Source organism: Python bivittatus, unplaced genomic scaffold (assembly GCF_059951505.1).
Source record: "Python bivittatus isolate LINGU-HERP-01145 unplaced genomic scaffold, Pbiv_v1 ctg000790_np1212, whole genome shotgun sequence".
Taxonomy (NCBI): Eukaryota; Metazoa; Chordata; class Lepidosauria; order Squamata; family Pythonidae; genus Python; species Python bivittatus.
The window spans coordinates 4931211-5062214 of record NW_028277110.1 but is presented as its reverse complement, the minus strand read 5'-3'; the positions used below and the strand labels follow the sequence as shown (position 1 = coordinate 5062214).

Genomic DNA, 131004 nt, shown 5'->3' with positions numbered 1-131004 from the left:
TAAAACTTATGAATTCATCTATTAGTCTTAAAGCAACCGCTTGGAAACACATCAGATTATTTCTTCTATGCTGTATATATACTAGGAATAATTTTTATTGAGTAAATAAATTGTGCTTTTGCTTATAGATTTTGCAACAGTTTTTATCTTCCATTATGATATACAAAGAATAATTTTTCCTTGGATATTAAAAAAGGGAACACCAAGCAGTTTTATCTTCTAAATATCTTCTGCTGTGCCTAGCTAAGAATTGCAGCACGTTTTCTCCCTCTCCTATCGCCTCAAAAAAAAATTGTTTGTAATTAACATTAATGTTGTGTTTGCTTCTCAAATGAATATCTATTCTTACAAAGCATCTAAGTATTGTTTTTAATTAAGCATGTAGTTATAAATAATTGCACATCTATTGGGGCATTTAAATTTTAAACTTTGAAAGCAATAACTAGAAGTAAATCTGTAGGACATTCAGAAATGCAGTCAATTTGTTTTAAAATTTGCATTGAACATGTGATCTCTGCTGTTGCTTTAGTTGCACCTTAATTGGATATTCAGTGAAGATTCAGTGACGCTCATGATTTGGTTACCTTTTTTTCTTGACATGAAGATGAGTTCCTTCTAGGATCCAACTTTTGCCCCTTATTTGTGTGAGATGGCAACAATAGCCTCAGATTATTGAAAAGGCGGTAAACAGGTATTTAATTTCTACATCCCCTGCCCCCAAATGGAAAAAGGATGGGAGAGGTTGGTTCTTACTGGGAATCCTGGTTCTCTGTGTAGAGAAAGGTAAAAAAGCTTTCCATAATTTGACTTTTTGTTCTTTCTGCCTCCATTTCAATAAAGTAGACATGGACTGACATAGAGGCTTAGGCTGCTTTTAGGAACTTGGCCTGAAGCAGTGTAATTCCCTTGTTTTGGTTGCCTTACAGTTTTCTTAAGAGCACTGTTGAACAAATGAGGCTCCCACTTAATCAAGCATCTCCAGATGCTGGAAGCTGAAGCGTTACCCTTTTCTGCAGCTCTTTGCAGCAATATATTCAGTGACCTGACGCCTTCCTATATGGCACCCCCTGCAGTGTGTTGGGACTGCAGCTCCCAGAATTCCCAGCAGCAGTCCCAACACTCCGGAAAACCTGCCGGGGAGGCTGCCATAGGCCGCAAAAGGCCAGCAAAATTCTTACAATGCATTAAGCTATGGTTAAGGAAAGAACTGTAATAGGCTGTGTTTGCATAACTCTAAATTGTGCTTGAAAAACCAGTGAGTGGATGTGCAGAACACGCAGAATCAAATCATGTGCTCTTTATGATGTGTGGGTTTATCAGGATCACATTTTGAAAATAAGGTCTTCTGTGAGTCAAGTTTAACTCCATAACTTCCTGGGCACCCACATGGAAGTGGGATGGCCACTACCTTCTAGGATGTTCTGATTACTCAGTGTAGTGTACGGTCCTCAGGTTTTCTGGTGGTAGTCTACCAAGGTTCAAACAGGTCTCTAAGGCCAGCCAAAGTCAAAGATGGAAGTCTTTGCCATAGCCCAAGGGAGCAAAAGAGAGAAAAATCAAGTGTCTTGGATTCAAAACTCTTCTTTTGGACCTTGCTTTCTCAGCAAGGGTAAAATTTTCTCCATATTGATTCAGGTGACTGCTCAGTCTTCTGCTGCTATTTTTATAATTATGGCAGCTCTACATGGCTTAGATGAAAGTCCCAGAAGAGATTTATTGTTAATAATGGGAATTATCTTCACCCTCACCTCCTTTTTGGGGGGGGGAGTGAGTTTTTAAGAGCACCTTGCAGAAGAAGTGTGTTACTTCGGAAGAGCAAATCCCAAGGAGCTGAAGAAGAGCTTGATTCTTCTAATGATGTAGGCCATTGTGCTGTATGATCTTTAAATACATAGACATTTGCAAATAAGGACTTTATGATGGTATGTAACATAGGTATTCTACCAGCTTGTGGAGTTGGGTCATCATGATTTTAAACCAGCATTTTATAGCTTTCAGCTTTCCCCAGTTTGGTACCTCCTGGATTTCTTTGGGTTCCTGGTTGGGAATTCTGGGAGCTGCAGTCTCTTTATTTGGATTATGCCAGGGTTGGAAAGACTAATTTAAATTAATTATCTTGGGTGGTTCAATTATGGATTGCCTTGCCATTGGAAATAAACTCTGTTTCAGTTGTTTTGCATGGTATCCAAGGATGGGTGGGCTGTTGAACATAGCGCTATAGGCTGGTGCATTCCAAATGCCTATGATCGTAATGACCTGCTGGCCCTCTTGGTATGTGCCCTTCTTCTCTTTCTCCTCTTCACTTCCAAAACTGATGGGTCATATGTTTAGTCTCGCAGAGTAGAGTTGTCCTTAGAGGTTCCTTCCACTTGGTCTAGAACAAATGTGCTTATGAACATATGGTGCAAAGGAGTCATTGGCTGAAAGTTGGGCTATGTTTACTTCTCATGGTAGTCCAAAACAGTAGGACATAATGGGAATCTACAACAGTGATCCAAGTGGAGAAAATAGTTGTGCAGAAAGGAAAAATGGGGAAGTTTCATTGACCCCATCTCCCAGATAAAGGGACCATAAACTTTTTATGGGCAACTTGGCCTTTGAGTGGTGTGCTAAAAGCTAAAGATTATAATTTAATTACCAATGAATTAATTATACATAGCTAACATGATTACTAAGTAATCATGGATTGCATAACACCCTCCTGTGTCATTAAAGATTACTGCAATTTTTAACACACATTGAAAGTCTCTGGAGAGTTCAACCAGTTTTCAAGGCCAAGTTGTGCACCTCTGTCCTATAACATGCTTTAAATTGACTTTTTTTTTTTTTAGCTTATAACAAAGCTACAAACTACAATAACAACCATTTGTGGAAATGGACAGGAGGCTGCACATCATAAAGATAACACATTGAAGAACACCTTGAAATCTGTCCATAAGTCTTGGGTACTTTGGCCAACATTGGTTTAGATGTTCACATGTTGTGTTACTTTAATAAGCCTTTAGTCACAATTCCAGTGAATGGGCATCTGTTGGGTACCTGCTTAAGACATAGCCACATTGTAGCAACTTTATGTGGCAAGATGCTGGCATATAACTATCATGGCATCATAGCAACTCATTTGATAGTTTTATGTGTAATATTTTATAAGTCAAATGTATAGGCTGCTCAACTCATAGCATTTTAAAGATGGGATGTGGAGCATGCCCACTCTGTCAGTTCTCACTGAATGGTCACAAACAGTGGGAGAAAGGTGGTCCCTCATATAGCCAGGCTGTACGCCGTGAACAGCTTTATTGGCTACAACCAGCACTTTGAATTGCATCCAGAAATTTATTGGTAACCAGTGTAGCTTGCACAGTAGGTGTATTACATTGGTGCACCATCACATTCTGTATCAGCTGCAACTTGAGTGTTCTTCAAGGAAGCTCCATGTAGAGTGTGTTGAAATATTCCACGTGAAAGGTATCAAAGATCATGAGATCCATAGTCTGGGACAGGGTCTAATTGGTGCCCCATATGAATCTGGGCAAAATGCCCTTTGCTCATAGCTGCCATCTGCTCTTCAGGCAGTAACTATGAGTCCAGGAGGACCCTCAGATTGTGCACCAGTTCTGTCTGGGGGAGTCCTACCCCATTCAGAATTAAAGATGGAAAATCCATGGTACCAGAAGAAGCCAAAACACACAGCCACTTGGTCTTGTTAAGGTTGAATTTAGACTTGCTCCTCCCCATCCAGAATCCAACAGCCTTCAAGCACTTAGACATTGGTGGCATCACTTGGTCAGTTTGGGGTTGAGATGTACAGTAGGGTGTCATCAGCATATTCTTGATCCCTGACCCTGTGTATCAACAGATGACCCTTCCCAATGGCTTTATGTAGATGTTAAAGAAGAGGAGCATTGAGTCCTGTGACATCCTGCGCGTCAGGGGCCTCAGACTCCTCCCCTCCAGTCAACACTGACCAGCTGCAGAGACAAGAGGAGAACCACAACAACCCTGTGCCTCCCATTTTTAATTCCTGCAGTCAGTCCAAAAGGATACCATGACCAATAGTATTGAAGGTTGCTGAGAGATCAAGGAGAACCAGGATAGTTGTACCTCTACCATCCTGACTCCACCAGAGATCATAGATAAGCATCCCCTGGTCTGAAACCCAAATGAAAAGATTCCAGATAATCCACTTCATCCAAGACCCTCTGAAAACTGCAGTCTGACCACCACCTCAACCTTCTCTAAAAAGGATGCTACAAGAGCACAAAAATATGTAACGTTTCATTGCTCTTATGACCATGATATTCATTCACGTAAGTGCCCACTGTAAAAGGTGTTACAGTGATGCCATAGAGGGATCTAACAGTTTTACTTTGTTTTAGTAGTTTCTGTCTCCTTTGGGTTCTGCATACAGTTGATACGTTTTCAAGAACTGGTTCTTGTTAGTCCTTGAGTAAGTAGAAACCAAAGAGAGAGGAGAAGGTGTTGTAGTTGCAAGGCACATCTAGTCTTGCAGCCATTATGACACAGTGCAGACATGTTTTTGGCCAAGGATCTGTTTGCTGAAGGGGATTCTGGTCTAGGAGACTCAAAACAGGAGAAAGATGGGCTTGGGAATATTCACCGCGTTATGACTTTTCTGCCTGAGGCAACTGCTTACATGCTGAGTTGATTTAGATGATTATGTTAGCAAGAGCAAGGCATAAAGCACGGCCATACCACAATGATTACATACATTGTGGTAATTGGATAGCTTACAGGCTCATCATAAGATTACAAAAAAATAACCACCATTCCTGTAGAACCAGAATTAATTCCTGTTGCTAACTGCAACTTATGCCTGGGAAGAATTATTCTTTAGCGAGGTTGCCCACAGGATATGGTCCAAAAAGTCAAGATATGGCAGCCACAACAGTGCAATTGAAGCTTTAATACACCCCTGTTCCTTATGATTATAAGGGGCAAGGGAAAGATTAAACCTGCCCCCGTGCCACAATCCAGAAGACAACCTTGATGTCAGGTTGTTAAAACCAAATGCAAGGAAGGTCTTCTGATGCTTCATCTTTTAGAATTAAAGGTTTAATTATGAGGACATGGGAAAGGAGAGCTGGTAAGATGATGTTTCTCCAGGATGTTTATTTTGATTGACTGAACTGTTTTAAAATGGCAGAATGAAGGCTAGATTAGACATAAACAGCCCAAAATCAGATAGGTCTGTTAAAATAACAGGTACGGATGTCGACTGCCTGACCCACTGAGAAATGACCACCTCTCAGACTCTCCGTACACACAGGCAGGAAAAAGAGAGGTAAGGTTTGAATCTAGGGACAGGTATTGGTTCAAGGCTACAGTTGGTAGTTACTGGTTTTCTGCTCTAACTACAGCTTTTTGAGTATCTATAAAGAGCTTCGTCCTTAAATCTTGGCCTGCTATTGTAATGGTCTGGGTGTGGTCAGACAGTAAAACCTTTTATCAGAAGAAAAACCATTTAAAGTTCCTACAGCCAGATCATGGCTAAACCTTCTCGCATCTTACTTGGTTGACTGCTGACTGGGAACCCAGTGCCTTACTCTAATATCTAAACCAGGAAGCAGCCCAGAAGGACTGGTTGGACCAGGTAGCAAACCTGCTAGTTTGGCAAGTGAGCAGATCAGGCCTGTACCAGCAGCACCTCTTTCTCAAGTGCCAATGCTACAGCAACAGTAGTATCAATCACCGTTCTCCTATGAACCTCTCTCTTCTGGCCTGACAAATATGGTGGATACCTTGGTGTGTTGATGACCTGTATTAGTGTGAATGATACATCTCTTTAATACCCGAAGAATTTTCTACCGGTTGTTCCTGGGTAAGGTTTATACATGGTCTTTTGTCTAGAGCAATGTGAAATGGGCAACCTCTCTTTTGCAACAGAACAGTCCAGACACAGACAAACATATTATCTTCACTGCCAGACCAAGGGCTGCCTTTAATAACTCTGCCAAATGTGACAGTGAATCAGAAGATCAGATGCTTACAACAAGGTGAATGTTGAATATGTGCATATGTGGCTGACTCAATTGTTTGCTCAGGACATGGCCTGTGCTGTCAAGTTTAAAACCTGATGGACTGTAGGAAATTGGGAGTATTATTCCAGCTCTGCATGACCTCAGAGGGAAGGCTGGAGGAGCTGTGACAAGACTGGGCGAAAAGGAGAGACATCAATATTCTCTGTTTTTCTTTCCTCTGCCTAAAGCTTTGGATATTGAACACAAACGCTTGGGAGACAGAGCTCCGCTGTCAGCTAAAGAGAAGTACTTTCCACACATCACTTGGCTTGTTTTTATTTCGTGGAGGTTCCAGATTGCCGTGTTAAAGCCTGTCGTCTGGCTAAGCATGGCTAAGTGTCATACTTGAGAGAAAGGGGGACTTTTGCCATTGTGTTCCAAAGCTGGCTTATAGGGAAACAAGTCAGCCCCCCATTTATGGAGCGTGGTGAGGTCATCCAAAAATCAAATGAGGCTCTGACCTGTAATGCTGAGCACTGATACTTGGTCCTTCCTGTTGTTCTTCAGATTTAGACTTAGACCTTCAGGCCGTAATACAGGGTTCCTCAACCTCAGCAACTTTAGACCCTGACGCTATGGGCAACTTCATAGACTTGTCCACTGCATGCCTCTATGCCTTGCTCACCTGGTCTTCAAAACCCCCAGTAAGAATGGAAATCTTATGTGTTACATCTCTTGGTGATTTGAGACAATTCCTGAATGCACAGATCCACTGTGGACCAGCTGTGACCATAAAAACCCTTGCCAACTTTCTCTGCCTTCCCTTTGCATTTTTCTACAGCACTGGGGAGGGGTTAGCTTCAGATCCTCAATCCCTATTTTGAAGAAGGCATTGCTTTTGCTCTCCAGCATGTGAACCTTGCTCCTTCTAAGCCTTCCCCCTGGCCTCCTCCTTGCAGCTCAGCAGGATGTTTGCCCAGACTTACCGGCCAAGGACTCTGCTTATGCTGACATATTTGGGAGACAGGAGGCATAAACTCCCCGCCAATGCCTGGGATTGTATATAAATCACTCAGGAGCACAATTCATGCCAAGAGACAGCATCCCTCACTGGAGTTTGAATTGGTCTGCCTAAAGAAATTTCTTGATGATAACCTATGGAATTTATTCTCCTGGTTACTCAGTGCTAACCCCACATTTCTTTTTTTTTTTTTTAATCATTCCTTATACATTGTTCACAATTCCTGTCTTCTAAACCTTAAACTTCTAAACCTTTAGGGATTACTGTTTTCGTCCATTCATTCCCAATGTTTAAAATGACAACGGGACATATTTATACCAGACTGGATATCAGATGGGCCTAGTATCTGATTTTCATGGCAATGGGGCACAAATATTTAACTGTCTTTGACACTCGTTATGGAAAGTGCAAATATGCAATTACATTTCCATGGTTTAGAGAATACTCCATCAGTTTTCCTGACATCTATGAATCATATTTTTCACAATACGTTGGACAGTTTTTTATTTGGATGACTTATTCTGAAGATCAAACTACCCACACACTCAACAGGTCTTTTCCTCAAATGGATTTTTGCTTCATTTGCCCTTCTCCACCCATCCAGATTCACATGCAGAGAGCCGGAGACAGATGGGTCAGTGACAATAACGAGGCATAGACGTCCACTGCTGCTCCCCCTGAAAAAGAACCTCTCAGTCCATTGGGGTGCACAAGCAAAAAAAGAAGGAGACTTAACGTTTGGATTTTCTATATATTCAGCTCAAACTTTACAGTTGGCAGTTGCTGGTTTTCTGCTCTTGTGGCTTTTCTAGTGTCTGTAAGGAGCTGAAACCTTGAATCTCTGTCTACTAGCCATCAACTCAAAGCAAACAGCTAGATGAGACCTGGCAGGAAACATGGAAGATATGTAAACCATGGTTCAAGGTATGCCTCTTAGGCCAAGAGCTTTCCAGTATGTATGAGCAGAAAAGTTATAAAATCATCTTTTGGAACAGGGTTGGACAGTGTGAGGATTACATCTCCCATCATTCTTCACCCTTGGCTATCCTGGCTATGGCTGATGGGAACTGAACACCTGGAGGCCCATGGACAGCCCATGTCTGCTCCAGAACAGGCAGAAGAGTCCTATGTCCCACTTTTTGGAACAAGTAACACCAGAATGGAAGAGATAGGCCAGGAAGTTATCCCAGGGCTCTGTGAAGACAAGAACTACTCACATAGACATGATTTGAAACTGGGATGAGTAAATAAGTCAGGTTTGTTAAAACTGACAGATGGCTAAGGTGAAGACTGTAGTGGATTGGAAGAATTCCAGAAAGGAAGTCTCTGAGCAGGGCAGTAAAATAGACAATGAATCTCAAGATAAATAAATGTGTCTTGATGGGATCTGAAGTTGCTTGGAGAGGGAGTCCAGCAATTTGAAAGCCCTGTTTAAAAGAACCACTAAAAATAAAGCAAGTAAAAAGTGTTTAACCAATTAAGTGAAAAAATAGGAGCAATATTCCCTTTCTTTTAAATTCTAGATCTATTTCCTAGTTCACAAGCACTGGGAGTGGATAAAGCAGCATTTGGTATTGGTAGAGTAATGAATTTGTACAGGTATAAGCCCCCTGGGGGGTACTCATGTGGCATGCTTACCCAGGAGTTATCAAATTATGGTTTATTTAACCCAGTTTTCTGGGTTTCTGGATTCAGGAACCTCAAATTGACAAAAGTAACTGTGCTTGAAGATATCTAGGGTAAAATGGGATTGGCTACCTGGTGGGTCAGTGTATGATGCAAATGCAGAAGGGTAATAGTGGTGAAAAATCAATAGCATATTTGTACTTACTAGGAGAATAAAAAAAATGCTAAGATTGCATAAGATACTGGCTATGTTCCCAGGACATGCTGAAGCAGCTTAAAGACTTCATTTGCACAATTTCATTAGTTTGAACCTTGGCTCTTTTTTTTTTCTAGTGTGTTTTGCAGACCCTGAAAATGGTTTAATTGAATAACCAAATTAAATGTGTTGTGAAAATGCAATCTTTGCCTGGGACTTGTCATGGATTACAGTATAAAGAGGTCAACCCAGAGCAACAATTTATTTGGAGGTTTAATGGACAAAAATCTTGTTGCATTTCTGCCTGGGCACAAATTGAAGCTGGCCCAGAGATACGGCAGAATCTAGTCTGTAACCAAAGACTGCTTGAAACACGCAGCATCAGATGCATTAAGAAGTTTCTTAGTGATGCTAGTTGGCCCCTGCGTTATCCATAGCGTATCACCAGTCCTGACAACTACAACTGTTGAGGGCCACAACTCAGCAGAACCGCCGTCTTTAAAGGAGAGTGCTCTGGGGTGTCTGTGTCACATTCCCTGTAGCTCTGGCCGTGGACTCGTGGTATGTCACCGATGTGGAGAATCATATACAGAGGCAGCCTTTGGAATGCTGTATGTGGGAGCATTAGACTCATGGCCACTGATTTTAAGAAATCTATTTCTCCATTGTCAAATTCTCTTGGAGCAGTGCCCGACACTGCAGAACTGCAGCTGACCAGCAGAGGGGGGGTTGTATAATCGGAAGAAATTATTGGAGGAGAGGCGTGTGAATCTAGGGTGGTAAAAAAAATCGGGAGTTGGGTAGCACCTTTTGCTACTCACCAATTTTGTTAGAAATCACTAATCTTTCATGAGTGGCTGCTACCAGAGTCCTTCTGATAACTGGAAGAGGAGTGTCTGGTTAGAGCAGGTGGGACTTTTTTAACCTATGTAAAAAGTCTCTCTCTCAGTGTGTGTTCAGAAAGCAGGGCTAGTTCTATCTACAGGTCCTGATCAGAGAGTTACCAAGCCCCCAAGTTGATTTTAATCTATTTCTACACTGTATTCTACATCAAGATGATATATGGGACAATCAGGTCATGGATCCATCCATGTAGTTTTCTTGGTAACAGAATAGAAGTTGGCTTTTTCTTTGAGTGCTTCTTTCGATTTCCCAATTGAGGCTACACTTCTGGACTCCCCCGATAGCCCCCACTCCCATCTTACAGTAGTACATGGATGGTCCTGTTTGCTTTCTGAGACGAGGCAAGATCAGCTATGTAACATCCACAGTTTTTGATTCCTGATGACTACATTTTTGGGCAACCCTCTGGAAGTGTTTTCCCATCGCTTTCTTCCACCCTGGTAGTTTGACTTCCCAACATAGCCTACAGATTGGGGGTTCCCTGGTGGTCTGCCATCCAATCACTACCCAGGACCAGCTCTGGTTAGATTCCAAGCCCAGACAAGTTCAGCTGGGCACTGCCACCTGCTAAGGCAGTTAACAATCAGGGGAAAATAACTGTAATCCATGTGTGCAAAAATGCTATAAATATAAAAATACTATTAAAAGGTTGGGAGGGGGAGGGATCGCTTTGGCAAGGAAGGCTTGGACAAAAGATGACTCTTCAGCAGCTGCCTAAAAAACACCACTGAGTAGGAGGCAGAGGCTGGAGATGGGGCCACAGCAAGACTCGTTGCTTATGAGTGAGTAATGCAGAACAGCCACCTGCAAATTGTGGCACAACAAATGGGTTTCTGCTGTGTTTATCTTTGTAATCATCCAGTGCCAGGGAAGGCAACTTCTCCTAGGAAATTCTGCATCCTGCCCTGGCTGCAGCTTCAGGGCTGAGCCCAGATTCCCAAAGGGCACATTTAAAGGTAAAACTGCCCTTGAATTAAGCTTGACTTTATGGACACATCATGCTGTTTTCTTGGCCATGGTGCAGATGTGGTAGGCTGTTGCCTTTTTCCAAGATGTTTTATTGCCTTCCCAGGCAAGAACCTAAAGGTGGAGTGAGCCAGTGCATGGATTACAGTGGTGGGGCTCTCCTTGCCCAGGAAAAGGCATCGCTCCCCCTGAAGCTTCAAGCTGAAGCTCTTGGTCACACAGAGCTTCTATACTGGCACGGGGGACCTCCCTGGTCCTCCTAGGGAATGCAGAACTATCCAGAAGGCCCAGCAAAAAGCTTCTTCGGGTTTCCAGGTGTTGAGCAGTTTTTCTGGGAAGGAAATACTTTCCCAACATTAACAGCTTTTGTTTTGAGGGAGCCTGGGGCTTGGGAATGCTTCTTTTATAAGTTGGCCTTCATGACCAAGGGTTGCTGTGTGTTTCCCATGCATCTGAATTATTTACAAATGTGGCTGCCTCTTGTCTTTTGGCCTTGGAGTGTTCAATCCAAGGTTAGGGTTACCAGGTAGCTGAACAGGCAAAGGAGGATGTGGACAATTGGAAAGGAGGACAAACAGGGGAAAGGAGAACACACTAACCATTTAACTTTCTTGGCATCTGCGAGAAAAAGTACAGTGAAAAACTGCAAAAAACATGTACTTAGGTATCACTATTACTACCCATGTATATGAAATTCTTCTTGCCAGCATCAGAAAGACTGGTTTTTCAATTGCAGGAATGTGCTGGATCTGGTTAGGAGGCAAAAGCCTACAGCATGTAACTGATTAAGGTGTATATATATATATATATATATATATATATATATATACACACACACACACACACACACATACATACATACATACATACAATTTTTATTAAGGATTTTAATTACAATAGTAAAATCTAATACAAACTAAAAGAAAAAAGAAGAATAGAAAGAAAGGGTGAAAGGGGCAAAGGAGAAGAAAAGAAAATAGAAAATAGAAAGAAAGAAAGAAAAGTAAGAATATAGTAAAGAGAGAGAAAAGAAATAATATGAAGAAGTGACTTCCATCCTTAATCACAACAAGTATAAACAAGTTTTGTAACTCTTCACCCCCTTTTAGTTTACAACCAATGATCTCTTCATCCCATATCCCATCTCTTATCTATAGACAAATCCATAAAGCATCATCTTTTCAGTCCTGGTGTCAGCAGAAAGTCCATTAAGGCTTATCAGAAATAACCACATATCTTATTTTAACCTTGATCAAATAAACCAACTTTATATTCCTTCATTTTACCTCTAAAGTCTTAATCTTTAGTCCAATCAAATAACATTGTAGAATTTGATTTATTTTTTTATATAAATTTTATTATATTTTCCAAAAAGTTAAAATACAGAAAAATCAAGAAAAAGGGAGAAAGAAAAAAAAAAAGCATGGAAAAGAAAGAGTAGCTTCCGACTTTCCTTGGTACAGGTATAAATGTAAAATATATTCACCTCTTACTCTAGTATCTAAAAGTTTACATAATAAAAATAGTTTTTAATCTAATATTCAGAAAAATTCCTACAATCAATCTATTTCAATAATACATATGATTTGTACAAGATATTTCAATCATCAAATCCCAAAATCAAAACTGCATTTTTTTGAATGTCAGGCAAAAAGTCTAAGAGTGGTTTCCAATTAGAAGCAAAGCTGGCAGTGTCCTCTCTTTGAGCAAAGCAGTCAGTTTCATCAACTCTGCCAATCCCATTAATTTCAATATCCATTCTTCAGCTGTAGGTATTTGTAAATCCTTCCATTTTTGCTCATATAAAAGTCTCGCCGCAATTATCATATAAAGAAATAAATTTCTGTGTTGTCTTTCCATTTGTTTATCCATCATACTTAAAAGGAAAGTCTCTGGTTTCAACTGCAAGTCTATTTTCAAAATCTTTTAAATCAAAATAAATATCATATTCCAATATTTCTTAGTTTTTTCACAAGTCCACCATAAGTGATAGAATGTATCTTCACATTGATTACATTTGCAACAAACATTTGAAATTCCTTTATACATCTTTGACAATTTATCTGGTGTCAAATACCAATGTAGAATTTGATTTATTTTCATTTCTTCTTTGTCCCTTCTCACAAGATTCTCCACAGCTTTAACAAGCCTCTTTTGTAAATCCAATATAAAAAAATTATCCAAGTCACTCCTTTGGTTTATTATTTGTATTTCCCTTTTAATTTTCGAAACATCAACCAATTTATTTTGTATGTCCAGTGAGACAATCTTTTCCATGTCATTCTCATAGCCTGTCATTTGTAGATCCACTTTTGATGTCATCTCTGTCTTATCAAATAAAACTTGTTCCTCATCTGCCATTTCTTCCATAACATCTTTTGGACATGGTCCATCCATAGAAGCAAACACCACTTTCAAAAGTGTACTTCAGTATTTTCAGTGTTATAATGTTTTGTGTCATTTTATAAGTCCCAGTTAATTAGCTGTTAATCAGGCTTGTATATTTTTCTCCTTTTGTCAGGCCCAGCCCAAGAACAACAATGAAACAGTCCAGTTGAGTTCAGTTCCTTTATTTACTTACACCTTCTAGACAGAATCTTGCCAAACTAAATCTATACTACAGCAACTAGTGGATATACCCTGGGAGATTCTAGGAAGTGGCTATCCTGAACCTCTTTCACTTCCCACGCTCCTGCTCCACACTGTGTTGTCTTTTGTCTCCTTTCCCTTCCTGAAATGCACCCCCTCCTTCTTCATAGATACATTCCATCACACCTTTAACTAAAATCTTTAGTTCCCTCCAGTGTCCAATTTTTAAAATTGCTTATCTTTATTTTGTCTTGCAAAAGTCCAAACAAATCTATTTCCCATGAGAAGGATTCTTTATAATTAATTCCAAAATCTTATTCCAAATTTATATGGACCCTTAATCTGTTTAAAACTTTCTAGGATCAAAGTCTTATTTAGCTTATGTCATTTTTTTTTAACTATTGAACTTATAATTAAAATTTTCTTTCATTAAAGATTGAAGGAAAACTCACCCAGTGTTTTCAGACTTGTTGATCCAAAGGTCTCTAATAGCTTAAAAAGTAGTTAACAGTCAATTTCCAAACATGATTAGAAAAGGAAGTTTGTGAACTTAGTATCCTTTAAAAGACACCAACTGCGGTTGCAAGCAATATGGCTATTCCTGTCGTCTCCTAGTGTTCAAAACCCACTGGGACTGCTGTCCTGTGGCCTCCTCGCATGGAGCAACTGTTCAGAGTACAAGTGGGTGATCTTCCATCCTGTCCTTGTCCGGAGAGGTTCTGAAGTTCTGGTTTACTTGCCAGCTCTTCATTCTTGGCTGTAGTTGTGGGATCTGCTTTTTGGGAGCCATCTTCAGTCCACCATTTCTTCCTCCAAAAGCCCATAACTGAATAAGATCTTGTCAATTTCAGGCAGCAGGGCCCTGGGGAGAGTACTAATCAAGGTCACAAAGCTGAGCTTATTAATCTGCAGTTAGCCTTTATTAAGGAAGCCCGAAGAAAAGCTACTCAGAAAGAGATAGCTTGTTAAGATACTCAAATTTTAAGGCTATGTCTGCTGGATGGAGGACATGAGGACAAAAAGGAGGACAATGTCCTCCTTTTGCTAGACATCTGGTCACCCTATCCAAAGTGGGTTTCTTGTGCAACCATCATTTGCCTTTTGGGGACTGAAGTATGCTCAACCATAAAACAGCCAAAAGCAAGCATCCTGTGATGGAATGGAATTATGAAGGCCAGACTCAGGGAGAAAAACGTTTTTCTCCCTGAGTCTGGCCTTTATAATTCCATTCCATCACACATCCTCAGATTCAGATGACACCACAGGTCAAGGTCCTAAGTATCCCCCTCCTCATATTCCAGCTTAAGAAGATTTACCCAATTTCCAAGATTGAATCATGCCCCCAACCTGGTCATGGTGGAGCTCCTATTAGCTGCCACAGCACATTGTCAGGTTCTGGTCAATACTATTTCCTGCTCTCACAAAGTCATCCAATTCACACAACGTGTGAAGTCTTGTGGTGGGCATCCTTTAACAGGCAAGAAACCACACTTCACATTCTTTGGGATGGCTGGGAAATGCAGTGAGTGGGGCAATGAGGCAATGAGGGTGGGCCCAAGGGCCTCTTTTTCATGTTTGTGCCGCCACTGTACCACCATTTCCAGCAACAATAAGCAGAGTTAGCTTTGAAGACCACTCACAGCTCCTCAGATCTCCAGTTTGCTGTGTGAACCCAAATTATAGGTTAATCAAACCATGGTTAGGCTATGGCTTAGCATAATGGGAGAAAACGGCCTATGCTACCTCTTTTCCCCATGCATGTTAGTGAAGTCTTGAAAGACATCTGGTGGGCTTAGATTGGAAAGATTTAAAAAGTGCAATTGGTCTTCAAATAGTATTATCCACTGAGTAATTTGGGGGCAGTTTCTCTCAGGCAGCCAACCCTATTTCACAGAGCTATTATGGGGCAGGGGATCAGGCCCCTCCCACCCCCACTCCCAAGCTCCTTGGAGAAAGGCCAGGCTGGGGCCGTATTTGATGGCATGCAAATCCAGCACGTTTAGAGAGCAGCAGATGGAGACTGCAGCCTTGTGCTGTCTATAATCTCCCATTTATGTTAGACACGGCCCCCTTGATCTGTTTCCCACTGCCGCTACCACCAGCTGTGCTGCAGGAGGGGCAAATGGACTTTCCTGGGGGAGCAGATGCGAGCACGTGATCTTTCTGAGAGCCAGTGATGTCGATCTATGTGCTGGCTTTGGAAAAGGGTTGAGGTGGCCCACTTGGGACATTGTTCTTGGAGCAACCCATGTTTTGTTCCTCCAGCAGGAACAAACTAAGGTTGCCAGTGAGGTGTGGATAGGAAACAGTGGCCCTCGGGTTTGGCATAAAGGTGAGGTGATGACTGAGCAACTGGGCTGGAATGAAAAGTGAGGTTTCCTTTTGGACCCATGTCAGAAAGGGGGCAGGTCCAAACTGTTCCCAAATGTTCAAGCGCCTTTATGAGTAAGATTTCTTTGTGAAGACTTGGCAGACGGTTGCATATTCTGTCAACGAGTGTGTGTGTGAGTGTGTGTGTGTGTGTTATATAACCCCAAATTATGGCACATGTCAGGCTGTTTTTCTAGGGCATCAACCAACAGTCTATAAAGCTGCAAGAGTTCCCCAACCTGGCCCCGAGACCATTAACTCAGTCTTTTGCAAACTTGGCAACTTTAAGACAGGTGGACTTCAGGCTGGCTGGGAAATTCTGGGAGTTGAAGTCCACACGTCTTAAAGTTGCCAAGTTTGTGAAACACTGATCTAACTGGCAATTTGCAGGGTTGGAATGCTTTATAAGGAGGCCTGGCTGTGTCTGACTGGATGTTCAGAAAGGACCTTTCTCAGCCTTGTCTGGAGATGCTGACTCTTGAGCTGGGATCAATGATGTGCCAAGTATGTGTCCAACCATAGTTCCACTGAGGAAGAACATTTCTGTCCCCTAGACCAGTGTTTCTGAAGCTCAGCAACTTTAAGATGTGTGGACTTCAACTCCCAGACTTCCCCAGCCAGCTTCATGCCCTAGACCATTCCCTGCAACTTTGTAGATCAGAATTGGCTAGTTTTGTTCCCTGGATTTCAAGGAGGTCATAAATACCTCCCTTGGTTCTTGCCAGATGCTCTGCTACTTGGACTTTAATACTTCTAAAATATTATTTTAATTAAAAAAAGAAGAAGAATGAAATGAGAAGTTGGCCTAGGGCAAATTAAGCATCCAGGTGCCAGCTTCAGCTTAATTTCCAGGAATTCCAGTGCATGGCTGCAGCCCAAAGTTTTGCTTGGAAGCATGCCCCCCTGTCCAGGGGTAAGCTGATAGGGAAGGAAGATCCTGGGGGGTGAAGTTAAAAGGTATAACAAGAACCATCCTCCTTTGCTAAAGGAGTTTTGGTATCAGTCCACACCCATCTTGTGAGTGGGAAGACTCCTGCTGTGGCAGCCATTTTATGGCCATGCCCACAAGATGCTCTCAGGATGGCCCCCCCAACCCCAGTGACCCACCTTCCTCAATCTTCATGCTAGGGGAAAATCAACTCATTTTGTGCCCAAAGGATTCCTGTTGACCCACTTTTTTTGGCCAGGGATTCTGCTGCTCCAGCTGAAGCCTCAATTCCGTCTGACACCGTTCATTCCCCTTCCCTTTCCGCTTCACTGGGAAGCAGATCGGTCGCCTAAAAGAGAGCTTAGCCCACCTGAAATTAGAAATGCAACTCTTTTCTGGGGTTGGACTATGAGACCTCCAAGGTCCCTTCCCACCCTAGGATTCTAAGGCTTAGCTTCCTAATGGAAACTTTGCACGGTTTCTTTCCTGGGATCATTCGCAACCCATTTTTCCTGTCTGAACTGAGCTTCAGGCGTGCACGACCAGCCCCATTTGCCAATAATTAATTAATAAATAAATAAATAAATAAATAAATAAATAAATAAATAAAATGGCCAGTGGTACTTTTCCACTGCTGAAGGTTTCTTAGTGCAGCAGGTAACTGTTTGGGCAGGGGCCAGAAGAGAAGCCGAGTTGCAGATCAGACGTAAAGCTGGGGTTTGAACTTGTCTTGCGGTTGAGATGGCGTGCTGATAACGCTTTGTTCTGTTGGAGAATGTACTGTCGGAAGCCCATTAAGGATGTGGGGAAGGGACCGGAGAGGAGAAGGAGGGGAGCCGTGTACGTGGGAAGTGATGGGTTTGGGGATCAAGTGAGGATGACTCATACCTTTGGCAGGATTATATGGGAGGCGTATGGCTGACAACTGGTGCTTTGAAGAATCGGCCTACAGCGCGGCCTCTGTTTGCTGATCTAGAAGAAAGAACGGGCCACGTTAAGCAACGCGATTGCCACCCCCGAGAAAACAAGCTGCTGTCCCACGCTGAAGCAAATTCTTTCCAGCAGCTAACAAAGACATTTTCTGCAGGACCACTGCAAAGAGGGGTGTTTTTAAATGCCGGCCACTGATCTCATCATAGCACTCATTCTTCTGTTTGGGGGGGGAATCATCTTAAAAGAGGATCATCGCTTCCCCTTGGGGTAGTTTGGCCTTTTGGCCAAGATGAAGATGGGTTGCAAACCTGGAGTGCAAGAAAGTTGCTTTTAATCTCAAGCAGGACAGCTCTCAATTGTTTTTGTGCCTGGCTCTAGTGCAGTGTTTCTCAACCTTGGCAACTTTAAGATGCGTGGACTTCAACTCCCAGGATTCCCCAGCCAGCACGGCTGGCTGGGGAATCCTGGGAATTGAAGTCCACGCATCTTAAAGTTGCCAAGGTTGAGAAACACTGCTCTACTGACAGCAGAAGGAAATCCTACAGGACCAGGATGTCGCAGGAAGGAGGTCAAAACACTCAAGAAGGTGGTCAGAACCATGCAATGAAAGCCCCACCCTTTTTTACATACGGAGCTTTGATCGCATGGTTGTAGCTGCCATTTTGATTTTTTTGACCTCCTCTCTGCAGACACCCTTGTTCATGATCTGGGAAAGATCTCGCTGAGTGGATCCTCTTCGTAGCTGGAAGTGTCGTTGCAATGCGAGACGCAGGAATCTGCTGTTTCAGAATATGGATCCCAGCTTCTCTTCCTTAACCTTGTCTTTGATCATCTGTAGTTTTCTTATTCAACCAGATGACCAAGAAGGGTGTGTGTGTGTGTGTGTGCGCACACACCTTCATTCAAAAGTGATGCAACAGTCCCCAGCATGGGTAATAATGACAAAATCTGTAGCCAACGAATATGATTCCAGATGCTTCTATCTGTCTCATTTGCCTTCTGCCAAACACATTTCAGAGCTAAATAGAGATGGGGAGGCAAAAGGCGGGGGGGGGGATCTTGTCATGACCTGTGTTCTTAGCACATGTTTCCTAAAACTTTTAAAGCCTTAATGGGTACATTCACACAACATGCTACTCTGGGTTAGGCTCCCTCCCTCCAAAGGCTGTGCAAATGTAGCTTGTTGGAATGCTTTATAATTTGATCTATTGAGCCAACTTAGCAACCTGATGAAATGATTTCTGCAAACCCAAGTATAGAGTTTGGGGTATTCAAGACTTGCCTTAAACCCTGTGCGCATTTGATGCCTAGGTGACCCACAGTTCCATTGGGAGTATCTGGCAAGCCCCGGGCTCTGGGGAAGAGCAAGCCCGCTGGCCTTTCCTTCTGTTGGCACCCAGCATCAGGTCTACAGACAGAGAGCTCACCAATCCTCCTATAAAACAAATGAGCCAACCTCTCGCCACCTGACACCCTTGGCCATGGGTATATGTGTGTGTCCTGGGGAGTGTGTCATTCTAGCCACTGAAGAGTTGCACTCCCCTGCCATCAACTGCAATTTGCACTGCTAGGGATTGGAATATAAACCCTACACTGTGAAACATCTGCTTCTCCCCTATGAGGCTAAAACAGCCGCCCTCCAAGAACAGCATCTGCTGGTGCGCACAGACTTCCTGTTGCCTTGATCAGTGGTGGTCTGTGTCCTGTAGCTTTCAGGTCTGCTCTGTGTGCTGATGGGGTTTAAGCCGCAGACGTTTCCCTGCGGTGGGGGCAGGAGTCATTATTTGGCTGGAGTTGCTGTTCTCTGGTCAACAAAATCAATCTCTCGCAAATGGCTGTGTTCCTCAATAGATTTCAGATAGTGCTGGGAAGAAATTAAGCATCCCAGTGCAAAATCTGAGCGCCGCTTGCTTTAAAAGAACATTTTCTTCCTTCATTTGCAGGGCAGAAAAACAGTCTTGCAATCAGGATGCTTTAAACGTTCCCAGAATGTTTTTATGTTCAGGGAGGGGGCATTGATAGGAGAAAGATGGATGGTTTCTTCTGTGGCCCACCTGTCTGGGGAGGAACATCCTCTTGGTTGTGGTCCTCAGGAATATAGCAAGTCCCAACCTAGCAAATATATGTAATCTGTAACCTTGGGGTGCCCTTGAAATGGTGGCTTGCAGGTTGAAGCTTTGTGTGCTATATACTAAGGCGCACCCACTACTTTTCACCACACATTTTATTTAGGTTATCCCCTGCAGTTGAGTCCAGCTTTCTGGTTATGCTATTCTGAGCCCCAGACGGCCACCACTTGGGTGTCTGGCAATGTCAACATGTAACTCTGCATTGTTTCTGGATGTCCCAAATGCAGCTGGCTCAGGATTAGATGACAGTGTAACTCCAGCCAGAGGGCAGGATAGGATTAGGGGAGTAGTAAAATGATGGCTTGTTCTATAGTCATGAACAGAGTTTTTAATTTAGTAGATCACTTCAATAGAGCTTCTGAACATCACCCACTTGCATGAAAACTATCGGAATAGTATATACAGTTCATCTTCCCTTAAGGTCTCAGATAGATAGATAGATAGATAGATAGATAGATAGATAGATAGATAGATAGATAGATAGATAGATAATATTACATTATGTCATGCTCCCACATATGAAGTTTTACATGACTTCCAAGAGGGAGGGAATCTCTATTTTTATATATCCTGTGTGGTGTTTTCAGTTACATTAACCACTTGGAGGCAATGCAGAACCACTTTCATTCTTAATGGGAGTTGTCAGACTACATAGCCAGACCTTCTTCTATGGGGCTCATACCCTCTACCAGGCATTGAACTCATGGACTCTGCCCTTTAGGTGACCATACACAGTGCATTAGCTTCATGAGATATTCTGGTGCTGAAACTCAGTGATGGCAAGAAGGGATACAAGTAGTCCTTGTTTAGCAACTGCCTTGTGCAGCGACTGTTCGCAGTTATGATGGGGATGAAAAACGAACCTTGTGACCAATCCTCACATTGACGACCTTCACAGGTCTGTAAAGCAAAGGAAAGCTGAAGGAAGGCTGTAAGCACTGTCACAGTTTCACTTAGCAACCACTTTGCTTAATGACTAAGTTGCTGGTCCCAATCGTGGTCACTTAATGGGGACTACCTGTATATGGAATCTGTCAGAATGATATATGTAGTCTGCCTTCTCTTAATCTCTCAGAGATTGAGACAGAGAGAGAAAGATACAGATGTTACATTATGTCATGCCCCTATGTATATTTTACATGATGCCCACCCCTCTTTTGCATGAAAACTGGGCAGGGGAAAATGCCCTGCTGGTGGGTGATCTGTTCTCCTCCCCTCCCCTATAGACTGTCTTGCAATTAGGCCTTTGGAGGCAGCCTGACATGAAAATCTGAACTGGGGATCAGCCACTGGTGCAAATCCCCTCCCAAAGTCCCGATCCTGGTGGGAGAGATCTCCAAAACAGTGGGTGCTCAGCGGGTAGGAATGGGCAGTTCCAGGAGGGGACAGCTGCTCTCTTAGAGCCCCCAGTTATGAACTCCCATGGAGTGAAATACGCTGATATTTCTAGTAAAAAAACCAAACCTCTGGTACCCAGGATGGTCATGCAGAAATGCCTTGTCCTGCTATCATGAAAGGCCCCTTTCTGGGATTCCGTCTCAGGGTTTGGCTCTTGATCAGTTTTCCTGGTTGTAAATAGACCTCAGAATACCTTCAGATGAACAGCGCAAGTTCTTCTGGGATGTTTCTGAAGCTCCCTCCCACCAGGATGGGGATGTGGAGGTATGGCCAATAGACCAAGCCTGTTCACGGGTTCCTTTTGAATGAATTTCATGCCGGACTATCTCTGGGAGATGCTTCATCTACAGAATCTGACCCATCTACCTGCTCTGTTAGAAAAGGAAAAGGTTCAAGTCAGGACATCTTTGCTCAGAGGATTTCTCCAGCTTAACCCAGCCTTTCCCAGCTGACAGGTTCAAGATGTGTTGGATGTACCAGTTCCAGAATTCTCACGGAGGTTTCTGGAAGTTGCAGTGCTAATACAGTGGCAGGTGACAGGTTTCAAAGCAACCTTTTAAAGAAGCCTTTTTTCCTTTTCCTTTTGAAAGCCCTGGCCACCCACTGCGCCAAGTTATGAAACAAGGATAATCACACAGTTTGCTGTGCAAATCTCATGGTTTTGCTGTTTGTTTTAATTAAAACAAAACACAGAAACACAGCTTTCTCTTTATTCCACATTACAAGAGAAACCCAGAAGGGAGGGGGAACATTTGGAAACATTTGTCAAAGTGACTCTACACCACAATTTACTTAACGTCAACAGTCTTTACACTCATCTGAAGTAGACAGTCTGATTTTGAAAGCACAAATACCTCTGAGTACAAAAACAAGCAAATTCCCCCCAGGAACTATATGAAACGTTCATCAGGCACAGACTGATCTAAAAACAATAATTCTGAACAAATCCAAGTATTTGGTTTAGGAACTCCCCACGTTTCCTGGACAAGTTGCATAATGACAAGTAATGGTTATGGTTTTCTTGTGGATTCAGCTGGAGACATGACGTCCCCTCTGCTCCCCAAGCTGCTTTGTTTGTGTTGTGTATAATATCTCACATTTGCCTCTGCTAAACAAAACCTTGCGTGGTTTCAAAAAGATCCTTCAGCAGAATACACACAAAAGATAACTCTGTGCTCAGGAAAGAACCCAGACTTGCTTAAGTGACTTCCTTCATTCCTTTTTGTTAAAACTACCTTCAGCCTCAGTCTCTCTCTATCTAGCTTTATATTGTCCCCTTGTGTGAGCACACATGCGAGCTGAATGCTCTCTTTTGATCGCAGAGCATTGGAGCTGCTGAATCTGCACACCGCTATGTTCAAAGCAGCACAGAGGGTTGGAGACCTCTGATCCTCTGGCACTTTCGAATCTGGCACTTTTTAAAAAGATTTTTAAAAACTCTGAGAAAAGGTCTGGTAGACTGGACAGAGCTGATGAGGCTGTCATTCTTTCTAAATGTCCAAGGACTCATTAATCTTTGCAAATGGACTTTTTCCTTCTCCAACATTTCTTGAATTAGCTGTGCGACTATATGGATTAAAACATTTTTTTTAAGAAAGTAGATGCACCCCCCTCTCCTAAATCTTTGTGTTTCTTTTTGGAAGGAGAAAACATATAGCCAAACCTTGACCGGGGCTAACATTTATTCAAGCACTGATTGCTCTGGGATAAAGCTTAGATTTAATTCCAGAAGAATTCATGGTGGAACCTTTTTATAACAGATAATAAAGATTTAGTTTAGGTAGGTTTGTGTGGTAACAGCAGTTTGTTTGATATTCTGTTATCAGTGTACCATCAACCACCATGAGCTCTGATTGCTTCTCTAGCTGCATAATGCAGAAGAGCCTAGCTCAAGGCCCCAGATGACACGCTGGAAGGTGAATGCTTGAAGATAAATGATGATGATCTTAGATTGATATCTCACCTTTTCTCCAGGAGCTCAAGACACTAACATGAGGTTCACCATCATATTATCCCCATAAGAACAACCTAGTGAGGTAGGCTAGGCTGAGATTTTCTGGCCCACAACCACTTGCTAAACCTCCATGGCTAATGGTAGACTTGAAACTGCCTTTCTGCAATTCTAATCACTATATCACATGGGCTCTCTGTACTTTTTAACGTGACATAAGGGGGGGAAATGATCAGATGCATGGAAAGGGCCCCTGCAAAGTATATTTAATTAACTTTCAATTAAACGTAGCTTTTTCCTGCCTCATCTAGTTCGGAGTACCACCAAATGGTACATGACTGGCCAAAAGTTTCTCCCCCTTCTGTAAATGGGCTTTGTTTGCAGGAAGTTCTCCCGCATTAATTTGCATTCCCCTGCGCTAAGGTATTCTGCGTCTCACATTATCTGCACTGTTGATGTGTCCACAAATATATTGCCATGTGGTGAAAGGGCACCACTGGTGTTTATAGCTTGCTGGGAGAACTTTTCCAGCATTCATCACAGTTCATCCCTGATCTCTTTCCATTAACCCAGGACATCTGGGCACAGGACCTGGCTGCCCCTGGCATCCTTCTCCTTGGCACTGAGCCAATGTTCACAGCAATTATTGCAGACGGGCTCATTCACTTGCCAAGGTTCGTGCCTGCAAAAAAGTATAACTTGCTGTTGGCAACCATGGCGACGGAAAATAATTAATGTGTATTTAATGTGACTGTCAAGACAATAAAATGTGTTTTTGCAAGACATCCAATTGAAGAAACACCTTAGTATTATAGACAAATGAATAATCTGCTATTTATTTTTTAGGTTCCAAATTTATAGTCAGGGGCATCCGTGGAGGAAGAGGGGGCTCAGAAAGTCAAAATAGGTCTTTGATCCCATGGCCAAGGGGGTCATCTTGACTTTGTTGACTCCCCTTCCCCATGGATGCCTGATCACAGGGCTGATGGCTGGATCAGACTACCTTACAAGATTGCCAGCACTGCCGTAAAACGAATGGCAAAGCCCCTTTTGTGCCACCCAGAACAGGGATGTTTGATCCTAGCATTCAGTGGGGGGAACTATAGATTTTTCAATCTTTGAAGAAATGCAGCATATCCTCATCTTCGTATTAACTTGAGATCTGAGAGCTGGCAGCCTTGTGCACAGGCAAGTGTTCACTACTTATTGTAATTGGTCACCAACATCTCCAAGGAAGCAGGCAGCTTTAGGGACTGCCTCATTGTAATTATTGTTTTCTTAATCTGGGCGTTGGATGCAAACTTGCATCATTCTAAGCCATAATCACAGTAGCTCATTTTCCCAGGGTATCTGCAGAGAGAGGACACATTCTAGTTTCTGCAGACATATTTTGGATATGATGTGTTTTTGGTAGCCAGGCTCATCTTTTCTGCAGAGTATGACAGATTGTCTCAGCTCTTCACTCATGTTGTATATTTCCAGGCAGAAGCTGATGCTTAATTCATGGTGATAGGAGGCAGTATGTTTCTTCTTCAGTCTTCTCCTTCTAGTTTCATTGTTTGATGAAAGAGGTTGTGCTCAATTTTTTTTCTCACACAGGAGAAGAGAATTTCAGTGAAATCTTCATGGGTGGAGAAGCTTCTTCTTGGTGACAAGGTGACCAAAGTGTTTGTTCTGTTCTATGAAGGTTCTTGCATGGTAGAACCCTTTCTCTAGAGGCTGCAGATCCCCCTGCTTGCCAGGCTTCCACTCCATTACAGGAGTGTCCATGGGGAGGGGGGAGTAAAAAAAGTGAAGATGTTGGCTGTGACCACATCATCAAAGTCCCACCCTTTTTTACATGCAATGCATTAAAAAAAAAGAGAGAGATGAGGTTTTGATAGCTACGGTGGCCATCTTCATTTTTTTTATCCACCCCCTGTGGATGCCTCTGAGGGAACTCTTCCAAGGGGGCTTTTTCCAACAGTAGGGCTCCTTCCACTTAAGGGGAAACCTCCCCATGATAAATGGTTAGAGAAGATCACCTATTTCCTCTAGATCAGTCACCCACCCAATTATGTTGCCTATGAGTTGGATGGAAACTTTTGAAAAGCAATCTGCAGCTTAGAGTATGATGAACTGTTCAGTGCATTCCCAAAGCAACAGGCATTTTTAGCGTGGGGGAGTCACGAGACAGTGTTCCACACCAAGACTGTGAAATCTGAAGAGCTTTCACTAAAAGCTTCGCTTGAGGACATCGGATCTCCAAATGGGACGCCTGGCTTGGTTTCTCCACTTCCTGGGGTCAAATGGCAAAATCCAGCCATGACTGGTAGAGAAAAGGTCCAAGAGAGCCCCAGAAGGGCCTGCTGACTTCTCCATATCCTTGTGCTCCCCAGCCCTGGCCTGTTAATTGCCTCCTGCTCTAAACAAAAGGAGAAATTCCCAGATTGAGGTGGGTCCTTCTTCAGGGAAGAGGAGAAACCTAAGGAGGTCTGTTCTGGAAGTGGGGCTGTAACAGGATACATGCATTTCAAATGCAAGGGCAGCGAAGGACACAGCAAAGATTCGGCTGCGGTGTTAATTAGGTTGCACACCCAATGCTGGAGTCACATACTACACTCACAGATACTATGGTTTGGTTTTGGCTTAGTGCAGAGATAACCTGCCACCCAAAGGCCTCACCATACACCCACCAGCTCTTCATCTGCAGCCCCCTACATGCAGACATCGTGCTAACAACAAGTGGCCAAATATCCACATTTCCCAATCTTTGAAAGCCAAAACATGGGGAATGGAGTAGGAAGCCTGTGGAGCAAAACTGTCCCGTTCCCTAACTCCTGAAGAAGCTGAAAACAACAGGCTAAAATATTTCTCTCCCAGCCGTTTTGGGAATGTTAGCAGATCAACTGGACTTCCTTGAAGGTTGGGATGTTGAACTGTGGCCTCCAATCCCCACGGCTTTCTTTGTTATGCAACCCCAGTAAATGGGGTTAGTGCATTACATCAATTTGCACAATTATGACAGCTAACCAAGGACTCCTTTGGACTTCTTGAATTCATTCTACTGGAACAGAGGTTCCCAAACTATTCCTTCATATGGAACGCTGCAACATAATCAAAACCTTTTCTACTACATATGCCACCCGTAGGAACAACGGTATATGCATTTTTTTCTGCTGGCATCTACAGGACTCCAAAATGACATAAAAATTATTTGGCCAAAATCCCATCAAATGGCAAAATCTCATGAGTCTCTGCGCCTGAATTCCTGCAGGCTATCCAAGATCCCTTGGATCAAACCTTGGGAACCGTTTTATTAGAAGCACACATGGCTTTCTTAACGGGACCCTCTGTTCAAAAGTGATATATTCCAAATACCTGAATGTGCCTTTCTGCCAAAGTATTTTTTCGGCTCTTGAACATGGAGAAGTTAGGTTGGAAGAGGAGGTAAGCAATTATTTCAAAGTCAACCAAGGCTAGAATTCTTACCACAGAAATGTAATCTGAACCAGTTGTCATGAAAGATCAAAATTCTCACATCTATAAAACAACATTTTTTTCTTTCATCGCCTCTACCTCAAGGGAGAGCAACCCTTTTGGCAGTCCAGTATTCAATATTATCTGAGTTCAGAAACCATAGTACATGTGGGTGATGGCCATGGTGGTTTTGTTTAATGAAGCCATGTTAGGTATATTTTATGAGTTACAACACTGGCTTCTTACCAGGGGCATCCGAAGGGTGGGTGACCAAAGATGAGGATCGTGATCAAAACTCGGATCCGTTTTACATGTACTGTGCATGGAACACATGTAGGAAAAGGTGAGGCTTGGAGGTGGCTGCCATGTTGACTTTTTAAAACCTCCTTGGCCAATGCTGATTTCCCACCTCAAAATGACAGGGAACCATGCCACCGATTTTGAGCAACTGTGGCCACAGGTGGCTCTGAGGGCCACAACTACTGCCAGGCCCCTGGTTGCTCACCCTTGATTTACCCAGAAGGAAAACCAACTATACAAAAAGGAAAAAAAAGGCATTATTTTATCATAACATGAAGAGTTAGAGCAATTACATTTAACATCTGTTACATACGATTGTCTTGGGAAGCAGAGACATTGCCCAAAAGAGAAAGGAAAAAGCTTTAGAAAGAACATCTCTGGGAAAAAGAGCCACAAAGAAAACTGAAGCGTTCTTTAAAAAAAAATGCAGGGTGTCACCCAACTTGAATGGGTAAGAATGCAATCAGGTTACATGGAACGTGCTGAGATCATGCCGGTCTAATTTCTCCTCTAGGAGACAACTGGATCAGAAGGGCTTCTCCTGCAGATGAATTTTGAGATTTGGCATTTCACCCCCGGGGTGGATGAACTGGGGAGGGAAAACACAGTAGCTAAACCTCCCTATTAGCCTATGATGAGGTTTTGCTTTCTGTATCTTGGCTTAACAGGTGCACCCCAAGCGTTACAGCAGGAATGGCCAACTTACAACCCATACATGACCCCAAAGGGCAAGGCTGGATTGTTTGACCTCTTTTTATGTCTGATGGGACACTTTGGGAGATTTTAAAGGGCAAAAGCCACTTTGTAGAGCAGTGTGTCTCAACCTTGGCCACTTTAAGATGTGTGGACTTCAACTCCCAGAATTCCCTAGCCAGCATGGCTGGCTGGGGAATTCTGGGAGTTGAAGTCCACACATCTTAAAGTGGCCAAGGTTGAGAAACATTGTTGTAGAGGCTTAAGGCACTTATTTATTTATTTATTTATTTATTTATTTAATTAATTAATTTAGATACCACCCATCTCACAGAAGTGACTCTCATTATAGGCTGGAACTCCATCCTGCCCGAGATATGTCTGACTCCCACCAAGTCCATGTTCAGAAGAGCTTTGAAAACTTAGGCCTTGGGTTAGAGTGGGTGGCAGGTCCTGCCTATCTGATTGTCTTTCATGGTTGTGTCTCTTGTGGTGTTGGGGTGATTTATTTTAATGATATTGTATTATTGAACGCCACCCAAGGTTGTTGTAGAGCTGGGTGGCCTTATACAATCTGAAAATAAAAAATAATAAAATACACTTTCCTGTCTGGAAAGTTTTAAGGGTCAAAATGAATCCTTTGGGCTTCTTCAAGCCTCAAAGCTTCCAGTCTGCCTCTCCTCTTCCAAAAACAGGCCAAGAAATTGTGACATCACTGGCAAAACCTCCTGTTGCCTTCAGCAAAGACAAAAAGGGGAAAAGTAGCCTGCAGCCTGGAAAAGCTTGCCTCTTCTACCTTAGGCCTTACAATGTCTGAATGTAATCAACTGTAGTTTATTCAACAAACTCAAGTTTCATGGCTATATCTTAGAACCTGCAGAGTTTTTTTTTTTTTAAACCAAAATCTGGAGTAAGTGGGTTGTTGAGAAGTTGTAAAGCAACAGATGGTACAGATATTTCCAATGTATGTTTTATACTCTGCAGGCGTACAAGGCTGTAAAATAACAGCATTAAAGGGTACAACCTAGAGATGTAGAAATAGCATGGTTCTGCTGCTGGGATACAGTGAATATCCATGGAGAAAAAACTGGAGGCATCAAAAGAAAGTTCATCCATGTGGCGGGGTTATTCTATACTGTCTTGCTCCATAAGGAATCCAAATACTCCCAAATCTGGATTATCTCTAACTCTAATGCCCAAACTGGGGAAGGAATGATGCTCCACAATGCCAGACTCATTGTGGTTAAACTGCGGACTGTGGCACATGGCGGGAGAGATTGAATCCATCCTGTTTGGTCCATTGAAGGTTGCCTTCTCCAGCCCCCAAGTCCTGAGATAAAGTTCTAACTGTGTGCTTTCCTCCTGGGCTTTACAGCAGCTTCAGGAGGGATGGAGCTGGGATGAATCCACAGAAGAGACGAATGGTTAAAACTCCCGCCAGTGGTTCTTTGGGAGATATGAAAATGCACCACCCTTTATCTGATGACCCATATTTAGCTTATACTATAGGGTATGGCAGGACTGACCCAGCTGTTCTTCCCAATTACACTTAACTCTCATGAGCTCACAGCACATGGTCACAGATCCCTCACTGAAATGAGGAGCAGCCATCTCTGCTGTGGTCCCAGCCACCACCAAGGGAGCTGGGAGGTTGTCACTTCCATGGTGGCCCAACTGGGATCAGCCTCAGTCTAGGCAGGGTTGCGATGGTGGTTATCCACCCTGCTCCATTTTTCCCTTCCTTTATACAGCCATAGGGAATTACATGGAAAGTAAAAAGAGAAAGAGTTGCTAAGGCAATCCAACTTTTGCCAGTGGTGTGGGAGATTAACATTTCCCTTGCTCATGTGACGCAGTTGACCAGAGAAAATGGGGTTAGTCCTCAACTAACCCTCTCTGTTCTCACTGAGGCCTGGTTTTAGCTGATGACATTACCTGTTACCTTTCCCTAGGGTAATTTCTGAATAGGGTCTAGCAACAGCTTGTAGACAGTCAGTTACTGGAATTTTCACTGGCCTCCAGCATGGTGTCAGAAAAGCCAACAGTCACGGAGTTTTTAAAAACATGTTTTCCTTACTTTTAAATAGATTCTGTTATATATTTCTCCAAAGTACAAATATTACAAAAAAGCTCACATTACTGCAATTTTAATCTAGTCCCATTAGTCTTTGATTTAAATTTTTTTATATAAAAACGTTTATATCCCACTTTTATAAACATCTGTTTTCTGATTTTGCACAGAGAACGCCGAACTGGCTAATATCAGTAAAGAATCAAAGCAACTAAAGAACAATAAAGCATTAATACCAATTAAAAGGGTATGCAGGTGAATGAACTAATTATTTTGTGGATTTGTATAACAATTCTATTACTTAAAAATTTAAATATTTGAGAAAACCTAATGCAGCTTTCCTGCACCCAGGCCTTCAGGGCGGCATTGGACTACAAGTCCCAGCATTCTCAGCTGGCATGGCAACTGCCCAGGAGGTCTGGGAATTCTGGGTGCAGAAATCTTAAAACAGCTGAAGACTACTAGATTGGGGAAAACAAACATACAAACATTCTCATAAAAGATGTTTGAAGGATGGGTTAGAAATAAACGATTTGTGCAGAGGTTCTCCACCTATTATGGATTGCACCATGGGGCTGGTTTTAATGTTGTTCTTGCTATACAGGCATGTAGGATGCATTAAAATCCAAGGAAACCCCAATTCAAAGTCTGGGTAGCCAAGGGACATGGGGAGGGGGGAACCAAACTGTTTTTCAGCCTGTTGAGCATCAGCGGTTCTGGTGATGGATGGCAGTGAAGAACACAGACCCTGAATAAGGCTAAACACCAGTAAATCTGCATCTCAGGAATGATTTGGAAAACTGGGAAATGAGAAGCAAACCAGGAAAGAAGCCTCCATCAACTTGGACCTTGGTGCCAATCTGGGTTCATGTTATGCATTAGATGATCTGTTTCTCCTCGTGGCTTCTCTTGAGGCCCTGAAGAGAAGACTTTCCTTCGCCAACTGAAAGTGCCTCCACACAGCTCCACGTGGCCCTTCCCCTCTAACAGGAACTAAAGTCAGTTTCTTCATCTGCAGCCCTTGGCATACATGCCCACTGGGTGTTGGTGTTGTTTTTTCTGATTTATGCCTTTTTTAAAAACAGCTTTGGAAATGAAGAATGCCACTTCTGCTGGGCAGCAGGCCAATCCTCCAACCATCTGGGAGACCCAAGTACAATCCTGGTATGATTCCTACGTATTGTGCCAAGAATAGCCTGTTAGCTCAGGGGGCACTGATTCCAGTATCCTGTTTCCAACGAGGACAGCAACATTTCCCTGAAGCCCATGAGCAGGGAGTGGAAATGACAGCCTCTCCTCCCAATTTTGCTTGAGGGGAGGAAGGGAGCCCCACACCAGCATTTGTGAGCTCTTCCCAGGCCAGTGGGGTGTTCTTGGGGGAAGGACCCCATGTCTGGGCATGGAGGGACAACAAATCACGGGTTCTGTTAGAAACAAAAGTTTTAAAGCCTTCTCTCCAAGGTGCCAAATTGATTGTCTAATATATATATATTGATTTACAGAAGTGTCACCTTGTGTGCAAAGTGGCATAACAATTAGCTAGGGATAATGTGGGGGGGGGGGGAATACAAATTGGCACTTGGTAGTAGACCTTCTTAGAGGGACCAGCCATGTCCAGACAGATTTCAACTTTGGCCATTTTTGGACTGCTGTTCTTGCTCGACTGCCCATCTTCTCCCATTGCCTTCCCCAACTCCACTTGTGTTGAGGAACTGCAGTGTTGGACTACAGTTCCCACGGTGGGTGGGAATAATGGGGGCTGTAATTCCAACATGACCTGGAAAAAACTGCAAGTGTCTCTGAAAACACACCCAAGGATTTTATGGAAACCATTTTGGCATTATTTAAGAAAAATGGTTTACAGGATTACACACAACCCAGCCCAAAAGAGTTGATGTTTGCAGCAACAAGCTGTCTGCTGAAGATGAATGTCACTGCAGGACCAAAAAGCAATTTTATGCTTTACCAAGTTTAACCTTTCAGCTAACCACTTCCTGATGTCCTCCCCAATACGCTGTATGACTGCCACAAAATCTAAGGTTTGACACTGTTTACGCTATTTATTATGCTATTCTCCTCTAAGACAAAAGTGTTTCAGATTGCTTTAGTTCCAGCCACATGTCACTCTAAGACTCATCCGTTCTTCAGCATTGCAGACTTAGTGGGGTTCCCCAAACACAAAAACTTTATAGTGGGGTTCCAATGACTGTATTCTGTAAATTGGCTCCTTACAGATATGTATATTGGGGAATAGAATTCCCAACAGTCATGGTGGCTGGGAATTCTGGGAGTATTCTGGGAGGTTCAATATCTCGGGGGTGGGGGGAGGGGGAGAGCTACCTATTTCAGTAAATTTGCAATGAATGACTTTTAATTATTTTACTCGTTTACAACTTGCTGCCTCAAAATTCCTTCCATTTTTCCCCCGCTGTTTCTTCATCTTGGAAACTGACTTATCGAATAGTGAAGATGATTTATTCGTTAGTTTATTGAATAAGTCTCCAGACCATTTCAAATATGCTATCAAGTGGACTGGAGACTTATTCAATAAACGATCAGTTTCAAAAGTTCCCAGTTTGTCTCTGAAACTGGGAACATTTGAAACTGATAGAAGAGAGAAAAGGCCTTCTCCAAGCCGTTTTCTTGAAGGTTTGGTGTGATGTGGAGCAGCCAGGTTGTTTCAATTGTTTAGCAACACCTGATTGTTTCAAGATTGGATGCAGAAATTCTTGGCAATGATGATCTCTTTTTTGGCAGCAGACCAGGGGTGGAATGATGATGGCCAAGGGACAGATTTCTAGTTATTTGATATAGCAGGCTTTATGGATGAGAAGAAATCTGCCATAGAAGCAAAGTTCTGAATGTTGGCTTTGTTGTGATTCCACCTTCAAAATCTGGGCAGAAAAATGGGCATTGGGTGAAGATCAGTAGATCCAAACTGACACGCTGTGAGGCCCTGGACTTGTAGGACGGCTCCACTCCGGTGTGTGGGTTGAGGATAAGAACAGTGGGCTGGTGGGATTTTATGTGAGCCAAAATTCTGCTTTTGGAGACATAGGATAAAATTAAAATTGCAGCAAATGTAGTTCTGTAGGGGGACTCGAAACAGAGTTCATTGTAGTGGAAGTAAACCTAGTGACATCTACGGGACAAAGAGCTGTAACTAACCTAGGTCCTGTTGAACTCTGTTCAAGCAGGACTGAAAATGCTACCAGACCAGTAGCATTTAATGATACCAACTGCCACTGCAGGGAGACAGAGAGGGAGAGAGCGCGAACGGATGCTCTCTTTAGGGTGCAGTGAGCGTGGAGCTTAACCTGCCCACCCAGAACCGCAATCTTGTCCAAATGCACAGTTGCCAGTTCGTCTGCAGAGATGAAACGCGTCCTGCACCGTGTGCCCTTAACGGCTGCCTGATTTGTGGGTGCCAGCCTAGCCCTTGCTATCGCTGGCCGATGAACTTGCCCTGCTTCTGCAGAAACAGTTGGAAAAGCTGCCACGCAATCCGGACAGTGGCTTTTTCCCAAAGGAGAAAACCAAAGTGCTTTCGTTAAAAAGGTTAACCCACAACAAACGCCGCACAGACCCAGAGTGGGTCCCTCCAGATTCCAGACGAAAGTTTGCTGGCTCAGCTTGAGCGAGATGATTTCAGACAATGAAAAAAGGGTTTTGACGTTTGCACATCTGAGAAACCCTGGGGCCCCTGCTTCTCCTTGTACAGGGTTACAACCTTGGTCACAATCTGCCATCAGTATACAGAATTTTGGAGGGAGAAATATACCTTTCCCAAAAGATGGGTGACCCTAACCTTAAATGCCAAGGACAGATGGGCAAACAGGAAAACGTCTACGTGGGATTCAAAGCAAGTGCTCATTTGGGCTAAAACAATTTCTTTTTTCTTTGGGAAAATATCTCCTGTAGCTTTCTGTTGCTTCTGTAATCTGCAAGCCAGTTCCTATGAAGAGAAGAACTCAATCCTCTTTCCAGGAGATCACTGCTAAAGTCCGTCCTTCTTCCTGGGTGAGATCACCTTAGATCCATGGAGCTCCAGGCTTAATGGATACATACAGTATGTCCACATAGAGCCGTATGGTCTCCAGGGATCAGCCTCCCAACCTGAACCTATCGCTTTGCTTCTTCATCTCCTGACACTGGATTCTACACAAGGGCTGTAGAGTCTTTTATATGAAGGAACATCCTGTGCTTATGCAAAGATGGTCTTAGATAAATGCCCATTTGCCACTCCAGTTCAATGCCAGAAGAGCCAAGACACCCTTACTAGTAACACAGATTGTCCTAAGAGGACGTCCATATTCAAAGGATGATTTACAAGTCACCTTGAAATATGGAGCTACATAAACAGTCCTGTTTTTCCCCTTCCAGCTACCTCTCTTGAAACAATTACAGTGGGAGATCAAGCAAGTCCTGCAATGGAATTCCCCCAAATTAAAGAAGTCAGAGAGACTCCAAGATGCATCTTTCAGGACTCAAAGAGATCAGTATTTCCAATAGGCTCCCTCAACTGGAGCCAGAAATGAGGAATTATTCTTCCCTTTGAGATACATTTAATATGCAAAAAAAAAAAAAATCAAACAATTCACAACCCAATGGAACTGGAAGAAAGAAAACCCATAATGCCTAATGACATGTTCACGGACAGATTTCAGGGGATCAGGAAGGAAAGGTTGAACTTGCTAGTGAAAACTTCTCAGAAAATGATTCAGAACCCACCCATTCAACTATTGTCCTTCTGTCTCCATGAGTAGATACTAATCTACTTCTGAGAATTTGGCGGCTTCACAATGAACTTCTAATGGAGTTTCCAGTGGATTTAAACTCATTGTCAGCAAAATAACTAAGTATGGCTACAGAATCCATTTTGGTGGGAAGGAGAGAGGGATTGGTCCAACACAATCTATTAAAATGTTATCACAGTCATCTATGCATAATCTACTAATGTGCCAACTAGAAAAAAGTCACAGCAGGGAAATAAATGAGAGAACAATTAGAATGTCTTCGGTAGGAAAAAGGCAAAGCAAACTCAAAATCAACTTGAAAGCCACGTATTTGATCAGGATTGTCTTTAGTTTACCAACAGGATGATTTTCTGCTATCACTGAAGAGGCTAAGTTCCTCTTTCAAAAGATCTCGGCTCAGACAGGGATCAGAAAACGCTGCTGGTGACAGAGTTTACAACGTAGCTTTAGATGTATGCCTCTGTGGCTGGAGAACCTGGGAGGAGCTCTCCATTCATGACCATCTCTGAAACCAACATCTTGTCTTTCCCCGAATCCAGTCGTTTCTTCTTGAGCTGACACTGATGGATGAAGGGAACAAATGCAAGAATGAGGCCTCCAATTATTGGAGGAACTCCAGCAAAGTAGAAGGCAAGCTGGTAATTCCCAAAATGGTCACGGAGAAGTCCTAAAAAAGAAGAAGAAAAGCATAGAACATATAATAACAAGTGAAAGTCATCTGGGGGCTGTCTGCCCTTAGTTTATAGGATCTTAGCAACACTACCTTTTTTTATGCCCAAGAATAAAGAGACAGAGGGAGAAGAAAGAGAATTCTGGACTCAGATAACTATGTCTGGATTTAAACTTTGAACTGATAACCTGAGAAACCAGGATTCTGTCTACATGTCAGCTCTCAGCCCCAAGAACCAAGCTAAAAGGATGTCAGCCAGATAAAAAAAGAACCTTTTGACCTTAATTTGTCAGAGCAGCTCTTTCCACCCTTTTGATTTCTGACCTGTGCTGTTGGACTACAACAATCCTCATGATCAGACAACACATCCACTGGCTAAGCTGGCTGATGGATGAAAACTGTAGTCCCACACATAGGAAAGGCTGAGCTAAAATGTATCAAGCAGCATTTCATGATCCCTCAAAGAGCTGTTTTCTGGTCTTCACAGCTAAATGGCTCTGCTCTTAAGACTTCCCCATTCTTCTTGTAAGGGCTGAAGATGCAAGATGGGAACTAAGTCCAGACATAACTGATGTCAACCTTTAAGGCTATGAAAAGAACAGCTAAAAATCCATTGATTCAGAAAGGTGGAAGAAAGAAGCCTAGGATTTAAATCCTGGATCTAACACACATATACATAGAGGGCTTGATTTCTATGTTCTACAATAGGTTGTTATGACTTCTATTAATTTACAATAAAAGCTACTTATCTAGCCAGGCTGTGTCTTTGAAGCTTCTACAGTTAGTCCCTGATTGAGAGGTCATGTTTCTGGAGAAAGGAGAATTATTGCTGGTTCTGATATAAAGTCTGATGGATGGTGACAACTGGTTGCCGTTAGTTCCTTAACTCTGAGCCCTTTGCAAAGCACTGCTCTCATTTTAATAGGAGGCAGCCTGAACTAAATGAAATTTCTGTTATTATTTATAGCATCGAGCTGTAAAATTTGCCTTTGAGCCTTGAATTCAAATGGAAAGCCTTTCAGTTTTGCTTTTAATGGGTTTTAATAAAAATTACTTGCTAAATGTTACTTATTCCAAATTCAGATGACTGGGTTGGTGGGGGGCGGCACTCTTGTTTTTAAAAGGCACAAATGTGTTCCCAGAAGAAGGAGTAAAATTGGCCAAGGTCTTGCCATCAGGAACAGCTGCACCGTTTCTTGTGCAAATCTTTAGATCTTTTTAATCTGGGAAAATGGGCTTTATTGAGGAACATTTGGTTATTTCCTAAGCGGGATAATAATCAGGGGCTGCTGATAGTTGCCAAATTAAAAAGTATGTTTTCAAACACTGTTATAATTCAGCCAGCCTTGACAAATGGCCAACATATATTACTTATTATTGCTTATGAACCCCACTACACTGTTTTAGAGATTTTTCTTATACAAGCTGAAGCACAAATAATTTGATGGAGGTTAGTGTTAGCCTGAAAGATGAAGATTTAGTTAACAAATACTTTTGTTAGCTAGTGAGATGATGCATTTTAACCCCTCCTTTAGACATTTTGCTAACAATATAAAAACTAGTAATCACATGAGGATTTTTGAGAATTCAAAAGGAATTTACAAACATTATCTAAATCAGATATGTACAATCTGCAGACCCAGCTGCAGACAACTCCAAAATGTTTTGGGTGCCACTCCCTGAGACTTTGAACAGTTGAAATGTTTAATGGAAGAGAAGGAAAACTTTGATAATAACTAATTTAAATTAAATACAAATGAAAATGCAATTGAATTAAGTTTTCTTCTGGCCTCTCCTACCATTTTTTTCAAGTACAGCCCCCCATGAAAGATCACTGGGGAAAGAAAGAAAGAAAGAATGAATTTCAAAGCGAAAAGGAGCACCCAGACCCCATCACCCTCTTCTTCTTGCAAGTAAGAGTCTGCAAAGTGGGTCTGTCAGCCCATAGCATGTCGTCAGTCTCCTCCAGTATGGAGAAATCCCTGAGAACAAACCTGATATATCTGGAGGAGGGGGATTTAGAAGAGAGTATTTCGGTATTAGCTCAATTTGGATATCACACTAGACTGTGGCTGAGGAAATCTGCCTACGACTGACAGGGCAGCTGGAGTGACAGTTAGCTAGCAAATTAATATCAGAAATTACAGTATGCTGACAACCACGGTTTGCATAGTGATAATCCAAATAAACCAACCACGGTTATTGTTTGGCTTTCAGGAGCCATCCTATCCAGACAGATGGAAACCTGAAATAGATAAGCCACAGTACACTATGGTTTATTCATCTAATACATATTTGGCTGTTTAAACTGTGGTTTAGGACATTAATTATAATTCGTGCAATGATAGTTGAGCTACTGATTCCTGGCCAAGTCAAGGAACATATAAATCCTGGGTTAAAGGTGAGGGCCTACTATGAGGTTGTCCCTCCCCTACCAACTGTTCATACCTCACCTGGATAAGGACGTATTAGACACATTGGAAACAGCTAACTGAAGTCCTCCTCCTAGAGTTATCAAGCTGGACAATTCTCTCACCTGCAATTGGGGGGCCAGCTGACATTGGAATGGCCATGAGTCCCAGGAGATAGCCAATGGCTTGAGAAGCCTCCATGGGCCCAACCAGCTCAAAGGCAATGGGGGCCATTAGGGTGATGAAGAGTCCATCACAAAGTCCAAGGAAGAGGCAGACGACAATCACCCCCCAGAATGCTTGGCACTGTAGCAACATCATGCACATGATCCCCAAGATGATGAAGGACGCGACCTGAGGAGGCAAAACAGTGATGTTGTTCATCAACAAAAACATACGTGGAGTAATTCCCTAAACGAGGGGACTGAGAGGATTAATGAATAGCACACTTTATAAGTAATTTCTCTCTCTCTGTCACTCTCACTTTCTCACTCACGCAATTACCCAAACTCACAAGATTTCTGACATCTCGTCCCTGAGATCTCATGGGAAAATGCAAGACTTTTTCATTCTTGCCTGAAAATGCGTGTGATTTTGGTGCTATCTCACCACAGTTTTGCAGCTTCACGTGAAATCGCTGACACTGCACCAAGTTTCATCCATACTCATTTTTAAATTGAACACTGACATTGCAGAACGTTGACATTCTGCAAGTGCTACTTCAGGTTAATGCAGGAATCTTAGCATCTATGAGCAACGACTTCCCAGTCTCTGGTTAACGAGGATGAACGTCCTGGGTTGTATTTGCCGCCTATGTTCACAGGGCAGGATCCACTTTCCAGACACCCTAGTCCAGTGTTTCTCAACCTTGTCAGCTTTAAGATGTGTGGACTTCAACTCCCAGAATTCCCCAGCCGGCATGCTGAGGTAGGTTGAGTGGACAGGCAGTACAGTGGTACCTCGGGTTACGAACGCCTCTGTTAACAAACTTTTCGGGTTATGACCAGCTCCAGCCGCAAAAATTTACCTCGGTTTGCGAACTCCGCCTCGGGGTACGAACAGGATACGCGGCCATTTTCCCTCCCGTGACACGGTCCGCAGCCATTTTTCCGCCCCTGACATGTGGTCCGCGGCCATTTTTCCGCCCCTGACACGTGGTTGTAGGGAGGGGGACTCTCCCTCCAAGCAATAGCCGCCACGCCAGAACAGATTAACAGTAATTACATTGAACCTTATGGGGAAATTTCCTTCGGGTTGCGACCAATTTGGGTTGCGACCAGTCACAGAACGAATTAAGTTCATAAACCGAGGTTCCACTGTAACTGCTCAAATCACCCAGGGAGCTCCATAGTGACTCTAGGCTACGTCCAGCATCTTCATCACCCCACTGCGTTTGAAGTCCACACATCTTGGACTTGAAGTTCCCAAGGTTGAGAAACACTGGTCTAGTCAATCTAATGAGGCTCATCTCAGCTTTCTGGCTGCAGTGTGAACCCTTATGTGCACATGCACCATATAATAGGGCTGTCAACGTGTTTCAAATGCAATCTCCAACAAGGGCTTTGGAGTGCAGACTTAATAGTGTCTGCGGCACCTAAAAACAACCTTGCTTTTTCCCAGGGTTGCACCGCTGGCCTCTGCAGATTCTGTATGTTCCACTGCAAAGAAGGCATCGCAGAGAGATGCTACATTGTGTTCCCATGGACACTGAGGCACCTTTGGACAATTAAATGCCAAGGGAGGCACAGCCCTAGCGCAAAACTTGAAAGAAGCCACATGGGCAAGGTTCTGCTCCATGAAAAATAGAATCAGATGATTACTGTCCTTCCACGACTGGGACCTTAGATACACTTTTCTCCCCAAGGCCTTATGTGGACAATGGAGAATGTCTCAACACGCAGATGGAACATTCCAGAGGAAGGGCAAAGTAGTAAATAAATGTGAATTTGGACTAAGCACTCATCTCCTACCTGCAAATAAATCTTCTTCAGTCCAGGGATGAGATCACCAATTGGTCCTGAGGCCAGGCGCCCAACTCCTGACATGGCTCCCAAGCACACCAGCACAACCCATGCTTTTTCCTTTTCTTTGAACTCCACTTCTACAAACTTCACCTGAAAAGCGGAAAATCAGCATCAGTCTTGTGTTCGTTCCAACAGCTTTCAGGATTGCCGATGGAAATGGGTGGAGAATCAGATCCCACATGTCGCCTGGTAAAAAGAGACACCTGCAGACTCTTCTGGGTTGGGGAGACAGTGTAGCCCCCCAGAAGTAAGAAAGGCATAAAAAGGGGAGGATAACCCATGATTTGTGGTCTCCCTTGGTATATTTTTGAGGGGTATGGAGTAGGAGTTTTAGGCATTCATTGCACTCCGTAAAGGCCCCCAAAGCTAGCCCAAATTTTCTTGGGAGGTTTTTTGGGAGGGGAAGGTTAATGGGTAAAATGGGTGTTTTCAGCCTCTGCAAAACTTAAGGCATCTTTTCGCTTCTAAAATCTCTACCACCCGAACATGCATTTAAAATTTCAGCCCTGCCCACCCCAGTGACATCTTAAGATCACCGCCCACGTCCCCTGTGGCATTTCAGAAAGCCCCCCCAAAACAACAAGGACCCTCTACCATAATGGCAGAAAGTGCTCAGCCATCCGCACCGTCAGGAAGTATCACTACCGTAACTCTGACGTTTCATGATGGCCACCCTGACTTCCAAAGCAGAAGGTCATCAGCCAGTCAGACTAGCTTCAGCACAAGGGACGTCTCGTTCTCACTGACAGCACTCCCACAGTGCTGCTTCGTGAAAGACCAACCCCGTCACTTTGGGACCCTCTGTCTGAAGAGGGAATGGCCTTGGAGGACAGGAAGAGCCGCTACCAAGACAATGGTCAGATAAGAGAGGCCTGAGCCCGGGCTAAGAAACTAACGTGAGAAAACGTCTCAGATGAGCCCCTCCATAGTTCATCTGAAGATAAAGGGAGAGAGGGGGGAAGCATATTCAGACTTGCAAGATTCCGTTACTACAGCTTTACAATAAAATAAAAAGTAGTCCTGACCTATTTGGCATTGGTCCCTTAGTATGATCGACCTTGCAGGACTGACGCTGTCCCCTCCTCTTCCACAAAACAAGGAGCAACCCACATCCCCCCTTCCCCTCTCCATCTCACCGCATCCTCACCAGATGCATGTAAGGGACAAAGTATCCCAGGATTGCAGTTGCTATTCCAAAAGCCCAAACCCGGTAAGTCTTTCTCCTGAAGACTCGCAAGTTGAAATATTTCCGCATCTGCGAAACGCACTGCTGCGTCCAGCTCCGGCTGTCTGGATGGACCTCCTTCCTATTGCGACAATCCGAAGCGGATGGAAACATGGGGCGGAAGGTCAGGGACAAGAAGATCTGGACCAGCATAAAGGCGCTCAGCATCCGGAAAGTGTGAGCAAGCCCCAGGGCCCGCCCAACCACCTTCAGGAGGAACGGGAGGCCCACGGAGAAGAGGCAGCTGCCGGTTGTCACCAGCCCGTTGGCCAAGCCGAGTCGCCGCTTGAAGTAGTGCCCCAGAATGACCAGGGAGGGATGGAAGGCGAAGGAGCTGCCACATCCGAAGAGGATCCCGTAGGTGAAGTAGCGGACTTCCAGGGACCTATGGAAAACATAATTCCACAACAGATGTTGGCAAGGAATTCCAGCGTGGTTTATGGCCTCTTTCCCCCAAGAGTTACAAAACTGGTGCAACGGAAGACCCAGGTGCAGCTTGGTTGCCGGCTGCGAGCCGTGCTATGCCGGGCACTGGGAAACAAGAAGGGATCTCTTATTGGGTGGTGTGTAGAAGTGTGGAATTGGGTGGGACCATGACGGCAACGGGTATTGTTTTGGGTTTCTGGCTGTCTTCTCTCTTGTGCTTTTAAAATGCTTTTTAAAATGGGCACTGTTTGGCTGATGCACGGTTTAAGTTGCTTTTCTTAAAATATACATACATACATAAGTAAGTTGCAGTGACTGCCCAACGCTAGGAGACGTCTTTGGCAATTTTAAATGCCTCCTGTGGTGACACTGGTCTCATCCCCCACATGTCTAGGGGTAGGCAATATTTTCATGCTGGTGGCCACTGTGATCTCCAAATGTCTCCTGGAAACCTTGCTTCAAAAACTGGGGAGGGCCAGGACAAAAACCTAACTGCGCTTTTGGCCAAATCTACAAGGGCTCTTCTGATGCTCTTAGAATTAAGCCAAGTAGTTTGGCTTTTCCTTTTAACCCATACGGGCAATCCTTGTTATTCGCGGGTTCCATATTTGCCAATTTGCTTGTATTTGTAACTCCAAAATCCGTACTTGTGGGGCTGTTGTGCTTACTGGAACAGCAAAACATTGGAACTGCCGGTTGCACACATTCCCAGCTAAGGTTTCAGCATTTGCTAACTTGGTATTCGTGGCATTTTCGGAGAATGTAACTACCACAAATAACCAGAATTGCCTGTATATCCTTTCAAGTTGTGCCCAGTGTGGCGGGGATGAGAATAAGTGCACGGTTCCCAGCATGTGGCCTTTAAGCCTGGCCTTGTGTTGGTGGGGAGGGGGAGTCCCAAAGGATGCTGCCTACCCAAGGTGCACGTAGGGCAGGGGGGACGCCTCCCACCCATTTAGAGAAACTTAACTTTCTGGTGGCTCATAAATCATGAGTCGGGCAGCCTTGTATATGTCTTAAATAAATAAAACACACCAATTAAAAGGCCTGAAAAAGGTTCTGCACGAATCGCGGGGAAATAAGAATTCTAAACAGCTGCAGATCCCTCTTTTCTTTAGGAGGATGTCCTCGCTTGTCAGCGAAAAAAGACAAAGATCACCTAAAGCTTGAGAATTCACAAGGTCACTAATAAATCTGGGCGGGCAGAGCTAGGCTTAGGCGGACCGACATCCAACTTTCTATCAGGTCGCTTCAAATGTTCAAAGAGGTTCAGGGTAGTTGCTCTTCTCAGGAAGGAGATGAACTCTCTTCTTTGAGAAACATGTGACAAAAGTTTGATTCTGCCCGTGAGCAGCAGAAAGGCTGTGGAATAGGTAATTTTTAATTCTTTTCACCACTAGATTAAGGCTGGGGTGTCCACACGGTATGGTCAAAAAAGTCAAAATGGCAGCCCCAACAGAGTGAGTGAAGCTCTGTTCGTTTTTTTTATGGGTGTTGCACATACAGTTAGTCCTCATTTAGTGACCACAATTGGAACCGACAACTCTGTTGCTAAGCGAAGTGGTTGCTAAGTGGGAAATCATGTAACCACGACTGTGCTTTCCTTTTCCCCACTCCCCCACCCTTTGGAACACTCACCCCGGCGCTGGGATAATTAGCAAGAAGGGAATTAATGTTTGTGCTTACATTCATTAGAGAGGAAGGGATTACAAGAGAGTAAGTAGGCACACAATAGGGAATACACATCAAAAGCAGTGTGGAGGTGCTGGCAGCCCTGAGCATGCTCCACAAACAGCCAGTGTATTCCCCACTGTGTGCCTGCTTCCTCCTCTCTTGTAATCCCTTCCTCTTCAATCTCTCTGCTCTGCAAGGGGGGGAAAAAAGAAAAACACAGGTCAGGCACAGGACAACACATACTAACTGTAATGGTGATCACATGGCTGAGGGACACAGCGAAGGTCATAAATGCAGGCATTGGTCATAAAGTTATTTTTTCAGCACCATCATAACTTCAAATGGTCGCTGAATGAGGCAGTTGGTAAGCAAGGACTATCTGTACGTTGCACATAAAAAACAAGCAGCGCTTTGATCACACTGTCGTGGCTCTCATCTTGACTCTTCTGACCCACTCTGGCAAGGTGCCTCTGCTCAGAAAGAGCCTGAATTATGCCACGGGGAATTTGAATTTAAAAGAGCACCTCCTGGTGATTTAAAACGCTTTGATTAATATCACCCATCAGGCCTGGTAGCCACGGACAGTGAGAAGGAGGGAGCAAGAGGGAAAAGGCGTAGCTCGGTTCAGATGATGTGCCAGACGGGGTTAAAATGGGATGGGGTGGTTCAACTTGTGTAAAACAGCTACTGTCTTACTATGTTGTGTGAATGTGGTATCAGGTTATGTCACAATATGGTTTACTTTGGCACAACATGTCCATGAATAGAGCAATGGTGGCCTGTTAACCTGGGTTGGTGGGAATCCCATATGACAGTCTTTTTTAGGAAGTTCAGCAGAGGAATAAATTGCAGGTAGTCCTCACTTACCGACTAGGACTCGGGAAACTTCCAGAGTTCCCCAACCCAGCGCCCCTAATAGACTCATGAGGAGGTTGTCGGGTTGGGAAAGAGGATCTTAAAAATCCACAAAAGGGACACCACTGAGTGTGTCATTCTTGATGTCAGAAACTCGTGGGATTCTCTCCATGCTATTAAGACCCTCCTCTGGCAAAGCTGTCTCTGTTTTCTTAAGCCCTCTTCAACCTCACCGAATTCAGCGGGACAATTGCTAAAAACAGCGAACGGCTCCCTCCCGCCCAAGTGCGTTGGATTTAAATAGAATCTGAAATTAATACCAAACAACTGTTATGATGTGTTTGCATAATCCCTCAACTGCAAATAATTTGAACCGAGTTGTTGACTCTAAAAGTTAACGTAATGAGGGATGTTGCACAAATGTTGCACGTTTTTTAAAGCAGGAGCACAGCATTATTAATATTTATTTTCAGATGTTTCCAGGAAATTCTTCACTTCACTACCTAGCCTATAATTTGAATTTTGGTATTAAGTCCGAATAGTTTTAACTGGGCTGCTTAAGGGAAACTGTGGAAAATCTAATGTACAAAGACAAAACTAGAGATATTTCAAAGGGCTAAAAATAAACAAGAGAGGAACCCAATGTTTTGACCAGAGCTGCACACTGCAAAGCAGAAAACAACCACTTTAATGTGAGATAAATGTATTCTTCTCCAAAACACTTGCTTAACATCCTCATGTTTAGAACATAAAGCCAAACCATGTCAACACATTCATTTTTCATTCATTTTCATTGACCAGAAAGCACGAATGTCCTCTACTTTCTAAAAAAATAATGCATTTTATTAATGGTATCAGTTTGGAACAGCACTTATTTTAAAAACGAAAAGAACATTTGGGACAGGCAAACGTCTGCCATGAGCCAGAGAATCAAGTTTGCTTCAGCCAAACTTGCAGGTCGTCCAATATCTCCCCAACGTCCTTTGCAAGGATAAAGACTTCTAGCCAGACCCAAAAAGAGCTTTCTCAGCCTTGGCCAGCCAGCTGTGTTGGACTGGAGCTCCTGCCCTCCAGGGCTACCACAGCTGGCCTACAAAAATGCAGATGGCCCCTTGCGAAGAAGGGAGACCTGGTCCTGGGAAGGGGGAAGGCATGAGGAGACTGCAAGGGGAGGGGGGACTCGGATGGGGCCGAGAGGAACTGGTTGGGATTCTGTTATCCTGCCACGCACTGACAGGCAGCGTTCCTGCAATCCTTGCACTGCCGGTTTCTTGACCTGGCTCACCTTGAAGGGCTGACACCACTAAAGGACAGCAAAGGGAGGAAGGAAGGGGAAGGGGAGAAAAGAGGCGGGCAGGGGCAGTGAAAACCTAACTTAGACTTGATTTAATTCAATTTTAATAAATTAAATACAGTTTACCTGGTTGCTTTGAGCGTGAAACTGAGCAAACTCAGGGAGGCAGTGAAGGACAGGAAGGCCTGGCGCGATATGGTTCATGGGGTCACGAAGAGTCGGACACGACTTAACGACTGAACAACAACAACAACCTGGTTGCTTCCCAGTATTTAACTGTGTCTCCCTTCTGTCACATCTACAATGTGCCAGCAAGGACTGGAGGGCCTGTGGGATTCATACCCAAGGCTTTGGGAAGCTACCTGTGACACTGGACGTTCCTGAGAGGCCCCTTGCTATAAGCCAGTCTTCTTGAATCCAGCATCTTCCAGCTGCACCAAAGCCCTGTGTTGAGCCAGGTGTTCATTTGGATACAGATGTTATGTGAACATAGCAATGGGGTCTTGCTAACTCACTGTGGCCTAGTATGAAGAGTTGGGCTGGAAGTGGGAAGACCAGGTTCAAGTCCATCCTCAGCCACTGAAACTCACTTGGTGACTTTGGCCCAGTCACTCTCTCCCCAACCTACCTTGCAGGGCAATAGTTATTGGAATATAGTGAAGGGAGATCCCTATGTAAGCTGCTTTGTGGCAGAATATGCATTTAATAAAGAAATAACAATAGCCTAGGGTGAGAGTTTATCATCTGGCGTGAACATGGCCACCACTTTCAAAGGCAGAGAATGGAGCGTTGGTGGCAGCAACAGAGATGGGGAAAGAGAGATGGAAAAGCAGGCGTGGAATAGCCTGAAAAGGAGCACAGCTGGTTAGTAAGATCATAATTGGGACCATTCCTCAATGCAGGAACATCTGGGGGAGGTAAAAAAAGCCAAGATTTTGACCTGCGGATGCCTCTGCTTCAGTGTAGTGGCTGCCTGCAAGAGGTCTTCAGAAACAGGCAGTTCAAGGACATGCTGGTGGTACTCCACCCCACAATCTGCTCTATGGGTCTTCCTCAAAGTGTGAATGGCGGGGGACACGCCATGGTTTTGGAGGTGAGGCCTGCTCTGGGTTCCATTCCAAAAAGTCCTGGTGGGACCAGGTCAAATATGGAAGGTGATGAGGACATTGCACTGATATTTCATAGAGCTCATCTGCTTATCTTCAGTTATGTCTTTCATGGGTGACCAGTCTGGAAGATCTCTAAGGTTTGTGTGCCTCTGCCTGAAAGGACCCCCGAAGGTTAGTGAGGGGGAGACGTGGTTTGCTCTGGTTGGAGGGCAAGTGTTCAGAGAGATCAGAAGAGCCCCACAGGCCAGATCTTCGCTGGTGAGCCTTTCGACCCTCCCAACCTCCCTTTCAGAACCTTACTTGGTGAACGAACTGGAGAAGAGGCCGATGAACGCTATGGCGGCTCCTGAGGCGGCAGTGGTCCGGCATCCGATCCGGTCGGTGAAGATGCTGACGATGGGAGAGCAAAAGAAAACCATTCCCATGCCGATGGATCCAACCAAGGCTGCAGAGGAGGAAAGAAAGGAAAGGTGGTGTCATCCATGGTGGCCACCCTCTGCAACAGGTCAGGAAGCGAGGGAGAACCCCAGGCTGGTGTGGTTCGAAGAAGAAAAGCACGCTGGGTCTTGGGCTTGAGAGCAGAAGGACAGACGTCTGGCTCCACCTTTAGGGTCCCCTCCTTGGAAGCTGGACCTTGCCTATGTTCCCGTATCATATGACGCCCATCAAGTGTCTGGTTTGGTCCTGGCTGAACGTGTGGTGTGGACTTGGCTGTTACAGCTTTCAAAACACAGTTCAGGGTTTAATGTTCTCTGTCAACACAGCCATTTCGGATATATCATGGCCAAGCGAAGTAACCAGGGTGAACCCAGTGGCTTTGCAGACTTGTAGTTGGTGTGCAGTGTGACCTCATCCGCTGTGTTTTGTAAACCATGGTTTATTGCCCAGCATATTCATATATAAGCAATCAGGCCTATTTAACAAACTACCATTTTGCAATTTACGGCTGAGAGCAATACCAGGCGCCTGTGAGGTCTGTGGGATCACAGCTCCCATCCGCCCACCCAGCACATCCCTCGAAGGCCAGGGGCATCTGTGCAGAAGTCAAAAAAGGCAAGATGGTGGCTGCGACCGTGCCTCTTGTCTACCCTTCTGACTTGCTCCATTAATTATTTTTAAAAATAGGGAATAAAAAAATAAAATAGGAAAAGGCAGTTAGAGACCCTACCCCTTTTGATGTATATGGCATATGTCAGGGTTCCTCAACCTTGGCAACTTTAAGACAGGTGGACTTCAACTCCCAGAATTGAAGCTGGCTGGGGAATTCTGGGAGTTGAAGTCCACCCGTCTGAAAGTTGCCAAGGTTGAGGAACCCTGGTGTATGTGATGTACATTAAGAAAAAAGCAGGGCTTTGTTTGCATGGTCGTAGCCATCTTGACTTTTTTGACCTCCTCCTGCAGATGCCCCCGGGCTACATTTGGCATTTGAGGGGTGTGTCAAGACCAGCAAAAAGCAATGAGTGCATTCTGGACAAAAACAATAGTTAGGGTTTTTATTTTTTTATTTCATCTTCATGCCATGTCTTTAATAATTCCTCAATTTCCAGTCATATATTTAATGATTCCTTAATGATTCCTGTGTGGGTGTGTGCGTTACTAGTGACACTATATTTTAACTTATTATCTTGCTTCTAATTGGCTGGATTATAATTGCAATACTCTGCTTTTTCTACAAGAATGTATAAATCTTTCACCTTTTGCAATAAGCCCCGTCAAATCCTAGGATGCCTACAGCGAGTATTTGGCTCATTACAAATTAGTTTAAAATTACTACACTGTCTTATAGATCCTCCTATTTCATATGCCTTTTTAACATTTTTTGAGCTTAGCTATTTATACCCTTTATGCTGCAGATTGCATCGGTATAGATTTTTCCCTGGGATTATATTTTATATTTTGTAATTCTATGCTTGTAATTTTCTGTTTGTCTTCCTCCTATGATACTTCACTCCTTCCAAGTCTATTTTTGGAAGGGTGGGAATGTTGTTTTATGCTGGTCGACGGCCGAAATAAAAGCGAGCAGGCTAACAAAGGTGGTGTCTGAGCAGAGACCAGCCTGCTTATTTATTTATGTTGGTGAGGCTGGCATCCTGCCTTTCCTTCAGGGCTCAAAATGCATTCACAGCACTCCTTCCTCCTATTTTCCCACAGAATGACAACCCTGTGAGGTAGGCTGGGTTGAGAACCAGCGGCCCCAAGCCCCCCAGGGAGATTCTGTGGCTGAGGGTAGACTCGAACCCATGTCAAGAGTCCAAGTCTATTATTATTATTATTATTATTATTATTATTATTATTATTATTATTATTATTATTATTAATTTTTTCTGAACCGCTGGCTCATGAAAAAGGCTTCTCAGCTTCAGCTTCAAAACAAGGCAAGCAACTGGCTGTAAATCCGGACTGCTTCGCTGCCGTTGCTCGGTTTCTTCACCGCAAGGCGAATTCCCTCGTTGGCGGATTAAACCCAAGAGGTGGGCTTGGCCCACATCTCCGCCAGCCTCCGGTCGACACCCACAAGGCTCGACACCGTATTGGAGGTGAAGCCACGAGCCTTGTGCTCTGCTGCAGGTCGCCCTTTCTCTGCATACTGATCAGGATCCCTGAAAAGACGCTATGTTGGTGCCTAAAATTTCTTGGTAGCCCCTCCCTCAATTGGCCGGGGGGCTTCTCCCCCCAATGCTCTTGACCCTCACGTGGGCTGACCGGAAACTCAACCTTTTCACAAACTGAACCTCTCTGTTTATCCATTCATTTATTCCATTTCATTCACTGAAATGTTTATTGTACAGCTTTATATATGCGTGCATATCTTCGAATATACGCCCTGTATGTTTCTGTTCCTTTTTTAGCTTTCTTTCTTTTTCCTGTTATAATGTTGTGGATTCTTTTTCTTTTTATCTAGTCAATTTAAAAAGTGCATCCCCCCTTCATGTATTAATTTCACGTTTCCCCTTTTGAATGGGATCAGGACCAAGGGTTGGGTTCACTGATTTTTCACCATAACCCCGCGGATGGACGGGGAGGGGGGTTATTCCTTGAAATAATAAATACATTCTCTTCCAGGATTAAACACTTTTTAGAGGGTTTCTCATCCGGGCACTGACCAGCTGCAAACTGATACGACAGAGCAGGGTTTGCTCTGATTTTAAACACAGATGAAGACAGTAAGCCAACTTAGTTATCCAAAAAAGTGCATCTCTGATCATCACTGCATCCCAAAGCTTTGTGCACAAAGGATTATGTAAAGACCTAAGACAGTGTTGTCCAAACTTGGCCACTTTAAGACGAGTGGACTTCAACTCCCAGAATTCCCCAGCCAGCCATGCTGGCTGGGGAATTCTGGGCGTTGAAGTCCACTCGTCTTAAAGTGGCCAAGTTTGGACAACACTGGCCTAAGAGAAGTATTCACACAACACACTAAGCCAAGTGAGTGTCAATCTGAACTAGATTTTTTGTGGGTGAATTATTATTATGTGAACCTGCTACTACCATTTCTGGACCGTTTATAATTCAAGATATTATGCAGATCCAGAAAATGGATTAACTCCGAACCAAGGTTGATGCAAACACCACCCCAGTTAGAAGAAACCTATTTGCAAGCAAAGCTTCAGCTGGACGAGACAACCAACTTCTGATTTTTTAAAAACTTTATTGGTTTGTTTTTCCAGAAAGAGAAACCAAAGGGAAAAGGAAGTTATGTTTTATGATTATCCTTTCCCACTACCCTCAATCCACTGGGGCATTTGGCCCAGCGCTCTTGAAGTCACAACAACAATATCTCCGTTAAAGGACACCGCTCATTGCACCACGGCGAGTGAACGTCTAGCGCGATCGTGAGAAAGCGTCTGCTCCTGGGATTTGCGATTTCCCCTTTCCCCCAAGTACAGGAAGGGGGCACAATAACCCAACAGCCGGCAAGCAGATCCCGGCACCGCTGCACACCCTTAGCCATGGCGGGAAATTGCACAAGGCCTTTCCCCCGGGGGGTTCAGCCAGGCGAAGCCACACGCCCACACAGGAAGGTACCCTTTTTTTTCTCGCTTCTGCAAAGTTCCTTTTAATCGTGCAGTCCTACTCTGATGGAATATGCCATCCCAACGGGGAAAAAGCAAGCCCCGAGCTGCCTACCTTGGAAAGTTACTATGCGATGCCTCCTTGAATGGCCCTGAACTTAGTGACTTGGAGAAATGAGCTGTCATCCAGCCAGGAGAAGAAACAAAACAACAGCAGCGTTTCTGCTTAGGGGTGGAAGTGTGGTTGCACAGTTATGGCCTCCATCTGGACTTCTTTTTTACCCCCTCCATGGACACCCCTGCACGTGGTATCACCCTGCTTCCTTTATGGCAATGTCATTGTGGGTCTACAGAAAAGGGGCATACAGTTTGCCAATTGTCCACCCGGGATGTCTGCAGATTATGGTAAAAAAACAGTCAAGATGGTGGCCATGATGGTGAGATCAAAGCAGTACACATAAAGAAGGGCAGAGCATCAATGGCACCTTTGTGACTGCCATCTTGACTTTTTTGACCGCACCCTGCAGATGTCCTGGTCTCCACCCTATATACTGCTGTGTTTTATTGCAGGTTGACTTGCTATATACTAAAAGAAGGCATTTGTAGTTGTCAGAGGCCAGTAATTCATTACCACAATTGTAACACACCTCATCTCTAAAGTATGAATCGGAAACATGATTATTCTTTAGAATTATGACTTTAAAATCCTTGCTCTGCTACAAGTTAGCCTGAGTCCAAAGAAGGTCTTACAAACTACACTCCATGTCTCATTCTTGGGGTGCTATAGCAGATTAATGTGAAGGATGTGAAATCTTGTTGTTTATACAAAAACCTTGATGGTCATCATCAAACTGTTTGCTGGTGGTGGGGGAAGATCACCAAACTGCCTACTTCTCAACCACTCTCTACTTATCTGAAATCCTAATTTTCACTGTACTACAAACATGGGACAATTTGGTTCAGATGTGTAGTCCAATACATGTGATTCTTGAATGCAAGTTCTCTTCCTAGCTCTGGTGACTTCCTCCATGGATCTGGCCTGGCTGGTGCTCGATTCCATGTACCATCTTTGGACTCCCTTGATCTGCTTTAAGGAGGAAAGTCTGTTGTGGTTTGCATCTCTGCTGAAAGATGGTTGGCTCAACTGATCCTTCCTGGGCAGCATAAGCCAGACTTGAAGGATGACACACAATTAAAATCAATGAAGTTAATTGGAATCAATGAAACAAAGCCATTGATGGCTTTGCATCCATTTGCTTTAAGTCCAATCCCTCTATCATCTTTTTGAAAGGGCATAGCTTGAATTATTCTTTAATATATAACAAGTCTACCTATGGAAAACAGACACAGAAAAGCTTCAAATTGTATAGCATGCCATGGAAAGAAGAATGCTAAAGATTTCGCTCAAAGATCGAATCCGAAATGAGGAAATTTGACCAACCAACCTCAAAAATGTCATAGCAACAGCATTAAAATGGAAATCTAAACGGGCAGGACAAACTGACAATAGGTGGATGCAAAAAGTGATATGGTGATGGTCCTACAATTGCACATGTCAACTTGGACAACTGGAACAATATAGCAAAAGACCAAATGAAAGGTAAGTATCTATTGAAATCATTGCTTCAGGTATCAACATTATCTGGATGAATATGATGATAAAGTGATGACAAATCTTTTTTTAAAAAAAATACAAACTTAAATGCTAATACTATGCTTGTAAGGAAGTTGGTATCACAAACTCTAGGCAATTAGTACTTCCCTCAGCCAGATGTTTTCCAACTGAACAAGGTTGAAAACCTGCCAAACTGTCTTTGAGAGATTTTGGGAAAGAAGAAAACTAATGCTGAAATCAGCAAGAATGCTTCCAAACTCAAAACATTTCCAAATTTCTTGTGCCTTGAATGAGCCTGGCTAGAGAATTCAGGGGTCCAGTAAAAGCGTCATCTAACAGAAGACCTCTTTTCAAATATGGAGAGAGCATTGTTCAAAAAGGAAACAAAGGCCATCCTTCCAGGTGTGCTGCGCCCATACACAGGCCCTCTTTTCTGGAAGACTAGTGAGAATTACTTGGGTCAGCTTGGCCTGGGCAAAGAGAAAATGGTGAGGTAAAAGTTGAAAAGAACTAGCTTCCTCCAACCCAGAGCCTTTGAGATCATCAGACTTGTAGCTGGGAGTGCTGGTACTTGTAGCCAAACATCTCTGGAGGGCAGAAAGCTGGAAAATATGTCCTTTTTAGCAACTATCAACCTGGGAGGTCTCCTGCCCAAGAAAGATTTTGAATCTACAGCAGACAGGTGGAATTTAACTTACAGGAATCCTTTTTCGTTTCTCTGGAAGGGAAAAATGCCTCTTACTTTCTGCTCCAAACAAGCCAGGTATTTTGCTTGGCAAATTGAACAAGTCAACATTTCCTGGGTTTCATTTCCCACATCCCTAAAAGACAAATCTGAGGAAACTCAACTTTCCCCTGAGAGCCAGAACTAAGAATGAAACTGACCTGAATTATAGTTTCTGGTTTTAAAAATATTGTCTGGACAAGCTGAAATCTAGGATGAGTGAGAAAAAGGTTCGCTGTTTGTAGAGCTGTTGGAATTGCCATGTGTAGCTGAGCAAAACTGCCAAACCCTACCTACGGGCTACAGTTAAATGGCCTTTTTTCACAGCTTTATGGAATCCTATCAACCGGATGTGTGTAATAAATTCCAGACTCTGATCGTTCTGTTCCAGTTCCTCTTTGCTTTTAAAACTCTTTTCAATCTATTACTTGGACAGCCAAACAGCCAAGACTTCTCTTGCACCATAAACACTCACATGTTTAGTGTAAATTTCCAACCCCACATCTAGACCAATCTATAGAAGCTTATGATGTCACCTGACTGAATTTCTTAATCTCTGGGGTGCACTGCTTGCTTCGGTTGCCGCAGACTAATATGGCTTTTCCTGCTTCAGTTGCAACAGACTAACATGGATTCTCTTGCTTTAGTTGCAACAGACTAACATGGCCTTTCTTGCTTTGGTTGCAACAGACTAACATGGTTTTCTGGACATCAATTTGGCAGCTCCCTTCAGCACATATACCCAGATCAATCACATATTAAATTGTGTAGACCCACGGAGCTTTCACTCCACGGATTGCAAACAGGGCTTGCCAAATGCTGGAAAATGATGCCATGATCCAGGGCTGTCTTCAAGGGGAGGGGTGTTAAAAAATTCAAGATGGCAGCCCCAACTGTACCATCTAAGCCTTGCCCCTTTGTTATCTGTTTTGATGCCTATAAACGGGGGCAAGGCTCCAACTGTGTGGGTGCCCCATCACGATCACTCACCATTTTGAGGCAGCAAGGACACAAAATGGAAGCCGCGGGCTAAAATAAACAAAGGAAAAGATTGCTGTTTCCTTGGCAGACCTCGGCACGGTTTTCCCAGGAGACACAAGTGTTGTGCAAGCAGGATTTGAAGAAATCATCCCTGTCCTGTTGCTGCCCTGGAAAACTTCAAACATGGTGGTTGCCCTGTTGCAAAATCCTTCCCTTACGGAAAAGGATGCGGTGTTCCTGCCACAGGGAAGTGAGGGTAAGTCGCTTGTTAACCGAGCTCCCAATCCTGTGGCTACAGCTTTCTGGGCAAGGTGGAGGCCGACATGTCTGAAGTTCCAAATCGCTGGAAATGTCAACACTACGCTATGAACATTCATCTGTCGAGAACATTCCACGGTCGTGGTGTTGACATTTCCAATGATTTCTCTCTCTCTCTCTCCCTGAGATCGATTGGATGCTGGCTTGTTCCCAGTGGTGTCTGCAGGAGGATCAGAAACGTTAAAATAGTGGCTGCAGCCGTGTGGATGAAGCTCACCCCTTTTTAACGTGCATCATGGAGCACAGGCACTGGTGGGGACCATCTTGGCTGTTTGAACAACCCCCTGCGATGTCCCAGCAAGTACCTTGAGTTAAGCCAGACTCAGGATACGTTACATCTGCAACGTTTCAATCATACGATTGCATGTTCGTCTTCTAGGGCCCTAAATCTCTATGTAAAATACTTGTTAATCTGTTTGAATGTTCAAACATGCCCAGACTAATTGTAGTCCGTTTGCTCATACAATGTCCTCATTTGTGCTAGTTTCTCCCCAGGCTGGTGAATCAGAAGAAGCAACTTTGCCAAAGAGCCAAACCAACAAGATACAGAAGACGCCAGTGCGCGTCCCAGACCTGAATTAAGAGATTTTTTTTTCTATATGTACACATGTGAGTTTCCATGCACATGAGAGCACAGGACCTCAGCAAAACAATTTTGAATGACACCAAGCAGACCTAATGGGCAATTGGATCATCTGTCTTGCTGTCCCCCTGCGCTTTGAGCAAGGAGAGAAACTCTTCCTTGGATCCTTAAAGCCATGCATCTACGTTGATTTTGTTAAACCTACAATCCCTTTCTTTTAACAGACCTCGGCACACAAAAAATCAATTTTCAGAATGTCGGAGTGCTGCTTTAGGAAGAACATGCGTTTGTGAGGTCAAGGATTTCTGGCCAATTTATGCTATTCACAGCTATTTCCCATAAAAAATCCCAAATCTGTTCCCCCTCCCCATCAGTCAAGGGAAGAAGCTGAACAGGGGCGTCATCAGAGCGTGGTCAGAAAAGTCAAGATAAGGGCCACATTGGTGTGACTGAAGCTCCACCCATTTTTATGGACATCACAGAGCTTGGATTGCCCCATCCTGACTTTTTTGACCATACCTGGCTGACACCCCTGAAACTGAAGTTCCGTCTTCCCCAGTCACTGTTTTCTAGCTGTTTGGGAACCAATTCCCCTAACAAAGCAACCATTAAACCCAGTGGCTAATGCAGGCTGGGTACTTGGGAGTTGGGATCTCCCAGTTCTGGATGGCCCCAAGCTGGGGGAAATTTAAATATTAAACACAGCCAATGTATTTTCACAGCAAGCTTGTTGCATGACTTCTTGCTAGCAAACGCTGCCATAAATCTTCCTGCTCCCTCTGAATTGTAATTGCTCTGTAGTGCTTTCAGAAGATACCGACTCGTGAAGAAGTACTACCACAAGGGAAGAAATAGGGAACAGAACATGGGAGGGAATTATTTTTTTTGGCATGATATTAAACGCTTCTTCACATAACGTGAGCCACTTTTATCATCTGCAGGCAATAACAAGGAAATAATGGAACAAAGCATTAGCGGCCCGTTGCAACCTTTGTTGAATTGGCCGGCTTAATGGCTTCCAATACATCCAGCCAATAAAAATAAAACTTTGCTGGACAAAGAAGATGCATTATTTTTGACTTTCTCTTACTCAATGCTAACATCATTAGCATTCTCTTACTCAGCCGCAAACATCAACATACACTCCAAACAGTTTGACACTACGTATATTCTCACAGACTTGATCAGAAACACAACAACTGGACTAGGAGCAGGATTCTCCCTGGGCTCCTGTTTGTGTACCCAGAGGAAGAAGTGCAGAGATTTGTGCATCCACAGATAACTGGAACAACCAGGTGTGTTGGGGGGGCAGGGGGGAGCACATGTAAAAAAAGAGGCAGGACTTGTCTCTGCTTCCATCTTGACCTTTTTTACCTTCCCCACGGACGCCGTGGTTTAAAAACATCAACTAAATACAAAAATGAATTGTTTCTCATTTTGAACAACTTATGGCCCATTGACAATATATCTTGACCACCCAGGATTTGATGGATTGCTGTTACGGTCTTTTTATAGTTCCGGCTAGCGTGTATGTGCACACACACACACACACACACACACACACACATTCATAATGTAAAATCTTTGCTAGGGTGGAAAACTGGACTGTGTCTTCCCTGCAGATTGCATGCACTGGGGTCACATGGTCCACAAAGCCATGTTATGTTTTAACAAGCCACAGTAGCCTGGTTCATAGCAGAATGCCTGAAACTGTGGCACAGAGGACAGATCAGCCAGGCTTACATTTTATGCAGAGCCAACAAGAAATGGACTTATTTGACTTCAAAAGCTAATGGAGTATTGCAATGAAGAAAGAAAGCAGCTTTATGGCTACCATCTTGACTTAGTGATCCTCCCCACCCATCCTGCTGGACACTCCTAGGTTTCGCAAGAATGTTTTTGCAGGAAAAGTGGAAAGGACAGAAGACTTTTCGCTTTTTATGGAAACTGATTTTTGTTTGAAAATGCAAATGATTTGTAAGCTGAAGTAATTAAAGTCAAGGGGCACAAGTGAAAGAACGAGACTAAAATGAAATATAAAGTAGACCAAATAATAGCCACAGCCTTAGAACTGACAATGAAGATAGTGAAATGGTAGATAGCTTCTTCCTTTTAGGGTCAACCATCAACAGTGAAGGAACAAGCAGTCCAGAAATACGCCACAGACTAGCACTTGGTAGAGCAGCCATGAAGGCCTTGGAAAAGATATGAAGGGACACGTCTAGATCCACAAAGGGCAGAATTATGCAGGCAATGGTTTTCCCTTGACATGGGACATAGATGTCCCATGATATTCTATGAAAGCACAAATTGGACTTTGAAGAAGCAGGACAGAAAGAGAATTGATGCTTTTGAACTTTGGTGTTAGAGAAGATGCCTGCGAACACTGTGGACAGCCAAGAACACAAACTGATGGATCATCAAACAGATCAGTCCAGAGTTCTCCCCGGGGCACAAATAACCAGGCTCAAATTATCCAACTTTGGACACATTAGGCGAAGATCTAAATCTCTGGAAAAGGCTCTGTGCTGGGAAAGGTGAAAAGAAAATGAATGACCAGCAGCAAGGTGGATGGACTTGATTGCAGCAATGACGGGTGCAGCACTGGAAGATCTAAAGGGCCAGGGTGGGGACAGAACATCCTGGAGAAGGTCTATGTGTAGGATCGGTGAAAGTCGACACTCACTTGATGGCACATAGTCCATCAATTGCACCCTGCTATTGTTTCTGGGTTGTGGTGCAAATGGCCTTTCAAAATTCTCCTCAGCCTCCTTTGTAGGGTGAGAAACCAGGTGGCTGGTTTCTCTGCATTTTTCCATGGGAAGTTCCCTCAACATTTCTCAAAGGCAGGATTTCTCCTCAGGGATGAGAGAAGCACATCTACTGAACAGCATCCAAAGGCCAGCATTTCCTTCTCTGGACCTTCCTTGCAGCTGAATGGGAAACCAGGATAGATGCAGACCCCTGGAGAGAGGACAGCATGATGGAAATCATGATATTCCCACCCGGGTATTGACCATCTTATGTAGTCAAGGAAAGCACATTCCCTTTAAGAGAGTTCCTTTAAAATTCTCTTTTCTTTTGATGGAATTTCTACATTAAATTCTTTTTCAACAAAGTGAATGAGAACTAGAGAAAAAAAACACAGGAAATCCCCCCATTTTGCACTAATTGGCTTTAATCAAACAGAGTTCAAAACCCACCACCCTTTTCTCAACCAGAGTGAATATGGGACAGAAATGAAACAGTGCACAACGGTCAGTACTTGACGGACTGTCTCTAGCTATCTACCTTCTGCTTGGGCTGAGGCTCCAGATCCAGCTTGTTCTACAGAGGGCTTCCAAAAATCCCAGACAATCCTATCTTGTTACAGTTCTTACAATGAGCCAGGAAAAGTAGGTCACCGCAGTCATCCTCTAAGGCTAAGCTGGAAAACAAGCTGTCTTGCCTAACTCCACAGTGCGTGCTTGTTTATTTATTTATTTATTTATTTACTGGGTTTGCAAGGCCACCCAATTCCAGAACAACTCTGGGTGGCCCACCACATGAAAAACAGATAAAAACAACCATTAACAGGGAATGACGGTGACCCAGAAGAACCGAAACACAAGGGGCAGAAGGGGCTTTTGAACTGGGTCTGTCTCGCTCTGCAGTTCAGAGGCAGCAACTTAGGAGGCCTCCTTGAAGTGGACCTCAGATCCTGATGATTTCATGAACACCTCAGTGTCATTTTCGTAGCGGCAGGACGAGCGACGGCTTGTGGTGTCTTCTTCTGGGGTGTTTTTCTGACTTCCCTGTCTAGTGGACAACCCTGAGACTTCCTAGTAGTCTCCCATCAAAGGATGACCTAGGCCAGTGTTGTTCAAACTTGGCCACTTTAAGATGAGTGGACTTCAACTCTCAGAATTCCCCAGCATGCTGGCTGGGGAATTCTGAGAGTTGAAGTCCACTCATCTTAAAGTGGCCAAGTTTGGACAACACTGACCTAGGCCAAACCCTACTTAGTGTCCAAGCCTGCACAAGGCCACCTTGCTGGTGCCCCTTGCTGCACCACCTAGAAATCTAGGACAGCCACTGCTTGAACATTCTTAGATGGGAGAAGGTTCCCACTGCCCTCCAGCACACTACTTTCCTTCTTCAGAACAAGCAGCTACGCACTCCCAACCAAAACCCTGAAATGCAACTGCCCATCCTTGGCCAGATTCTTATTCATTATTTATTGTTACAAAAAGATTTAAAAAAACAAATAGGTGGGATAGGGAGTCCGATGGGCGCCCATGTTTAGGGAGTTAGCTGGAGATATTTCAACATACATGGTGGGAAACTGTGGGTGTGTTAGAATGTGGGTGTGTGTCTGTGCAAGAGAAAAAAAGAGAGAGACCTCTTTTCAATAAATTACATTCCACCTCATTCTGCCAAAAGCAGTGATGCTAAATTAATGTTTTCTTCCCCCTGGGAAGGATGAACAATCACAAGTTCATTTGATATTTTAATGGCTTTGGAGAGGTACGAGTTGCACTTGAGTTCCATCAAACTGGATCAACAGTCCACATTCCTCTCAGAGCAGCAACTCCTCTTGCCAAAGTCAGCCAAGCCAAGAGTCAGCCAAGCACCTAATAATTAACTCTCTTGACTGACCATCCCTCTGCAAAACACTTGCATCTGGAGCACACTCCAAAGGGAGTCTCCAGTTTCTTCCAAGGTCCGGCCCCGAAAAAGCAAGGATCTGAGCAGACGGAGTTGAGTTTGGGATATGATTAACCAGCCCTCGATGGGCAAACTTTGTCAGATACCAGGCAGTGTTACTATTTGCCTCTCTCAGTCCCTTTTCGTGACTTGCCGAAAGTTCAAGGCCTCCAAACGTTGATCCGAGGACCTTCGCTCAAAGGTTCACTGTTTGGCATAGGTCAAGTTGGGGCCAAGATGGCCAAAGGGAGGCATGACTGCCTAGGGATGGAGCTGAACTTAGTCCCAGCCCCTGGAAAGGAGACTGTTGGGACTTGAGGACTGACCATCTCCAGCTGAAATAAGTTTTGCAGGGGCTGAAACATTATGTGGTGGGTTTTCACAGGCTAACTCGTGGCTCTCCCTTGTTGAACTGAGAAGTTGCCTGTGACTCATCAAAGAAAAGGAAGCGCCAACTTCTTGGGCCAAGGCGGAGGAAGGGGTAGGGCAAAAGCTGACCCCTCTGCTTGCATCTGCTGGTGATACAGCGGCCAGAAAAAATGTGCTTTGTGCAAGAAGAAAACCCAAATACACCTTCCAACTTGTTTGTGTGAATGTTTCAATGTTCACCCAGCTAACTGGCGGCACCTACTCAACCTTGGCTGATTTTTTATTATAAATCAGTTGAGATTTTGTTAAATGGGAAACAGCAAACTACAAGGAACTCTCAGAGCTGTTGAGAAGACTGGAAAGAGGAGAACAAACCAAACCAAAACAGAAGGCAACAGCCCCTCAGAAATGCTACATGGGGGCATCCATGAAATAAACAGTAGTAGTAGCCTTTACTTATTTTTCCTTCATCAGGATTATTTTATATTTATTTTCGGTTCTCAATCTGGGTGGAACAAGGTATTGATTAGAAATGCACATGCTGTATGTGCCTAGAGGGAAAAATTCTATGCCTGTTCACCATAATTGCTAACGCATTTTAAATTCATAACTTATTTTTCACCCCAAATTTAAAATCTGTAACAAAATTTGTTCTGGAACAGGTAGATCAAATAAACACTTGCTGGAAAGGGGAAGGAAGGAAGGAAGGAAGGAAGGAAGGAAGGAAGGAAGGAAGGAAGGAAGGAAGGAAGGAAGGAAGGAAGGAAGGAAGGAAGGAAGGAAGGAAGGTCAATGAGAAAACTCAATAAAGGCAATTGTTACACAGAAAAGATGCCACAAGACCTTTAACCTCTGCATATTCCATGCAGATCAGCTGTGACTCAAAACATCCCTGGGCATCAACAAACTAGCTTTTCTGAAGAATACACATGCAAGCAACTTTTGTCACCTGGAACTAAAATGTGCCCTTGCCAATGTAAAAAAGTAGCATTGCCTCATTTCTGTGACTCTCCCAAGTGCTTTTCAAATGTGATGCAAAAGATTGTATAGCAAAACTAGTTCTTCCTACCCTGAGAAATGGATCGTGTTTGCATGTCCTCAAGAGGACCTGTATCATGGCTGCATTTTGTTAGAATTTTTTTAATTTCAATTTCGGTTTTAATTTACTACCATCCATGCAAAGTTGACCGCTGTGACCATCAATTCAGGCAAAACTGATGGTTCTGGACCTTTTCTCCTCCTTTGAAGGAAGCGCTGGAAAAAAATATGTTTTCATTGAATTGAATTGTAGGAGCGCCTGGGCTCCTACAACAGTAGCCCACCAAGCATTCCCACCAGTTCTCATCTCATTCAATGAAAAAATAATTGTTTCCTAGTGCTTCTTTCAAAGGAGGAGAGAATTTTAGAGGAATCCTCAGAGGTCTTCACTGACAAGATCCAAGTTTCTGTTCAGTGCCAAGAGAAGACATCAGAAGAAAACTTCTACCAGCTGCCCTTTAAAGATAGAAAAGGGAGAGTGTTGCATTGCCTCCCACATTAACATTCAAAACATCCTAAGAGAAATTCCTGAGAAATTCTCAAACATCCTGAGAATAAGGTAGAAAAACAGAAGCTTTTTCCCAAGGCAGGCTGGGCATCAGCATTAGCTAAAATTCAGTTCTGAGCGGCTTCAGCTCCATGGTCAGGGGGAAATTGGTGTGTGTGCGTGTGTGTGCACATGTGCATAGATTCTCCATCCATCAGCCACTATCTCAAGACTTGGCAAAGCACCACTTTTTATCTGCTGCTTTTCAGGGTGTGAGAAGAAGCTTCCACCAGTCCCTTGATGGGATTCATTACTTATAAGGTCTGTACAACTTGAGGCCCTCATGTAGGACCCATCAGCAATTCCTCCAAACCACCGTGCTTTCCCAGGACCGCACGGCCATCTCCTGCATCTGCAGTGCAACCTCTGGAAAAGACGCATTTGCTTCAGGGACAGCTGACAGGTGCTCTGGGTGAGTCTCCCGCATGCTCAGAAGCCCCCCTTGTCCTGTTCAAACCTGAAACGCTGCAAAGCTGGGACCTCTGTAGAAGCAGCACGATGGGAAAGACAAAATTCCTTGCAAGAGCCACGGGAGCACTTTTAGAAGACGTTTACAACTCATCTGGGGGAAGGATGCAGGAAAAGGGATGCCTGCAAGAAGAAGGTTCTTCTTGTTGAAGGTGAGGCTTGACGCCCGGTAATTCCAGATGCATCACAACTGGTTTGCCCAGAAAGTCAATTCTGGCCTGGCTACAGTTAGTTCCCTCTCCCCAGAACTTAAATCCATTTTCTGGTTTTGCTGCTTGGCCAACACGATGCAGTAAAAAGAGCAGGGAGAAGAATTCCTCCAGTTATCTGGCAAACCATTTGAGAAGTACAGCCCACCCAGGCATCACCCATCGCCTTTTTCCCTGGCAGCATTCTCCACTTGTAACCACCTCGACATTTTGCAGGAGAGATGCACATCATCAAATATTCACAGCTGCCATTGCTTTTTTTTAACTGCACACCCTTCTCTGTGCCCCGACTGCCACCCTGCCAAAGTGGACGCTTTGTCCACCTTTTAGCCCAAGGAGCTGGGGGTGGGGGGGCTGTGTTTGTTTCAAAATGGCATTGAACTTCGGTGCCGTGGCAACAGGGGCCCAAGGGGAGTACCCACCCCTCGCAAATATCCGCTCTCTCAAATCCCAAACACTCCTTCCTGTTTTTGGAGCATTCTCTGACCCCCCTTGCATATTGTCTCGGGCAGGATAGAAACCCACGGGGCACCTTCCCCTCTTAGGGCACAGCGTTTCATATCAAGGGCTTGACGGATGTGGTGACCTAACCTGGAGCCACCTGGGGGATGCAGGGCTGGGAAGACCTTGAGAACGCTGGAGCCGGGGAGGGCTGTGCGTCCCTCCAAACTGGGCTGCAGATCCCAGATAAGGATGGTGACAGGAAAATGTCCATTAAGGAGAACAGCAGGAAAGGCCAGGCAGCAAACGGCAAAGGAGGACCTTCTTGAAGAGGGTTAAGGAGAAGAAGAAACCCTGGCTTTCTGCCAACATGAAGCTGAGGGAGAAAGCTTCTCATGGTCAGAGGGAGAAGTTGTCCTTGGCTAGTTGGGCCAGTCTTTTAACCACCTGTGAGTTGTTTTCTTCTTCCCTCAACGGGGAAACTTGCCAGCCAGATGAGGTTATCCTTGCCTGCACTCTGGAGATCAACAGTTGGTAACTCTTTTCAGGCACCAGGCATGACCTTGTAAAATGCAACAGGTATCCAGACAAAAATAAAATAACAGGGAAGACCTTGCAAGATTTAGCAATCCCACCCATGCTTTTGCACCCACGACTGTGTGGCTGGACTGAATGATGCAGAATGCTGGGCTCTGAAGCCCCTTGGAGAGATTCAGCAGAACTGGAAGCTCTTCTGTGTTTCAAAGGAAATCTGTGGAAGATGGTTTAGCTGGCTGTTGGTTGCAATTCTTGATCTCTCAATCTGCATCTGCCAACTGCAAAGATTCTTCTTTTCCACAGCTAACTAATGCTTCATTAGTATTCAACTATGATGCAATGCTGTTAACCTTTCAGTTTTGCTTATACCTGTTGATTTAGTTGCCATGGTGAAGATTCCCGTCCTTTCCACTGTGAATTTTGGAGAGAGGAAAGAGACGCTTAGCACTCTTTGCACCACCCCTGAAATTTTGGAATGGAAACATGAATGGTATCATGGATGTCCTCAGGGAATGGTCAAGAAAGTCATAAGGTTTTCATCATACTGTTGTGACCACCATCTTGATTTTTTTGACCAAACCCTCAAGACACCCTGGATGTGGCAAACAAGGGAAAAACACAGCCAAGTGGAAAACAGTACCTCCAGTTGACAGCTGGAGCTGAGAACATCTGGGCAAAAGAAGGAATGATTTATGTATCGTAATGACATGAGGGGGCACCATTAACCGGTCTTCCAAAACTGCAAAACAATGGATTGAGGAAAGCCAGTTTTCAAGAATATCCAAAACTGTTAATGAAAATCTCTTTTGAGGTATCACAATTCATCTCTTTTTTTTTTTTGATAGGCCAGGATGACCCTTAATGGTTAAGCTGCCCTTTATTCCAGTGTTTTTCACAGGACAGTTAAATTATTGTCATCATCACAGGAAGCAGGTGAACTTCAGCCCGAGTCTTTGGCAAGGTGATGACTCAGTCTCTGTCCCTAAGTCACCCCACAAGCTGCACAGCTCAAGAGGACGTGCCCACCTCTGTTTCTTGGGATGACCTGGTTGGGCTGGAGCTGGTGGCCAGAGAAGATGTCCAAGGGCCGGGTTTGTGCAGCGGGATATGCTGACCAGCTTTTGCAAATGCCTGCTCTTTCATGCTTACAGAGCTGCACCCCAGAGCAAAAACAGCCTCCTCTTAGTCTCAAACTGCACCATCTCTCTTAAGCTTCAGTGGTCTCAAATGGATAAATAAGCCAATCACCTATTTTAAAGGTTTTTATCTGCCTACCTCTGCCACCAATATTATTTTTAAACAGTTGATAGGATGAGCACTGCACCCATCTGAAACATGGATGTGAATGTTACATTACCCTTCCCCTGAATTCCCAGCTGGATAATGCCAAACTAGCCGGGAATTTTGGATATCACAATCATAACGTGTCTGAAAGGCACCCACCTGGGGAGTTGCAATAAAGACCTGCCCCCCAGACCTGCTCCAAACTTTACCCTGACTCTTAATTTTTAGTTGTGATAAAAGAGAGAAAGTACTAAATGTAGGGGGAGTAATATGTGTCTGATTAATGTAATGATAGATTAAACCCAATAGTACAACAACCAGCCTTAGAATTGATCATGAAGATATAGAAGTAGGATCAATTTTAGGATCAATCTGCCTTTTAGGATCAACCATCAGCAGTAAAGGAACTAGCAGTCAAGAAATACATCGCAGACCAGCACTTGGTAGAGCAGCCGTGAAGGCCTTGGAAAAGATATTCAGATGCCGTGATGTGTTTTCACCTACAAAGATCAGAGTCGTGCAAGCCGTGGTATTCCCTATGACACTCTAGGGAAGCAAAAATTGGGTTTAAAGAAGCAGGAGAGGAAGAGTATTGACGCCTTTGAACTATGGTGTTGGAGAAGACTCCTGAGAACAGTGTGGACAGCCAAGAAAACAAGCAAATGGATCATCGAAAAACCAACCCAGAGTTCTCACTCAAGGCACAAATGACCAGGCTCAAATTATCCCACTTTGGACACATTATGTGAAGACCCAGCTCTCTGGGGAAGGCTTTAATGCTGGGAAAGGTGGAAAGAAAGAGAAGAAGAGGATGACCAGCAGTAAGGGGGATGGACTCAGTTATAGTGTTGATGGGTGTACTATTGGAAAACCTGAAAAACCAGTTTAGGGACAGATCGTCATGGAGAAAATCTATCTTTGTGGTTGCTAAGAGTCAACACTGAGTTGATGGCACATAGTCAATAGCTTTTCCCCTAGGATGCCCCTTTCTTAGCCTAGTCTACCACACAGTGATTGTGGCCAGAGGGAAAAGAGAAGACTGTGTGAGAAGGCAGGGAGAAGTGAGGGCCTCAAACGAACCATGTTTGCTAGGGGAGAGCGCTGTGCACCATGGGGCAGCCTTGGGGGGGTGGCAGGAGGGAGGATGGGCAGAAGGCACACTCGCACCAGAGTGGAGAGGGACGGCAGGAGGGAGGAAAGACTGCAGGCAAGAGGCACGATCGCACCAGAGTGAAGAGAAACGGCAGGGGGCGGCTGTCGGGTCAAGTGGGGATTGGAATGTGTATTGCGCTGATTGGATTCGGAAAGTGGAATGTCTGCGGTTTTGCGGTTAATTAGCGGCGCTCCGGGGCAGTAAAAAAGGTGAGATTGTGAGCCAAGCCCTCGCAGGAGGGGGAGGACAGATAGGGGGTATAAAAACCTGTCAGACCTTGCTTCGGGGTTCCTCCATTGCTGCGGGAGGGACCCACCTTTGCAAACGTGCCCAATAAAAACTTCTGTCTACTGGATAACCGAACCCGTGTCTGTCGTTTTCTGACAAAATTGGCGAGCCAGCCAGGAGTCCTCGACGTGGACCGGACTGTGGGGAACCGGTGAGTAATCGGCCGTAACACCCCGTTGAGGTGTCTCCCGTTTTCCCCGGAGTCGGGTCCAGGACGGGACTCCAATCGCCAGTCAGACAGAAGTAAAGAGGAAGTCGGCCGACGAGGAGACCTCCGGGAGGTCTGGTGAGTACAGCCTACCCATAATCTCGGGGAGATTAGCGTGGTTACGAGGCGTTGGACGCCGCAAGGGGACAGAAGAGTCCGGGACCTTCTGTAAGGTGGGAAACGTAGTCAGGAAGGATGGGTAAGGCGCAGAGTAAGAGTGTAAGGCCAGGGGCCAATGGGAAAAACGCAGTAGGGGGAATCCCCACGGATTCTCCATTAGGACAATTGTTGCAACAGTGGGAGACACCCTGGTTGTGTCCATTCACCAGGGGTCTGGAAAAACCGACCATGATAACTTTGTGCACTAAAGAATGGCGAAAATATCCACTAGTGGACCCCGAATTCCCCTACCATTGGAATCCCCAGTAATTACTGGGTGACCCAACTAAAAAACTACATTGTGGAGCATAAAATGTTAACACAGGAACCCTATGTGGAAGTCTGGTTCCATGTTCATTGGGAGGGGCCTCGACCCAAGTTAGCCAAAATTTTTGTCCAAAAAGAACAGGAGGATGAGGAGAACCTCTGGCTGACTAGACCTCAATGGGGGCCGCTACCTCCTCCTCCTCCTCCTCTTCCTATCGCTCCCCCTCCGGCGCCCCCACCCTATCCCGGGCTGCGGAAAGAGCTGGACCAGCTGAACCAAGACATTCAGAACTTGCCCTTTATTCTAAGGTCGGCCAGTGCCTTCCCCGTCCGGGAAGTCCCGAACGGAACGAACGCACAGGGGGTGGCCGTCACCAGTTACGTAACGATTCCCATCAAACCCAGTGAGTTGAGGGAATTAAAAAGGACCCTCCCTCGTATGCAAGAGAACGCCCATACCGCCGCCGAACAATTGGAACTTTTTCTCGGCCCGGTGGAATACTCCTGGGGGAACTGAATTACATTTTAGCCCACCTCTATACGCCAGAAGAGAGGGGCCAGATTTGGCGAGCTGCGCTCGGGGCTTGGGAGCAAAGGAATGCAAATGTCCCAAATGCCCTGGCCGCAGATACTAAATTCCCTCTGGCAGACCCAAATTGGGATCCCAATAATGCTGAACATCGGGAGAACATGAGAGGAGTTTCCCCCTGTACGACTAGGGGGGTCATGGTTCCCCAACCGGGACCCACGGGGAACCCTTGGTAAACATCACGGTGGGTCCCACTGGCGAGGAACGGCAGTTCCTCGTGGACACCAGAGCCTCTCGAACATCCCAGGGATTGCGAAATCCCGGGGCGCATCGGTATCGGTGATGGGGGTGGGAGGCTCTCTGGTCAAGGCAGACGTACTGGAGGAAGTGAGACTGGAGTGGAATGGGAAGGAGGTAACTGCAGATGTGTTACTGATCCCACAGGCGAGAGTGAACTTGCTGGGAAGGGATCTCATGGGTAGTCTAGGAGTGGAGTTGTGGAATGTGGAACAGGCAGAAAGGATGTGTTTGTTGCGGGAGGCGGACGTGGAGGTTGTGAACCCTGAGGTATGGGCAGGAGAAGGGGGGCGGGGCGGTTTCGCATAGCCCCAATTAGCATCCCCTTGAAACCAGGGGTGACGGGTTTGCGGCAAGCCCAATACCCGCTGTCCCGGGATGGGAGGCGCGGGCTGAAGCAACAACTGAGATGGACGGTGCTGCCCCAGAGGTACACCGAGAGCCCCCTCTTGTTTGGACAGGCATTGGAAGAGAAACTCCAGGGGTTCCGGGCCCCTGGGGGTTCTCGGGTGCTGCAGTATGTGGATGATTTGTTGGTGTCTGGAGAGAAGGAAGTAAAGGTGAGAGAAGACTCAGTGGCTTTATTGAACTGGTTGGCTGAAGAAGGATTGAAGGTGTCAAAAGGGAAGGTCCAATTTGTGGAAAGGGAGGTCAAGTATTTAGGACATGTACTCCGGAAGGGCGAGAAGTTGATTGATCCTTCTCCCATACAGGGGATAATGCAGTTGAAGCCCCTCATACTAAAACAGAGGTGCGGCGGTTTCTGGGTCTAGTAGGATATTGCAGGCTATGGATAGATGAGTACATGAGCAAGGCTCAGTTTCTGTATGAGAAGTTGAAAGGATCATCTGACAGGGTAGAATGGACAGACAGGGACACAGAGAAGTGGGGAATTACGAAGGAGCCTGGTGACGGCCCCGGCTCTACCGAACTTGCCCCCCCCCCTTTCACCTATACGTTACAGCCCATGGGGGAACTGCCATTGGAGTGCTGACTCAGAGACGGGCTGGGAAATATCAACCAGTGGCCTTCCTGAGCAAAGCCCTAGAACCGGTGGTGAGGGGATGGCCGACTTGTGTGCAGGCAGTGGCTGCCGCTGCTGTACTAGTGACAGAAGGGAAAAACTCACTTTTGGGAGCCCCGTGATTGTCCATTCACCCCATCAGATCTTAAGTGTGCTTAGTCAGCAGGCGGCTGCTTGGATGACAGAAGGGAGGATGTTGAAATATGAGACAGTTCTCTGGATAAGTCCTGATGTGGTGGTAGGAACAGACAGGAATTTGAACCCAGCGGAGTTTCTTGCGGGGGAGTGGAAAGAATGGGAGCCGGCAGAGCACGAGTGCTCCACCCTGTTGCAGCTGCAAACAAAGACCCGGGAGGACCTGCAGGAGGTCCCGCTGGAGGAGGGTGAGGTCTGGTTTGTGGATGGGTCTAGTCGAGTAGAGCAGGGACAAAGGAAGTCAGGATATGCGATAGTGGCGGCGGAGGGAGAGACAATAGAGAAGGGGGCACTACCAGGGGATTGGTCGGCTCAGCTGTGTGAAGTGCACGCTTTGAAACGGGCACTAGAGTTGGGAAAGGGAGTGTCCCTCACCGTCTACACAGACTCGCGATATGCCTGGGGAGTAGTGCACATTTTCGGGAAAATTTGGCTGGAACGGGGTTTACTCACAGCTGCTGGAAAGGGAAGGTTGCAGGGAGGAAGCAGGTCATTGGGTTACAATTGAGGGGACCCCAGTAGTGAGCCGTGCTGACATGAGGGGGATGGTGGAGAAACTGCACGAAGGGTCTCACGGGGGTGCAGGCTTTGGTAGACACTGTAAAGCTGTGGGAAGGGCCAACGGGGTGTTGAAGCAACATCTCACCAAACTGGGATTGGAAACAGGGCTACCTTGGACAAAGACACTTCCGGTTGCCCTGCTTCGAATGCGGACAGCCCCTCGCAAGGATGTGGGGGTCTCCCCATTCAAGCTGATGATGGGAAGACCTTTCCTGGCTCCAATGGGAGAGCCTATCCCCGAGCTAAAGGATGCCTTCCTGAGAAAGTATCTCTTGGTACTGTCACAATCTCTCTTGTCTCTAAGAAAACAGGGACTCCTCGCTCAACGGCCCCCCTTGCTGAAAGACCAACACCCCCACAAGCCAGAGGATTGGGTCCTGATAAAGACGTGGAAGGATGAGAAGCTGAAATCATCTTGGGAGGGACCATACCAAGTTCTCCTGACAACTGAATCAGCGGTTCGGACCTGACAGGGGGGTTGGACCCACTACCATCGGGTTAAGCAAGCTCCCGACCCCCGACCATGGACTGCCCAACCGGGAGACAGACTCAAAGTAAAACTTAAAAGGAACTGAACTAAGGCAGGGGAGGAGATGACCAACATAAAGGCGTAGAATTGGCACAGACAGCTTTGATCACTGGGGATGATCCCCGTGGGAGGGGGGGATGTTCTATCATTTTGGGTCTTCTCCCATACCAAGACCCTGGACTAATCAAAGGCAAATGGCTCTAAATCTCTTGGGGATAACCAATGCAACTCAATGTGTATATTTCAACAATACCCAGAACCGTACCCCCCATTGCCCTCAAAAGGTCCTGCTTTCACTTGTGGAGGGGTCTATAATATCCCTTACGCCTCAACCCCTCTATACCTACCTAAAGGTTTCTTTTTGTTATGTGGACATGAAGCTTACACCTATGTTCCAGCCTATAGTTCAGGGGGCCCTTGTGCCATAGGGCGCCTGACCTCTCTATATGCCCTGCCTCCAATACAAGCGCACCCATCAAAAGACAAACGAAAAAGGGAGCTGCCATCTGATTGTGAGAGTGATGTGACACTCTTGTCCGAAACAGAAGCCATGGCTCTGGCCCTCTCCTTAGTAGGGGTTCCTGCACTAAGCGGAAGAACTTACCTGGACCTAAGGAAGGTGGCCTGCCTCCTGGCTAAAAGTGTCAACCTTACATCCTCTCTCATTGCAGCCCTCACTGAAGAAGTCACTGAGATCAGGAGGGTGGTCATTCAAAATCGGATAGCTATAGACTATCTCCTATTAAGGGCAGGACAAGGCTGTGAATCTTTTCAAGGTCTTTGTTGCTTTAACCTAACCAACAATAAGAATTATGTTGAAGCAAAACTAGCCAAGTTGAAGACCTTAGCCTCTCGCATATCCGAGGATCCAGAGGGATGGAATTGGTCGTGGCTCACTAGTTGGTTACCTAACTTTGCTTGGTTAAAACAACTTTTTGTACTAGCCATTGGTTTCATTGCCTTACTGGTCCTAGTATGTTGCTTAATGCAATGTCTCCCTGCTTGTGGGAATTACCTGTCCCAGTGTGTGAAGCCCCGGGTCCGGGACGAGGGAGCAATCCTGTTAGCCAGGTTTGAGGCCCAACAGAGGCGTGAAAAGAAAAAGGGGGATTGTGAGAAGGCAGGGAGAAGTGAGGGCCTCAAACGAACCATGTTTGCTAGGGGAGAGCGCTGTGCACCATGGGGCAGCCTTGGGGGGGTGGCAGGAGGGAGGATGGGCAGAAGGCACACTCGCACCAGAGTGGAGAGGGACGGCAGGAGGGAGGAAAGACTGCAGGCAAGAGGCACGATCGCACCAGAGTGAAGAGAAACGGCAGGGGGCGGCTGTCGGGTCAAGTGGGGATTGGAATGTGTATTGCGCTGATTGGATTCGGAAAGTGGAATGTCTGCGGTTTTGCGGTTAATTAGCGGCGCTCCGGGGCGGTAAAAAAGGTGAGATTGTGAGCCAAGCCCTCGCAGGAGGGGGAGGACAGATAGGGGGTATAAAAACCTGTCAGACCTTGCTTCGGGGTTCCTCCATTGCTGCGGGAGGGACCCACCTTTGCAAACGTGCCCAATAAAAACTTCTGTCTACTGGATAACCGAACCCGTGTCTGTCGTTTTCTGACAACTGCTATAAACTCTGCCTTGAACTCCTGCAGGAAAGGTGGGAGGAAACATAATGAACATGTATACAAACATATACCTGTGACCGTTCAGTTATGATGGTGATGAAAAAGTAACCTTACAACCAATCCTCACATTTACGACCTTTGCAGGTCTGTAAAGCAAAGGAAAGCTGAAGTAAGATCATAAGCAGAGTCATGATTTCACTTAGTGACCACTTCGCTTAACAACCGAGTTGCCGGTCCCAAATGTGGTGGCTAAATGAGGACGACCTGTAAAACAAAGCCACGGTTTCTGTATATTCCCTTCATCATTTTCTCTTCCTTAAAGGATCAGAAGGGTAGCAGAACATCCTTCTGTCCAGAAGACTGGACAGAACCAGCTAGATAAGGACATCAATACTTTCCACATGGTCTGTGCACACACCACCACATGCTCTTCCCACAAGGAGCAATTCTGCTCCCTGGAGGATGACAGCACTTGGCAACCCCCAGGAGATAACTCTTGAAGAAAGTGGGTCACTGTGCTTGGTTGCTTAGCACCTCTTACGGAGGACTGGAGCTGTGGGAGTAACAGCCACGGTGTTCCATGAGAGCATTACTTCTGTGTCCTCCACCGCTGCCCAGAGGTGTATTTCTCTGAATTTTCTTTTTGCCCTTGCGGTCTCTCCTACATCACCCATTCCGAAGGATCTAGCTGATCAGTTTATCCAAATGCTCAGCTCCAGAGAGAGGGTAAAAATGTAAGCTATTTGCTTTGAACTGAACGCTGAGTGACTTGTGCAAACAGTTGCACTAACGACTCCCACGGTTGGACTGACACTATTTGCCAATCCAATTATGACTAATGCTTGTTTACAATGCCTGTTCTTGATCCTTGGGATGACCAAAAAGTCAGTTTTCTAACCCTTGCTAATAATCAAATTGATTTATTACCATCAGCTTGACCTTTCATGTCATCACGATGCTATTTTTCTGTGCTTTCTACCTAAAAGGCAAGCGATGGTGCAGTCAATTCTTAGCAATCAAGGTCAGAGGGGACTCCAAGGGTCTCTCAAGGAGGAGAGGGCTCTCTTTGGCCCATCCTAAGGAATAAAGAACAAGCAGTTTAATCAGGAGTAAAGAGTTCTGTGGCCCTCCAGATATCCCTGAACGTTTCTCAATCAGCACGAGAACATCTGTGCAACATCTGTAGGACCACAGTTCACTTGTCAAACAGATGTGTTGGATTCTTCTGGGTATTTATATAAACAGAAAAGTGGTGTATACCTTTAAAAGGTAAATAAAAGATAGCTCTCAGGCACCAACAAATGGCATTATGTGCTTCTGCCCATCTGAAAACTGGGATTCTGAAAACAAGAAGAGTTGCAGCTCTTCTCAGAGGAGCTGCAATTGCTTTTTCAAAAGTCACTCTTCTCTGATGGAGAGGAAGCAGGTGGAGAAGGACGCAAAGACACCCAAGAAGTAACTTCTTCCAGGGGGGACAGATTTCCTACAAAAGGAGGAGGATATGATGCGAGGGCAGAGCAGCGACTTTGGGAAGGACAACTGCAAAACCTCTAAACTCTTTAGCATTTGGCAACAGCCTCTCTTTTCAATGATGCGACGGTGCAAGTCAGAAGCGTAGTTTGACGGCAGAAGGAAGCACCCCCCAGAGATGGGGGCTTCCTTCATCAGATGCATTCAAGCAGAGGCTAGACACCTTGTCTTGAGGGATACTTGGATTTCGATGCCTGCATCGAGCTGGGGGCTGGACTGGATGGTCTCAGTGGCCCCTTCGCACTCTAGACTCCTGTTGACTTGTGGGAGAGGGCGGTGCTCGTATCACTTCATTAAGAAATTATCATTAATATTCTGCATTTCTACGACGGGTCCATTCCAGGCTATTCAACTCTTTTACCTTCTTGGGCCAAGACATATTGGCCAAACGTGATTCATACTCTGAACATGCACAGTTTTGCCTTTCAAGCTTGCTTGAAATTAAGGAGAGGGAAACGGTTCCCAAACGTGGTAGAAAATAAAAAAGAATATTCCAAGTAAGCACCGTTTTACATTTTAACTCACATAAGGCTCCAAGAGAGGACAATGCTTGCCAAGGCTGATTTTGATTACATAAAGATGACAGTATTCTGAGCACGTGCAATTTTGCATTTTAAACCTGAAGGTGGGCGGGGAGGGGGAGAGCCGAGAACACTTGCCAAATCTGTCTGGAACTAAAAACCTTATTCCAAACACATTTTTGTATTTAGAAAAACGATGGTCAAATCTGGTTTTAAAACAAATCACCTACTATTGGGAACATCCAGAGCTTTGCCTGTGTCTGCAAGAATAACACGAGAATTTGTTTCTTGTGTAGAAAAGGATAATATGCTTTTAAAGCAGTGGTTCTTAAACGTTTTGTCTCAAGACCCCCTTATATTCTTGAACTTGATTGAGGCCCCCAAAAACTTTGGTTGATGGGGGTTATATCTATCAATATTTACTGTATTAGAAATTAAAACTGAGAAACGTTAAAATATGTATTTGGCTTCGCAGACCCCCTGAAAGGTTCTCGGGGACACCCAGAGGTCCCCAGATCACACTTTGAGAACCGCTGTTTCAAAGTCTGGATCATAAAATGAGAACCAGCCATTCGTCCACTTACAAGAAAATAACTGTGGCTGCACCCGCTGGATCCAGAGCTGCCAAAATTGTGCCACTTTCTGGATGATGATGATGATGATGGTGATGGTGATGGTTGGTCGCACAGTCAGCCAGATGTTTAGACTGGGCTTGGCCTTTTTATCCACGTATCGAGTCCTTCCCAAGGACCTGGGAGAGGCAGATGCTGTTGTTTGATGGTGTTAAAGGTATTGTCGAAGGATATAATCCGTTCCAAGTAAAGCCGCCTTTTGCAATTGATTGGTGGCAATTTTGTCAATGCCGATGGTCTTCAAGGGGTGCTCCAGATGTTTTGGGATTGCACCCAAGGCACCTATTACTATTTGTACAATCTTTGCTTTCTTTTGCGACAGTCGTTCTATTTCTATTTGCAGGTCTTTGTTATCTTGTGATTTTCTCCAGCTCTTTCCCTTCTCTTCTGCCATCTTCAGGTATTGCAACGTCCACTATCCAGACTTGTCTTTCTTATCAACCGTTGTTAAGTCTGGGGTGTTGTGTGGCAGGTGCTTGTCTGTTCGAATTCTGAAGTCCCAGAGCATTTGAGCTTCTTCATTTTCTATTATTTTGTCTGTTTTGTGGTCCCACCAGTTCTTGCTTGCAGGCAAATGGTATTTCTTGCAGATCTTCCAATGCACCATTGTGGCTACTTTGTCATGCCGTTGTTTGTAGTCGGTCTGTGCGATCTTGCAGCAGCTGACTAGGTGCTCCCCTGTTTCTTCAGGTTCTTTGCAGAAGCAGCATTTGCTGTCTGTTGCTGTCTTCTTGATTCTGGCTTTGTGTGCGTTTGTTCTTAAGGCTTGGTCTCGTGCAGCCAGAATTAGCCTGTCGGTCTCTTTCTTCAACTTTCCTGCTCTTAGCCATTGCCAGGTCTTGTTGCCAGCTTTGCTGCTGTGTGTGCGTGTGTGTGTGTACTGGCCATGTAATACTTTGCCTTGCCATGTCTCTTTTCCATTCTTACTTTGTGGTGGTGGTATCATCATCATCATCATCTTCATCATCTTCATCTTCACCATCATCATGCTTTAGCCCAGCATCTGATATTTCTGAATAGTGATTTGGAGCCCCCCATTTATATGATTTGTTGCCCCCATTATCTGATATTCACTCAGATCCCTTGGGACAAGTTTCCTGTTTTCACATGTGAAACTGTAAACCATATTTACCTTGCCAATTAGATTCTGGTTAAGCAAACAGCGGCTGAGGGCAAAGTTGACTCGGTCTGCGTTTACAGAGGTTATCCCTTCTCCCCTTCATCTCAGCATTAAAGAAAAATTAAGGTCCCGTGCTGACAAAAAGAAGTAAGGAAAACCAAAAAAGAAGAAGAAAGAAAAAGATGTTCAACTTCTTTTTTGTATTCTTGCAAGTGTTGCCACGTTGCCTCCCCACCTATGGAGGTGGACCCCACGGCTGGAAAGGTTGGAGAATCTCCTCCCAGGGAATGAGCCATGGGGGAATGGAGGAGAAGGAAGGGAAAGAGGCTCATGGAAAATGGCCGGAGAGAGAAACAAAGCCCCGAATATTCTTCCCGGAGGAGAAGCAGAACCGGAGTCATCGCAATTAGCTGCCAGCGACGGCCTCCGCTCTGCCAAAGAGGCGGGTGGTGCAGCTGCACAATAACCGCCCCCAGGAGTTGCATAAATAGAGAGGCACAAACCCATTTAAAACATGCGCTCAGGGGTGTCTGCAGGGGGGGGGGTCAAGAAAGTCAAGGTGGTCAAAAAAGTTAAAACGGGGGCCGCAACCATGCCATTGAAGCCCCGCCCTTGACTTTTTTGACTCCCCCTCTTTGCAAATACCCCCACCTGCATTCACCCACCAGAGCAGCTTCTTGGAGTATTTTGTTTCTCAGCCTCTTTGGGGAGGAAGAGGGCCTGCAGCCATCAGGTTCTTCCCTATGTTTTGGAAAGGGAAGTCAGGACCCTTAAACCCAACCCCAAATAAGGGGGGCAAAGCAACTTTCAGCCGAACTGCTGGGGGGGGGGGAATGCATCAGGAGGGCCAACATGGGACTGGTTCAGCAGCCCTTCATGCATAGCCCCTGCGCCCACACACTTTTCGCCCTGGTGGATGAGCAGGGTGGCTGGGGAACATGGGAACGGACGCTGACGAATCTGACGGTGCCAAAGAGAAGGAAGGCTGGGCCAGACCCCAGAGCGTCCAACCCTTCCCAACCCAGGAGCCATTCTTGGGGAGAACAAGCAGGGGACACTGACCGTTTCCTCACATGGGCACACATCTGGGCTCTGCAGCTCAGAAGCACATCGTTTCAAAAATAAAAAGAGGAAGGGTCTTCTTCTGATCCCACTTTGGCCACCACTGGAGTCAAAAGGGAGACGTCGCAGCAACCCTGCCTGATAAACAAAGCAGGGTGGGGCGGGGGGCAGAAGGAGGGCAGTTTGGTTCATCAAACCCCTGTAACCAGGCCAGTTCTAGATCTAGTAGCTGTATTCACACAAGATGTTTGTGGTTCTTTTTTGGGGGGGGGGGTTCCTTAACCTGTTCTGCAAACCCTTTTGATTCAGCGTACTTGTATGAGCCCAGAAACTGGGTGAATTCAGGGATAGTTTGAGCATGGTATGTGCACACCTGCAGAAACAGTTGAGCATCTGCAGGTGTGCAGGTAAGGAACGAGGGAGAAATCAAGGGGTCGGGAGACCCAACGGTTTAAGAACGAGATCATGAATTTTGCTCCTGCTTCAGCGTGCGTCTCTCCCCCCGTGCCAAAGGAGCAATTCCCGTTGGTTTCTGTGGCAGTGCCCTACCCCATGCCCTGCACTGGGGTGGTAACTGTGGTGCTGTTCCTGGCTTTAATTTCTTGATTGAGTCAGAGTATCAAGAGGGGTGGCCATATAAATGTACAAACCAACCAACAAATTAAGGAGGTGTTGACATTTTTGGCTCCGAGACTCACCTGCCACGGCAGGACCCTGAGTCCCCCCACATGCCTTTGGCGGGCCAGACTTCCTCCCGCCCGGTATTTGCAGGAGACAATTCTGCCCCTGCACTGGAGATGGGCTTCCCCAGCCCTTGCTTCTCTAGCTGCTGCCAGGACCCGCTGGCCAAAGGAAGGGGGATTACTTCAGCGGCCAGGACCTCGTCCGGTGCTCGGGCAAGACACCCTCCTCCAAGAGACTGCTGGACTACAAATCCCATCTTCTTGCATGGACCAGGTTGGAATAGGATTAGGATAAGAATTAGGAACTCACGAGAGTGGGCCCTGGGTGGACTATCATTCCCATGATTCCATATCGATACTGGCTGGGGAATTCTGGGAGTTGAAGTCCATACATCTTAGAGTTGCTAAGGTTGAGAAACACTGGGGCTGACAATGGAAATGGGAGGCAGAGATGGTTAAAGCACCAGGCTAGAAACCAGGAGATCGTGAGTTCTAGTCCCGCCTTGGGCACGAAGCCATCTGGGTGATCTTGGGCCAGTCCCACTCTCTCAAACCTAGGAAGAAGGAGGCGAGGGCAAAACCCTTCCAAAAACCTTGCCAAGAAAACTGCAGGGACTAGTCCAGGCAGTCACCAGGAGTGAAGACTGACTCGAAGGCACCCCCAACACCAACCCCCCCTCAAACCCTAGGAAAAACCGGAGGCCATAACAATGACTGGGAGAAAACCAGCCAGAAGCTTGATCAGCGCACAGCAAAGGACGCGTGCAAAGATGTGACACCACTGAAGTGGAAATACCCCTTCCCAGAGTGCAAGAGAGCAAGGCTGAATAAAGATCAACCTGGTGCCTGCAGCCTGGCTGTGATCACGGGCAGTCAAGGTGCGATGGGTGGACAAGGTGTCGGGAAGATGAGAAGTTCCTATCCTCACCCTTCAAATGCTCCTCCCCAAAACTGCCCTCCAAAGGTGCCAGGTCTCCTGTGGCTTCGGAGGGCCTTGCCTATCTCTGCAGCTGACAGTGATCTGTTGCGCATTTATGAGAGGGGAAAATCGGTGAAATTCAGTGGATTGTGTAACTAAAACATTGTTCTCACAGACCTGAGCGAGGCTTACGTTTGTGACCGGTGCAGACAGAGGTTGGCATTGCACCGGGGTGGCTGCAGGGGCGTGGGTGTCAAAAAGTCCAAATGGCAGCACAACCACAGGATAGAAGCCATTGCCTGCAGAAAAGGGGTGGCATGGTCGTGGTTGCCATTGTGATTTTTTTGACCCACCCCTGTGGACACCTCTGCAGTGCACCCTTTAGGCTTTATCTCTTCCATTTCTATTTCTCCGTTTGATGCAAAGAATATTTTCATAAAATCCCTCCCTCCGTTATCTCTGTGCCTGGCTGTGGGAAGGGACAGGAACACCAGATCCGGTCAAGTTTTTTCCACTTCCAGCAGCAGAAAAGGTTTCAAAAGCCCAAGGTTTCCCGAAGGGTTTTGCAAAACTGCATTTCAGCAGGTTGCTACAATTCCAAAAAAGGAACACTTCCTACTGTGGCTCGGCCTGAAGAACCGAAATGATGTAGCAGAAGTTGGCAATCAAACGGGGAGCTTTGCAAACATCCAAGCAAAACATGTTCAGGGCTACGGCACCGTCTCCCACGGACTGGCACAAGGACTCCGGCGCCACTGGTGAATCAGGAGAACATTTTGCCAGAGTGCTGGCAGTGGAAGAAAAGGAAAGGAGCCCGTCAAGATCAGAAGCAGGGCAAGGCAGGGCTGCTGTGGGTTGTGGAAAAATGCTGGAACGGCCATTAGAGAGCAACAGAGGGGGCAGCAGCGTCCCCAGCATCTTGTCCCGGCGGGGACTGGCAGAAGAAAAGCCTCGGCGCCACTCGGGTGCAGGATTGTTTCTCAGAAGGGCAGCAAATCAGACACACACACAACGTTTGTGTTAATAGGTAACCTCAGGCTCATCCTTCAATGTTGCGAAAGACACGGGTCTAACCCGGCCCGAGCCAAGACCTTTGCAACAGCAACCCCAGGATCAAACTCCCCGATGCCCCAAACCAATGGGCTGGACCCACGGAGCTTGGCTTCAGTTCCTGAGAGCGCCTTTCCCCAGACCGTCCCAGTCTGAGTTTTCCTGACTTCTCTCTGATCTAAAGAAAAGCCCCCTCCGGCTCCTATTCCTGAGTCCGTGTGCATGGGAGGGGGAACGCTTGCAGGCTTCCCAAGGGTGGGGAAGAAGCAGCCCGGTGTGACTCAGGTTCTCCAGGCAGGCTGGCAGTGCAGCCGGAGAAGCATTTCCAATTCTGCGGATTCCAAGCTGAAAGAAGCGGGCCGTTGGCATCCTGCCCACCCCCAACTGGAATGGCAGAAGTCAACGGGATGCTTTTTCTGGCTGTTACAGGAAGAGGCTGGAGTCCCTGCCTACCTTTTCACCATTCCCTTCCTTCTTTTTAGGAACTGTCTCAGCATCGTTCTCCATCACGCGGAGAGAGCCTTGGTGACAAATGCCTGACCTGTCTGTAGTCAGAGGCTGCTTTTCAACCAAGGGGCTCAGCCATTTGGTGTATCTAAGGGACAACGGCCAGAAATCTGACTTTGGACCAAAGACCAGGTGATAGTTAAGAGGAGCATTGGCAGCCTTAAAAGTTTATAAATATTGTAAATTAGCAGAAGCACAAAAAGGGGAAAGTTAGAAACCGAACAGCCTTTTTTCCCCGTCCTTTCTTGTTTTCTTTTTCTTTTTAGTCATCGAGGTCAAATTTGCTTTCTTCCTCTTTTTTTTAACATGCACAAATAATAATAAGTAGAAATACAGTGGAGACCTTAAGACTACAAAATCAGCTTAAGAGAGAAACCCCTATTGTAGAACAAATATTTTGATGTAATCTGCAGTGGACTTTTAATGTTATATGCAGCTCTGTATGAAAAAGCTAAATAATCTCATGCCTATTAACACTGATATTTTAAATCACAGTTAATACTGATATATGTTCTCTTTTTTCTCTCTTTAATGGTCTAAGTTATTTAAACATTAGAGTGTAAATAATCTTTAGTTAATACTGTACAAATACAAAATATTAAAAGAATGTATGATGTATGATTTACAAAATAATAATAATAATAATAACCATTTGCCTGCAAGCAAGTACTGATGGGACCACAAAACAGACAAAGTCATAGAAAATGAAGAAGCTGAAGTGCTCTGGGACTTCAGAATTCAGACAGACAAGCACCTGCCACACTTAACAACGGTTGATAAGAAAGACAAAAAAGTCTGGATAGCAGACATTGCAACACCTGGAGACAGCAGAAGAGAAGAGAAAGACCTGGAGAAAATCACAAGATACAAAGACCTGCAAATAGAAGCAGAAAGACTATGGCAAAAGAAAGCAAAGATAGCCATAGGCGCCTCGGGTGCAATCCCAAAACATCTGGAGCACCATTGAAGACCGTCGGCATAGACAGAATCACCCTCAGTCCATTGCAAAAGACAGCTTTACTTGGAACAGCTCACATTGTACAAGGATAACTTTAACACCATCAGACAACATCTGCCTATTCCAGGTCCTTGGGATGGACTCAGTAGGTGGATAAAAATGCCAAATCCAGTCTAAACATCTGGCTGTCTGTGCAACCAACAATAATACAACACTCCTTTTGTGACCAAGGACTGACTTATTGGGGAGAGGAAAGGGTGGAGATTTGCTCCTTATGCAGAGGAATCTGTTTTCAGTTCGGGGCATCTATGGTTGGGTAGCATTCTGAAACAACAGTCAAAGGGAAGTCTTTTAGTAGAATTCAGCTCTTCCTGGTCATTATACAGGTGATCCACGTTATGTTCTTATTAATAGTATGGAAGTGGTTTATCATTACATCTCAGACTTTTTTGATTTCCTGGTGGTCTCCCATCCTAATTTTGGGAGATCTGCTGCCCAAAGTTCATGGATGGATTGGAAAGAACACAACTTCCTTGGTCTTCGACAGAATTGGTGAAGAAAATGTACTGGTGGAGGAAATGGTCTCGTGTAGGTTCTAGAGCAGAGGCAACCAATTTGGTGTGCTAGGGATCCCACAGCCCTTGCCATTGACCAGGGTGGCTGAGGATGATGAGACTTCAAGCAAAAACTGTGGCGGCCGCCACGTCCTCTACTCCTGGCCTGCAGCTAATATGCAAGAATATCTATTTAACAATAGCAGATATTCCCCAAACGCAGCTGTTGCTTTCCAGATAGACTAGCCTATAATAGCCAGAGTCCTCAGCGATTGGGCATGGGGCTGGGGATGATGGAGCTAAACCCACAGTATCTGGAGAGGCTAACCTGGGGAAGGCTGCATTATCACTGCAGGCAGCAGCATTTACCGGTTCTTGCTGGATCTGAAAAAGGGCTAAGAAAGCCCTATTAGCCCAGCCTAATATTCGGGTTGGAGGTCAGACTGGGGAGTCCAGAAAACACCCCCAAAGAGAACTACAATACACCCCTTTCACACTGTCACCCACACCACTAAATGTTCTGCCCGTGAATCACCAAGAGTCACGTTTAGCCCTTCATTTGCTTATTGATACCTTTCTTATCTATTTAATCCGATAAGCAGTTGTTAAACCATTAAAAAGCAAACAAACAGCCCTTGGAAGTTTTCATTGTCAAGATACGACCTCATGGCTGAAAGCCTAGGAAAGAGCCGGGCTCATCCTCAGCAGCTTGACTTGCACACCTCTGGAGAAGCGCACAGCTGGAAGATCCATCCATCCCACCTCAACCAGGTAGCCTCCTCTACACCCGCCTCCCTGCATTTTTTTGTGGGGGGGAGCCACTCTCAGAAATCCAGCACGGTCTGCGATTGCAGACAAGCTGCTGATCTTGTGATTAATGGCAGTTTCATTAAGCAATTTAATGCAATCATTGATAAAGCAGCCGTGGCTCATTTCTATCACCGTCATTTAGAAAGAGCTGACTGCTGAATCTCTCGCAGGCAGGGATTTTGTTTCTGCACCACCTCGCCCAGTTTACAAGGCACTCTGAAGCTTCTTTAAATTAATGTGCAGACAGACTGTTCTCTATGAATGATGGTGGGAATAGCAGATTAAACATATTTCCCAATCCATCCGAAGCACACTGGAGCTTTTTCACCCAACCCTCGCTTCTCTTCTGGAATAACTTCCAGCCTAACAACATCTGGATGAACTTGGAAATGTCCTGCTATGGGAACGTCTTCAGCCATGAGTGATCAATACGGAGACCTTCAAATCCCCAACAGTAGCAGCCTACATGGACAACATCAAAGAACTCCAACTTCGAAATTGTGAATTTCCGATGGCCCTAACGTGGGAGAGATGCAATTGTTCATTGGGTTCATCTAATTTCAAGTCCTACATCAGGGAGTGGCATGACATCCACGGAATCTCAAAACTGAATACAAATTAAATACACTTTTAAAAATGTAAATGGAGATTTGATGAGATTGTTAAACCTTGCAAGATTTCAGGATTTTCACTTGAGTTCTCATGAGATTTGGAACGAGAACACGGAGATCTTGCAAGATCCTAGAAGCAAAATTGCTGAAATCTTTCAGCATTTGGGCCACCTCTAGCATGTGTCATTTTTGATGCCCAGCACTTGAAAAAACTCTCAACCCTTATCCTATGTTCACACGCCACCTTTCTGCAAAACACACCCAAGACAGGCGCTACAACCCAAATTTCCACTTAGTCACTCTGTATAATGGTTATTACTCTCAACTGAAAATATGCTGGTAATTTCCAGCAGCATAACACCAAAGATATACTGGATAAAGCCCCTAAGTACTACCTTTTCTCCCTTAGTATTCCTTGCTTTTAAGAATTTGGATTTTTCGCTGGCACTTTGGCTCAGCTGCACAAATACTTCCCTGTTTCTTTCACCCTTCCAGATACCAGATAGGAGAGATTCAGCTTCTGAGACATGAAGCAGACCAGAGGAATTCTGCCAATGGGCAGAGAATACAGGCAGAGGAGATAAGCGACAGTCGGGATACAAAGCTGGTCTTCTTTCTGCGTATCCCCCCCACTCCAAGCGTCCCATCGGTGTAGAACAAGCTCTTTTGTCTTTGGTGGGAACATTTGCTTAAAGAAGCTTTAGACCTCATTATTCGGCAGGAAACTAAATCTCTGCCAGGCCTTCGTGTGCCAACTTTTCTTGAACAGTCCAATTTAAAAGTAGACCAACAACTGGACCCTCCTTTTAACTAGAGGCAGGCAAGAATTCTGGGATATTAAATTTGGGGCAGGAGTGGAAAATAGCTGCCTCTAATCTTCTTGGTGCATTAAAGCTGATTAGGTCTGATGCTAATGAGAGGAAAAACCAGGAGCTGTGTATTTAGGAAGAAGGTAATATAAGTTTTGAAAAACGCAAGAACCAAGCCAGTTCTTGATAAAAGCCCAGTACAAAAATTTTTACTAGAGGATCCAGCATTTATAAACTGATCTTACCCGTAAGTTAACAAATGTTTCTGGTTTTTACCACAAGAGTTAAATGAAATGCAATCCCATGTGTATTTATTTGGAGGTAACCCTTATTTCTGAAGGCTGAAATTTGCAAACATTGTAACCTACCTCCAAAAATATTCTGGAACTTGAAAACTGCTTTGTGGGGGCAGCAAGTCTGCTCTGATGAGGGACCCTGGAAATCCATCTTTAAAACACAAACTAGCTGATCTTGGGCTCTCATTTCTAAGTTTTTTTTTTCTTCTTTGATGCCATTTCTAAGAAATATATGGAAAAACAGAGAGACCGACTGCTGTAAAACTTTTTCACTTGGGACTTCCCTTTCTGGTCTCTCAGTGATCTAAGGACCACACAAATATTATTCACAGCAGAAATGTGCAAAATTTTGTTAGGTGAATTCATGTACCCCAATGCAGGGAAGTCCCCTTGGAGGGTTTAAAAAAAAAAAAAAAGATGGTGTCCATGATTATGGGGTTGTGGGCACCATCTTGCCTTTTCTGACCTCTCTGCAGATGTTCCAGCTACTTTTTAAAGACAGCTGAAGTTTGCCTCCAACACAGTTCAGTCTTCGTCCTGCTTTCTACCTGCTTTGGGGCAAGGAATAGGTAAAGGGAAAGAGAGGGAGACTCATGGAAATAATGCCTTCTAAGGACAGAGAATGTGCCAAACAGCTTAATTAATTTGCGGCCTCTTGATTGGCATTTTTTTTTTAATCCGTTCAATCGTGTCTGATTCTCGGAGACTGCCTGGACAAGTCCCTACAGTTTTCTTGGCAAAGTTTTCAGAAATGGTTTGCCATTGCCTCCTTTCTAGGGCTGAGAGAGAGAGACTGGCCCAAGGTCACCCAGCTGGCTTTGTGGCTAAGGCAGGACTAGAACTCACAGTCTCACGGTTTCTAGCCTGGTGCCTTCACTGCTACCCCAAACTGGCTCTAAGTGTGCAATTGGCATACACACACCCACATCAGAGAGAGAGGATACCCACAGAGATCTCATTGCAAACCTAACCAGCAGTGTGTTGTGCCTTTCAGCCCTCACTTGCAAGAAGCAGAACCGTGCAGGGTTTTCTAAGGCAGGGTTCCTCAACCTTGGCCACTTTAAGACGGGTGGACTTCAACTCCCAGAATTCCCCAGCCAGCAAGGTTGGCCAAGGTTGAGGAACCCTGTTCTAAGGGGTAACCACTGGCCCCAGCGGTCCATCCCATAAACCTTGTTTGGAAACCTCCCTACATAAGGTTAGGAGGCCTGCTGGAAATGCCACATTTTTGGTTTAGAAAGTGGGTGTCCACTCAGTGTAGCATGGTGAGGTGGTTGCCCCAAACAGTAGCTCAGAAGGTGAACAGGCTAATTCAGAAGATCTTGAAGGTTAATATACAGTTAGAACTAGAGACTTTCCTCTTGGGACGGATGGGTAAAGAACTGGAAAAAGCACATGGACCTTTGTTTTTATGTATAACTGCGGCTGGACTTTTATATGCTCAAAGGTGGAAAGACGTGACTTACAATGGAAGAATGGATGGTAAAATTGATGGAGCTAGCCAAGAGGGCGAAATTGACAGCTTTGATTAGAGAAAAGACATTGACTAACTTTAATGCCAATTGGACTTTTTGCAGGAGACAGAAATGATTTATGGATTTGATGAATAGTTAAAATAATAGGTTATACAAAATATGTATGCTAAGATGTAGTTTTAGAGTAAGAGGTTATTATATGATTTATCTATATCTGCTGTATAAGAAGTTGGAAAAATTCTTTCTGTAATTTTTCCTTTCTTCCTTTTTCTTTCCTTCCCTTCCCTTTTGTATTCTTTAACTCTCTCTTGTTCTCTGCTTCTCTCTTTGATTATTAGTTCTCATTTGCTTTTATCTTTATGTTTTTTATAACTTAACGAAGTTCTTATTAAAAAAAAGAGAAGAAGGTGAACAGGCGACCTTCATCATCCTCAGTTAAGCAATTCCATTTCGGGGAGGACAGTGAAGATGTCTTCTCGGTTTGACTCCTGCAGCTGCTGGCTATTTTTCTCTGGAGGAGTGTATTTTGGATCCCAGACAAAAGGAGAGGTCTGTTTGCAAAGCACCGCCACGGCCCCAGCCTTTCCCACCACCCACATGCGTTTGTTCTGGCTACATGGAGAGAAAACGGGGCTGCGGAGGCTGAAAGGCAGGTCCCTGCCAAAGTGAATTTGGGACTTGGGCTGGTGTGTGCTTCGGGGGCAGCTGCAAAGATCTCTCTTGAAAATCAGAGCTTTGTTGACTTGCTAACAGTCAACGTCAGGCTGTTTGCATCAACGCCGCAATCAACGAGAGGTTGTCAAACTTTTTCCGGGAGTTAAAAAAGCGACATCACTAGGCAAAGCTCTAGGGCAGTGTTTCTCAACCTTGGCTGGCTGGGGAACTCTGGGAGTTGAAGTCCACCCATCTTGAGTGGCCAAGGTTGAGAAACACTGCTATAAAGTAAACTAAAAACGAATAGGATGTATGTCAAGAGTTCCACTCCAGGAGCTGTCCTGCCGCCCAGCTCACAAAAGACTAAAAGAATCTAGAGAAGGAGGAGGACAAAACGTGGGACACAATACGTGCCATCTGGCCTACCTACGATTGAAGATGAGTACAAACGTTTGTGATTGCCACTACTGTATTATTATTACTTTTATTCATTCCTTTTATGTCATTCTACTGTATTTTCCATCTACTTTTTAGTTTTATTGATTAGAGGTTTATGTATTTCTATTCTAGTGTTCTCTGGCCTCAAGGTCTTGATAAAGGGTTTGATTCGATTTGAGTCACGATATTGTGGTGCACCCTCCACCCTTCATTTCTTGGCATGCCACGGCAGTGCGACAGGGAGGAGCTGCATCGGACATCCCACGACATGCGTTGTGTCATTTTAGCGCATTGCCGTCAACTCTAGCTCCTGGATTCAGAGGCAGGATGTGCAGCCCGGACAGGGAAGTTAAAGAAGGCCACTGTGATGCTGCGAAGGAAACCCTATGAATGTGTCTGCAACGTCACTTGTCAAAGGAGCCTTTCCCTTTTCCTCGAGGCCTGGGGATGTGGCTTCCAGGCAAATCTTACCCTCTTTTAAAAATAAACAATAGCAGCCATCAAATAAAAATCTTGGAACTGGAGGAATTTTGTTTTTTGCCTCGTTCTGGATCTTTTTTTCTACTGTGGTTTCTGGAGATCATGAGCAGGACCCCAAACAATCCGAAATTCTGGAGACAAGGGTCTTCACTTAGCCATAAGGAGCAACACAAGGGTTGCATTCATGCAGCATGCTTCACCAGGGTAGTTAAAGATCAGCGTCTGCATTTCTCCAACAGAAGAAACTTGATTCGCATATGTTTTGTGCTTACTGCCTTCTGCAAACCCCAGGAGAAGGTAAAGTTCAACCCTAGAAAATGGTTTAATTCAATAACCGAGTTAAATGGGTTGTGTGAATCCAGCCACCAAGTTGAACAGTTCCCCACTGCCTTCTTCCCCACAACAGCAAGCAACAGCCCTGGATTCTGGGATATGATCTAGAAATTCATCCACATCTGTGTCTGCAACAGGAGGTTTCCAGGGATGTCCTTCTAAGGCAGGCAATTGTCGAGGGCGCATCCTACGTGCATCATGTGCAGGATCAATGTTCCCTCTGGGGCACCTGCCCTTGACACATCAAAGCCACTGTCTAGCCTGATTTGTAAACAAAGGAGGTGATGAGCAAAGGGGCCTCTTTGATCTCCTGGACAGGAAGGACATGGGGTGGGTCAGAGTAAACAGCGGGAACTCAACAGAAACGGGGCTGGAAACGTCACCCGCTGGAAATGTCACCCTCTTCTCCAGCAAGCGGTTCGCTTCACACTTGCAAAAACCCAAACAGGCTGGCTAAGTGGACGCAGGAGGAAGTCAGCTGCCCCTTCACGTCACAGAGGAAAGTAAGCAAAATAGCAACAACGCCACTACTACCAGGGTGAAAAAATGTCCAAAACACAAGAAAGGCATCTGGGATACTTCTAGATCACAAGACCATTTTGCTTCTGGACTTCCCCTCTAAAAATTAATTACCTTTAAAAAAAACGCCCGAAACTCTGATGCTTCTGCCCAGTTGCCTTGACTAGACACAAGAAGAAAAGGAAGAAGAAGGGAAGAGAAGTCCTAACTCTCCAAGATGGATTGCCTCCTTTGGTGAGATGGTCACGGCTGCGAGCTGAGCCAGGGGCTGTCCTCCCCTGCTGCGCTAAGGGAATCTTCACCCTCCTGGAGTGGGCAGGAAGCTACACCAGCGTGCCACCGGCTGCCCTTTTCCCAGTCCCTCTTCTGCCTGTGTTAGGTCTGTTCTAACTCCGGGACGGTGCTGCCCTGATTATGCCCGCGCAGCATGATAAGCAAGGTGATCAGTAGATGCCTCCTGCTTTGCTTCCCTTCATCTGCCAGTCGCAGCATGGAAGTCGGAATGAGGAAGGATCCGGCTGCAGAGTCAGCCTGTCATCTCTGGGGTCCTTCTCACGCTCCTTCTCCTAGACCCCATTCTTTCATACCCAAGCTGAATAAAATCGGAATAAAACAACGGATCAGCAGGACTGTTAGGACTTCTCTTCCCTTCCCTTCCCTTCCTTTTCTTCAGATTCAGATTCCTTCTCAGAGAGGAATCTGAAGGTTGGGAAAGGCAACAAATTCCAACCCTCAGATTCCTCTCTGCTTTATCTGAGGGGTGGTGGGGAGGGGGCATGATCCTGTTATTCCTTTACTGCCTTAGGCTAGACCGTAAGAGGCGTTGCACTGCTGGCTGAGCTGTCTCGTGCTATTCCACAGTTCTGATAGGCCACAGTTGAAATTTACCAGCCACTCTATACTCCCCTCATTCTGTGGAAGGTCTAAAATGGGGACATTGGTGCATCTTTTTGTGTGTGTGTGTCTTTGAGTCAGTGTTGACTCCTTGCCAAATGCCTGGACTAGATCCTGCAGTTTTCTTGGCAAGAGTTCAGAAGTGGTTTGCCAAGGCCATCCAGCTGGCTTCATGCCTAAATCAGGACTAGAACTCATGGCCTTCTGGTTTCTAGTCTCTTGCCTTAACCACTATACCAGACTGGCTTTCTTGGTGGGTCCTACTGCACTAGGAAGTAGATGTGTGCTTGCACTGAACTATCACAGAATTTCCAAGGGAATCCTGGCTTTGTCTGTAACCGCTACACATTACACCTGAGTAAACTGCTTTCATACAAGCCTGTGTCTCATGGAGTCTTTATTTGGCACTGAGTGCAGCGATCATTACAAAGGAAAGCCCTGTGCTAAAAATCACAGCAAATCTGAAGGACCAAGTATGGTACTGCCATGTCCAGTTCTTTAGGGAGACAACAGCAGATGAGGCTGACCAGGGGCCAGAAAAAAAGATTACCAGCACCAGCCTGACCATTGATCACTGATCCTGCTTCAGATGTAATAAGTGGTAAAGCAGAACAGATTTTACACAACCTGCAGCTATTGTTGAATGTTACCAGCTCAAGAAGGAAAACACTACTTTAATATCAGTAAGCAAAGGATTTAATGAGATGAAGACAGTCACAAGGAAAAAAAGATTGCCTGGGCATGTTTGGGCCCTGTTTTTGGAGGAAGCGGGGAAGACCTAATCTGGCTGGAAGATGTTTTCCAGGGAGTTCCCCAACCCCTCCTAGAAATGCGAGAAATTGGATACTTTTCCGAAAGTGTGGGTCCATTCCAACATCTGCGATTTCCCTTAATCGTTAGTGCAGTTCTCCTTCCTTATGCTGCTGAGGTTTTCTGGGGCCAGGACTGTGGTCTTCCTTCATCCTGGACCTGAGCAGGGAGGGAAATATGCCCTGTTCTTTGCGTTTGCCTTGCCTGTTCAAGTCTTCATCCTTGAAAAGAAAACTGATATTCATGACGCCTGGCTGAAGTTCATTTTCTTTCTCAACTGCAGCTGAAGGTCAGACATTGTTTTCTTAAAGCCAACGCAGGCAGGGAGCACAGACTTTCTGGATCCAGCTTCAAAACGCTCCACTGAGAATGGCCTGCTCTTATTTATTTAGAAGGCACTCATCCCCACTTCAGTCCAGTTCCCCTTGGTTGGCCCACCATCCTGGGCTACACGCCTTCATCAATCTCTTCCCGTGGGGATCACAGTGTCTTCTGCTTGTACAAAGCTTTACAAATAAGATAGACTCTCTCTCTCTTTTGCTAAAACACAAAGATTAATTGCTGGCCGAGGGTGAAGAACATTGCAACGGGTGCAGATCCTTCATCATCTGCCAAGGAAACAGCGGGCAGGAATTCATATTATACTTTATGCAACAATTTCCAGAGTGCTTCTGCTTGCTGTTCAGGGGCTGGGAGCTAATGGCTGACTCAAGGTAGGGGTATGCAACGGGAGGACCAGAGTTTCAATCAATCCTCCCACGCCTCCCAGACACTCGCATTTCTATGCCTTTCAGCTGTTTTCTGCCTCTGGAAACTTTGTGAGTGAGTGTGGAAGGTCTCTCTTTTGGCATAGCTGTGACCACATGTTGGCCAGTTGCTCCGTGGCCAGCACTTTCTGCCGCTGCTGGGAAGAGACCGCAACGACAGGAAGGGGAACGGTCACAGCAGTGGGTGTGCAGAGAAAGGGCCTGGCCGCCCCCAAAAGGAAAGGGCCCCACCAGCCTCTTCTTATTCCAGGGAACTGGGAGCAAGATGCCAGCAGAAGACAGAGGCAGCCTGTGCAGGAATATAGGGCTGACCTTGGGGGACGTATAAAAGAGCTCTTAAGGAGAAAAGGAAGGAATGAGCTATTGAGGGGGGGCTTAAGAGAAATGATTGCACAATCCAGAGACAGAAGCGAGCATGAGAGAGAAACTCAAAATAGTCCTGCCTCGATTTTGTTTAGTATAAGAGCATAATGGTATGTGGGAAAGACCTTGGGAGATGGGGGCGGGGGGGGAGATGCTGCCTAGGGAATGGTCAGATAAGGGACAGCTGAGCCCCCAGCTGCAAAATAGGCAGGGCAAGAGGCTCAGGAGGGGCCCTCCCTAGTTTTTCGGGCTGTAAAGGAGAAGGTGGGAGAATCGTACTTTCAGACTTGCAAGATTGATGCCAGCCTAACCAGGTAGACCAGACAGGAAACACGACCAAATAAGCTAATTCTCCTTTATTGTAAAGCTACATTGACAGACTCTTGCAAGTCTGGAAGCAGGGTGTGGTCAAAAAAGTCTAGGTGGCTGCCACAATGGTGCAATCCATGTTCCACCATTTTTTATGAGCATTGCACATGGCCAGAATCTGGTGAGCCAGGTGGCGTGTGTGTGTATGTATTTTAACAAACGTTCTAGTAAATAAATACCACCAACCCTGCTTACTGCCTGCATCCTCGGATGCTATAGGAAAGAATAATTAAAAATAAACACATGGTCCCCTGCTGCAAGATTGTTACCCAACATGTCACAGTAACAGTGGGAGAAATAAAATAGCAAGCCCTGTTTCTCCCTCCTCTTACTGAAAAGACCATCATCAAGCAGAAGGCCCATCATCTCCACCTGCCATGACCAGCCAGGCTGCTAAAGAACCTCATGGGAGGAACATACGCCCAGGAGTCGAAGTCCTCACATCTTAAAGTTGCCAACTTTGAAAAACGCTGCTTTAATGCAATACCTCTGACCTTTAAAAAAAGAAAAACGTCCTCAGAACAGGGCACCCCTCTATTTGGGGTCATTTTTAAGGGATGGAATTGAGTCCACGTGTTGCAATGACCTCATGGCAGCATTAGCCATGCTCTTTATGGCCCCCAGGTTTAAAAAAGGATTGCTTGCCCCTCGCTTGAAAACAAGGGAGGGAGGGAAGCGATGTTTTCATGTTGATGGAGATGCCCAAATCCTGTGCAACCGAAAGAGGATTTTTGCAAGGTAGAAACTGCTCAAAACTGGAGCATCAACATTATGTAGGTTTAGCAAGAATGGTTTCCATACATATAACACATCACACAGCGTGGCAAATACAACCACTTACGATCTGGCTTCTAAGGGGGCTTAAATGTCTACAAATATTGCAAATTAGCAGATGTATAAAAAGGGGGGAGTCAGAAACCCAATAGTTCTCTTTTTTTTAATTTTAATTTTAATTTTCCTTTTCCTTTTTTTCTAATTCTTTGATATTTTAATTCTTATTAAATTTGCTCCATTTATCTTTTTTTCCTTTCATTAACGTGTGTGTGTGTGTGTGTATACCACACACACACACACACACAGAGTAACAATACAATGGAGACTTTCATATTAAGTAATCAGTTTAAGATCAAAACTTCTATTATACAACCAATATTTTGATGTGAGTTGTAGTGGTTCTTTTTTCAGTGTTACACTCAACTTTGGATGGAAAAGCCAAATAATGTTATGCTTGCAATACTGACATCCTAAATTGTAATTAATATTGATAGGATATTTTTTCTCTTCTCCCTTCTCAATACTCTAAGCTATCTAAACAATACAAAGTTAACGATCTTTCATCATATTATATAAACATCACTATTGAAATAATACAATGTATCAAGATTTATAATAACATAATCAAAGGGGGGGGAACCACGAGGCAGGTTTAATGTGATGCATAGCACACAGCACATAGCCCATAGCACATAGCACATTTTGGGAGGGGGCCACAAAGACTCCAGAGAGAGAAGCCCCCAGTCATTCCAGTGCTTTGGCCATTGGCTGGCTTGGAGGGGGGGCTGCCGAGGAGAAGGTGGCTTCCAGGCCACTCATTTTAGAAACCACCAGAAGCAAAGCAGCAAGGGGAGCAGAGCCGGCCAATGTCCGCACAATATTCAGACTACCAACAAGTATTTCCTGTTGGGATTAGCTCCTTCATAGCATGGCAACAAGGTTCTAGTTTGCTAAGCTGGCAGCTGAAATACAAACGCCAGAGACAACCACAAAGAGCACACTACTTTTTGCCCAAGACAAGGACCACAGGTGGCCTTGCAGTGGGACACCAAGGACTACAGGCTGAGGGGTGGCCGAACTTAAGGCAAACCTAAGCTGGATATAGTGCAATTCAACAATGTATTTTTGGTGCCTTCAAGTCTAGTGTTGACTCCTGGCAACTCCCTGGACTAGTCCCTGCAGTTTTCTTGGCAACGTTTTCAGAAGTGTTTTGCCCTGGCCTCTTCCCTAGGCTGAGAGAGAGGGACTGGCCCAAGGTCACCCAGCTGACTTCTGTCCCTAAGCCAGGACTAGAAGTCAGGTTTTTTGCTGCTAGGTCAGCCCCTTAACCGCTAGACTACACTGGCTCTCAGTTCACCATTAAGTGGAGTTAAATGACCTCCTCCCCACAGATGTCATAATTTCCCCCTCCTGTCACCTTAAGAAGGGCAGCTAGATGACAACTTTAAGAAGATCTTAGGGGCCCACACTGAAGGTTGCATGACAAATCTTGCAGCCTTTTCTGTACAAGGCGTTCCTACAAGGGTGCTGTCTAGATGACTTTTCTTGAAAGACGTGGACAAAAGACGAGGAAGTGATTTTCTGCACACTGCCAGGACAACGATTCACACCAGGGTCAGGGACCAATCACTCAAAAAGGAGCAGCTTCCTGTGACTGTATTCTCTGGGGCTTTCAAATGCTTAAGCACACAATCATTTGTCTCTTGGTGTCTAAATAATATCTGCAACTGTTGGACAATCTGCACCAGTGTTTCTCAACCTTGGTGACTTGAAGTCGTGTGGACTTCAATTCCCAGAATTCCCCAGCCAGCAATTCTGGGAGTTAAAGTCCACACGTCTTCAAGTTGCCAAAGTTGAGAAAAAACTGATCTACCCTCTCGTCTCAAACCACGTTCCTGGCTTTGCTGCCAACACACCTCCCCCAAGAGGCACGAAACACTTAACTCAGTTTATGTCAGGCAGAGCTGCCAGGAAACAGCTGAGCTAGACCATAAATTTCCATAGTTCATTTAATGAAAGGTTTGTCCCAACATCCTGCCACTGTCCTGGTGTTCAGCATTAATTAACTACGGCTGAACCCGGACCTGCTATGTTCTTCAGAGCGATGTGTCACCAGCTTATGTAACAGCTGCTTCACGCTTTGCCTTAAGTAAAAATGCCATTTCTTTTTGGCTCTGCACAAGATTAAAACCCAGCTGCTCTGTTTTGTAAGCCACAGTTTCTGGTGAACCAGGCTGCTGGGGCTTGTTAAAACATAGCATGATTTTACGGGATGCATGACCCAGAGGGTATAATTTACCCACTCCAGTTTTCTAGTGCATATATTAGTGCCAGGCAGAATTGTAAGAGGTAGCAGTGATCTGTCAAATCTTGCACCGGTCAACATATATTGCTGATTGCTCAAAATGAGCAACAATTAATTTGTTCTTGTATTTAATTTGTTTAAGCATAGGTGACTGCGGAGGAAGTTTAAAAAAAAAAGTCAAGGCTGAAGTTCCACTCCTTTTACATACATAGAAACCACATGTAAAAAGAGAGCATGCCTTAATCACATGGTTGCAATGACCATCTTGACTTTTTTGGCCCCCCATCCTGCCCACAGGCACCCTAGTGTTGAAAACATTTGCTCCTCGTTTTCAAAACATCTCGAAGAGTTTATGGTCAACGCGTCTGCAGCTCTTCTCTTCCAGGTCTGGGGCTTTTCAAAATACAAGCTTCTCCAGGAGAAGACCAGACAAGCCACTCCTGATGTTGGGTCATCTTAAGAACATTGGGTGGCTTTGCTGATTTAATGAAGATTTTCAAGGAGCAACAGGTCTCCAGTGAGAGAAGGGAGAAGGTTATTAAACTCATTACTTGTGTGTGAGGACCTACTGATAAGGTGCAATTTACCACTTAAAAAGATTGCTAGGTGATTTTCTTTTTTTCTAGGGCGGGGGTAGGAGAACATGACAGGAATCACACTATGCAATCCAGGTTGACTGCCACTTAATTTCTATTTTTCCCATGTAAGCATTTTCTGCAGTTTTTTTTAAACCTAGGACCATTCAGATTTCCTTTTCAAGTGTTCTAGGTTCATCAGCTGCTTTTGTACAAAGAATATGAAAAATTGTGGCTTAGTATCTCCTGTGTGGCTTCTCCTGACAGAGCAGTGAGAAATGATGTGCTATGCAAACCAGGAAAAATAACTTATCACGCCTAAACAAACCAAGATTTCTCATTCCAAGAACAAGCCTCTACCCTAGCAACTGGGTTGAGATGATATTCTAAACCAGTGTTTCTCAACCATGGCTGGTTGAGGAATTCTGGGAGTTGAAGTCCACATATCTTCAAGTTGCCAAGGTTGAGAAACACTGCTCTAAACCAAGAGCACACAAATTTCCTGAGTCACCACCAAAAAGAATCAAGATAAAACTAAATGAAACCCAAGCTAAGTCACATCAAACCAAAACATGTAATTAGCATTTAGTAAAACATGTATTTAAATATTCCCCCTTCTGTCAGGAGACCCACACCACTAAATCAGATATGACACACTGAAGATACAAGCAGCGATAATTAGCCATTCTCACAACCGCTACCCAAGCTCCTCGAGTGATCCTTGGCCCCATGAGAAAAAACATTCCCTCTTAAGGTTCTTGATGAAATCCTTGTGATGCTGGGAGCTAGTTTTGGGATCCTTCCATTTCAGGGATCAGTTCTGGGTCCATTTAGTCTCCTCCATAAAGGCCGGTCAGTTTCTCTTTCTCTAGAATTGTCAGCCTTACAAGGTAGACCAGAGAGAAAACACGACCAGCAGAGTTGCTTGAGGATCAGAAGCCATTCCTGAAATTCCTGTCTTTGAAAAAAAGTAGCAGACTTGCAAGATTGATGTCGGCCTCGCGAGGTAAACCAGACAGGAATCGCTAATCCTACTTTATTGTAAAGCTACATTGACAGAATCTTGCAAGTCTGAAAGTACAAATCTCCCATCATCTCCTTTACAGCCCGAGAAACTAGGGAGGGTCCCTTCTGAGCTCTTGCCCCACCCATTTTGCAGCTGTGGGCTATGCCCCCTCTTATCTGACTGGTCCCTTGGCAATGTCTCTTGGCCCAGTCTCCCAAGGTCTTTCCCACACACCATTACAAGAATGCAGCATTTATAGGTTTTATTGGTTATTGTTCTGCTTCCAGGGGAAATTCCAGGAGGACATCTAAAGCTCTACGCAACTTGGCCGAGTTACATAAAGTAGCATCATCTTCCATATGTGCCCAAGTTTTTACTATCCTGGAGGAGATTCTTCTTTCTCTTTCTTCTGCTGTTCTGAGAGAAAGACGTTTGGTGAGGACAGGGGAGAAGGTCTTCTGGTGTTTGCTCTAGCACTTCTTGCCAAGAAACCAAAACACTCTACTTCTTTCCCTTTCCATTGTAATCAAATATATATGTTGATGCTGACACATTTTTGGCTTCTAAATGGTTTGCTGAAATGGGTTTTAATTGGCAGGTGCCGTTTGTTTATTTAAAATGGATATATTTTGAATGGATTCGTTTTTATACTTCGGTTATTCTGCATCTCATTTTTGTTTGCTGCCTTGAGTGAAAAAGTGAATAAAGTGAACAAAGATATTAAAATGAGATGGGCGGCTATATGACAGATAAGAAAATAAAATAAAATAAAATAAAATAAATAATACGAAATACTGGGACTCAGCTTCATTATCGTGGTTTTCCAAAACAGACTGATATTGTTCTTGGACTGTGCCCCCGCCTGGAAAAGCCAGTTGCTCACCATGACCTAAAAGGACTTATCTGAGTCCCCCCAGTTTGCTTACTTTACCTTCTTTCTGTCCAAATTCCAGCAGAATTTTTCTCATTTTTTAACCGCAATTTTATGGGAAGGCCACCCTAGGTGGGCTTGAAAAAGAAGACAGCCGACTTCTTGCAGCTGTTGGCATTTCAAGAACTGAAACACCCCTTGGTATTTCAAGTGCAGTCTGTGGTTGGAAAGCTTGTCTTAAGCAAAAGATTTCCCAAGCAATTTACACGCCCTTGGGATGATTTAAAACACGCACACACACACACACACACGAAGACTGTTACAGGAATAATCTGTTGCCAAGTGCTACGTCCTGAAGAAAAGGACAGCATGGTACTCTTATCTCCCGCGCTTCTCACTTCCCCACAACTCCTCACAGCATCCCTTATGCAATTGTTCAGACCTTCTGAGGGCCACAGATCTAAGTTCTGCAGCAAAGGGATGTTCAGTATGTTTCTACTCCACCATTACTGGAACATCTACAAGACAGGCTGGCTGTTTTCTACAAGTATGGCTCAGCTGACCAGAGGTTGAACATTCCCCCCAAAACAATCTTGACTAATCAAAGATGACCACAAGATGTGGTGCTGGCTACCAGTTAGGCTGGCCTCAAAGAAGGGTTGGACCAATTCATGGAAATCACTGAGATCAATGGCTGCTTTGGAAACTAGTGGGCTTCCTTGTACAGTTGGCTGGCCACTGGGAGAACAGACAGTTAGACTAGATGGGCCAGGAGGCCGATCCAGCAGGGCAGTGCTTAAGATTGCTGGGGAAGATTTGGCATTCTGTCTGTGCTACCTCCAGCCCATAATTTGGCATGACCTCTCATCCTTTGAGCCAAAAAGACTGAGGCTCAGTTCTAGGCATCTTGAATTTAAGGAAAGAAAAACAGGACTTGAGAAAGGACCATCACTGTTATCCAGGAACTATACTGGACTGAGATGTCAAAGTCAGCTTCATCTGGAAGGCATAGTCACCTTCAGGAAACACACGAGAAAGACCCTGCTAACAACCAGCACTGCAATGCCCATAATTCTCTGAAAAATAGCCAGGACTTATGGGAGGTGAAGGCCAAAACATCTGGATGGCACTGGGTGCCTAATTAGCCAAAAGGTTTTACTGATGAACTATGCAAACCCTGGTTTTTGAAGCAGAAGAAAATAAGATTATTAATAATTTCATTACAGATGAATTTACCCTTGCTTGTCCCTCCGACTCACAGCGAACTTACAGGGGTGCAGAATTCATTTCCCCTCCCTTCCTCCATAAGTAATCTTGATGGAATAAAACTAACAATTTTGCTTTTGAGGAGATTAAGGATTCTGATTAAAGACACTGCTAGAATTAAAACCATCATGGAAATTTTGCCTTGGGAAAATGACGGCTTCAGAGCTTCGTGGGAAACTGTTTCTCAGCAACACCGTATCTGCAGCACATCATCCAAGTGAGGAACTGTGGTCGATCTGGGTGGTGAGATCCATGGGCATTTATTCAGCTAGGCTTTCAAAATGGCTGCCCTCCTATTCAAAACCATGTCATTAGGGTTTCCTCCATATTGGCCACAGAGCCAAAGGATCTCACACAGAAACATCCCAACGCTACATTTTGGTTGACCTCTAGAAAGCCACTTAGTATACGAGCCGGATTCAGATGCCAAATCACATTGCCTCATTTGGGCAAGTATCTCCATGCCCAGCCTAACCGCAAAGCCTTCAGACGGGAAGCATCGTGTCTCAAGATACTCCGTTTAACTCATTTTGGAGACACCCTACCTAGCAGAACTTTAGATAACAGCTCATTTTGATCCTAAAAAAAATTGCTGCTCAAACCTTGGTATACAGTACTTCTCTCCCAGAGTGTGTCCTTGCTTATGACGGGTCTCTGCCCGACCTGATTGTGTTAATTCAGTCCAGTTTTGTTTTGTTTTAATTAATGGGAAGTTAGAATGCTTCTGTGCATCAGACCGGAGTATCCTCTTCAATCCCAAGAATGATTCTGGGCCCCACAAATACTCGGGAAGCCTTTTTGGAAAATAAATCTGATGGGGGCAGCCCCCCAATTGGAACATGTGCCCCCCAGTTGGAAAAAGGAAATATGTATACAGAGATAGAAGGAACATCCTTGATGGGCACAGAGAGTGGCAAAATGCAGTGACACTACTGTGTTTTTAGATAAAGGGCTGTTTTGTGCCTAGCCTGGTTCCCCATGGCAGCCATTTGGTGCATGGACCCACAAGATATTTCTAAATTTTCCAGGGTGCCCACCAGATGAAAAATATCAGGGATTCCTGCACAGGCACCTGCAGGATTTGCCAAGAAAAAAGCAGTGTTGTGTTAGCAATGCTTTGCTTAGAGTTGCATGTACTGTTCCAATAAATGAAATCTTTTTTGAACCTAACCTGGGTTGCACAAGATTTTTCGTCATTGGGATTTGAACAGCGCTAACCTGACATTCCCACTTGCACGATGCTGCTTTCATCATTCCCCCCCACAAGCCCCACTGACAGACATTTCTGGCCTTCCCTACAGAAAAATGTCCTGAGCTCCTCTCAGTGATGGCTGCCATTTCCAGTGATACGGTTTTTCCAGTAGCAACGTATGGCTGTGAGAGCTGGACCATAAGGAAGGCTGAGCGCCGAAGAATTGATGCCTTTGGTGCTGGAGAAGACTCTTAGGAGTCCCCTGGACTGCTAGGAGGTCACACCAGTCAATCTTAAAGGAAATCAACCCTGATTGCTCATTGGAAGGATTGATACTGAAGCTCAAGCTCAGATACTTTGGCCACCTAATGCGAAGAGAGGACTCTTTGGAGAAGACCCTGATGCTGGGAAAGATTGAAGGCAAAAGGAGAAGGGGACGGCAGAGGATGAGATGGTTAGATAGCATCACTGAAGCAATGAGCATGAAACTGAACAAGTTCAGGGAGGCAGTGAAGGACAGGAAGGCCTGGCGTGATGTGGTTCATGGGGACACGAAGAGTCGGACACGACTTAACAACTGAACAACAACCACAACAAAGCCCCCACGTAGAGAAAGACAGGCCAATGCTATTCTGTGGCTGGGCCTTTTGGTGTGTTTCCTTACGAAGCATTACAGAGGCCAGATCTGGCCATAAAAATGGCCCCTATTCATGCATCCCTTCCACTCCACATTCCCTGCCCACATATCTTTCTTTGTGCAATCAAACCCCCACCTTCATGCTAAGGGACTACCTTGCAGACCCAAGCCATTTTCCATAAATTGGTAAGAAAATGGCAGGTGAGTATGTGTGGGGAGCACAGGACATAGCGAAAGCGATCTAGCTATCCCACCACCCATTTTAGGGCAAACTTCCTCAATTCGAGTCCCTCCCCCCCCCGGTTGAGAATTCAATCGCCAGAATTCCCTGCAATGGACCAGCTATCTGGAGAATTCTGAGGCTTGAATCCCACACTTCTGGAGGACATCAAGGTTGGGGAAGGTCCCATTAGTTAATTAATTAAGCCAGGATTTGTTTAACCAGCCTAAGGGGAGATCAACTGCAATTTGTTGAATCCATTCGACAGGCTAAGCAGTTACAAACACAGCAGACGGGCTGGCGCAGCACATTAACTCTACCATCACCCACAACACTATCTGATAATTTATTTGAAATGGTTAGAGTCCTCCTCCTACTCATAGGATCTCGTGACGGGCTGCAACATCCAATCTACTGAAACAAGATCATCCAAGAAAAATAAATGGTCGGGTCCTAAATGCAAAAGGCAGATGATATTGTGCCAGTCTGAGCAAGGACATTCCACCTAGAGTCACGTATGTGAGACGAGTGGCAATATAAAATGAATGAATGAATGAATGAATGAATGAATGAATGAATGAATGAATGAACGAATCAAAGAATTCCAGATCCAGTGACCCCTTCCCTGATCTTAACATTTGGACAGAATGATACCTTAAGTATTGAGATCCTAAAACCAGTGTTTCTCAACCTTGGCAACTTTCAGATGGGTGGACTTCAATTCCCAGAATTCCCCAGCCAGCATGGCTGGTTGGGGAATTCTGGGAGTTGAAGTCCACCCATCTGAAAGTTGCCAAGGTTGAGAAACACTGTCCTAAACTATTAAGGATCTTAAGTGTCGTTACTGAAATTCAATCAGTAATACATAGAGGACCAAGGCAATTCTTAAATAATTGGTGTTTATTTCATGCATTTCTTCATTAGACTGTCATTCCTCCTTTCTTTCAGGAGCTCCTGGCTGTGTCTGTTGCGCTCCCTCCTCCTACTTTTCCCCATAATAAACCTGTGAGGTAGGCTGGTCTAAGAATGAATGGCTGGCCCAGAGTCCCTTAGTCCAACACCTTCACCACTACACCACATGGCTCTTGGGCTGAGAGGGAGGGACTGGCCTAAAGTCCCCCTAGGGAGCTTCTGTGGTTGAGAGGGGACTAGAACCCAGGTCTCCCCACTCCTAGTCCAGCTGTTGAACCACTACACCCTCCTGGCTGGAGATGCCATCTGATCTCCAAAGGGCGTTCCGGATAACAGCCCCGTTGCTGCATTCTGCACTATCTCAATGTCCAAGTCTTCTTCAGACCCCACCAGAGCACGCTGCAGTAAACCAAAGGAGGGGTGTGTGTGTGCCAAAGCATCATTCAGCTGGAGACTTTGGTAAGGAAGACAGTTGGGCCGACACTGGGATCCAGTCAAGCGGTTAAACTCTGTTTCCTCTTTCAGCACAGACGGGAATATATCAAAGCTTGCGACTCACAGACAACAGGGCAATGCCTTGGCCCAGAGAACAGGGACATCTCTTCTCTCAACACCCGGGACCTCTTCCAATGACTTCTGCTCTTTCTTTTGATATCAGAGCTTCCCTTGTCATGGGGGGTTTTGAAAGCAAAGCAACATTCGCTGAGAATGGAGAATGAAGCAGAAGAGACGTGCTTTCATCTCAAAGCAGGTGCCTACAAACGTGGCCCTGTGTTGAGCAGAAAAGTAGCACAGCGCAGCTCCACAGCCAGGAACAGACTGTGATGTAATCTTGAAGACTGTGTGACAGCCAAGACAGGGTTTGAAGCAGGCAAAACATCTGGGCTTATATTTCACAGCTTTGGCATGCCTGCTCTGTGTCTTTTGCTTTCTCCAAATGTTCCAGGCATGCACGTGCAGGTTTAGACAGAGATTGTATTATATAATGGTCAAATGAGCATCTTTGATCCTCTGAGCTCTTCCAAACTTGGCAATCCATTTAAAAAAAAAAAATTGAAAAGTACCCCCACCCCCAAAGTACCCCTTGGTTGGCTGGGGAATTCTGGGAGCTGAAGTCCAGACATCTTAAGGTGGCCAAGGTTGAGAAACACTGATCTAGAGTCGAACTGAAACTGGAGCCGAGAGGGAATCTCAGGGTGTGTCTACAAATTCCAGAAGCTGGTGACCCTTCTTAGACCATAGCAGGTTAAGGCTGTGGGTGCCCAGGATGGTGGTCTCCAATGTGCCTGCTGTCACCTTTCTTTGAACCTGCCAGGATCCATGTGCACCTGTTTGAGGGCTCTTTTACCAGTGGGGCGGCGGGGGAAAAAGAACAAGCTAGCTGTAGAAAGTCAGGGAGATGACCCTGGTGAAGATAGGCAAGATCTGTTACCTAAGTGACAAGGGGAAAAACATGGCTTAAGTCCAAAACAAGCAGAAAATATATGGAAGAGGCTCAGATGGAGAACTCCCTAATTCACATGGGTATAAGAAGGGGGAGGAGGCACAGCACAAACTGGCAAGATTCTGTTATTCTTGCCACTCTCAATAAAAGTAGTTTTAGCCTTTAACCTGGTAGGGCTGACACAACCCCACCACCATTCTTGGCCTGGTTTACCTGGTGGGGCTGACACAACCCCCTTGCCTAACTTTTGCCCAGCTTTTCAAGCAGTACTCCGGATCAAAACGTATGTGTCAGTGAAGCTCCAGACAGTGCAAAGTTAGACACATCATCTTTTGGCAAACCTGAATGCATCTGGTGCTATTTGGACGCCCAAAGTTATTGAAGATGAGTGGCGATATGAATTTGCAAAATGAAGGCATGAATGGGTAGCTGCTGACAGATTCATAATCAGAAAAACAGGCATGAGGATGGGCGCAGACGTTTGGGCACCTTTTCAGCCCGTGCCTCCTGCAAGTCTGAAAAGACTCTCTGCTATCAGAAAAGTCCAGAAGCCATTATTTTTGGCAAAGGAGGCGCTTCAAAGTGGTGACAGGAAGGGATCCACTGAAGCTACAGTTTGACTGGCAGGACACATCCACTTTTGCATATGGACGGGCATAACAAGAAAGCTCAGTATCTGGGAAGTGGGGGGTGGGGGCGGATTCTGCCATAGCTGCCCGTTCTCTCACTTTTCCTTTTGGTGGGTGGGAGAGGAGGAAAAGTACAATCCCGTTTTGTTGATCTGCTGAAGCATCCTGAACTGGCCCAGCAACACACAGGAGAAGCAAAGAGCTAAAGGATGTGATTCGAGAGGCTTTCAAAAACAATGCATAAGCCTGCCTTTCCCAAAGGGGTTGGACTACAACTCCCATCACCCCTCGTCGGCATTGGAGGATATCCGGTGTGAGAAGGCAAGTGTAAACAAAGCTAAAAATAAATCCTGGTGCTTCAGCGTGGTTCCACGCTAGTAAGGCAGGCAGATGCTCTTCGGCCAATAAGGATTTGGGGGTGGAAACTGGCTGAACTGGAGAGGCCCTAGACAGGACAGGATTCTCTGGATTCTTATCACAGGAACCACCTAAGTGAACACACAAATGTTGAAATAGTCCAAGCCTCCCAGCCTTTCTACTGAAGCGTCAAGTAGCCCTGTTTTACTCCTGCATTAATTTTAGGACAGTTGAATAAGGGAACATCTTGGAAGGATGGACAAGCTGGACAACTGAAGAGGAAACCAAAGACCTTTGGAATGATTTGCCCAGTCGGGGGGGAAAAACAGAATAGGATCTGGATCTGTAATATCCCACTGTGGCAGCTTTCTGGTGCCATCTGATGGTCTGAGAGAGGAAAATTCTACACGCCCAGACTGTTGGTCATAGGTCCAAGAGGCATCAGGAACCAAGATGAAATTTGTAAGACTCTGAATTCATGTCCTGGGATATCTATCCCACCTTTCCAGTGTGGTTTGCTCATTTCTGACCTCCAAGGAATAGACATCAGTCATCTGTGCTGCCCTGAGCTTCTGAGTATAAACAGCCTTCATGTGAAGACGGTGACTCCAGTAGCAAACCAGGAAGGACTTAAGGCTTGGGCATGGAGGCCTGTTTCCAGAGATACTGGTTTTACCTTCTCAGGGGATGTGCCAGTCTCTGGAAAACTGTTGTTCTTCATGTCTTCCCTGGTGCAAGACCCAATCAGAAAGAGGGGCACCAGGATTTCAGGTGCAACCGTCTAAACTCTCATGAAGTCCTAAAGCAGAGGGCCAACTAGTTCAACATCTTGCTTTCTGCCAACATTGCTCCCTATTTCTGCCCAGCACCTGGTATCCAATGACGTACTCATCCATTTAACCATCACATCTCACTGATGTTGGCCAACTATCCACCTTCAACACTTGTCTACCTTCTCTTCAGTGCTATCCAAGAAGGGGCACATTACAAACTGAAACAAATCCACATACTGACTTCTGTCATACACGAAGGACATGGCAGTGTCACTTTCCACATCATGAATATAGATTTCTGACATTTCAATCTCAATTTTCCTCTCAGAAGCTCAGGGCAGCACAGATGACTGAGTCACCATTTTTTGACCCTCACAAAGGAGACCATCTAATGAGTTCACGGTTAAGTTTGGTTCTGGGCCTCCCTAGTCTTAGTTCTCACTCATTCTAATCCAAAGGTCAGTAACCTTTCCAAGTGTCAACATACCATCTTTCTGTTGATGGTGTGATGCAAAAAATAAAGATTTAAAAATGACTGGGGTTACAGCAATCCCGTGCATTCTTTTTTTTTTAATGAAAGCTTTTATTAAAATATATAAAAAGTACAGTTAAAATTCAAATCAGAAAGTATAGAAAAGAAAGAAAATAGAACTAAAAGAAAGAGACAAAAATGAAAATAGTGAGAACAGATAGAAATTCTTTCTGTCAATCTCGTGCATTCTTGTTTGAAATCTTGTGCGTCCTCCTGTGAGAAAACAGATCTCCTGCCACAATCGTGTGAGATATCTGCAATTCTAAAAAATATTCCATTTGCTCTTGGTGGCAATAGGTGGTGATTTGCTTAAACCCTGTCCCAATACCGCACTAATCTTAGAGCAAAGTGATGCCCATGGATACCAATTTGTCTGTCGCAGCTGCCCACCAGATTCTCCCCCTTCCTTAACAATTCTTTTCGTTAAAAAACGTAAATGGGAAACTGACATGCTATGAACCAATTCACTAGCATCCAGAGCTCTATTTATTTGTAGCAAAGTCTTTAACTCTCCCCCCAAATCCCAGCACGATGGCCAGCAGCATCCTGGGGGGCTAGGTCACCTTGTGATAAATGGGTTTTGTAAGTCAACCAATCCCCCATGGCAGCCATTTTGTGAGTGCACCCACATGTTCCCCAATGTCAGCTTAGGAAAAAGCAATCAAGTGCACGTTCCTGCGGCATTAAAACACTAGGTAACGGCTTAGTGTGTGGCGTGATCTCGGCCAATTTTAGTTTATTCAGCACAGATGCATTGTGCTTTGGGCATCTCTGCCTCTGTGTGCCTTTGTGAGTCTGTAGGGCCCAAACACGGAGTCTTGGCAGCCCAGACTGGCTTCCCAATTCTCAGCCAAGCTGAGAACCTGAAACCTCCACTTTCTCTCTCTTCTTTCAAAGCGAAAAACCTTTGGCTAGCTTAAAAGAAAGCCATTAAAAATAGGCGAGAGCTAGAATAAATCAATGCACTTCCACACGCATAAACAAACCCCACTAAAATTACACTTTCATTCAGGGAAGCAAGTGCAAACTGTTGAGCTCATTTTGGAAAAAACTGGTGTCCTAATCACACAATCTCTCCAGGAATTTCTCTGCTGATTCAAGCAGAGGCTTCAGGTCTGCCGTGCGTTCCTCGCCCTGCCAGGTTCCAACTGCAGAAACTCTGGCCCCGTGGATGGCCTCAGCACCCTCCTGCTGCCCTGCTCCTTCCACCATCGATTCTTGGGGGGAGAGGCTTCTCTGCCCCCTTGAACCAGCAGAAAGCCTAGAAAAACAAACTGAGCTCGGCGTGGTTTGAACACCCCCTCTCTGAACGTGTTCCCCCGTGTCAGCTTAGCAAAAAGCAAAAAGAGTGCACGTTACTGTGGCATTAAAACACTTTTCTGGAGACAGGTTTGGTGCTCTTAAAAACATACCCAGAGTAGTGTGTGTGTGTGTGTGTGTGTGTGTGAGAGAGAGAGAGAGAGAGAGAGAGAGAGACTGGTCGGCCCAGACAACCCCTTTCCACCTTCAAAGTCACGTACACAACCACAGAAGACCCAAACACATATATGTGTTGGCAAAAGCTCTTATTGTTCTTTTGTTCTTTCTTTTTTTAGATTTTTTTTATCCTGCCTTTCTCATTTTTTTATAAATAACTCAAGGCAGTGAACATACCTAATACTTCTTCCTCCTCCCATGGAGGAGATTTTGTCGGCTTTTAACTGCTATTGCTTCGTACAGCGTGCTTTAGGAAAACGGTTGGGCGCGCATAAGAACATCACAAAGGAACAGCCCTGCTGGATCTGGGCAAGACCCACTGATGTCCCGCATTTTCTCCCCCATGGGGGATACCGGAGGCCTCCCAGGAACTAGAAGCAGGAGGTGGACCTCTCACCTTTCCCGCTCTTGCTTCCCTGCAACTGGTATTCCAAGCCAAGCTTCTGCAGCTGAGTCCAGATTCGAGACTAATAGGAATATTGAAAAAGAAATTAATAATAATAATTTCGCAAAGATGCCCTAGGTCACCTGTGCATCTTTTTTCAAATGGGGCAGCCAGAGCAGGACCCAGGATGGCAGATGCAGACCGACTACCGAGCAATAACAACCCTGAAACCTCCACGGAGTCCTAGAAATGTTTATAAACACATCCATGCAGAGAGCCCACCTGAACCCTCCTAGATACGTGCTACTTCTGTACCTGACCAAATATTCAGACTTACTGGGCACACAATGTTTCACGGGGAGATAGACCCAGTTAGAGATGAATAGATAACCGAATGACTTCAAATAATAAACCACTGGTGCTCAACTTCTGCAACATGTACATAGGAACACTCCTTTATTTGAAGATTTGGATTGCAATTCACAGCCCGGTGTGTTTGGCTCAGTCACGCAACCACAGCTGCTTAGTTCCCCACCCCCTGGGTTGGAAATGCACATTTTTGGATCCTTTCCCCCTCTAGCTGTTGATCTTTGGAATCAAATCCCTCTTGGACTACGTTTGGAGTTGGAACTCCTGGAATTCCAAAAGGCTGTTGAGAAGCTTTCTGGGCCTTTATGGAGAGGGAGGAATCATTCTTTTAAGGGGTGCTACCCCTAACAGCTTAAGTTACAGTAGGTCTGGGTTCAACTTTTCCCTATGAGAGACATACGTTCGTTCATATACACACATATATACGTAACTATGCTGTTATGTATTCATTGTTTGCTTGTACTCCTCATAAAATCTAACCAAGACCAAGCGGCTGCAGACACTTAACCATTTCTTTTTCGTTAGCAAATGCCCTTTCAAGAGACCTCCTTTTGCTAAAGATGCACTTCGCCATAACCCGAGAGGACATTCTTGACAGGAGACCTGACCATGCAGATTGTTCCCTGCTGGGCTACAGCTGGTGCCTCGCCCTGAAAGCTGGTGACCTTCACTTCATGTCAAACAACTGTCTTTCTCATCACTCCAGCTGTTCTGCCCATTCCCTTGCATTGTGGAGGTGTTGCGTAACTTAAACTGTAGGATCTCTTAGATGTCTTTTAGGGCAAACAGATTTTAAAGTGAACTGCTTGAACTGGTTGGCATCCCCAGTTTTGGGATGGTGGTTTCAATGAATAGCCCGAGTTGATGGATGCCACATTATTGTGCTAAGATACATCACAATACACGCAGCCAGCTGACAGTTCTAGTCCCAACCTATCTGGAAAGGAACAGAGTCACTCCAGCTGGGTGTCCAAGCTGGTACACAGACATGTCTTGGCAAACATGAGAAGATGTGTAAGAGCATCTACTAGAACATACGTTCCCCTCAATCCAAAAAGGGAACCCTAAAGAAATGTCTTAGAGGTTGGTGATTTTTTTTTTTTTAATGAAAAGGTGACTTAGCAGATCAATTTAAATGGGACTTAACCAAAGTTATGACTGCTTAGACACCATCTCACCTTATGGGAATGACCAAAAATGACCTAATGTGAAGAATTTAGAGCTGACCTTGGAGAAAGTATGAAACAGCCATTAAAGAGGGATTTGGAGAAGATTTTACACAGCCCAGAGATTGAAGGAAACATGAGAAAGAAACTCAGCATAACCAAACCTTGATTTTATTAGTATAAGCTGAGGCAGAGAGGAACTTAGAAGGCTCTCAAGGTTCTGTTTTCTATCCTACAACAATAAACCACTTTCCTGGAATCACTGCCACGCCTGTTCCTTACCTGCCAACCTTGAAGGACTGACACTAAGGAACATTTTTGGTTTCTTAGGAACAGTAAGAGAGAGTAAGAGAGTAAGAAAGATGAACTTAATAGAGATATGCCAGATCCGTCGCCAAGATGACAGGGGGTGAAACATATTTTAAGTCTACAACAGACAGATAATATTTGGAGGCGGCTCAGAAAACACTTCCTTAATTCACTGAAGTAGAAGAAGGGGTCCAGCGCAATCAGATTTGCAGGATTCTGTTGTTACAGCCCATTTCAATAAAAGTAGTGTTAGTCTTCCAGTGGAGTTAATTTCCTGGTCTGGTCTACCTAGTGGGCTGACAGACATAGATACTTGTACCATGGACTTCCACAGGTGGGGGTAGAGTCAAAAAAGTCAAGATGGTAGTTGCAGCCATGCGATCAAAGCTCTGCCCCTTTTTCATGTGTGTGCCATGATAAAATTGCTTAAGTTACAGCCCCGCTTTCTCTTCTTGCAAGTAACTGGTTGGTATCTTTTAAAATGCAGTCCAGCTTGCTGGCCAAGCAGCCAAGGAACCAAAAGATAATTAGTGACAAATTTGGTTTGGTTCAAGATTAAACAGTCTCATCAGGCTGGCTTCACTGTTATTTCCCACAATCCTCACCCCACCTAGAGTGGAGGAAAAGCAATGCTCTTAGGTCAACCCTAACCATGCCAACCAACTTCACCCATTATATGTCTGGCGCTACAACTACGTCTTGAACATGACCCTGAAAATGTAAAGAAAGCCCACACCATCCTACAGAAGGATGGTGCTGAGAAGGGAGCCTTCCAACTGGGAACTGACTTATTCAGAAAACCATATCCCAGGATTTGGGCAGAGGGGGAATTTGAGAATTTGCAACAGGGTGGGAAAAAGGGAAACATCCAGGGGGAGCTTTCCAGAGCAGTTCCCAAGTCAGGCCCCTCCAAATGTGCAGGACCACAGCATTCATCACTGCTATCCCGCATGGACAATGCACTGCCAGCTTGCAGGCAAATGCAGAGGTGGTCCACATCTGTGGACGAAGGCCACACTAAGCTTTGCGTAGCATGCTGAAAGCCATGCTCCAAAATCAGGCCGGGACAGAGCTGATTTGGGGAGGGGGGGTTCAGATTATAAGGGGCGAAAAGACTGTCTTAAATACCTGAAAGATTTTTTGCTCTGTAATCCCCCCCCCCCATGCAAAATACAGCCTATGTTCTTGATCCAAACCACACAGTGTGGCAGGGAGGTGTCTTGGGGGAGGCACAAAAGTAATGCTCCTGGGTTGCATTTCTGCCCAGGTAATATTAGTACCATCCCTGCAGCAAATTTAAAAATATATATATATTCAGACATATAAAGCTGAAGATAGGAATGTTGGAGAAAACATGGCGATAGGACCTCAGGGGTTTCCACCGCTTCTTCCGCAGGCAGCCTCTCCCCCCTCCCGCCACTCCAAGGGGGCAAAGAGTGGCAAATGAATGCAAAGTATTTATTGTTGGGAAACAAGAATGAAATAGCCTGGAAACAGAATCTAAGTTTTGACAGGGTTAAGCTGGACGCTTGGTGGCCTGTTGGAGGCATGTTATCATGGAATGTGCCCAAGAGCTCCCCCAGCCAAGGAGAAGATCCCTCCTCCTATGCTCGGCCTGAAAAGCCTTCCATCGCCCACCAAGGTGGGGGAAGAACATGGGGGAGTATGAAGCCCCACTGCGTTCACTGCCACGGCCTTCAGTCTACAGGGTTTAGGGCAAGTCTGTTCAGAAAAGATCAGAGGCCCCACCAGAAGCAGGAAGAGTGGCGATCTGCAACCGGCATGGCTTTCCCTAGCAAGGGGTCAGTAACTGGCACCCACAATACTCCTAGCAGCATCGGTACTACCACTATTTTTTACGTTTAGTTTTTAGGTTGCTTTTTTTTTTTTTTTAAACAGCCAAAATCTTATGAGTCTCAACTCATATGAAATTTTAGCTGTAAGCCTCAGAAGGGGCACTTTCCATCTGAGACGTAGGTCTTCACACCTGAGGCTGTGTTAGATCCAGAGGGGAAAAATCTCCTAAATTCAACTAATTTCCCTAATTTCAGCGTGTGTGGTGTGTGTGTGTGTAGTATCTTAGCACCTGGTGCCTGAAAAGGTTGCAAACCCGAGCTACAGCATCGCTGATTTCTGATCAGTTTGTGACCATATTGAACTGGAAAACAGAAGAATACAGAAGTACTAACCCTTGGTCTCCCAAAGAGAATTAAAATGATTTCCAGGGGATGTAGACAAATAAATTAGCTGTTTTTCCTTCTCTCTGAAGCCGTTATAAGTTACTAAGTTGAATGTGGGTATATTGGAAAGGAAGCAATAGCTGTGGAGGAGAATCTTGAGAAGCTTCATTCGAAAATTCAAAATCCAGCACAGGAGAGAGGGAATTCCCTTGACTTCAAATGTTTGTAGGAAACTAACTCAGAGTGATGGGGAATTCCCCTGCCAAGGGAAAAAAATAAAATGAAATGCATTTCATATAAACAATAATGCTGCCTGCCTAATTTACGATCTATGCAAGAAGCATCTGGTGATCCTACGATAACACGCTGAAATTGTCTTTGTGTGATTTTACAGGAAGAGATCTTCCTGTAACATGAAGTAATTCAGTCCAAACCTGTCTTTTACTCCCATTTTGATGATTTTCCAAATTTTTTCTTGCACGTGTGTAACTTCCCGAACAGAAGCCAAGAGACTTTGACTTCTCCAGCTTGCAAATTTGGCCTCCAAACAGCTAGACTACAATTCCCATTAGCGCCGAACAGTTCAAGAACTCCAAAAGTGAAACAATCTATTCTAAAACATTACAGCACAAAACACACCGTGATGCAACCCTGAAGGTAAAACACAAATACTTTACTGCAACATCCGCTGAACTTAACTTTAAAACAAAAAGAAAATCTATCTTGGAGCAGTCACACTGAGCGTGCTTTTATTATCTTTACTTTAAATGTATATCGCTCATTTTTATATCAATGCTATGCTTTGGGCGGATGTGCTTAGCATGAGACCAGCAATTACAAGCTTCACTTCCCCCCGGTAGCTCCAATAGTATGCTGATTTCAGTCATTTTACAAGGTACGCACATATCAGAGCATTTTCTTTCAAATCGAGGTTGGGTATGGTTTCGCTGTTGTTGCATCCCAGGAATGGAGGATGCCCGTTGCAGGGGGCATAACCCCATTAATACTAAGAGAGTATCAAGGCCGAGACAACAGAATCCGCTTTCACCTGTGACCAGATTAGCCTGAACTGGCTTTGTCAAAACAAGCAAACGATCCTGATGTTTCCACAAGAAGTTGTGTCACAAATGCAAGCACTCGGTGGCTGATTCTACTTCCCACACATCAGCCCACCAACACATTCCACGTCCGGCCCATCGGACTAAAACGACAAGAAACCAGAGCAATTTAAATGTCAAGGCCCAACGTGGTTGGCGGGCTAGAGGCTGGTTTCAACTGGACCATTTCCTACAATATAAACAACAGAGGTTCTCTGTTATCTATTCCAAGGTCAGGTTCTCCGTCCACGTTGCAGTGGGGTTCAGCTCACAAGTTAGAAGGAGCAGAAAGCACACTGGGATCATCTTCACACAGCTCCAGTGGAAATTATATTCCCCAAATGGTCAATTCCAAAATCACTGCCCAAATTTATTCAGCATAGTTCTGGGCACTGTGAAAATCCAAGAGGGAAACTCCATTGTGGAGACAGTCAGACCCAACCTGGCCTCTTCTAGATGGCCAGAACAACCTAAGTCCACCAGCCCACGCCAAGGCCACCTTGCAGGGTGGTGGGAACTGTGACCCAAGGAACTCAGCAGGACCAGACTGGAGACTGCCACCCAGGGTCAGGGATTACTGTTCCTCCACAGCCCCCTCCTCACCAATCACACTGGATCACCCCTTTGAACTGAGGCCGTAGCCCACACAACATGGGGCCACGCACATTTATCCCAGCAGAGCCTTTTCTGAAGTCACGCAGTGGTGGGGATCGGGATGAACTCCAGAGTCTTAAACCCACCGCACTGGATAGGTTTAGGCACCAGCCTGGCCGGACGGACCAAGGCGCTGGTACTCTAAGCTGCCGTGCAGACTTAGTCCTCCAGTCCCCTCGCCCTGCCTGGCACCGCCTTGGGGCGCCTGGACCGGGAGAGGCCTGGGAAGTCCTTTTAGGACCAGGAGATGCTCCGGTTTAGTCTGGCCTGCCGTCCGATTCGCGGGGCGCCTTTCCACCCAGACGGGCCCTGGACAAGATCCGCGGGACGCCAAACCGGCAGGAAACCAGCGACGCCGTGCCTTGGCGCTGCCCGTCTGAAGGAGCCAGGAAGGGGCTGCCCACTCCGAGGATGCGGACGCCCGGCGAATCGAACCGGGGCCGTCTCCTCCGCCTCCTCCTCCTCCGGGGAGAAGGGCGCGAGGCGCGCCGCGCTGCCCCGGGCCGCGGACGGGCGTGCTAGGCGCTGAGCCCGGGCCTGGGGTCTCTCCAAGGGGTGCGATTTCCAGGGGGGCTTCGCGGGGCTCCCGAGGACCCCGCTGGTCCCCCGGGCCCCGACCCACCGGGAAAGAGCAGCCGGGGACGGGAAGGTCGAGCCCGACGGGGCGGCGGAAGGAGCCCCTGCGCGCCCCCCAGCCCTCACCTGTCCGGAACTCCAGCGTGGGGTCCTGCTCGCCGCCGCCGACCTCCTCCTGCAGCAGGACGTACAGCATCCCGAAGGAGTTGTGGATGCCGAAGATGGAGCCGTGGCACCAGGTGGCGGCCAGCACCACCACCCAGCCGAAGCCGCCGTCGGGCGGCGTGAAGCCGGGCGCAGCCGCGGGGCCCGGCCGGCTCCCGCGGGCCCCCGCCGCCCGCCCGCCGCCGCCGCCCTCCTCCTCCCCCGACTCCTCCGCCTCCAGGGCGCCCTTCTCCTCCGACAGCGCCTGCTCCTGCCCCCGCAGCGCCATCGCGCGCGCCCCCGCCCGTCCGACGCCGCGCCGCGCCGAGCCGGGGCGGCTGAGCTGCGCCGGCGGCCGGGCCGGGCCGAGCGGAGCCGAGCCGGGTCTGGGCCGCTGCTGGGCTGCTGCTGGCGCGGGCTGCTGCTGCTGCTGCTGGCGCTGCTGGCGCTGCTGCTGCTGCCGGCTGCGCTGCGCTGCGCGGAGCTGCGGCGGCCGAGCCGGTCCCCACGCCTCCTGGCCGCCCGGCTCGCGCTCCGCCCCCGGCCTCCCTCCGCGGCGCGCCGGAGCCTCCTCCGCTCCGCCCTGCCCGCCTCCGGAGCTCGGCCTCGCCGCCGGCAGGCCGCCGCGGCCCTCTGGCGCCCGGCGCGGCCCCCGGTCCGGCGGGCAGGAGCCTCCCCTTCCCGGCGGCGCCGGGCTCGGCTCCCAGGCTCGGAGGCGGCGAATCGGAAGGGGAAGGGGCGAGCGAGGGCGCCAGGAGGAGCGGGATGACGGCCCGCCCGCGCGCGAGAGGCCAGGCGCGCGGGCCGCAGCGCATCCGCTGGGGAAGGGGCGCGACGGGCGGCGGGGCTCGGGAGCGACCTTTCCGCGCCGGCGGGTCGGGCGGGGGGCGGTGGTGGTGGGTGGCGGTGCAACGTGGGAAAGGGCGACGCGTGTCCCCGCCGCTGCGACGGGGGTCGGGGGGTGGCGAGAGGCGGACAGGTCCCCGCAGGTGGGCGGCGGGAGGAGGGCAAGGCGCGGCGCGTGGCCTCCGCCCCCCCCCGGCCTGGGCAGCGGAGCTTCCGCGGGTTGGCGCGGCTTTGCAAGAGTCGCTGGGCTTGGGGTCCTTACAGGCGGGCAGTGGAAAGGGAGGGGTCTCCCCCACGCGCAGACCCGCTCGCGCGGTGAGTGCAAGCCTGGAAAAGCCGCCCCCTTCCCTGCCAGCGCCCTGCCGATGCCACTGGGTCGCCAAGCATCCGCCCGCCCCGCGAGTGAAGGACTAGGCTTCCAGTAGCACGAACCGGCTTAAATACGCCGCCTCCTCCTCTTTTGCCTCTTCACTGAGGAAACTGACTTCAGTGTTAGCAACTTCATTGCGTGGCGGGCGAGAAGGGCTCGCGGGGCGGGCGGGCGGCCGTTTTGCTGCGGCGCCCCGGCCAGGGGCTGCCGCGGGCTCCGGGTCGGCGGGCGCGAGCGAGCGAGCGAGCGGGGCAGGGGCGCCGGCCGCGCGGGAGGGCGGGTCGCGGCTCCGTCCGTCCGGCCAGGCGCGAGGGCTGCGGAGCGCCAGGCTGGCTCCGGGCAGCGCGTCTGCTGCGCACCACTTCCGAGGCAGCGGCGGGCCGGCGCTTGGGTCTCCGCCAGGCCTCGACCCTGCAAACCGGAGGAACCGCTTTCGCCCAGAGCGCGGCTCTGATTCTCTTTCCCCGGGTAGTTTTCGAGAGCTGGTTTTGCTCACACCCCTCGCCTTTTCCGCAGGTTGTGCCAAGGAGGAAAAAGGTTCCTTCTCCCACTTCTCCTCCCGTCAGTAAAGAGACTGGTGGCCTTTCCAGGGGGGGAGCGGGGCTGCCTTCATTTCGTTCGAGCTCTGGAGAGAAACGGGAAATAAGGACAATCGCTGTTGTTTCGACGCTTATTGCTCTTGCTGGAGAAAGGGAGCATTTTTAACCTGATCTTCAGAAGCCGCGGAATACATCCGAGGACCTGATCCATTTTCCCAGCCCGCTGTCACTCCAGCTGGCCCATCTGTGTGTCTCCAGATGTTATTGGACTACCGTCCCCAGCAGCCCCAAGAAGCATAGTACAACAGTGGGGAATGCTGGGAGTTGCAGTTCATCAGCATCTGGGAAAACATGGCTCCCTAGCCTTGATTTCAAAGATCTGGTTCTCTCTCTCTCTGATGGGAATAAATGACATTTTTATAGCAAGGGAGAGCAAGGTTCTCCAGCCAGCATGGCTATGAAAATGGAGTTGGAGTCTAAACATCTGGAGCGGGCCACCGGGTGGGGAAGATCTGGGGAAGCCAAACATCATATTTTGGCCACAGGTTTGGAGAGGTGCAAACCCTGAAGCAGCTGGGACTGTCCCAGGGCATGGAGGTGAGCCTTTAGGGTAGGGGTGGAGCCTAGCAATACCTTCTGGGGTCAGAAGATGCCCAGATAATGAAGCTGATGGGAGCTGGGGAACCAGGCTCAATGCAAGGTAAGCAGAGACCAAGCTGTCTTCAAAGTCTCCCTTTGGGGCATAAGAAAATTAGGTGGTATCTGCAAAGATGCTGAGATGGTGTTCACACTTGATTTCAGCCATGGTTGAATAAACGCCTGTTGACTGGGTTCACGATGCGCACAACACCGTGATGGGCTTCTTCTGGCTTGGCTTTGTGGATCGTGGGACCTCTGCTTTCAAGGAACGGGATTACGACCTTGCAGGGTTGCAGTTCAGGGGCAGCCCAGGACATCACTGTCAAGAGAGCGGGAGGACAGATGATCAACATCCCCCTTACTCTTTAAAACAAGAATATTTGAATCCGGACATGACCAGCTCAATATATCCATAGCTTTCATTTGGTAAAAGTTGGCTTTAGAAATGTAAGGAAATCAATATGTTGCCTGTTCCCAAATGAAATACCTGGCTTTTGGAGGTCGGTAGTTAGGGGCTGGGTCTATCCCTTTGGATGGTTGGGGGGGGGGAATGTAAAGCCATCTTGCTCCCACTCATTAACCCCACCCCACCCCTTCAGGCACCCTTGCTGATCTCTATAAATACCCACAAAAGGGTCACATCATCCTGGGCACAGAGAGAACTGCTGTCTGTGTTCCTGCCCTTTGAAGATGCCAGTCACAGATGCAGGCGAAATGTTAGGAAACAAAACTTCCAGAACAGGGCCACACAGCCCGGAAGACCCACACCAGCCATCATCTTGCTCTTCTTCATGCAGAGTTGCTCCCAAGCAATTGTGGCATTTTACAAAATCACCGATGAAGGTGTGGGGAGTGGGAGGGACAGTGAAAAGACAGCAGACGGAGTTCTTGAATAGCCTAAGCCAGTGTTTCTCAACCTTGGCAACTTTGAGATGTCTGGACTTCAACTCCCAGAATTCCCCAGCCAGCATGGCCAGCTGGGGAATTCTGGGAGTTGAAGTCCACACAGCTTAAAGCTGCCAAGGTTGAGAAACACTGGCTTAGTGCAATGTGGAAACCATTTGCTTTCTCAGTGCATCTTTGGACTCTGAATAGGGGCCTTTAGAAACAGGAGGGAAGACCAGGCAGGCCTCTGGTTTGGTGTGGGGACATCAATCAGGGAAGGGCAAAAAAGTCAGAATGGTGGTTCTAACTCACTAACTGAAGTGGATAAACAAGGATCAGGGATTGAGTTATGGTTATGGCTGCTCTCTCGGGTGTTTTTTTTTTTTTAATCCTCCCTTGCAGAGGCTGGTCAGCTTCAGGAAGGTTTTTCGTGTGGTTCTTTTAATCTTCACATACCCCTCCAGTGTTTGAAATCTAACTCCCACACTCTTCCTTGGCCCATTTGGACTTAAACCCGTGTTTCTCAATCTCAGCGACTTCAAACCCCTTTTGGGCTTTTTGCACGAAACAGAAAAAACCGAAACCCTGATATATGGATTTGATGATTAGAAATAATAGCAGACAATAGAGAAAATGAAAGTTAAGAGTAAGAACCTAAAGCAAATTTATACTTATATCTATTGTAAAAGAAAGTCGGAAGTCATATTCCTTTTGTATTTCTTTTTCTTCCTGCACTTTTGACCTTGGTTTCTTTTTCATTCTTTACCTTTTGCTCTCCTCTACTTTCTATCTTCATTATTCGTTCTTGTTTGTTTTTACCTCTTTATCTTAAAAAATCTAATAAAGTTATTTAAAAGACCTGTGGAGTTCAACTCCCAGAATTCTGGGAGTGGAGGTCCACAGCTCCTAAGTCACTGACATTGTTTCTCAACCTTGGCAACTTTGAGATGTCTGGACTTCAACCCATCCAAACATTCCCAAGAAAGACACGTCACGCCCAAATCTGCTTTTTTGTTCCCCCAGCTCAGAATTAAGCAGGGCTAGTCTTGGTGCGTCCTTCGAGAGGAGACTAGCCGGAAATGCCATGGCACTAGGCTAGACTGGGAATCAAAAGAAGATTCTTCATCCAGGAAGAAGAGCCTTTGTGCTACAGCCAAGACAACAGCGTAGAAGTTTCCATGAGCGGAGCTTGACTCGAAGCAGTTCCGGGGCTGAGCAGATATTGGCTGGGCTAGAATGTATTGGGTTGACGCCAAGAGGAGTCTGCCGGAAGAGCTACTCCAAGACCTCTCTCCAAGGCTGAATTCAGCCTTTTCCACTGGGTGTGTTTGGACCACGACCCCCAGAGCTCCTGAGTCAGGGGTGCCCGTTACAGGTCAAGAACGTCACGTGGTGGGACACGGAGACAGAACAAACAGAAAACTTGATGATAAAATGGGTGCAAAATTTCAAAGAAACGGTTACAACACAACAATGGGAAGAATTGTGGACTAAATCTATAAGATGGATGCCCAGTTAAAACTTAAAGCAGCATTTCTCAACCTCAGCCGCTTGAAGATGGGTGGACTTCAACTCCCAGGATTCCCCAGCCAGCCTTGCTGGCTGGGGAATCCTGGGAGTTGAAGTCCACCCATCTTCAAGCGGCCGAGGTTGAGAAACGCTGACTTAAAGGAAAATGGTTACAAAATGTTTTACAGATGGTACACAACTCCATTAATAATATCCAAGAGAGACAAATCATACAGCAACAACTGTTGGAAATGTCCCAAAACAGAAGGAGCGTTTTATCATATGTGGTGGACATGTAAAAAACTTCAAAAGACACACACAGCACAGTGCAGAAAATATTGCAATTTAAATTTGAAATGAAGCCGCCATTTTTCCTACTAGGTCTAATTTCAGAAAGCATGAATAAGAAACATCAGATATATGCTTACAGCAGCGAGAAGAAATTTGGTTCCAGACTGGAAGAAAGACACTACACCAACAAAAACATCACGACGGTGGCCGCGATGGGGCAACAAAGTCCCACGATGCGCAGAAAAACAGGCGGAACTCCAATCACACCGCCGCAGCCCCCATATTGACTTTTTTGACCATAGCCTGCGGACCCCCCTGCCGAGCATCATAGCCGAAACTTGAAATCTGGCAATTCCAACCCAAACACGCTGAGAAGGCTGACCTTCTTACACGTGATAGGCAAGCAGAGCGACGGTAGGAAAGGCCTGTGTGTCAACCTGTCGGTGCAAGTTGGTCTTGGTTGATTGTGTCAACTCTTAGTGACCACAGAGAGCAATTTTCTCCAGAAGTTAGTTTCGGAAGGAGGCTATTTGGGGGAAATAGATGGGAGGGGGGCAATGCTGACATGGATACCTAGTCTTTCCGTTCACACTGGTCCCCCCCCCACCCCCACCCCCCCAGAGGTCTGGTCCCATACATGCAAGTTAAAGCTCAAAAAATTAAAATCTCAAGTTGGGCTCATGTCCTAGTGACTAGGTGAACAGGCCCATGTCGTGCTTTTGGCAGCACCCAGAAGGGGTCAGTTATTGCTTTTCTTCAAATTCCCAGTCTAGGCTACAACTTTGCCCTCTCTTGATGGTCTCTGGCCCAAGTCTGATCGCGCTCTTAGCTTTTTTCAGGATCACCCGAAGTCACTAAGGGTGGCCCCTGAGGGTTGGGCTCTTCCAAGGCTAGAGCTAATCTGTAGGCATTCGGCCAACATCGCATGCAGTTGTGGCATCTGGATCACAGCAGGATCTGTGTCAGACCAGTTGTGGTGGTACAAACACAAAGGAAAATAAGCAGCTGAGTTCAGACATATTAGCATCTTGACAGGAAGCCCTTTGCAAACACAACTTGTTCTCCACTGCTGGTACTTCAGACCATTTTTAGCCCCCATGGATTTTTTTTTTAATTAATGCTTTGCACTTCAGAAGGTAGGTAGGTGTGTGACTGCAAGGACAGTCCAGAAAATGGTTGGCAAGAGATCAGTGTCATGCATTTACCATACGCACAAAGGAAGTAAGAATAGGAAGAACTACTACAGCAAGGTTTTTCAACCTTGGCAACTTTAAGGTATGTGGACTTCAACTCCCAGAATCCCCCAGCCAGCATTTTTTGGCATCCCCACCAAGACTGCGATGCCCACATTTGTGGGCATCCAGGGAGGAGGAAGTCAAGATGGAGGCCTTCTTTTGAATGGGTAGTTCATGCAACACACCTAAAAAAGGAAAAGGGCTTTGATCACATAGTCACAGCCACCATCTTGACTTTTTTGACCCCCCCTTCCATGGATGCCTCTGCTCTTCCACATAAGGGGATTCAATCTCCAGTTACTCGTGAGCTGACAGCTGTGCTGTTTTCCCACAAATGATGTTAATGCAAACCAGGCACAGCACGATGGGAGCACTTGTGCAATGTGTACACTTATGGTAGCCTGCAATCTTGTGCTGCTTTAAGTTCTCAAACAAAAGAGAAAAAGAAAACAATAGCCAACTGCAGTAATTACTGATAATGCAAACAAGCAAAACAAGATAAGCTGGAAAAGAGCTAAAGCAGTGTTTCTCAACCTTGGGAACTTTAAGATCTGTGGACTTCAACTCCCAGAATTCCCCAGCCAGCAAGGCTGGCTGGGGAATTCTGGGAGTTGAAGTCCACAGATCTTAAAGTTCCCAAGGTTGAGAAACACTGAGCTAAAGCATGGAGGAAAAACAAGAAAATGGAGAAAACAGCCAGCCACAGCAACATTGCTGTTGTTGGTTTAACCAGAATCTCTGCCTATGAACAGGACTTCAGTGATGTTCAGATCACATCGTATGTCATGGCACAGTGGAACTGCTTCAAGCTCCAGAGATGTTCTCTCTCCAACAAGCTCACGTTGCGCATTACACTAAAGTCACGAAGTTGCCAGCTGTGTTTCAGCCAAGCAGGTTTTGCGAATTAACCATCCTTCCTACAGCTGGCCTGAATCCTAAGCCCACCTGAGCTAAGGTTTTAATCTTAGTGGTTTTGACTGATTGATGACAATTACTTGCCATCAAGTCATTGTCAACTCTTAGTGACCACACAGATAGATTTTCTCCATGATGATCTCTCCCTGCCTTGGTCCTTCAGCTCTCCCAATGTTGCACTACAACTCCCCTAATCTGCAGCTGACATGTTGGGTCGCGGATCTGGGAGTTTTTCTCCAAGACGTTTTACCACCTGTGGCCAGTCGCACAACATTCATGCTTCTTTTTGCATGTGATCGCCTCCCTGATCCTGCAGAGGTCTTCAGGGGTTCCTGTAGGAGGAAAGAGATTTAGCTGAGGCCAACGTCAACGCTATGCGATTGTTCTGCACAGGAAGATGGGTGTTTCCAGGTTTTGTTTTCCGACTGCGTCTCAACCACACCATCTTATGGCAGAAGGAAGGACTGCGTGCACATTTCCAGCCTCAACATGCTCTGGTTCATACATTGCCTAAGCCATAGTTTGTTTTAATACGGTTTATTGAAGAAGCCACCGTGGTGGATTTGCACATCATGCTAAAATATAACCCTCAATTTACAAGCCACGGCAGCACGTGTAATAGGGTAAGCCCAAAGCAAACAGAATATCTTTTGGCTTGGCACCATGTGCTCAAAATCGGGAGTCCGGTAGCAGCTTTTCCAATTAACAGATTCTAAAATGTGTTAGTCGGAAAAGGCGGTACCAAACTCCCTCTGATTTTTGGCTACCATAGACTAACCTGGCTTTCCTACAATGACCAGAATTTCTCAGTTTGTCAAACGCTTTCTGTAGTCTTCCTTCCCTGCCCCATTTAAAATATGTGGTCCATTTTTTTCTGATTTTAAAAAGCTCTAGGAAGAGAGAAAGCTTTGCTGTGGAATATGACAGATTCCCATTTTATTGTACTTTTTAAGGTGTAAGAAAAAAAATCACCTGGGAGAAGCAGCTGGGAGGTATCACAAGAGGTGTTTGCAGGCATTTTATAGCTCTGGCATGTTTAGAGGCACGTGTCCTGGGCATAGGTAGGGGCACAGCCCCCCCCCCCAGCATCCTAGACAACCTTTGCTGTTATTTTGGATGGGGGCAGCAGAACCACCAAAGCAGGTTTCAGCATCGGAGGGCCAAAAGCCTCTGAAACAAAATTAATCTTGAATCGCTGGTCAAGTGAGATTGCTGGGCAGCCCTTAAAATTGATTTCAGCAGGATTTTCAAGTATGTGGAGAGCACGAATCATACAAAGTCACAAAGATTCACAAGGTTAAATAATTTTTAAAAAGCATCCACAGCTAAAACCTTAAAGACAACACCAGGGCAGAAGAGGTCTGCCATGGCCTTCTTCTCCTGGGATGAGGGGTGTCAAGAGGAGGGAGTCAAAAGAGTCAAAATGGCTTTTGTGACTGTCTGAGCAAAGCCTGGCCCCTTTTGAAGGGCATTGCCCCTGCGGAGGCCTCTGCTTGGCACGTTGACTAGGAGCTGCTCTTCTTGCAAGCTGAAAGTTGGCCTGGTGCTGCCATCTGCAGGAATGTCATGCATGGGAGCCTCTGCTAATTTTATCCTGCGACTAAGCTGGGCTAAGAAAGACTGGCTCAAAGTCATCTGTGGTCAACTGGAGGCTGAACTTGTCTCTCTGGGGCTCTAATACAGCCCCTTCCACCCAACCCAGCATGAGAGGTGGTAGCCCATAACATCTGTCCGTTCGAATGGCACAAACAAGTCCTCACGTTCTTGAATATCCCTTTCGTTAGTTGAATGGGGGGCATGGTTCTTCATGGATCTTCTGCCAAGCGGGGGTCAACTGCTCTGCCCGTGGAACGCAGAGCAGGGCTACAATTGGTCCTCTTGATACGATTTTCCTTCAAAACATTTTTCCCCACTGTTTGCTGGGGGAGGGAAGGGGTGTCGCATCTTCTGTGTGCTTCTGAGCACAATGTGTTGAGAGTCGTGGTGCTATTAATTTCACTCGTGGATGTTGCAAGGGGAAGATGCAGACTGTTTATAAAGGCAGAGAAAATCCACTTTGGCAGTTTCTCATCAGGGCTGTGAAATTGACTAAAGCTGACCAAGGTGATTGTGAAACTGACCAGATTGGGTACCTCTATAACAGTGTTTTTCAACCTTGGCGACTTGAAGACCTGTGGACTTCAACTCCCAGAATTCCCCAGCCAGCAGAGCTGGCTGGGGAATTCTGGGAGTTGGAGTCCACCCATCTTCAAGTTGCCAAGGTTGAGAAACACTGCTCTATAAGGTCTGCTTATAAAATTTGTAGAGCCCGGCTTTCACCGACTGATGATTGATTCAATTCACATAGCCGCCCATCTCACATATCTGATTATTTTTCCCTTATACTGACCACAACACCATCATTAAAAGGTGCTGAGGAGCAACATCTAAGCTGGGCCCAGCTACATGCTACTTCTGGGCATTGGGGCACAGGTCATCCCCCACAGCGCAACCTGAATATTTTTACAAAAACATGAAATGGCCCAAACCTTGTGAGATCACCAAATCTCATGAAGTTTCGATATTCTAACCTGAAACATTGTGAGATCTGGGGCAACAGCAACAAGGTTTTGTAAGCGTTCAAGTAAGAATGTGTCAGCCCTCCGAGGTAGACCGGATCAGGAAACACCCTCCATAGGAAACCAGATAGGCTATATTGAGATAGGGTATAATAAGAGAATCTTGCAAGCCTGACTGTGCTTCTGCTCCCCTCCCTCTTACATCCCAGTGAGTCAGCGAGGAATCATCCTCTTCTTAATACTATCTCCCTTCCCAGAACTTAAGGAATTTATTTATTTATTTATTTATTATTTTATTTTATTTTATTTTATTTTATTTTATTTTATTTATTTATTTATTTAGAAAATGTCTATGGCCGCCCAACTGACACACAGTGACTCCAGGTGGCTTATAAGGTATAATCCCCTATACAAAAACACCCACCCCCTTGCAGCGGCCAGCAACATTCAACCCAACCACTTGATTGCTTCCTTTTCAGCTTGGGGTCCCCAGGCCCGCTGGCAAAACCATGTCTTCAGGGTCTTCTGGAACAACATCAAGGTGGGGGCCAATCTTAATTCTTAATTCATTCTTAATTCATTCTTAATTCATTCTTCCATCCTCTTTGTAACAGTCCTCTGGATGTTTGCTTCAAGACCGTCTCCCTGCCTCTCTACAGAAAAGTTACATTTCTTGCAAGCTTTAGCAACCTTGTGAGATTCTGGTGTGGGTGTGTGAGCACATGGCCACAGCAGGGATCATCTGCTATATGCACATGGACTGCCAAAGCTTGGGAAACATTGTACTAGGGAGTGAGCAAAGCACCAGGAGGCCAATGGGGGTGAAGTGGGGAAGGGCCAGGGTCTTGCCCGTGTCCCATTTTCTTGCAGAACCCCTTTGCACGATCTGTCTTCCTTCCCCAAAGCAATGGGAGGACGGATTGGTGAACACATAGGACGTCTCCTGCTCTGGAAAGCTGCTTTGATATGGGAAGCCATGTGACTAATGAACTTGTTTGCTGAATGCCAGAGGAAATGAGAATTCAGCCCCCCTCCTCCTACAGGTCCTGTGATGCACAGAAATGCCTGAAGGCTAGAAAGAGGGTTAATTCCTGGCACCCCCCAGCCTGCTGAGTGAGTTGAGATGCTGCATGTGGGCCTTCAGTTAAGCCCAGTGGCCATCTCGGCTGGCCTGAAGGAATTTAGGGCAGGAAAGTTTAGCAGCCCCAGCACAGGAACCCAACGGAAGATACAAGGATGTCACACATGACACAATGTCAAATTATACCATTGTTGCATGATGAGATCATGACACACCTGATGTCACTTCCCTCCCTGTCTCCCACAATGGATGCCTATAAGCAACAGTTGGAACGGGCAGGTTGTGTATCTGATGAATCACCGCCTGCCAGTTGCTATATTTCCCAGTCGGTAACAAAGTTGTCTCCTTCAGGGTGCTGAGGCTGAAGAGATATGGGGCATTTCTCCTCCTTCTCCTTCTCCTTCTCTTCTTCCTCCTGTTTTGTCTTATTGTACTATAGTATATGCTAGTCTTTCACCAAATCAAGTTCTCCTTCCCCACTCTCCTCCTCCTCGTCTTCATTCTCCTTCTCCTTCTCCTTCTCCTTCTCCTTCTCCTTCTCCTTCTCCTTCTCCTTCTCCTTCTCCTTCTCCTTCTCCTTCTCCTTCTCCTTCTCCTTCTCCTTCTCCTTCTCCTTCTCCAAATGGCATCAGGGGAAGTTGGATTTGGGTGCTGAGGCAAGATACAAGAGATTGACAGTGTTGAAGGTGCTTGGAGTTCTCAGAAATCGTGGGAATGAATAAGAGGGCTGACAGTGGCGCAGTGGTAGTAATGCAGCTGGCTGGAGTTGTTTGGCCAGCCCTGGGACAATGGCCTGTCGCGGGAGAGGAACCATGTCCTTGGCTGCATGTTTTGGCCTGAGTGTCAGCTTCTTATGTTGGCTTAGCCTTATTTCTGGCTCTATAGTTCTAGTATAAAATAGCTTTCGACAGATGTAATGGACGCCCACCGCCAATCTTCCCAACAGGCTGCTGTCTAGAGATACTTGAGTCCGGTTCCTGTCCCCCAGCCAGCAGGGCACTTAGGGAAGGCTGGATGACACTTCTGGCTGGCTGTCATCATCATTAAACTTTGCAGAACTGAACTCAGAGTCCGAATGTGAGGAATGGTGTAGGGCCTTTGGGAGAATCGGGTTATTCCATCAGGCAGGGGAGCTGGTGCAGAAATGCCCACTGTGAGATTCTGTCTTTGGGAATGGAGACATGTGTTTCATCTCAGCAGAAATAGCAGGACCCCGTGTCGCTATTTTTAATGCGCTGGGAAAATCTGCATGTGGGCCGTGTGATGACAAGTGTGTGATTCCTTGAATTTGCAGAGTTAAATGAGCAAGTGCGCACACACACACACACACACACACACATGCCTTACAGTGCAATTCTCCAATACAGCACATTTCTCTTGTCCCAGCTATGGCCAGCATGTTTTTCTTGGGTGGGTGAACTCAATTCCTTACATATTTGACATTTTAATTGTAGTGGAAATGCAAAGCTTAAGAAGACGTTAAAGATGACAAATGGTCTTTGCAGACAACAACGTTGCTTGTGTCCAGGAGCTCCCAACTCAGAAAAAGATCTCTCCCATCCCCTCCAAATTCAGTGCCAGAAACATTTTTTAAAAGATCCACAGAAACCCTGCCTTGTCCCATCTTTTGGAGAACCTCCAAAAGACAGGAAGAGAAGACAGAAAGAAAAGATGTCAAGGCACCCTATCTCTTTAAGGAAGAGGAAGATGGAAGAAAGATGGCAGAAAGAGAGATGGAACAAATACTATATATTACTAAATACTACACCTCCATATAGAGGTGAGAAGGAAAATGGGGAGTGAAAGGAATTGGGAGGGAACTGGGGATGAGGGGAGAAAATGGGGGGGAGGAAAACTGGGGAGGAAGGGCAGAGGATGTCTGGCAGCCTCACAGCTCATCACAAGGATGTCAAGCGCGTCACTTTTCTTTCTTTCTTTCTTTCTTTCTTTCTTTCTTTCTTTCTTTCTTTCTTTCTTTCTTTCTTTCTTTCTTTTCCTTCTATCAATTTATATGCACACAGACATACATACTTACATAAAGAAATATTAATCAAATACAGGAGGAATTAACAAAGAAAATAGGCAGAAGTAAAAAGGAAAAGAAAAAAAATGTAATAGATGTATATGAAACCCAGTGCTCCATTCCTAATCAGCAAATTAAACCTTGGCCACATGTTGATCCGACTTTCCACAATATCGATAAAAACCCAGTTCCTAGACTGACCCCACAGATATCAGGCTTAATCTTACCCCAAAGGTGAAAAATTTAGAAGAGCTTTATCCCTGTTGTGTTTTAATGCTCTCCCTGGGACAGGGTTGGAAAGAAGTCCAGAACATCTCCTTTGCCAAGCGATGGTGCCCTGCTGATGCAGGTGCAATAGAAATGCAGCCCGTTTGGTTTAACTGCCCGTGTGACAGAGATGCTCATGTGCAGTCAATCTCCCCTCTCCTCTCTAAATTCCCAGGGCATTTGGACTTTTCCCAGACAATTCTGCATCCTTAAAGGTTGCCAAGTTTTGTTATAAAGTGCGTAAACTCTGCCCTGCTATGAGCTGCAACAGCTAATGGTTATGGAATGTCTCACTCCCCCCCCCCCATTTCTCTCTCTCTATGTTTATATTTATCACAATTATTTTTATTTTTCATAATGTACACATTAAGAGACCAAAGAAAAAGAAGATTACAGTGAAAGTATGAGAAATAAAAGAATTGTGAAAGGAAAAAAGTAGAGTTGTATGAAAGGTTTTTTGCATATCTTTTCCAAAAGAAGTTGGAAGTCGCTTTGTCAAATGTCTATAAACGTTTGCATTTTTTCTTCTGTTTTTTCTTCCTTTTTCTATTTTCTATTCTGCATTTCTTTATGTTTATGTTTACTGATTCCTATCTAAAAAGTGGGTTCATGTCCTTTCTCCAAGGTTTCAGATAGGAGGTAGCAACATCTTTTCATCAAAACCAAAGATCATTTTAGCTACAGACCACACATGAAAAATCCAGTGTTCTTCTTACTTCAATAAATTCCAGATTTGGGGTATATAACAACACATGTTTATCTTTCAAATTATTTCTCTTCCCAGTTCCATACTGAAAACCTTATGAATATCTTTTAAAAAGGTACATCTACAGAACAAGCCAAAAACATATGAGAAAACGTTCCCTCCCTAATATTACATTTCCAGTACACATAAGATGAAACCCAACCTGTGCTTTATGTTCTCCAGTCTCTAATAACTGCAGAAAAAAAAAAAAAAAGGAGTAGCCAATTCATTGTATCTTAAGAACATAGGTTACAAATTTAACATTATTTAAAATTCTAGCCCACTAATATATTGAAACACAATTTCCACCCTTGTTTTAAGTTTCTTGCAGGTTTCTAGCTTAATAGTATTTTTCAGTTCTACATGAAAACTAACCATAGATTTGGGAACCTCCAAAACTTCCTCAGATAATAATATTTGGGAGTTTTGGAAAACCCTAATGTGTCAGTCCCAAGTTGTAAGGTAAAAAGATGTTTTCATGAAGCAGCTACATTTTCCACCCTGGGGGCACAGTGTGGTCTGGCCATCTTGAATCTTAGAAGGCGGCTGCAATGCATCTCCGAGCGCAAAGCGCATAGCAGCTCAGTGCTCCTCTGTGGCTTTCTCATCACAAAGCCTGGCATTTTTGCTAGGAAGCGATAAACAAGCACATACGACTTCCTGGGTTCACTGTCATCCACTTAGAACAGAGCTCCCTTTCATATTCAACCCCCCCACCCCACAATACACAGCCTTCTTGTCCAGTGCCTCATTCAATGTACATGGCACAATACGACTTTGGCCAGCCAATAGCGCTCAAACCTTCTGCTAATGAGACATATCGTTAAGAGTCCTTCCCTTTGGGCAGACTCTCTGCAGTGGGATTTCTTTATCCCTGCCTTGGTGGAGCGAATAATAGTCCTGCTCCATCCATGCAGCCGCCCTTTTTGCGTGCACGGTGGGCACTTTGCAAAATGTAGTTCCTGCTTAGGACACACAAAATGGCCCATTACCTGCCAGGCGTAAACGATAGCCTAAGGTTGAGTTTGCGGGAGGCTCAGGAGAAGCAAGAGACCTGAGAAGTCTGTCTGTGCTGCATTTGCTTTCTTGGTGAATTGCCTTCCTTTGCACACACACAGGGTTGAACCACTCGCTTTCATTCAGGCCCACTTGACATAGGTCTTTACTAAATAAATCAGGAGCCTTTCCTAGCACAGAAATGGAATTGACAGTATGGCAGCTTTAAGGTCCTCGATGGAATGGAGAAGCTGCAATTCCTCGGGGGGGAAAAAACCCTTTTAGAAGCAGTTGGGGAAAACTCAAGTTTTGTGGGAAATTTTTCGATTGCAAAACATTCCAGTCTGGAGAAGGAAGGTTTGACTCCACTCTGAAACATTCCACTCGGGCCAATCTGCTCAGGCACTGGTGACAGTGTTCTGGATATAAATCTACCCGAAAAGGAAGGGGTTCATCATATTCCACAAAATACACTTCTTGAACTTTTCCTCTCAAAACACTGCAGGGCCACCCTCAGAAGGGCCGGATCAGCCTGGCGCACAGGAAAAGCGGATCGTTCTGGAATTCCACCTTCTGCCTCTGAAGCGAAACGGTTTTTCTTCCTTCTCCGGAAAATAACATCCTTGAGTCAGGTTGCACCAAGCATTTGCTGAGAGAGGTAGCTGCCAGCGGACAGCGCGCAACCCCGGTGTAGATCCACGCTGAGTTTCCAGCAGTGACAGGGACTTCTCTGAGGCTGTTTCTCGCTCTCTCAAGTAGCCTCAGGTTGTAGAGATCGGGCACAAAGCTTAACACGCTCTTCTTCTCTCTCTTTGGAAAGCAGATACTCCCCAAAAAGGATCCTGGAGTTCTGGGCTGGGCCTCTAGAAGGGGAGTCAGACTTTGAGGTTGTGTGCCCCAGATAGTCCATTTTCTGTCCATTTTCTGTCTCCCGCGTAATTCGGTTGGTCCACTTCTGATTAAGTAGGGCAAATGCCTTTCATGTTTTTCTATTTTTTCCCCTATGATTTTTATTGAAACTTTTTTAAAAAGAAGATAAAAACTAAAGAAACGAATATAAAGAAAAAAGAAAAAGAAAGAAAGCAAAGAGAAAGCAAAAAATGCAAGAAAAGGAAAAAAAAGTGGAAGAAAAATAGAAAGAAAAGGAAAAAGATACAAAGAAGTGGCTTCCGGTCTTCCTCACGGCAGTTATAAGCACGATTATATTATAACCTCTCTCTCTAACGTTACATCATAATAGTCTTCTTTCTATAATCCATCCTGTCTAATCATCAAAGCCATAAATCACAAGTTTATTCTTTTTCATTTTTACGCAAAAAGTCCAGAAGAGGTTTCCCATCGCCAATAAATGTTGATAGTGTCTTTTCTTTAATCAAAGAAGTTAATTTATCCATCTACGCAATGTCACTTTCACCAACCATTCCTCCATAGTGGGTAGGGTCAAACCTTTCCATCTCTGTGAATATTAATAACCTCGCCACAGTAATCATATATTGAAATAATCTTCCATGACTTTCTTCTGTTACCTTTCATTTTTTTTCCTAAAAAAAATTCTAATGCTCACTTTTATCATCCTGTTTATGTCTCCTAAATTCGTCTAAAAGAGACGCTTGTGTATCTCTACCCATCCAACAGGTTGTGATTCTCATTTAACAGCTACCAGACCTGGGGGACAAAAAGATGGAGAACCATTAGACCAGTGTTTCTAAACCTTGACTACTTTAAGATGTGAGGACTTCAACTCCCAGAATTCCCCAGGCAGCATGGCTGGCTAGGGAATTCTGGGAGTTGAAGTCCACACATCTTAAAGTGACCAAGGTTGAGAAACACTGCATTAGATCACCATCTAATCAGCATCACTAATGCATCAAAGAGATACAAGAGTCCACTTTTTTGCTGCTATCTATAACATCTGGATTTTTGTAGTTTGGACCCAGCATCTCTCCTCTAATTAAATGTCACTCTTACGGCCACATACATTATGCAAGGACTGAGCGGGCACCCAAGGTCCTCTGGATAAGTAAATCTGGTAATATTGTTTCCCCGCATAATTGCTTTTTAAACAATCTGAGTCTTTCCACTGGAATACTGAAGTAGTGCATGAATTGGAATATGGTACATTCTTATAAAATGAACAAGTAGAATTAAATTCTCATCCAGTTCTAACCTAACCTGAGTAGAGACCTCATGCTGAGGGAGGCTGAAATGTATCTTAAGAATAATGGAGTGTTGAGAAACATTGTAGTGTTTCTCAACCTTGGCCATTGGAAGATTGGTGGACTTCAACTCCCAGGATTCCCCAGCCAGCCATGCTGGCTGGGGAATTCTGGGAGTTGAAGTCCACCCATCTTAAAGTTGCTGAAGTTGAGAAACACTGGTCTACAGTGAACTGGAATGGAAGCCTGTCCAGTGGTTTAAAAGGCTCCTTTTATACTTTTTTCATTGAGTTATATAATGTGTGGCATAATTTCATGTAGGTTTCATCAGAAAAAGATGCCTCCTACTCCATAAATCTTTCTCCCAGGTAACTACGCATTCCCCAGCAGCTTTTAATATCTTTAATCCTGCTTTCTAACTCACATACAGGCGCAGAAAAGAGTTTATATCCAGGTTCCAAAATAAGGCCTCTTGCCCATTGATGTTAGCGTTAAACAAGATTGAAACCGTAACCCCATCTCCTAGCAATATAAAAACTTCAGATCCAGATCCAAAGCTGCAGCTGAGGGCTGAATAAGAAAAAGGAGTCGCTGCAGGAAAAAAAAAAAGTCTATGAAAAGAAATCAAATCGCAGCCTAGTTCTTATTAACAATTGCTAATAAATGCACTTTTGGATACAGGCGATTCCAAGGATTCTGAAAATCAGTGCAATGGGCCTCTCTGGTGACTCACAGGGGCAAGGAAGTGTCACTTCACGGTTCAAGATATCATCACATAAGTGATGTCATTATGCCTATGACATCACAGTGGTTTGTTCCGCATGCCTAAATGGCACATTAACGTAGCATTTTCTCCTCTTCTTTTTCCCACCACAAAACCCCTGCAAAGGAGGATGGCATCAGAATGGGAGTATCTGGATGAGTGTCAAAAAAGTCAAGATGCCTCCCACTCAATCAAAGGGGCAGGGCTTTGATTGTATGAGTACCATCTTGACTTTTTTGACCCCTCCACTGCAGATGCCTGTGGCCGAGAGAGTGACTGACTGTCACCCAATGTAGAAGACAGAGGGAAGGGCCTTGAGGGACTGGAGGAAGAGCCGCTAGCAAGGCAACGGTCAGATAAAAGAGGCCTGAGCCCTGGGCAAAAAATGTAACGTGAGTGAATGTCTCCAACAAACCCCTCCCTCGTTCACACAAAGATAAAGGGAGGGAGGGGGAAGCACATTCAGACTTGCAAGATTCTGTTATTATAGCTGTTATAATAAAAATAGTCCTGATCTATGTGGCATTGGTTTCCTAGCCTGGTCTCCCTTGTTGGGCTGACACCCAGTGAGTTTTCACAGTACCACAGGGTGCACAACCACCACCTTACTAGATGTCCTTGGAGCAGGAGCCCTGAGCAAAGAAGCCTGTGAATACATAGAAATGCAGTTTAAGGCTATTTTAGGCACAAACATCTATTTTCCTTTTCAGTACAAGACCTTCTATGCAGGAAGACATTCATAGGCCAGAAGGGGCCAACCCAGAACAGATACTCATGTCGTGTGGCAACAGGCAGCCTCCACCGAAGACAGATAAATCTGCTACGTGTGATTCATGGATGTTCTTCATGCAACACAGAATTCCCTTCGTTGCAAGGAATGGACCAGATGGTATCAGGAACCTCCTTCAGTCTAATGATATTATCCAGCCTTTCCCCCCCCTTCACAGTTCTCAATTTGATGAAAGAGAATTTGTTTTAGGAAATGAATTCAAAGGGCAAGAAAATGTTGCAAGTCTACAGCAGGGTTTTCTGCATTTATTTAGTCAGTGAGGGATCTCAACTAGGTGGCCGTACTTAGCACCTTTGACTAAACTAAAAAGGTATCTGCGGTCCAATAGGTTAGTCCTTGGATTGGAGATCCAGTGGAAATCCTAAACTGGGAAGTCAAAAAATATTCTTTCCTTATTTCGCCAAGACAATTAAATGGATGCATTTATGTGGTGACTAGGCGTTGGACTTGCTTCAAAGGAGGCTTTATCTGCAGCCAAAGCTTGCTGGTTGATGTCCTTCCTTTGTTACGTCTCTCTCTCTCCAGTAGTTTGCAGAAGGCCTGGATTTTCCACACTCTATTAAATCCCAAGGCAAGAAATTTAGAGATCCTCCTCCTTGATTTTCTTTTTTTTTAATATAATATTTTTAAATAATATTTTATTGAGATTTTAAAGATACATATTTAAAAGTTAGAAATGAAAAGGAAAATTTGAAATACAAAATATAAAGAAAAGGAAAAGGAAAAGTGAGGTAAAGTAAAAGAAGAAAAGATATGAAAAATAGATAACTTCCAATCTATCTCTGGTCTTA

The 131004-nt window shown here is 45.5% G+C and overlaps 1 protein-coding gene across 2 annotated transcripts; it reads right to left on the bottom strand.

The window, feature by feature from the left end:
• Positions 1-21688: 21688 nt before the first annotated feature.
• On the bottom strand, positions 21689-112851 carry SLC16A2 (solute carrier family 16 member 2). 2 transcript variants are annotated; one of them, XR_015793594.1, is made up of 7 exons: positions 111588-112851; positions 46257-46401; positions 40521-40983; positions 39320-39463; positions 37475-37703; positions 27689-34935; positions 21689-27571 (listed from the first exon to the last, which is right to left on the bottom strand). XR_015793594.1 is itself a non-coding variant. In XM_088129177.1 (6 exons), the coding sequence occupies exons 1-6, from the start codon at positions 111892-111894 to the stop codon at positions 34715-34717; spliced, it is 1509 nt and encodes a 502-aa protein (XP_087985303.1). In that variant the 5' UTR covers positions 111895-112851; the 3' UTR covers positions 27642-34714. The 2 variants fall into 2 exon arrangements, 1 of the variants encoding a protein (XP_087985303.1); XM_088129177.1 differs by lacking the exon at positions 21689-27571 and having other exon boundaries at positions 27642-34935.
• Positions 112852-131004: the final 18153 nt, after the last annotated feature.

Coding starts and splice junctions, on each gene's coding strand:
- SLC16A2 (XM_088129177.1), bottom strand. CDS start 111,894: ATGGCGCTGCGGGGGCAGGAGCAGGCGCTGTCGGAGGAGAAGGGCGCC. Junction 46,402..111,587: donor CACGCTGGAGTTCCGGACAG/GTGAGGGCTGGG, acceptor CCTCCTCTGCAG/CCTTGGTTGGATCCATCGGC. Junction 37,704..39,319: donor TGAAGAAGATTTATTTGCAG/GTAGGAGATGAG, acceptor TTGCCTCCTCAG/GTCGCGTCCTTCATCATCTT.